We start from the raw sequence: 144,179 nt of genomic DNA on the forward strand, positions 1-144,179 counted from the left end.
ATTTCATATCAGTAATAAGGAACGTCAAAAACGGAGTGAGACGCGAGGAAACCCGGATGCGAATCCCATAGCTCTGCGAATAGGCCTCATGGTTCTATAACGTGCTCGATTTAAAGCACTTATATATATATAATCCACGGAAAACAAATGTTCTGGGTTTAAACCAGACTGGATACACCATCCTCCCAGTAATACCGTTTAAATACCGAGCGCCAAGTATAAATGGAGCGTCTTGTAATATATTTTAAAGTTCAATCTACATTTGCAAATAGGCAACCATTTAGTACTAAGGTTATTCATTAATAATTTCAACATTCGCGGGTGTTTAAAGGTCCGCCTATTGCCACTCAACCTTGATACACTCTCAGCATCAGTTTTTGCGTTGACAATGTGTCAGCCAATGAGGTAGTATTCTAAGACAGTTCGATGACCTGAATTAATATTTTAATGATACAGAAGGGCTCGTTCGATAAGCTCACTCCGCTAATTTTTAATAATTTAGATAGTTCTTCATGTCATCGAACTATTACTTAACGATTTTCGGTATATCGCGACCGGGGATTGAACCTATTTACCTTCCTCACCCAAAGCGAACGCTCTACTTACTGGGTACTGGGGCGGTTATCAGACGTCCGTATTGTTGTGTTTTATTTGAGTTTATCAAGGTCTGCCCTCTCCCATTGGCTGCATTATGGCTTGACCCCGCCGTGACGACATCACGACTTCAATTGTGTTTAAATGCCATAGGTGACATGAGATAGAAGTGACAGCAATTCGCAGTCAAATCCACTTGGTTCTTTAACGTGCACGGTGTAAAGCACCGATACACGGGATACAACTTTCCTGGGTTGAACCAGTACTGAGTACACCACTTTTCCAAGCACTACCCTTTAAATGCCAAGCGCCAGACGTCGGTATTCATCCATGTGGTTATTTATGTGTTCGTCCATTGAGATCATTGGACCTGTAGGATTTGTCGCTTCAGTGAATGTTCTTGTGCGTTGACAGTGTTGCACTATCATAACCGCAAATTCACAATCTCATTCAAACCGAGACTTTCTCGATCGTACTCTAGATGATATGTTTACGACCAAGACTCAGCCAATGGGATTACCAGTACGATTTAAATTAAATCATTTAGAAAGCCTTCTGACGTAAACAACCGCCAATTTTCAATTTACACGTAGTCATGAATTGGTTTTATTAAGCGGGTTATTGAAAAGGTTGCGCATGCGCGTTTCCTTGTATAGAGGCATTTGCGGTGACAGTTAGTAAGATTTTATTTATTGTGGCTAAAATAATCAATGAATTCGGTAGCCGTTTTGTACCTGTCTTATGACGTATTCAACCGTATGGTGTAGAAAATCACAAATAAACAATAATGTTACTTGGATCAATGGTTTAAAGATGCACTCTTATTCCCAAATAAGAGTTACCACAATTGATGTTTTCTTAAAGCCGCACTCTCACAGATTTACAGTTTTGACAACTTTTTATTTTTTTGTTTTTTGGAATGAGCCAATTTGGCGTAAATATCTGCAAACCTGCAAAGTGGTATAAGACTGCTGTCAAAAGATCAGATCGCAGATTTTCATATTTCTGTTCGAAAATTAATGGTTTATTAAAAGCGTTACTAACGGTTTAAGAAAATTGCATAAAACAACAATTTTTGAATGTAATTATGCAATCTGTGATCTTATATTTTATCAGCAGTCTTATACCACTAGTTTTCATGCACTTTCGCATAAATAGCCTCGAATTACAAAGAATTAAAAAAAATGTCAAAACGTTCAATCTGTGAGAGTTCAGCTTTTATATTTCAAAAAGGATGAATAAATGTCGAAAACAATGGTTCTTATGAAGGTTGCCAAGATTAATTTTAAAGAAATGAGCACGATATTTCTACCTTATGAGACTAGAGTAGATCACAGTAAATATTTTAGCCTTCACCAATCAATTAATATTGTTGCTCTTTCTTCTATTAAATACACGGTTACAATCTTAATATCAGTAATTTATATTTTCCATAAAGGCATTATTTAGTAAGTAGTTAAAAGTTTATCAGTCAGAATTTATGTTTGTTATACACGTGTATGTATTGATTTTGAATAAGAGTGTCACTTTAAACGTTCTTTATACTCCGCCCATTAAATTGGTTGCTGCATTATGAACCAAGCAGTTGCCTTATCGCACAATGTCTATAACGATGGTTTCTTTGGAAAGGCAATGAATGCCTGGAATTCGTGTTAAACAAGATCACTTTCCCATGTTTCCGTTGACGCCATATTAAAACGCTTTATTAAACGCGCAGCACGTGTTAATTATTAAGTTTTATTCACATTTACAAAAGTTTGAATACAACGGTTTGGAAAAGATGAGCGATAAGGTCATAAATGTTCTCTTGTACTATGCTATATGTCCTGACGCATAAATCAGAACTAGAAATGCAAAACCCATTGACAAAACATGCAATTTAATTAAGTCTGCTGCTAAAATTGCGCTTAGTTTATTCTTCGATTTCGTGCAAATTGTGCGAAAAAAGTGGCATCATTAAATCGGAAACAAGCCGCACGTGCTGCGACACAGAAAATGTATAGTTTAGCTGCATTTTCACCTTTCACAAATACTTGCATCCACTAAATACGATTATATAAATGCAAACAAATGATCAAGCCTGGTTTTGGCTGTGTCGTCATTTCTTTGATATCATGAAGAACGTCTTCAGAAATACAATTTCAACATCGTCAAAACAAAATCAAAACAATTGTCAAATATCAGTTGCAGATAACGTATTACGGATAAAGCCATCACAAAATTGCATTGAGCCGTTTGTATCACAAATCCTTACTACGTCTCATTTTCATAACTGAATACGAAATACACAAATGTAACTTACCGGTCGCAAGGTGAATCAACTTTGTAGAACAATAGGGCAAGGCTATCTTACTTCTATATTTGTCCCATGACTGGCCTAGCCTAGCCACAACGCAGCCCAAACACCGTAAACATATGTTGACACATACGACATACGTTATAGGGGCTCGTCTAAAGCCAAAGCATCAGTGATTAACCGATTTATTAATACACGATGCAGTTGAATGCTTTTCATGTTGCAGACATTTTCTTTCAAATATTTTGTCCATCTACCGTTGACGATTTTGCACAGTCTGTACAATGAACACGCTACAAATAAGTGGTGATACCCCGACTTCGTGTCAAAAGAAAGAAAGCAACAGTGCGGTTCATCTGAACGAGGCCTCCAACCTCCGAAAGAAAGCTGTGTGAAGTTAGCTAAACATACGACATTGGATATTGGAGATTCAAATTCGAATGTTGTGCTGGCACGACATTGGACATTCAAAATCGAATGTTGTGCTGGCACGACATTGGACATTCAAAAATGAATGTCGTGCCAGCACGACATTGGACATTGGGCTTTCGAAAATGAATGTCGTGCTAGCACGACATTGGACATTAATCATCGAATGTTTTGCTGGCACGGCATTGGACATTCAAAATCGAATGTTGTGCTGGCACGACATTGGACATTCAAAATCGAATGTTTTGCTGGCACGGCATTGGACATTCAAAATCGAATGTTGTGCTGGCACGACATTGGACATTCAAAATCAAAACGGTTTGAAATCATCCGCTGGACACTCATTCATTCTCTGAGGTTTACTTAGATTTGTTCACAAAATGGCCGATTCCTTTATAACATCAGGTTTTTTGATTGGTCACCAAAAGTATGCAAACCTTGAATAAGTTCAATGTCCAATGTCGTGCCAGCACAACATTCGATTTTGAATGTCCAATGTCCAATGTCGTGCCAGCACAACATTCGATTTTGAATGTCCAATGTCGTGCTAGCACAACATTCGATTTTGAATGTCCAATGTCGTGCCAGCACAACATTCGATTTTGAATGTCCAATGTCCAATGTCGTGCCAGCACAACATTCGATTTTGAATGTCCAATGTCCAATGTCGTGCCAGCACAACATTCGATTTTGAATGTCCAATGTCCAATGTCGTGCCAGCACAACATTCGATTTTGCTATAGGAGCTACACTTTTCTTTTGTCTTATTGTATTTTTCTCGGATTTACCCTTTCCTTATAATTTAAAACTTCGTTAAACAATTAAAATGTACTTTTCTGAACAATGATTGATCTTTAATTTACTTTATCATATCGTAGCCACGCACGTAGCTAGTTGTGACGTTATATGGGATCCTGACACCATCGGCTGTATGACAGTCCATATTTGTGATACATCATCTGAACATGATACCGCCATTGTTTTGATACTGTTTTGACGACTTTTGTAAACGTAGTCCTTTCAATGGACTTTTAATATAGGACATACATACATCTGTCATACATGTTAATTAACTGGTAAATTAATAACATGACGCAAGCAGTTGTTTGTTATTTATCCTAGCACCGACAAACAACCTTTTTCAACTTGGTATGTATTTTAATATATTAATGACACGTCATATGCGTGCAAGGCATCTACAAGAATACAAAATTGCTGTTAAAGGGACTGTGTCACAGATTGGCACCAAAAAAAGTTTTTATCTGTAACGAATCTATGGACAATTATCTAATATAATGTGTTACGCTTTGATATCATAATTGTAAAAAAAATTACCAAAATGTAAAAAATTGTGTCGGAGACGGGTTCGAACCCGCGTCGCCAAAATTGAAGTTCAGCGTCTTACTAACTGCGCTACAAAGGCTTATTCTAAACGGGTGACATAATTAAGCTATACACCTACTTCGGTAATATCACGTGATAACACCGACTAGCTAATCACGCATAAGGAATGAATTTTACCTGGTATACATACCCAGTAATCTTTTTTAATGGAAAAATACGAAATCACTGCTAAACTTAAATAAATTGTAAACTATGTGGTACTTCAGTTTCAATGCATTGTACACATCGATGCCAAGTTTATGCCAGTTTTCGACAATTTTCTTTTAATTCCTGCACTGGTGTCATATGACCTGGAATATATTTAGTGACATTTAACTTAAAAAAAAATATTTTTCCGACTGTATCCCAAAAATGTTCAACACAGTATTGCAGTTCAGTGACTAACAATACAGTCATTTGGAAACAGAACATATATAAATATGTATATGCTAAATGTCACTAAATGTATTTCAGGTCATATAAAACCACGGCTGGAGTGTATTCCTCTCAAATGAATGTGGTAGAATATAGGTATGTGAAGTTGGCTTGTACATTGTACAATATATTGAACTTGTTCCCATTTTCGGGGCAAAATCTGAGTTCAATCCTCGAACGCCATGGCGCGATATTAAACAATATATTGCTCCCAGATACACGCTAACAAATTGATTATATACTTGCCTTTAATCACATTCATGCAGAGAAAAAGCTTATGTATTGCTTGTATAGATCCCGCGATGTATGTAATTAAGTCACAATATATAAAGATAACACAATTATGCACGAGCGTTGAGCATGTTATGATAATGCAAATACAGTTTATAATAGCTTATTCATTTTGAGCACAAGGACTACTTTTTTCCATTCCAATTTCACCTTTGTATTTTTTGTTATTATTTTTTTGCCATATTCGCAAAAAAATAGGACATGCTAAATAATCCCCGCACCAATTAACATCTATGGCAATTGTCAAGAGTAGAATCAGACATTCTAGACCAAACATCACCTTTTATTTGAATAAAACGGTGTAATAATGACTATGTTTTAATCAATTGTTGTATGAAATGACAACATTACGAAATATATTTATTTGAATAAAAAGCTTTCAAATTGAGAACTGATTGCATCGTTATCTAACACAATTTAATAATGATTGAGATCATATAAAATTGACAACAAAATTATATGCCATTTGTAACAGGCATTTCTAAACGTATTTGCAGATAGCCTTTCAATGAGTCTCGGGGTCAATGATTTCTTTGACGTAAGTTTATCGATAATGCAAATGCCTTTTAAATGAGAACATTTTTTTTCTGTTTTGCACTCGAGATATTTCGTTTCACCGTCGATAGGAACATATATCAGAAGCATGACAGGCTGAATTACGTAGTCCATGAGCATGAAATAACAATCAACTGAAATTTTCAAGGCCATTAGCCAAGTCCATATTCAAGTGCATATAGACCATACAATGGCGTGATAAAGAAAAAAAGAACAAAGATTTTAAGGCGATCAGGGGCGTAGCAAGCACTCTATTCATGTGTATTCATAATTGTGCTAGGGTGGTTCGGGGACACGCCCCCTCGGAAAAATTGGAAAACCATGGTGCAATCTGGAGCATTCTAGGCGTTCTTGGATGCTTTAATTAGAACTGGAAAATAGACAGGATCGTGTAGTGAAGAATGCATACTGCAACTTTGGCTGAGTTTTTTTTTTTAGTCAGAATCATGTTGATTAAGTCGCGTACTCGCGTATAGGCAGCTACGCCCCTGGCGAGTTGCCCGTCAATTGCAAGACTAACGCCAGATTTTGTTGTGCGTTTAAAAATATATACCTTTCTTTGCACCATAAAGGGTAACACTATTCGTCAGGGTCGATTAAAACATTTTTATTATATAATTATATATATATATACATTATATAATATAGAGAGGCTACTTGTTTGTTTCAGTGGGTTATCAATTTAATTTCATCCTAATGAGCACCGACAGGACTATTTGACAAGTGGTGCAGCCAAGAGAGAAGAAGTGAGCTTATAAAATTGAATTGGGAATTCACTAAAATAATTAATTCTCCTGCAGCAGCTTATTTTATTCTTAAAACTTGATTGGAATTTGACTGCAAAGGCGCGCTAAATTCTTGATGACGTCAAGACATTCCGGAAATTACATATTTGGTATTTTGTATTTGTAGTATATGCCTAAAAATGGAAAGAAAAGTAATTTAAAACACTGTTTTAGAAAAAAAACACTCCAATTTGTATGCGCATGCACGTAACGTCATTTTGGAAATAACTTGTTTCCCCGCTTAAAAAATGTGTCAGCGCGCTGACGTTTGATTTTGAACTGAGAGCGAACTAAACTATCAAATAGAGAAATATCATTTTTTCGCATTGATATGGAAGGCAATTGTTTGTTTTAGTGAATGATCCTAATATATTTCACCGAGTGAGCACCAAAATTTACCTTTCGAGTGTGGCGTAACCACGAGTGAAAAATTCACGTTTGGTGTTCACGAGATGAAATATATTGTTATCTTACACAGAAACAAACTATTTTTACTTTTAATAATATGACTTAAATTGGAAAAAAGTCATGTTATTACACCTTTTAGAAAAAAAAACGCCGATGTGTATGCCTATGTAACGTCATTTTGGGAATGACGTCGTTGAAAGTGTGTCCCTGTGTGCGCTGACGTTTGATTTAAACCGAGAACGAGCTTTTATTTTTTTTTGAAGAATATCAAATTGATGTCTATAAACCATCGGAAGGCATATATTAAAAATCTTTATTAACCACCAAAAAGTATATGATATAATAGTGTTCATGTTCACCATCGCTGATCGTATACATGGCAGTCGATAAAGTACTTATGGCTTTATAAAAAAATACGCCAAAATTGTTATGGGTGAATACTTTTCTAAGGAACATGTTTTATAATTATTAGTGTGATGTATTTTTTTTCAAATCATAAGTGATATCATGATATTGGACGCTTTTTAAAAATGATATTATTCGTGTCCTTAAATTGAACCATTTTCATTTTTTGTAATCACGCGTTTGCCGTAAAAAATCTTATGAACGGATTGTAATAAACCTGACATAATCTTTAAAAAGTGTTATTTCAAGCCTGATATTAAAAACATAATTCTTAATCGCCAAATCATATCAATAAGGCTTACCGCAGATAATTTGATATAGATATAGCAGACAAAAATGTAATGCTTGATTACCATATTAAACGTTTATTCAATGAACCGGTTTAAGAGATCAGCCAACATAACTAGACAATGGTAAGATATGATTGATAATCATAAAGGTTGAAAGTATGAAAAGTAACTTAAAACCTTTTCCCCAACCTTTCGTGAAAGCAAATATTCACTTACTGGTTTAACTTTCTAATCCATAAACGGGTGTTATAACACGAGATTCTACGACATGCATTAAGTAAATTTTTATGGTAGGACATCTTTAGGTAACGTTGCAAAATGCAACATGTTTTGCTTATAACAAATTCAGGTTCTGGCCTTATTGTGTTGCTTTTACCAAAAGTGGATACAGGGGGGGGGGGGGGGGGGGGGGGGGGGGGGGAGTGCGCACCCATCGCGCGCCCCCTTAAATCGTCCCAAGTTTACTTTTTTTCGATATAGGAGAAAAAAGTAATACTGAACGCCCAAAATGCACCATTTCGGACTAGAAATTGTTAAATAAAAAAATTGGGAGCGTCCTCAACCCCCACCCTCCCAAACATTTAAACCAAATATTTTTTTTGTTCTGAGGGAAGGGTGCAAGTCAAAAGGTTATGCTCCTAAGTTATCCTCCTCTAACATTGAAACCTGGAACCGCCCCGGTTACCAGTGGGGGCGGGCATAGGTACAATGTTTTTCTCCTAGGATTCTTGTTGAAACGGCTGCTTGCATTAGAATACAACCTTAATCTAAAGTTTATGATATTGCAGATAGGCAATCATTAACACTAGGCTTTATCATTAAGAATTTCGTCTTTGGCTGGTGTTTTAAAGTCCGCCCACTGCCATTCATCCGATACACAATTCCTGGGTCAGGTTTTGCGTTAACAATGTGTCAGTCAATGATGTGGTATTCTAAGTCAGTTAGATGACCTGAATTGATATCTGAAAGATTAAGAAGGGCTCGTTCGGAACGCTCACTCCGCCTGAACTTCATCATAAAGATTTTAATTCATGTCATCTTACTATAACTTGGATTAAGGTTTGTGATTGGTGTCAACATTAGTAAATGTCCCGATGTTTGTTTGTTTTTCTTTGGAAAATAGATACATCGATAATACCCTTTTTTATACTTTCTTTTATTGTACTGGCTGCGTTTATTTTCAAATAACTTGTTTGAAAGAAAACCAAACCTTTATACTATACATTTTTCAGCAAATTGAAATGCATTCGTTAGGGCTGGAGTTTCTTTCCATGTTTAATTATCAAAGTCCCATCCCTGCACGGGAGATAGGTATACTTCTATAGAAGCAACACTGTGCAATCAGAAGGTCTAGTTTCACGGCATCAACAGATAAAGCGGCATCATTATGCCCCGTTCTCACAGAACTACGATCTTACCACGCGCATGCCGATCATCCCGACCTGAAGAAGTTATCAGATCGGGGCGAGAACGGCTTCAAAATCTTGAAAGTCGAAGAGTATCGTCCGCGGATTGTCTAATCTACGCTTGTACTACGATTTCTCCACGACCACCGCGTTTCCGATACGTTGCTATCGGGTTTGTACCATGTATTCACCGCGTCCATCACCGATCGTGTGCCGCTTCTTCTACGTTGTCACCACGATGTACATGACCGTACTGCGTTGGTAGACAGACGTAAAAGACTGCTCCACGATGCCGCCGCGCTCTTGCCGACCACAAATCATTTTCTCCACGATCATTGCACGATTTCATTCGATGAGTGTATAGATGTAGTTTAAGTATTCGCCGATTGCACAACGATGTTTTTACAGTGATGAAGTACTTGCCACGACGCTTCCACAACGCTTCTACGCTTATGTCGATCTTACTACGTTCTTACAACGCTTTTACACCATTTGATTTTAGCCACGCTCCTGCTACGCTTGCTATGAACATGTTCAAAACAAGCGTGGCGAGGTCGTGGAACTTCACGATATTCACGATTCTTCTGCGACCCTACCACGTTCATGAAGGCCCTCTTTCGATCTGCTACGATGATACCACGATTGGTCACGTTTCGGTACCAAGTTTAGAGCGTGGTAGAAGCGTGGCCCTGTGTGAACAGGGTGTAAATTTCCGGAATTGTAACCCCCAGTTCAGGGCTGTGGATAAATAAACATTCATTTTTAGTTTCATTACACAAGTAGTGAGGGGGAAACAGCTAGATTTCTAGTCCTTTGCGATGGCGGGACCCTTTCTTTTGTTCTGGCTGGTAGCACTTAACGTGGTACTTAACTTCAGAGAGGTAAATAGGAGTCTCCGAAATGCAAGGGGAAGAATGGCTACAGCTAGCTTTCTAGTCCTGTGTAATAACGAGACCAAAGGATACATGCCTGAATGCACCGTCCGACATTTCGTTTGCATAAATATGTTTTCAAAACAAAATAGCAACCGATGGCAATTTATTGTGCGAAGTTCAAAGTCAGTGGCACATACAGTTGAACACATTAGTTGCAAGCCATTTAATCACAATAAAATTTTAACGCCTCTCTGAATCTCTCCGAATTCGAGCCCTGATGTAAGCACTTTCTAGCGGCACGTGAACGGCCTGAATGTCGGTCAGTAAAGAACTGAACATGTGCTGGCTGTCAACCAATGAGCAGCCCAGTGAGAATCCTCTGGTTGGTTAAACGGGTGCTATATATATTGGTTCGATCAATTGAACGTATTGGATTCGATTAACTTCAATAGCAGTTATACTAGTACTACCATTAGGCTGCCTTTGTTTTGATCGTTTTGTTTTGTAACATTTAAGATCTTAAAGTCTGTTTAGATTTTAAAAGGACAGGAAAACTTGCAAAATTGTGGTGATACTGACTTCTCCACAAGTGATGTGCTAAGATCCTGCTCCTGCAAGGATGCTGTTATTTGCAGCCTGTATTTTCGTATTGGGGCATAGTGCTGTCGGACTAGCAGGTTAATATTCTTTTAAATTTTATTTTATGAATGTTTAAATGTGCTGTTTATATATCGCAAAGGATGGAACAAGAGGATCTCACTTGATTTTTTTCTTCTTCTTTTATTATTCAATTTTCTTTTATGTATGCATGCGTATAGAATAATGTTATCCACCGTGAGAATACCATAATGCATATTCAAAAGATAAATTGCTACTTTGCATACTAGTAATTGCACATTTTAGTATAAATTGCATATTTCAATATAAAATTAATTGATTAAATGCTCTCAAAAATTATACATGGTTACGCAAAAATGTATAAAAAAACAACCTGAAATTGTAACAAGTCTATTATGTAGACCTTTGTATAAATTTCTTTATATCGAAAATTATTCTGTCATTTAAGATGCGATAAATAACAAACTTTTATTTTCTTCAGATTATATTGGTTATTAAATATTTAATCTTATGTGAGAGAATTTAAAAGTCGAAACTATTGTTAGATGTATCAAAGATAATGATATTAAGTTTTAAACATCCGATATATAAATACACAAATAAAGAACTTTTTCTTCCATATCACACATTCTTAATAAATTGATAAAACATACAAGTTTCAAAAAGATTGAGAATGTCCATGCCCCGGTTGCGTTTTCGGTTTATAACTGATACTTTATTGCCAACATTAGATATCTACACATCATTGTTTTAGTTAGATCCCCTACCGGCGTGGTGCCAATGTACAAAATAGTGATTCCACTAACAAACTTTGCTGCAACTGTTTTGATTGTATCTTTATTTGTTAATTTGTTCAACAACGAACATTCATGGTTAAGCTAGGTAGTTTTTGCGGGCTAGTTGCGTAAGGGCAAAAAATCTTTGTTCTGATAAGGCCTAAAAAAATATGTCTGTTTCGGGTAACCCGACCCTACCTATAAAATGCGCCGACCCTAACTATTTTTTCCGTTTCTGAGCAAAACCATATTCGTTAGCGAATAGAGAGTAACGAAGGGCGGATAAATGCGAATTGGACGATCAGAATTATTGTTTATATGATAAAACAAAGTCAGGCAATGACAGTAATGTAGGAAAGACTGCCATGTGCAAGGAAACACTCTGAACTTACGACAGATTTTGAAAAAAAATAAAAAATTCCCCACCTACCCTACCTTAAATTTTTGGGAAGGTTACCCTAAACAAACAATTTTTTTTTGGCCTAGGCATAAGCTTTTTTTCTAATTTTTTTTATGAGAACCGGGATTCTTTAACAAAACGACCTATATCAGTGTATATCACTATTGTAGAATGTTTTTTATTGTTAACACGATCTCACAAAAAAAAAATGTTTAAATAGGAAATAACTAAAGAAATCCAGAAATTCATTAAAACGCAAAAATGTGTACGGTTGGGAGGACAAAATAGGGTCGGTCGGATTAGTTAGAATGTTTACACATACTATGAATACTGCCAAAATTTGCTCACGGGGCACCGATGATAAAAATGCCGACTTGGGCCTGGGGTGTTTTTGGACGCGTTTATATGGTGATTGAGAAAAATGTTTTTTTATAAATTGTCAACAGTTTGTGTGGAAAAGTAGAATATATATATAGTGCTACATCAAACATTGCTTAGTATAATAAACATGCCACTGTTGTCCACTGACCGATATGGTGTTGCAGTCATTTCGGGAAATGATAAGGAATTATGTGGGGGTTGGAAGAAACAACAACAACACCTTGTTATACTGTCAGAAAACATCTAAGCTGTACGTGTTTGTGTTTATTTCATTATAAAAATAATGAATCAAGAATGTGTTTAAAGCTGCACTCTCACAGATTGACCGTTTTGAAAACATTTTATTTTGTGTCTTGGAATGAACCAATGTTTGCGTAACAAAATATCAGATTGCAGTTTTTTATATTAACGTTCGAAAGTGTTGTGGCTACTTATGCATCAGTCAATTGTAACCACGCCCCCCTCCACCCATGTCCGGGGAATAGCGGGGACTTTACTTTCGGTCTAGCTAAGCCCGGGTAAAATCCCCGTCCTGCGGGGACGAACTGATGGTAAAATCCCGCCAAATGCCCCCACACCCAAGGAGCCTATGTAAGGCCCATTCCCCGCAATATTTTGCCCGAAGACAAAACCACCGCATTCACCGGGGTAGCCGGGGAAGGTAAAACTTCGGCCCATTTCCCAGGCTATCCCCGGTATACCCCCGGACCTGGGGGGGGGGGGTGCAATTTACTGGTGCATTAGCTTTAAGAAAAATCGTGTTTTCGGCATAAAACATCTAGTTTAAAACGTAAATATTAATAAACACTATTGTCTATGGTGCTCAAACATTTTCGCGAACAATATCTCATTATAAAACAAAAACAAATATATAAAATTTGTCAGAACGATCAATCTGTGAGAGTGCAGCTTTAAAATTATACAATGTCCAAAATATCATTTGAAACAGCAGTGCGATAGCTTTTGATAAAATGTAATTAACGGTTAAGCACTCAATTTTGATAGCAATATAACAGCCTCCTAGAAAGAACAAAAAGCCAATATTGAAAACAAAATAGTTTAATTATACATACACAAAATATATAAAACATGTGCATTTGAGAAACAGTCAGCCGAGTTATTCAAAAACAAAAAAATGGTTTGATAGAATAAAGTTTTTGTTTAACGTTTTTCTTTCTTTAATATGTATGGTTTTATTTGCCGACTATTCACCGCAAAACACTGGTGCTTGGGAGGTGCATTGACTTAGAAGACAGTTAGAGCAAATTATTCATTTATTATATAAAACACGTAAAAGTTGTTTATCTTTTTTTTAAAGTTAAAATCACTGGTTTCAAAATCAGTCAGACTATTTTATAGTCTGGGGTGATTTTTTTATATTTCTTGTAAAATGCCGACTTTTGACTGACTACAGAACTTTAAAAAATGAGACAGACTGGTTTAAGTACAAATATAATTTCGATGACTAATCACAATTATCATTTTTTTCTTTCAAACAATGTATTACATAATCGAACTATGGGCTAGTTTCCCCCAACGGCGAAGGGCTCTAGATATGACAATATTCGCTTAATAATCCTTCACGTCTTCAACATATTAATATTTTATCTATCATGATTTGCACATACAATAGGTGTCTCATCACTTGTTTATGTTTGCATTCTGAACATAAATGCCCCCGATCTACAGATGACAACTCTCCACATGGTGTACCCTCTTATCTGTGACAGAAGACTTAGTATGACAATTGTTCAATAAAGTATGATTTATGAGGGTTATAGCGGTGAATAAATGTTGCTACATAGTTATGTAAGCGTTATAAAGACAATGATGAACTGCCTGATTTTTTCGTCCTAAATATTGAATTTAAAGTAATGACAAAGCACAATTCTTTGCCTCAGTGACGTGCTGTCATCTTACAATCACTTCATGCACTTCAAGCTCAAAGTTGGCATTATCAAACATGCAGATTATAAATTCCGTTTTTCCCCTTGATCAATATGAGTTTGAATAATGGTAGTTAATATGACGATGGTGTTAATGTTGTTGTTGCTGCTGCTTCAGTTGCTCCTCTTGCTGCTACTGCTGTTGCTGCTGCCTAGCATCCAACCAGTATTATCGGAACTAAATGAACTTGAACATGGGCTTAAACATATATTATACCTTTTAACAATTGTGTATTCGACTTACACAGCAACAACATTACGGACATCGACATTGTAATCCCTCGCTAGTCGGACCCATAGAGTAGTAACTCCACTATCCAATCGTAACAAATCGGCCATCACCGACAAGCTTCGGGATAGACGTATCTGTTTAATAATAACCGAGGCGTTCCGATTGTCAGATACCGCCATTAAGAATGGAATAGATTTACCGCATGTATTGGCGTAGTTGGTATTGAAATAAATAGGACTTTAGAAAATCAATTGTCAATCAATATAGGTGCTGGTAGAAAGATACTAATTGAACAATAGCAGACAGTTGTAACTAAATAAGAGATGAGTGAACTTTAAAATACTTGGGTAAGAACAGACTAATGCCCTCAACAAAGAGAGGTGGCCTATGGTCATGGGAGATGCATGTGGAACAGTTGTACAAAACGGCAAATCAACAAATGACAGTTTTAATGATTTAAGCTGCACTCTCAGAGATTGACCGTTTTTACAACTTTTTTTTAAAATTTATTTTTGCCTTTTGCCCAAACGTTTGGCTTCATGTCTGGAGACCAGTTAAACAAGACTGCTGGCAAAAATCAGATCGCAATTTATTATAATTATGATCGAAAATTAATGTTTTATGGCTAAACGCGTTTAAAAACTGATAATGCCTTGATAACATTCACTTTGGAACTTTCTATATCAGCTTTTTGTAAGATATACGATCTGTGATTATATAATAACACATACCTTTGTGTTTTGATAATGTATTGTAAAAAGTGAACGTTTTTGGACTCAATTTGACTCTAACGCACTTGCCGCCGGTGACAGCTCATACAATAAACTAATGAATTATGTGATTTTTTTATTTCATTTTGCTACTCAAAGGAGAATTGAAATAATTGTATTTGAATTAATAATCATACTCCAGTAAGTGATTATGAAAACAATTAAACCCCAATTAGGTAACCGTATACTTGACAAATGTATTGCAAACATGACTCTGTAGAAAACATAACAAAACAAAATATTAAATACTCGACTTTTATTGCATGCTGTAATTTACCAATGATCCGATTAGCTTTGTGGATTTTGATAAATTGTATTGGAAGTCTTTAAACTCGAGCATTAAGATATTACCCAACAAGAAAAATTGTTTCAGAAAACGATTCAACAGGTTCTATATTTCCCGCTGAAAATAAAACCAATTGTCTTAACGGAAATCGTCAGAACGGAATCAGGCCGAATCACATCTTGAAAAACTAAACCCCGCAAAACTTTTATTTTTCCTTAAAAAATGCACTCTTTCTCACAAACAAGATTTACCACAATTAATATTATTGTTTTAATATACCATAAAGGATGAATAAATAACGAAAACAATGGTTTCTATGAAGGAAACAGAGTTGCAATTGAAACAAAGGTGCAGAAAACAGGGTATTTCCACCCTATAAGACGAAAGTAGTTCACAGTAAATCTTTTAGCACTCACCAATCATTTAATATTTTTGCGTTTTAAGCTATCAAATATACGTTACAATCTTGTTATCAGTGATTAAATGTTTCCATAAATGCATTATTTGTTAAAGGTTTATCACTCAAAATGTATGGTTTTTTTATACATTAGCATGTATTGATTATGAATAAGAATGTCACCAATTAACAATTTAATTGTAATGATTTATAATGATTAATGAACAACGAAGAATTCAACACCACAGCTTGATTTTTTGAGCGGCAAGTTAACTAAGGTAGACTGCACATACATATCGGGGCAAAAAGGTCAGAGAAAATCTCGCCTTCTTCAAAGAATGTTGCCTTGAAATAAACGCTATCAAATTGCGCCTAAAATTACTGTCTCTTTGTGATAAAGTGTCTTACCATAGACAATCATCTACCGTCTAATTTCATGACAGTTTTGTTATTTGAGAACTTTGACTTAGTAAAAGAAAAGTTTATAAATCAAGATTTATATGTCAAGTTATTTAAGTCATTGAACCGTGAACTTTTTAAATCCTAATGGGTCAACATGGTTTGATTTGATATTTGTCTGGTGGTGTATCGAATTTCATCAATGAAACAAACTTGATATCTCACTGTTTCGAACCAATGAAATAACATTTTGATATCTCACTGTTTTGAAACAATGAAATAACATTTTGATACTGTTTCGAACCAATGAAATAACATTTTGATACTCTCACTGTTTTGAAACAATGAAATAACATTTTGATACTCTCACTGTTTCGAACCAATGAAATAACATTTTGATATCTCTCTGTTTTGAAACAATGAAATAACATTTTGATATCTCACTGTTTTGAAACAATGAAATAACATTTTGATACTCTCACTGTTTCGAACCAATGAAATAACATTTTGATACTCTCACTGTTTTGAAACTGTGGGACGTCATGCTGTCTAAATCTAACGTAAGTTCAAACACATTCTCATTCATCAGAGGTTTAATCGTGATAAATCTAAGGCATGTGGGTACGCAAAGCATCATCACTCTGGTGAACGAGAATGTTCAAAGCTTGGGCAAATTATCGATGACGTCATTTCCGGAATTTAAGAATTTAACGCAACTTTTCGATTAAATACCAATTTATATAATTGTTTAAGAGTTGTAAGTTTCAGTAGTTAATTTTATTTCATCAGCATCATTATTAACAACAAAAACAACAACAACAACAACAGCAACAATAACAACAAATACATCAATCACACCTCAGCGACAAAAAACAACAACAACAAAATTATCAACGACAACAACAACAAAAAAAAAACAATAGCAAAAACAAAAGCAGCAGCAACAGCGACGTTGAATTATACAATGTCTTTCCTTTTATGACACTGTACATTGAATGACGTCACGCAAAAGTCGAGGTTTTCTGACATTGTGCTACATATGTGATACTCTTATCTTTAACAAATGTCTTTATTTAGCGTATAAGTATTTAAATCTCTTTAATACTAAGAGTTTATGTTGCGGCTCAATAGCTGAGCACAATATTGATATTCTTGTGACAATTTTCTTTGTGGGTAGATTTTACAGTAGAAATAATATTTTTCGGATGATTTAAAGGCTTTTCCTGGTGAAAATGTTATCGCAGGCATGTGATTCATAGAAAACTGATTATTGTTCTTCGTCTTTTGTAAACTCATATCAAAATACTCTTTATATCTGTGAAATGTTAACATTTAAATTGACTTTTTGAATTTCTATTTTTTTTATATGGCAGAATAAGACAAACTTGATGGCCTTGTTTTGTTTTTTCAGAAGATAAGTAGTCTTGTACTTCCGATTTAAACCATAAACATACGTATATAAAGTTTGCCCTTCAAGACATTTGTCAAAAAAACAATCTTGTAAATATTAACAACATTTTTAAGAGAACAGAGGTTTATTTCACCTCTATCTTTATCTTACTGGGTTAATAGACTTTTTTCAGGAAACACAAACAGACATTTAATTTATGACCGCTAGACAACATACATTTTTTAAAAGATGAAGATGGTCTTTAAATATTTCGGGACACTGATTTACCATTTGAATTAGGAATGTGTATGAGGTGTTTGTTAACTTACTAGTGACTTATGTTTTAACGAAGTTTATCTCATCAGAAAACGATATTAAATTCGAAATAAACGATCGTGCAGTTGGTGTCAGATCAAAATGCAAAATCAAACGTTGCTCATTATTTATTTGACGGGTTTAAAGATGACGTTATCGTTTATTGTGTTTTACGGGTTTAAAGATGACTTAATCGTTTATTGTGTTTGACGGGTTTAAAGATGACCTTATTGTAATTTGTGTTTGACGAGTTTAAAGATAACTGTATCGTTAATTATGTTTGATTGTTAAAAGATTATCATAAGAAAGCCTTTCATGTGTTTAATATTGACACGTTAGTCATAAAGTATATTCAAAACTATTCAGTCAGAACTGTCTTATTATAAAAAAAAAAACCTATAAGGCATGACAGTAACAAAATATTGTATTACCCGGTCATTAAGGACGCAATTCTATTAAAGACCTAATAAAGCTCATTCATTATCTTATTAAAAGTGCATCGTCATTAGATTGAAAGTTGGCATAGCTCAAAAGCAAAGTCGTATCAACAAGAAATCTTAATTAAGAAATTCGAAAACCCATAATTAGTACCAGAATCCCGTTGTTAATTTAAAGTAGTTTTTATTACCTCCCCGATTTTAATTGTTGTTAAAAAATAAATGAATGATATAATGTTTTCGCCATTGTAAAATCATTTGCCTTTTTGATAGGTTGGTAATAAACTTGAATGAAAAAATGCCGTGAATAGAAAGCGTCACTTTATATAGCAAAATTAGTTGATTTACATCAAAGGCCAAGCTTAGGGTTATAAACTCATTTAATACGTTTTTTCAGTGGGTCGGTATCATCTTCAAAAATATATTGAATGAAATTTGCATAAAACCAATTTAGACAAACAATCACTAAATACATTTACTAAATGATATTCTGTTCAAGTTCAATAAAATTACTCTGAGCAAACAAATTGGAATGAAAGGATCCAAGACAGCCCAATCGTATAGATATCAAGAAGTCTTCTTTCGTAACAGAAATATCTTAAAGTTCAATCTCATCAAAACCCAAACGTGACGTTCGCTTCATTTCATTCTAGCCACGTCATGAACCGAGTAGTGTTCCGTCTTGAATTACCTGGATATTGGGAATATGATTTTAATGATGTTGATTTTAATTAAACATTTAATGTTTTTTATCTTGCCGTATCTTGTTCGTAGTTCACCTTAAATATGTAGAAACCGTTTTTTCCCAACGTTATCAAAGAACACTACTAAGTCCCAACTAAAAGTGCTTTTTAAATTGAAATATTTACTCTCCGTATGATTATGCACCAGTCAATTGTAACCATGCCCCCCCCCCCCCCTCCCATCTACCATCTGTTCGTCCCCGCAGGGCGGGGATTTTAGCCGGGGTTGGCTGGACCGAAAGTCAAAATCCCCGCTATTCCCCGGACCTGGGTGCCGTGGTTACAATTGACTGGTGCATTAGTTCGTCCATGTTTGTAGATATAATTATTTTTCTGTCTGGCTGTGAAAATGTTATGACCGCACCTGACTATTCAGAATCACATAGTAAGTAAATTGTATTAACAATATACTAATATTTGAACAAATTGAAAAGACTACAGTAAATTTCATTTGTTAAAAGTTTAAGATCACTATCGAATAAAACAATATTTATATAAAACAGCGAAAAAGTAATTTATGGTAAAGTTCATCAGAAATCTAAATCAGTGGTCAATGTTTTCATATATCGCTGTCGACGTTTCGGCTTACATAATGGCCCAAAATTAGACCACTGCTTTATTCATGTTACTTAAAACAATTATTTAATTCCTATACTTAAGAGTATCAATTTAAAATCCATACATTTACATGCGTCATAGCAAAGGTCACGGCACCGGTAAGAGTCCAGGCATATAAGCACTCTGTAGAGTATTTGCAGACGTTTTTATATGTTTGCTTAATTGTGCGAAGGTAAGCGTAAAACATATTTCCATTATGATTATACAAATGTTACTGCTTATTGAAAGTGCTTATACAATGATTGTCCTTATATATCCCACGAAAGTCTGTTTGAAGAGGTAAAGGTCTTTTGTTACGGCACTTAAGTATATATTAAACGAATCTCTGATTGAATAGTAGAAAACACTAGTTTGGTTAGGCAAATTACCAAACAATGTTTTTGGTACGAATTTTAGGGACATTATACCACAAATAAAATTACACGGACAAATCGATTAGTATATGGACTTTAATATAATAATAAAACAAGAGCAGCAGCAGCAGTAACAACAACAACAACAACAACAATGTCATCATTATCATCATCATCATCATCATCATCATCATCAATTTAATTGGGTAAAACTATTATTAAGGAGGATTTGGGACGCGCGATGTTTGTTTTATGGGCGGAGGGTACAATATAAGTTATGAAAAAAAGAGTAGTTTTAACGATATGTTGCCCTTATTAAAAACACAGCAATTTCTTTTAGCTTTTCTTATAATATTATGTTGAGATTAAAAGAAAAATGAAAAATTAGCGAGTTACATGTAGCTGCCTTTTGAAGCCGTCATAAAGGCGATACGATTTAGCTGCTGTTCGAAGCCGTCGTTAAGGCGATACGAATTAGCTGCTATTCGAAGCCGTCGTTAAGGCGATACGAATTAGCTGCTGTTCGAAGCCGTCGTTAAGGCGATACGAATTAGCTGCTGTTCGAAGCCGTCGTTAAGGCGATACGAATTAGCTGCTGTTCGAAGCCGTCGTTAAGGCGATACGAATAAGCTGCTATTCGAAGCCGTCGTAAAGGCGATACGAATAAGCTGCTGTTCGAAGCCGTCGTTAAGGCGATACGAATAAGCTGCTGTTCGAAGCCGTCGTTAAGGCGATACGAATAAGCTGCTGTTCGAAGCCGTCGTTAAGGCGATACGAATAAGCTGCTATTCGAAGCCGTCGTAAAGGCGATACGAATAAGCTGCTGTTCGAAGCCGTCGTAAAGGCGATACTATTTAGCTGCTGTTCGAAGCCGTAGTTGAGACGATACGAATTAGCTGCTGTTCGAAGCCGTCGTTAAGGCGATACGAATTAGCTGCTGTTCGAAGCCGTCGTTAAGGCGATACGAATAAGCTGCTGTTCGAAGCCGTCGTTAAGGCGATACGAATAAGCTGCTGTTCGAAGCCGTCGTTAAGGCGATACGAATAAGCTGCTGTTCGAAGCCGTCGTTAAGGCGATACGAATAAGCTGCTATTCGAAGCCATCGTAAAGGCGATACGATTTAGCTGCTGTTCGAAGCCGTCGTAAAGGCGATACGATTTAGCTGCTGTTCGAAGCAGTCGTTAAGGCGATACGATTTAGCTGCTATTCGAAGCAGTCGTTAAGGCGATACGAATTAGCTGCTGTTCGAAGCCGTCGTAAAGGCGATACGATTTAGCTGCTGTTCGAAGCAGTCGTTAAGGCGATACGAATTAGCTGCTGTTCGAAGCCGTCGTTAAGGCGATACGATTTAGCTGCTATTCGAAGCAGTCGTTAAGGCGATACGAATTAGCTGCTGTTCGAAGCCGTAGTAAAGGCGATACGATTTAGCTGCTGTTCGAAGCAGTCGTTAAGGCGATACGAATTAGCTGCTGTTCGAAGCCGTCGTTAAGGCGATACGAATTAGCTGCTGTTCGAAGCCGTAGTTGAGACGGTACGAATTGACTGTCTTGTCTACAAAACCCAATTTAAATTGTGCTGACCTGATTGACAAGAACGTTTGACGAGCATGTTTTGTTAATTTTATTTGCTAACAGAAGTTCTATCAAAGGATTTCTAATTAATTTATTACAAAAACATAATGGAAAATCGACAAACTTGTTCGCTATGCTCTAATAAGAGTGCGAATCACTATATCATATGTACATGACATATTTTGCGATAAAAAAGGAACTATCTCAACAATCATATTAAACTCAATGATATATTTCTCATTTTTCTCCGGAAATGATATTGCACAAAATTCTTGCTTCGCTTGACTGCATCGCTGCGATCTTATTCCATCCTCCGAGTATATGAGTTTATTTCCACATAAGGACAAGATAAAACAATCTCATGTCTTTGACCGTAGATTATTTAAACTGAATAATTTACCATTTCAGTTCAGTTTAAGTGTTGAAGGGTCGAAAACTAGTCTCTTTGAAGAAGCTATTTAAATGACGTACTTTAAATGCTTTTAAACTTTGTAGAACAATCATTTTCTAAAAGCGTGAAATTTGAATAGATTATACCACCATTGTTAATTCAGTTTGTTTAATATTGATACAGCTAACAGCACTCATACTTTCTTTTCATCATCGGAGTGTGCGTCTAAAGCTGCATCGATTTTAAACACGTTTTCGGTCAATGTTTGGGTATTCAGAAAACGATCCCCTAAATAATTTCTAAGACATTTCTGCTTGCCAAGTCAAATATTGACCAAGTTTCACTGGGTTGTTTTTAATTCTTGATATTCAAAAAATGACACTCCTCCGTCGGCTGAGCGTTTAAACATCTAATATACTTGCAGACTGGATGATCCCTTTTCACTAAAGCCAGGAAACATTGACTTTTGAAAATGACCGACTTGAAAGTGAACCTTTTCAACTTGATAATAATTGGAAACTTAATAATTTAGGTAAACAGATCCCCATTACACTATGCTTAAACTCTGGGCTTTATTTTACCAGTTAATTACATATACTTTCACGAATAGTCACAGTTTACAATGTCATCCGAGTGAAGAAGTAGGGAGTCCTTTTGTAATTTGAGAAAACCCACTAAGTTTGCTGTTGCGAGTTGCTCATTCATGCTCGCCTAGCTAAGCCAATAACCATGATGAGGGACACTGAGGCAATAACGGATTTATTAAAAAAAATGTTTTTGTAATTTCGAAGTAACATTTCCTTCGCGTGCAATTCAACGCGCTTTTCCCTAAAAAATCTTAAATGCCACTTTATATTCTGTTTAAGCACAAAGTGACGAGTGAACTGGTTGGGTTCGGTGTAAAATCGCAATATGTTTCAGCACGAGTAAATATTTCACTAATGTCTGCGACTTTCGATAGGCATAGCTTTTGGTGCTCATTCGGTGAAACATAATTCGATCTTACACTGAAACAAACAATTATTATTTATTTAATGAAAACGAACAGTGAAAAAGACAAAACGGACATAAATAAAAGTAATGATATATAAGTAAACAAACTGAATATGGTTTATAATGAAGTCAAACCGTCATACATTTTTGTATCAGATATGTCGAAATCATTTAGTACGAGTTTTATATAATACTATAATATATTCATGCAGTAACTTGCCTAACGGTTATATTAGCCACATTTTACAAATGCAATAAATTATTGTCTTAGAAATATAAAAAAGAAATAAACAAGCATTGATCAGTGACCTGAATAATCATATTGCTGACACGTCTCCCTCATCAACACCTCACCCGACCTCGTATATTAGGAGAAAGCGCCGGGTTAATTGCCCATGATGCGCATTAAGTTCACCACAGGTTTTCTGATGTCTAAAAGTGGAATCAATTATTCAATACCCTCAACACCGGCATGTCTTTGATCAGTTAAAAAAATCATCTATCACTTGGAAGCACAAAAAAGACATGGCAGTTATTTTGGTCGTATATATAAAACAAATTGCCTTGTTTTGCTGTTATGAATTGTTGAACTTGTTTAAGGTATTTATTGTGAAATTGCGAAATGATATATTTGGTGTACTCGTAATGGGCAAGTTGTTTTATAGCGATGAAATCAGCGTTTACAGGCTTTCTATTAGCACGCGTTGATACCAAGTTCAGAAAGTAACAAAACCACTGTAATATACGGTGGCATATTGGTAACAAAATCGTTGTGAAAAGGTGCAATAAAATAAATTAATTTACACATAAATATTGCACACGTTAACTTGAAAAATTATTATTTTAAAACTGTTTTTGCTTCAATGTTAGCAGACAAATACTAGTTTCCATAATACAAACATATAAATGCAATTAGGGGGAAACTACATTATAGCATGCGTTTATTCCTTCAAAAGGTCTTTAATACTGCAGCATTATTCTATATTGTCTATTTTATTTACAAAAGATGAACTGTTCAAACAGCTTTTTGAACACAAGTTTGTATTGAGTATAACCTTATATCCTTGTAATAGTGAAAAGCATTTACCAAACTTTCAAAGAAAAAAGCTTAGCATGAGATAAAATAGTTATAAGTTGTTTTGAAGTGTTTAAATGCCGTCTTTGATGAAGTGATCTTTTATTTCGATGTTTGGTACTTGTAAATATTCTCACATCAGATATGCAAGTGAGTCTTTGTTACATATTTTGTTACATGCAAAAACGGTTCTATTTTCCTATAGTCTAATAATTAGATGTAAGTAGTCCATATATTTATATGGTCTGATATTGCTTGAGGTCAGTCGGCTGACAATAACAATGAATTGTTTGGTGGCAGAAGTCTTGAGAACATAAGCACGTACTGTTCTCAATTATTATTAGTTATTACAGATCAATTCATAATCAGGACGGTATTTTATGCAGAAACGAACAAAAGGGATTTTGACATACTATTCAAGTATATCGTCCTATATTTTAACTATGACCAGTGAATCAATTAGTGCCAAATTAAGCATGTAATTTGAAAAACATTGACATTGTCTATACAAGTATAGTATAATTGAATCATTTAATAAGGTTAAAACATCTGTATGATTTTAACAAAGTATTGTTTTTGTTTGGGAAATTGTTTTGTAACAGAGGATAAACAGTTTTATGAAGACTTTTTAAGAACATCTCAGGTTTCGTTTTACAGCCATTCGGTATTTTCGTCACCGTCTTTAATAGTCAAGTATGCTTAAATTCCCATATATTAAAATACAACATATATTTTCTGCCAATGAAATTGCAGATAGGCAAGCATTAAGCACTAGGCTTTATAATAAAGACTTTCGCTAGTTTTTAAAGGTCCGCCTACTGTCACTCATCCGATACACATCTCCTGTATCATTGACAATGTGTCAGCCATTGAGGTCGTATTCCAAATGACCTGAAGTAACATCTTAATGATTAAGTACGGCTTATTCGCTACGTTCACTACGCCCATTCTTAACCATTAACATATTACTTCATGCCATCTAACTATAACTAAGAGCGTAACAAAAGTTATGTTTCCCGTATTTAACCGTATTGTTTTAGGGGACTACAAGGTAGTAAAATACCCCCCCCCCAACACCTGCAATCAAATGATAAATTCAATGACTCATGCTGCATTGCTTATGACTATTACAGCAACTTGCAACTTTCTTGGTGATTTCAAAGACACCATAATTCCAATCCGACACCTAACATAAGAAGTCTAGATCAACATACAAGAGTCGTTATATTCATAATGTTTGGTTTAGTTATTCATGAATTCGGCATCAGCTGGGCACATCATCAGAAACCTTAAGACTACAACATTGGCTGAAGAATAAGCGTATGGGCGGGTGGGTACAACATTGGCTGAGGAATAAGCGTATGGGCGGGTGGGTACAACATTGGCTGAAGAATAAGCGTATGGGCGGGTGGGTCGATTTTCTAAAAGTTGACGTGTGGTTAGTAAATGATGCAGCGAAAATAAATATTATTCATAGACATTTTCTACAGCACCGTGTCCGTCAAAAAGTCGTGCGTGTTTAAAATTGTATTCCCTAGTTCGATTTGATACGTGACATAGAATTCTTTGCCGCACTCTATCGTGGGTCATACTGAACTTTTAATAATATAAGACAATGTGTTTTTTGGCTTGCCATTAGATATGTGAACTACATTCTGGCTATTAGTAGGATTATGTTCTTGTTTGACGCCCTTTTGATTAAAATGATAAGATTTACATGAATGGCCATGTCCTTAATTAAAGAAAACTAAAATTGGCTATCAATTCATACCGAAGAAAAAATGACAATAAGTCAATAATTGATACATTCAATGTCACCCTACATCATTCCAGCTGTCAGTTATTATATACATCAAACTGAAAGCATTTATATTGGCATTTAATATAATTCGAAAGTGATCAAAACCATTTGCAACGAGGCCAATGCACAAATAAGGCGGTGTCACAGAACAAAGGATACAATTTGGAATATTGCTGAACAACTTAATACATTTTGACCCTAAATTGAAACAGTGTTACCATTTCAAATAAAACATAGCTGGTATTTTAAAATTGTTTATCATTATGGCTTTAATAGCTAGGTACATAGTAGCAGTACGCCAGTTGAATAGATGTACTATAGAGACTTCGGGAGATCTTGGTGTCAATATTTGCAAAACCTCCCTTTCAATATTAGCAGCAGGGAGTAATTTATATTTCATTGTTTAAGTTTCAAATAAATGTATTTGTGCGTATATAATGTTTGGACGTCAACTCATTTTAATTTCGGTTTAAGTGCGAGAACAAATTTGTCACAAAACAGTTTTATTATCCTTGTTTCCAACACACGACTCACATATCATAACTATATTTTAAATTGTTTACATCAATAGAATTTATTTGTAAAATACTAGTACCATCAATGGCAGTGGTAAGCATTACAAAACATCTGCAAGATGAATACATTAAAAACTGTAAAGAATATAAACATATTTAAATACCAGTATATAAAAGATTAAATACAAATTTAATCGAAGAGACAGGTATCAGACGTTAATTGAAATAACTGTTTAATGATATCGCACGAAACCAGTAATTATTTCCTTTTAATACAATTTGTTCAAAACAGCTTAATAAGCATGGACGCCCAATAGGACAATACGTTCAGGAGAACTGAACTATAGGTTCGGACAATACATCATGCGTTCATGGTTATACGTAAAACCTCTGTTGTACAAACTAGATGAAGTGGAAAACAGCTCAAATGGAGAAATAGTTTTGAGCAATAAATTATAATGAAACATCTATTGAATAAAGAATAAACGTGCTCGTCATTGCTTTAACAAGCCATTCAACAATTTATGTTTTGCCATTTTTTTCTACCAATAGAAAACATTTTTTACATTAAGTGTACTTTGAAAATACGAAAATAACAATATTCATTGAGAATCAATAGGCGCCTATTGAATTATTCAATAACCGATTCCTCACCCGAAAACGTACCGTACACCTGGGACATTGTTAATGAAGACAGCTATGTACAATTGCGTCTTTAGTATGTGGACTTTTCTTCTTCGATGACTAAAATGGGTCCGCCTGTGATGTTATTTATGTTGACAGATATACTTTGCGTCTTTCGCTAAATGGTATTTCCTCCTCAGGTTGAAGAACAGCTTTAGAACTTGACAAAAGAGTAATGACTTAGTTTACATATTGAACTCTCTACGACACAAAACAGACATATGTATGAACATGCAAGCTACAATAATGTGCAATCAGGGATACTGTTTTGTTATTTTGATATTTCTTATGTATCCCTGCACGAGACTGCCATAGTAAAAAAATCTTCAAAAGACTCGTTGACGGTCATTTATGTGGACTAATGTACATGCATACAATTGGAAATGCATTATCATACGCTTTGTAAACATTTCATGACTTTACAATAACTAATTTACCCTTACCTTTCTCCTTCTATTCCAGTGACCAGCATCAGTCCGAACTATGCCAGCGCCGGCGGTGGCACGAAGTTCTCTATCGCTGGAGTCGGTAAGTACCCTGGACCGTTAAAAAGTCTGTCCTTGTCAACTAACATTCAATTCAATTGAACATTCATTCTTTGAATACGTTTAAAAAATATATCTTAGTATTTAACCTTACGCTGTGCTTGTGTTTACCAGGAATGTTACGGACAATGTACGATATTTATTAAACGGTTTATTAATGGAAATTAAAGATCTAAAGCCTAAATCAACAGTCAGTTGTAAATCCCAATAGCGAGGACTTTGACTTTCGGTCCAGCCTATCCGGGTAAAATCCGGGACAAACTGCTGGTAAAATCTCTGCAAAAAGCCACCACACCCCGGGGACATCCTAGGTAAGGCCCAACAAAACCACCGCATTCACTCGGCACTGCGGGGCCACCTGGAAGGTAAAAACACGGCCCATTTTCCATGCTATCCGCGGTATTACTTCGGACCTGGGGGCAGGGGCGTGGTTACAATTGACTGGTGTATAACAATCTTGATTGGAACGGGGTCCTGCAATGCAAGAAACATAAGCGCGGTTTTTATGTTCATCACTTTAGCGGTTACTCTAGCATGTAAGATCTGGATGTCATCACTTGAGTCATTCTGTGAGTAAATGTTACTCTAGCATGTAAGATCTGGATGTCATCACTTGAGTCATTCTGTGAGTAAATGTTACTCTAGCATGTAAGATCTGGATGTCATCACTTGAGTCATTCTGTGAGTAAATGTTACTCTAGCATGTAAGATCTGGATGTCATCACTTGAGTCATTCTGTGAGTAAATGTTACTCTAGCATGTAAGATCTGGATGTCATCACTTGAGTCATTCTGTGAGTAAATGCTACTCTAGCATGTAAGATCTGGATGTCATCACTTGAGTCATTCTGTGAGTAAATGTTACTCTAGCATGTAAGATCTGGATGTCATCACTTGAGTCATTCTGTGAGTAAATGTTACTCTAGCATGTAAGATCTGGATGTCATCACTTGAGTCATTCTGTGAGTAAATGTTACTCTAGCATATAAGATCTGGATGTCATCACTTGAGTCATTCTGTGAGTAAATGTTACTCTAGCATATAAGATCTGGATGTCATCACTTGAGTCATTCTGTGAGTAAATGTTACTCTAGCATGTAAGATCTGGATGTCATCACTTGAGTCATTCTGTGAGTAAATGAATCAGGTCTGTGTATTTGGCATTAATGACGTTTTTATTACGATAGCAGAGCTAGTTCCGTCGATGGTGAGCCATTGGCAATCAACGTACAAGTTCCTTTGCAACAATTTAGCGTCCTAATTGCCCCATATACAGGTAGTCCAACAGCGTCCGACGATTTGTCATTCATGGCGTAAAAAGGGCATGTTTGGAGTTTTTCCGTCTACAGTAGCCTCGACATAAATGAAGCATTAATTGTTGTGTATATCTAACAGCAGTATTCAACGAAAATAAATTAATATCATAAATATGTATATTTTCAGGTATAAAGGACCAGTTCGCTGGTGACAGTATCGATGTGAGGTTCATGGCGGCAGATGGAGAATCCGTCACATGTACAGTCTTCAAGGAGGAGACAACGGCCACAACCACCGTCTGCCATAACAAAAAGTAAGTTTACACTGAGAATGACTTAACTGCTACAACTGATAGTACGTTTTCACTCCATTATGATACTTTTGTAATAATATACAGCCATTCATAACGAGACGTCTGTGACATTTGAAAATTTGTGTCGACTGACTCATTTGTCATAATCTTCAGTAGATGTTTACTTCATCATACCACCATTGTCACAATAAACAGTACTCAGCCTCTCGACCAGCAATAAAGATCACAAGGAAATTCATCTGCCACATGTGTTGTTGTTGTCTTCATGAGTGTCTTCATATAGTGTGTATCGTATAAAGCATTTAGGGTCTTGATGGTTTCATAAGTTGACGCTAACGTCTTTTTCAGAATGCGCCTGAACGTGGTGTACAACGTGAGCGTAACTGTGGACGGCACGGTTGTAACTGACCTATGCACGGACAATCCGAGCAAATGCCAAGTCATGGTAACGCCATCTTACAAAAAATCGCAATTTCCCTGCCTGTGTAACGTCATTTATCAACTAAAAATGTGTTACAAATAGCCTATTGCTTTACATAATTAACCTGCCGAGGCGTACCAAACATTGCATTTTCCATACATAGAGATAGATTCGAAATACAGTCGAAACTCGCAATCTTGAACTATGTTATCTCGATTTTGTGGTTATTTCGAACATATTTTCGGTTTAGTACACTCTTTTTGTTTATCGGTTAAATCGAATGTTCGTTATCTCGAAGTATAAACGAGGTCCCAAGGAATTCGATTTAGCGTTTTGTTTACTGTATCATATTTAAAACAATATTAGTCTTAAAGTGAATGAAGAAAAGCTTATCATTATTCTTGTTACCGTTCGGATATGGGCTTTAATGTATCGACGAAAAGAAATGAAATAAGCTTCACCTCCATTTTCAGCCTCACTGGTATACGACGCCTCGTGTGTACGATGTGAAACCTCAGAGCGGAAAACCAGGTTTGTATACCGTACCGCCAATTTATTATAGTACCCGGATGAGCATAAAGTCGATGGTGTCTGTATAACATTCGAACTGGCCCCGGATTTTCAAACTCATGTAATTCTTTTTTTTTAATACAAAAAAATCTTATAATTCCAAACTAAAAATCAAAATGCCAGAAATGTGAAAAAAATATTGAAAGAAATTTCTTTCATAAATATGCACTTTGTAATGTCTATATATTCTAATTGGAATATATGGACAGTACAAAATGCATATTTATGAAAACAACAAGATTGTTTTTGTTTAAAAAATGATTTTGAAAATCCGGAGCCAGTGAACATTCGGTAGAAGGCGAACATGACATTCCTACTAATATATAAACATAAATTATGCTAACCCTTATATGAGTGACATATTATTAATTATTATTGCCCACGCAAGGCCTACATCAGCTATTGGATAATATTTAGACTTTACGATTTAATCGCCGCTTTGTCCGTCCGTCCTTCGGTCCGTCCGTTTCCCCGCCATAACTTTCTCCAGCGTAAAACATAAAAACTACGGAGAAGATGTCAATGAAACTTGCTGCATGTTCCAGCTAGTAACCTAACGTCTAGGTCAAGGTCACACGTATGGGTCGAAGGTCAGATTACTATCGTTTGTGCTCGCCCCAAAATACATTTACCGATAAAAGGATGTCAAATAACTTGGCCCATTCACCTTCTAGAAGAGATCAAAATAAGAGGTCAAAGTGTTTTTCATTCCTAGAATGATTTCCAAACAAGTTGGCACGTATGCTAATAACAATGATTGTACGTCCACCGTCAATTTCTGTTTCTTTATGAGTTACATGACAAAAACATATACTGCACCGTATTGGATAACCAAATTATTTTAATAATTGTATACATATCTATTCCATTGGAAGTTGGAGTTTCGCCTAAACACTTCCTTAAGAAATGTGTCTTTAAAAAATAAATCTTACCTTATTTTATGTTACCCGCAGGTGACACCATCCTCACAATGTACGGACATCTGTATAGTGACGTCTACGGAAGCAACGCAGTGGCGGACGCTAGAATTCTAAGGTAAACGAAATATAACGTAAATCACGTAAAGTAGTTTTATACTGATTTGTGTAATAAGGTTTCTTTAACGATCAATGTAAATCGTCTTAAGTCTTATGACCACAAACACATTTGTTGCTAGTGTTGTTGTTTCATTGACTGTGTTGATGTTGTTTTATCCATTCTTTGCTCTGAAATTTAATGACAGAAAGCATGCATATTGATCTCAGGGGAGTATAACAGCAAGGTTCGAGTATGTAGCATTGTGAAATAAAAAAAGATAATATTAAGAACAACAATCGATCAAAATACCCATCGTAATTGTTGTAATTTCCGGGAAAAAGAACTATGTCAGAACTTGTATTTCCAATATCACTCGTTTGTGATGGCAAAGTCTGCCGAACAACGAATACTATATATAAATGGCGCACTGCCAACAAGTGTGTAGAGGGATTCATCAATGGTCGAGTGTTGTCGAAAGTGGTCGATTATTTCCGAGAATTGATTGTTATCCTAGACCTATTTTCAATCCATTTGTATGTATACGGGATCAAAAAGGCGCTTAAATATTATATCAGATATTAAATGGAGGCAGTCGATAACGCTATAATGTTGTGCTTTTGCTTTAAAGAGTATATTATATTGCACTGGTGTTAAAAAGAATTCCGCATGTCTGAGTTTGCTTCCGAAAGTGCGTGTAATTTCGGAGTTCCAGAGTATACATGTTGAGTTACTTTAGCACAAACCGTATTAGTTTGAATACAATCGCCTTGCTGTGAACGATTCGACATTTTGCATGCAAATTTTCTGACTCGGATCCTTAGAACTCAAAATAAAATTATCATGTTACTATGCCTTATACATGCTTTGTTCAACGTTTTTCTTACTTTTCAGAGCGACAGCGACCACCCCATGTGAGCTCAAGAATGGCACGGAAAAGGATGACTTGTAAGTTCTGTATTCATATAAATAAAATATAACTCATTCAAAGACTGATAATAAGCATATTTATATTTAACTAATTGCTTTCAACATCACAGTCAGTGTGTGTCTTTTGTAAATTGCTTTCGATATGGGATGTATTTCTTAAAGTATCTTGCGATTGTTCTTTGTGGTTGTAATCAAAGTTGGAAGATGAATGATAATGCAATGTAGTGGGTAATGCAACCGGGCTTATAAATAAGTGGCACTGAAATACATTGCTTAGATTGCGAACTAGCACTTGCAACGACGTGGCAGAGCGAGGTCTTGGAGTCAATTTGCATCGCACGTATAGCGCATGTTTGTGCAGTTAGTTATAACTACTGCAACCAAACACCATATGAAATGCTTGTTTTCCAGTTATGGTCTGAAGATTGATAACGACCGTAAAGGTTACCTTGTGTGTAAACCAACGGGGACGTTCGTCGGCAACAGCAACTTCACATTCCTCGTTGAATCTCCCGCCGGAATGTAAGTCATACATATTTAAGCTCACAATTTTACTCATATATTCATAATAAAATGAATTTACGTGTGTACACATTTCCGCGGAAAATCGTCTTTATTTCATTTGCATCATGATGCCGAATATTTTATCGGAATGGAGTTCCGTGTTGTATTAAGATTTATTGCGCGTTTTAAAGCTGCACTCTCACAGATACACCATTTTACATTTTTTTTTAAAAATTTTGTCTTGCGTAAATATCTGCAAACAAACAATATAAGATTGCTGACAAAAAATCAGATCGTAGATTTTCATATTTCCGTTCGAAAATTAATGGCTTAAACCGTTACTAACGGCTTAAGAAAAATGCATACAACACCATTTTTTTAACTTAAATATAACAATCTGTGATCCATTTTTTGTCAGCTTTAACATTAATGTTTTTATTGCTGCAGTTTAATCCGTTGTTCGAAGCGGAGCAGCTACTTTTTGCAAAATTCCCCATTCGCTTGATATACAGTACAGTGTTCCTTGGTATGGTACGGAAAGATACGGAAAATAGTGGTTTTATGGTAGCCGAGCTGAAGTCGAGTTACTTCCCTTTTAATAAAAAGTACCCCTGATTACTATCGAACCTTAAACAATACATGAACTTTGACAAGTTTTATTAACGGTGATAATTTGAATTATAGGAGTGTCAATGAGTGGAACGTTACAAGAGTGGCTTCCGATGGTTCGATCTACACCGTACAGTTCTTCACAGGTTAGTCCAGTCTATAAAACTAAAATTTAAAGTCTCATTTATTATTATTATTATTATTATTATAAATTATATTTAATATAGATGAATATGGACTTGAAAATCATTGACTATTGACCTTTATTAAGATGAGTATACATTTTTGAACAGATATTGATAGTATCAGTCAGACTGATGGCAGTGTGGAGGGTGGAACACTTGTCCAACTTGACATTGACTATATTGAGGATGCTGGGGCTCAGTCAACCTACACACCCCTTAGGATTTATGTTGGAGGTACATATGAAGGCACTTTGTTTCTAGTTTTTTTGATTGTGTGTTTTTGAATAAAATGCATGTCTGCATTGAATACAATTAATTTCAACTACAAAGATACTATTGTAGTTGTGTAGCAATGTTTATTATTTTTTCTGTTTGTTTGAAGGGATTTACAAATTACTGTTGAATGATGAATGATTGAGTTTTAAATCTGCTTTAATATGTCCATTTCACATTTTATAATCATGAGTCCTGTGGGAGTCCCAGGTAAAGATTATTGCAGACATTACTAGATAATGCACCTTGCTGATGCATTTGCATATTAAAGGAATAATTGGTCTGCAGGAAAAGTGATGCATATAGGTACATGTATGAAGAGATGAATAAGAACTAATCACTGAATGAAAGTAAATGGCATTATACATATATATACACATATTTTTATATCTATCATTTTAAAGTTTTTAGTGGTTTTATTGATCTTGTTAAATACATAACAGCGCTCCATATGTAATGTTATAAACAGATGAATATTTTAAATTGAACTTGCTAAATACTCTTCACAATTTTGTTTTATTCAACAAGAAACCTTCAGATCTGTATTATCTCTTTATTGTACAGGAGAGAAAGCTGAGGTTGTATCGGTGGTCAAGAACCAGCATGTCGTTATTAGGACACCGGCTCAAAGTTCTTCTAAATCATTCTACTCGGGTATAATATTTATTATTCCACTTTCACTTGTACAAAATAGCTGTTGATATAAAAGGCTGTTTGATTATTATGAGTCAGGTATTTCAAAATAATCAGATTGACTTTCTTTTTTTGGCCAGAAAATGTTGTTATAAATTTGGATACCTACCCTAACTCTAGTCCAGAAACCCACTCCAACATTTATTATTTGACTAAAATGGGGCTAAAAAGTGTTTATATTAAAGAAGTTTGACAATGTTTTTCTGATATATATAATATGCCAATCTGGATGAGACTCATACTTATCCTTTAGGTCTTGGATGATTATTGTTGTTTTGGCTTTACAGGAAATCGAGGATTGAACCTGGAGTACTGGGATACACAGACGTTCGCCAATAACGAAGAGGCCATCACCACCACTGTGGCCTCAGATGGCTCCATACACCTGGATGAAACCCAGCTGAAAGGAAATGAGCAAAACACCAAATGGACCAGGATGAAGTTTGTTTTCAAGGCAGTGTGGGACGGAAGACATCAGTTCTCAATGATGGCCACTGGCGGCGGGGCCCTGAAGGCTGAGGGGGTATGAACCAATCTCAGTAACATAAGATTGCATTGTTAACAGCATAACATTGTGAAGGGAGTGGTTTAAAGAAAATAAACAAAATTATTTCTTGTTTTGATAAATTGTTTAAAAGAATGCATGGAAGCATTTAGCACAGTTTTCCAAGTGATGCTAGTCTTGTACCAGGAAATATTTATTGATGATTCTAGTTTGATGACATTGGGATTGTATGTGACTGAGATTTTGGAAGACAGCATTCCATAATAATTGAAATGTTCCTTTTTACAGTTTGAATTTCAAGTCGGTATCCATAGATGACAATTTGCTATGTGGTTTTTATCTTACAGTACAACATGGTTGAAAGCAGTGGCAACTGGGCCTATGGACAAATAATGGACCTCACTAAGGGAGATGAGTATGTAGGATTTATAATTATACCCCCACAAATGAAGTTTGAGGGGGTATATAGGAGTGAGCTTGTCGGTCGGTCGGCCGGTCTGTCGGTTTTCATGGTTTCCGGACGATAACTCATGAAAGGCGAGACAGATTTGAACAATTTTTGGTACACAGGTGTAACATCAGAAGATACAGGTCAAGTTCGATATTGGGGCTGGTGGGGCCAAGGTCAAGGTCATTGTTACTAAAAATAGAAAAATGGTTTCCGGACGATAACTCATGAAAGGCTTGACAGATTTGAACAGTTTTTGGTACACAGGTGTAACATCAGAAGATACAGGTCAAATTCGATATTGGGGCTGGTGGGGCCAAGGTCAAGGTCACTGTTACTAAAAAGAGAAAAACGGTTTCCGTACGATAACTCATGAAAGGCTAGACAGATTTAAACAATTTTTGGTACACAGGTGTAACATCAGAAGATACAGGTCAAGTTCGATATTGGGGCTGGTGGGGCCAAGGTCAAGGTCACTGTTACTAAAAATAGAAAAATGTTTTCCGGACGATAACTCATGAAAGGCTTGACAGATTGGAACAATTTTTGGTACACAGGTGTAACATCAGAAGATACAGGTCAAGTTCGATATTGGGGCTGGTGGGGCCAAGGTCAAGGTCATTGTTACTAAAAATAGAAAAACGGTTTCCGTACGATAACTCATGAAAGGCTTGACAGATTTGAACAATTTTTGATACACAGGTGTAACATCAGAAGATACAGGTCAAGTTCGATATTGGGGCTGGTGGGGCCAAGGTCAAGGTCACTGTTACTAAAAAAAGAAAAACGGTTTCCGGACGATAACTCATGAAAGGCTAGACAGAGTTGAACAATTTTTGGTACACAGGTGTAACATCAGAAGATACAGTTTGGTACACAGGTGTAACATCAGAAGATATAGGTCAAGTTCGATATTGGGGCTGGTGGGGCCAAGGTCAAGGTCACTGTTACTAAAAATAGAAAAACAGTTTCCAGACGATAACTCATGAATGGCTAGACAGATTTGAACAATTTTTGGTACACAGGTGTAACATCAGAAGATACAGGTCAAGTTCGATATTGGGGCTGGTGGGGGCCAAGGTCAAGGTCACTGTTACTTAAAGTAGAAAAACGGTTTCCAGATGATAACTCATAAAAGGCTAGTTTTTCTTGTCAGCAGTGTAACTTCTAAATTGCTCAACAGATTTAAATAAAACAATACATGCATGATAAAAGAAGATGCAGTGTGCAGTAACCTTGGAGTTATGGCCTCTTTTCAAAGGAATGGTTTGCCACTCCTGTGTCCAGGCGGCATTTGGGGTAGTCATCACTCCTGTGACAGCTCTAGTTGATTTAGTTGAATTAGAGGATTTGATACAGTAAAGCTCAGGTCGTTTGAACAAGCAGTCGTTTCCAGAACAGGCGGTCCTTCGAGGATGGAGCTTAATCCCGAACATTTTTCCTTCTATTTTCATATAAGATATACCTACGCTGCATCGAAACCTAAATAAGTAGAGAAGTCGAGCCCAATAGTCGGTCCCAAGTACACAAATCATGCACCTTATGGCTCCCTCGAGGTCATAATTTCACAATTTTTACTTAATGCTTGTTCCAAAATAAACAAACAATTGCTAGGTGTTAAATTTTTTGCAAGTTGTAAACATTGCAATGACAGTTAAAAGGCAATTTTATAAGGTGTGAAAAAAAATGCGCCAGTCATCTAGTATCGTTGATTTTGGGAAACTTAAATTTGACTTATGCCATAATATACTGTCATATTTGAATGTTGCTTGTAATGAACATGTGCTTTTTGTAAAAATAAACATTTCTAATTATTCATTTATTGTTATTTCTTTTACGTTTAGTAAACATTTAATATACGGCAGCATTTGAACATATGAGCGACACGTAATCGATGTCTTAGTAAACAGTTGTTTTGAAGACTTCAAACATAAAATACACTGAAAGATATTTCATAACAGACTGGAAAATTGAAACTTAGGTCGTTCGAAACATCGGTTCCCATGGTCCACAGCGTTCTCGAGTGATCGCAGTTTTACTGTATTAAAAATATAATCTGAATCAGATGTTTCACTTTGTTTAACAATATTTATGTCTCTTTTGATAATGGTCTTGCATTTAGATTGAAAATTAATGCACCTTCACATAAAAGAAATGTTGTTCAGCATTAGATCGTGTGCTTATTTGTGTGACATTTTGATATGGCCAAAGAAAGAGATGGACCCAAAACTATTATGTAATGGTGACATTACAATGGCATAATGTTGGTTTGTTTTTCAGAATGCACAGACTCATATTGTTAATTCCAAAACTTTCTGTGTCCAGGTAACAACTTTGGATTTTCTTTACTTCTGTAATAGGGCTAGTTTAAAATATGGTTGTACTAATTCAGGTTAGCTGTTATTGCTGTTGCTGCACCCAGCTCAGATGAAAATGCTGCATTTGTGGTGCGCATGGCTCACCTTGACACCAAATTTACCAACTCATGGGTTGGGATGGCATTTGATGAACAGCAGAGGGTCAATGCCGAGTCTACTGTGGTCCTTGAACAGCAGGTATTGTTGGGATGTTGTATAAGTGTGATGTCATTAGCAAAATGTGCCATGTTGAGGAGTTATTTAGAACATGACAAGTCTTATACCTTAGTTCAGATGTGATCATCCTGTAACTTAAGTATAACACAATACAAATACAAATGTAAATCGAAACCTATTACCTCGAAATAGCTTGACTTGATTTGCTTGTTAGTTCGAACTAGATGTAAAGAACTCATTTTGTTTTACTCGTTGTAAGCATTCAGGCTTGGCGCAATATTTGTGTGACTTGAACTATTTTTGCTGGTCCGTGGGATATTAAGATAACAGGTTTTGACTGTACATAAATTTTAATCCATATTATATTAACCATAACATATTGCAAAACAGGACATACAGTAAATATGTATTACAATATTGAGGCACACTCTTCTTGAAATAGACAGCTGTTACATGTTGTGTATAAAGTTGGACACCACATACATTTAATCAATGGTACTATTTAGATAAGGTTTAACTGTGTGTTTGAACAATGTCAGTGTTAAATATTTTGTAATGGGGATTGTTTCTGTTGGTCCCTCTGTATTTTTTAATGGACTGCTAAGTTCCTGTTTTAATAAATGATTCAAAACTTTGCATGGAAGCATTAAGCATAGTTATTAAATTGATACCCTTATACCTGGAAATATTTATGAAATAAAATATGAATGACCAATTTTGTCTGAATTGCATAAATCCTGTTCAAGTTAACTGCGGCATTAATATGGTCACTAAAATATTTGTCTATTGGTTTAATTAATGCAGGGTTTAAATAAAAGATTGTTATTGAATCTGCTTTGGTTATAGCAAAATATATTTACAATTTTCAACTTTTATATGTAGAAATAATATTAAGTCTTCGAAAAGTATGACTTGAAGAATAAAATTCTAAAAATCACTATCCATATAAAAAAACATATTACTGTATAGTTGTTTCATTGTGTTTCATTGTACTGTTGCGCAAGATTGTAAATTAATACTGTATATATCGTATATTGTAATGGGCCGGTGGCCTTGTAGCAAACAAACTTTGTCATTGTCAATAATCTTAGTCTTATATTGGAAATTCATGATTAAAAATATCCTTATTTTGAAGAAAATAACTTTATTTCCATCTTTTCAATGTTGCTGATGATTACTCTAAATGGTTATCAAAGGTAAAGTAACTACTTGCTATGTAATAATGGTTGTTGTTGTTGCTTAAAGGGACTGTACACCAAATTGGCACCAAAAAAAGTTTTTTTCTGTAATGAATCTCAGGACAATTATCTAATAGAATGTGTTACGCTTTGATATCATAATTGTAAAAAAAGTACCAAAATGTAAAAAAAAAATTGTGTCGGAGACTGGGTTTGAACCCGTGTTGCCAAAATTGCAGTCCAGCGTCGTATCTACTGAGCCACGACAGCTTACTCTAATTGAGTGACATAATTAAGCTATACACCCACCTCTGTAATATCACGTGATAACACCGACTAGCCAATCACGCATAAGGAATTAATTCTACCTGGTAGACATACCCAGTAATCTTTTTTAATGGAAAAATAAGAAATAACTGCTTAACTTAAATAAATTGTAAACTATGTGGTACTTCAGTTAGTAAGTTTCAGTGCATTGTACACATCGATGCCAAGTTTTTGTCAGTTTTTGACAATTTTCTTTTTTTTTCGCTATTTTATCATACGGAGTACAGCCCTTTTAATTTACTGGTTTTTGCCAATGATAGGGAAATGGTGTAATAAAACTTTTGAGCATAAACAACATAGTGTGTATAGAAAACCCCTTGCAAAATCCAACCAATCATCTGCAAATACTGCACTTGCTTTTCAGACATTTACAGTATCAGCAACCTCCGGATCCAGCACCAATGAGGTACAGAAGGTTTGCAGCGTGACTGGTGAGAAAACTCAACTGTGTCTCTATGGCGTGTGTACAGGTACGGTTCAGATGTTCTGATTTTTTTATAAACATGTTCACTATATGTAAATGATTACATAAAAAAATATTTACCATTCCCTGTAATATCAGCATAGATATTTGTTGAGTTAAGTCTCTTGACTAACGAAGAGTAGTTTCGACATAAGCTTGTGTACCCTTCTTTGAATTATTTAAGCTTAATCCTCCTTATAAATGTTTCTTTTAGCCCCTGCTGCGTTCAACGCTGTTGAGCTAGTCGCGGCATTGAATAAGCTGCCCTTTGTGGAGACCGGCGAGAGCTTTACGGCGGTGGAAGCTGATTCATGTGTCACGATCACTTTCCAGTCTCCCAGAGGTAAAAGGCCTGAGAAAAATTATTTTTTTATAGAATTTTGTTTTAACAATTATTTTTTCCTGTTTCCAGTAACAAATACTTATTACAGCATTTTTTGCTACATATTTTACAGAATTTTATGATTTTTTTTTTATCAATATATCTTACCAGATTTAATTTCCAGTATACAATTTTGTCCATTAATTGCCAAAATAGCCTATATTTACTGACATGAAATAAGAAGATAAACCTTTCTTGCAATAAGCACAAAACATTCTGACATATTCCTGCTGTGTTAATGGAATGTTATTTGTGTAAATGTTGTTTTTCAGGTAACATCCCTATGATGTCTGCTATTGGTGCAGGCATTACTATCACTGTCGAGACCCAGGGCGTGGCCAGTGGAGACAAGTTCTCCTTCATGTATGGTGGCATTCCTAGCCCTCTTATTGATGTCGAGAGTGATACAGGTGTCATGGCTGGAAAAGTATGTTGTATCATATGTAACATTATATTTAATGCTGCATTCTCATAGATTGACAGATTCGACAACTTTTTCATTCACCTTCTCAGAATCTGCTGATTTTGGCACCAATGCTTACAATTCACTGTTATAAGATAGCTCACCAAAGGACAGATCACAATTGTTTGTAAAACTGCGGAAAATTTCATTTTTCTTAAAGCTTTAGTAACGCATTTAGCCATAAATCATCGAATCTCTAGTGTAAATATTAAAACTGCGATCTGATCTTGTAGCAGTAGTCTTATATCACTGTTTTTCAGAAATTAATGCAAAAATTTGACTCATTCCAAGACGAAAAATTAAAAAGTTGTCAAAACAGTAAATCTGTGAGAGTTTTATCATCTTTGTTAACAACATTACTATTTTTTTAGTGAATATCCTTTTCATTATATGAAAAGTGAATTATGTATTTTAAAATGAATTTTTACTGAACTACTTACATAAATATTGACTTTTGCATTGACAAAGCAATTTATGTCACTGCAACTCAAACATAAGGTGAAAGAAACAATGTTTTCATTTTTAAATATAATTATCTGACTATTTAGGACACATTTGAAAATGGTAATAAATCACAAAAAATTACATTTGTCTGACATATAAGCGAAAAATATGATAAAAAATAGTTCAAATTAAAGATTTTTTATCAGTAATTATTTGAAAATATGACAGTTAAATCCTCTTTATAGCTGATAGGCATTGGTAATATTTTTGAGACATTTTTGGTTTGTAATCATAAAATTATATCCAAATAATTGTATGCCAGTTGCTGTTGGTGTTTGTTCATGAAAGTGTCTAGCAAATGTAATCATTTCAACAAAGTTTCAAAAAAATGTTGCCAATGTGAAATCCATGAATGCGGCCCTTCAACATAGATTTTCACTTATAATTGATGGTATTAACAATTGATTTATACAGATGACTGAGGCTTTGACGACAATGTTCAGTGTGCGATGTCCAAAAAGATTCCTTGAACCAGTCAATGGCTACTACCAGGGATTTGAGACTGGTTTCTCTGATGCCACTTCAGAAGTTGCGCCATTCTGTGGACGTTACAGTCTCATGAACAAGCAGGTTATCTACCCGTTTGGCAGTGAGGGAAACAGGCGTATCAGTGGAAAACATGTAAGATATGCCTTGAAACTTAGGCTCCTACCCATCAATAATAGTACCGTACGATCACCATTTCGATTGTAACAATATCTGACTAAAAAATAAAAGCTTGATTCATCAGTTCTACAACTTTGTCACTTTGTATGTGGAGAACTTATTATAAAGTCTAATTGACATTTAAAATTTTAAAACTGTTCAAACTAGTTAATACCCTTAAATCAATTGAGATGAGCAACGATACCCACCTGCAGTGCTCAAATATTTGTTACTATTGTCCTGGTTGATTAGAACTTTGTTAAAGTAAACGACATAATAAATGTGATCATATTTAGCTTTCACATCTGTACTGCTCTGAAAATTTCATTGATACACTTCTGGCCCCAATTTCTCAAAACTTCTTAAGCTTAACAGGCTTAAGTAGCTTATTTCAAAAAGCCAAAGTGCATACTTTAAGTAAATTTTGATAAGTGAAAGGTGGTTTATTGTAATTATCATAAAGATAATTCCCATCTTAAGTAATATATCTCTAAAAGAAGAAAATATTACGTAAAATATTGAGAACAAAAAAATATTGAGCTTACCTTAATCCTGTTATAAGGAACTTAAGAAGTTTCAAGAAATCGGGGCCTGATCTGCAGGATACATAACAAGATTTAAGACGACTGTTTACGCCATACTTGTATTATTTAAATGTATGAGCATATCATATAATTCCACCTTAAAAGAGTCAATAACAATACGATATCTTCCATGGCCGAGAGTGTAAGATAGGTTCATCGTCCATTGTTTGGGAGAAAAGATTGTCTTTATTTTAAGTTGGTTATAATAAACATAATAACACAAGCTTGTAGCTGTTTTTCGACATAACATGGATTAACCAGAAATAACAAATTAATAGTCTAAACTGAGAGAAAAATTAATTAATGCATGACATGTCATAAAATGGTGAAGTATCTATCATTGTTATAATATATAGATTTAAAAGGAACATAAACACAAAGGACAAAGGATACATTTAATTGGGCTGTTAACTTTAACATTGACCTGAATAATCAGATTACAGGCTGCAATAGTTTAAGCCCGGAATTATAGATATTCTGGTTTTCCCAACCTAATCCTCCGGTACAAACAAAATTAAACCGTTGAAATATACACACGTTGCTTCGGAAACAATAGAGTCATTGGACTGTTACATGGATTTCAATAGCTCGAAATTCACCTTTTTATTTGTACCGGCATGGGAAAACCCAGTTATGTTAATTGAGGAAACACATCCTGAACTCTCACAGATTGAACCTTTTGACAACTTTTTTATTTTTTGTCTTGGAATGAGCCATTTTTTTTCGAAAATCCATGGAAACAAGTTATATAAGACTGCTGACAAAAAATCAGATTGCAGATTTTTATATTTATTATTTAAGTTAAAATTTTTTGATGTTTTATGCATTTTTCTTAAACCTTTAGCAACGCTCTAAGCCATAAAACATTAAATTTCTAACGGAAACATGAAAATCTACGATCTGATTTTATGTCAGCAATCTTATATCATTGGTTTGCAGATATTTACACAAAAATTTGCTCTTTCCAAGATTTTTTTTAAAAAAAGTTGTTAAAATTGTCAATTTGTGAGAGTGCACCTTTAAAGCTTGTACATGATATAATTTTATTGCAGACTCAATGCAATTCAGATGATAAACTGAGTAATATGTTTGCAGCCATATGAAAATATATATTATTTTTTTTATTTTTTTTCAGTTCTGTTTCGCTGTGAAGGGACTTGACAACAACAACATTGAACTAAGTTTTCACTATGATGGGGTAACCAGAAGAGTAACAACAGCCTTTACAACAGCTTTGGAGTATGTTGCTTTGTCTTATAGCTTGATTATATTGGAATCCTACTCGAGACACAAAATATGTGTGTGATTCTTAGTTTTCATTAAAATTTTAATAATTGCTGCTACTTAAAGTGCAATAGTTTTACCTACCACTGCCAACATAGCCAGCTGAAACACACTGATAAGCATTCACAGACAGAAATCAGCTTTTTAATGAAATGAAATCTCCAATAAATATCAACTTCAAATTACAAGGAAAGTAACATGGTAAGTTTTGTTTAAATTTCCGATTTTACCTGAGAGAAACTAGATGTCAAATAGAAAACAGCATACATATGTAGATGGGATTCAAAGTGGGAAAACAGCATACATATGTAGATGGGATTCAAAGTGGGAAAACAGCATATTATGTAAAAAGGATCCAAATTGGGAAAACAGCATTAATATGTAGATGGGATATAAAGTGGGAAAACAGCATAAGTATATATGTAGGACTCAAAATGGGAAAATGGCAAAAAACGATGGTCATGTTTATGTTAATTTTTTAACTGAAACATGCATTTTGTCAGTTATGTGAAGTTATTTCTCTAATTACGATATCGAGGGGTTAAAAGATAACCGCAACAAGTCCTATATTAACTGAACAATTTTTGTTGATATACACAAGTTTTATCTCCAATTATAATACTGATCTGATAAATTGATAACTAATAAGTCATTTTATTTTTTTGATATAATCAAGTACAAAGCCTATCAGTTCACATCTAATTTTTTTTTATTTAAATAGGGAAAACACTTGGACTGGCGCAAAGGAAGAAGACAACACATGGAAATATACCTGTCTGAATCTCCAGACCATCTTCACTGAAAGGTGGCCCTCCCTTGACGACTATAGCATGTACGTCTTAACACAGGCTAAGCTTACGCAAAACAACCTAGAGAAAGACTTCTACGTGGATGCTGTCTTGGTTACCAGTGCTCCCGTCTACTCCACAGATGGTAAGACTTAAAATAATTTTGACTCATGATAATAAAAAAATAAAAGTATATTTTATGTTTCTCTTGTTATGGAGGATAATTGTTTGTTTCAGTGTAAGTTAGAAATATATTTTACAGAGCAAGCATCAAACGTTATATTTTGCAAGAGTCTTTGTTACATATCAAAATACTTCTGCTGTTCAAAAGGTGAAAAACATCTTACACTAAAGCAATTTCTTTTTTATGGCAATGTGTACATTGTATGTGCGTTTGTGCGTCAGTGTCTCTGTAAACAATTGCTTGTGAACATGATACAGTCTTCAGATATCAATCAGAGCTCAGTACCTTTCAAAAACCAGCCAGATCCGCCCATGCATAACCAGATGAAAGTATAAAAAATGCTATTTTTAGCCAAGTCTATGGCAAACTACTTGTTTATTGGATGTGCAAGTGGTCTTATGTCCTTCTCTCCCTTGCTCTTGTTAAAAAGAGATCACATTTACGGTTGGGATTGGTTGATTTTTAGCTCTATTGGCCAAAGACCAGAAGTGTCTGTCATTTGTGCACCCATCCGAACTGCTTACAACATTTTTAGTCCTCAGATGTTGAATGTGCAATGTTTTCAGCTAACCCAAACACAAAATGTTCCAAGTGAACTATATGCTTGTTGCCTATTACCCAAACATATATGCTCTGCATTGAAAATGACCACAAGAGCCATGCCATTAGAGAAAAGGCCCTCATGGGCCTCTTGTTTTTATTTTATGATTATAAATCATTTTAAGAGATATTTCATTGATATTTAATTTCAAAACTTAAGCTTAATATTTATGTTTCCCATAATGAAACTGGCCAAATTTCAGAAACAGTGAACGTATTTTTTGATAGCTCACTGTTTGACACAGGGAATTGTGATATTACTGCTAACCATTTTTTTCACTAAAACACAGAAAAACGTTAAATGAACAAAATTCAATCATGGTGTATGAAAATATTTGGTCTGTGCTTAATTTGAAAAAAATGAAGTTAATACACAGATGAAACACCTTGGTCAGTTCTGTTTCCCAGTAGTAAATGTTACATCATATTTAACGCCTACCAAGTCCACACTTGTATGATAATCATTTTCTCTCTGAAATATGTGTCACTAATCAATATGTATATATCACTTAAAGCTGCACTCTCACAGATTGAACGTTTTGACAGAAAATAAAAAAAAAAGTTGTCAAAATGGTAAATCTGTGAGAGTGCAGCTTTAAATGATTCATATTAGACATGTCTTGAAACAAAGGACTAGAGTAGAATATATAAACTAATATGACATAATTCATTTTTGTGATATTGTTCAATACTATATGAAAGCTAGGTTAGACTCATACGGTCTTATTTCAGATGTTTTGACTGGTCAGAGAATGGAGATTGCCCAGCCAGGGAATCGCTTCCGGCACACGATGAACGAGATTTCTGTGGTGTATGATGAGGCCAACTCTAACTATGTCCTCACTCTCACCCCACACAGCTGCGGACATGGATTTTCTTTGCTCAATGTGGATGAGGCCCAGGTAATTCTTAAGTATGAGGGCTACACAGGATATGTACTTGTTAAGTATGAGGGCTACACAGGACAGGTACTTGTTGGGTATGAGGGCTACACAGGATAGATACTTGTTGGGTATGAGGGTTACAAGGGGATAGGTACTTGTTGGGTATGAGGGCTACACAGGACAGGTACTTGTTGGGTATGAGGGCTACACAGTACAGATACTTGTTGGGTATGAGGGCTACACAGGACAGGTACTTGTTGGGTATGAGGGCTACACAGGACAGGTACTTGTTGGGTATGAGGGCTACACAGGACAGGTACTTGTTGGGTATGAGGGCTACACAGGACAGGTACTTGTTGGGTATGAGGGTTACAGGGGGACAGGTACTTGTTGGGTATGAGGGCTACACAGGATAGATTCTTGTTGGGTATGAGGGCTACACAGGACAGGTACTTGTTGGGTATGGGGGCTACAAGGGGATAGGTACTTGTTGGGTCAGAAGGCTACAAGGGGATAGGTACTTTTTGGGAATGAGGGCTACACAGGACAGGTACTTGTTGGGTATGAGGGCTACACAGGACAGGTACTTGTTGGGTATGAGGGCTACACAGGACAGGTACTTGTTGGGTATGAGGGCTACACAGGACAGGTACTTGTTGGGTATGAGGGCTACACAGGACAGGTACTTGTTGGGTATGAGGGTTACAAGGGGATAGGTACTTGTTGGGTATGAGGGTTACAAGGGGACAGGTACTTGTTGGGTATGAGGGTTACAAGGGGACAGGTACTTGTTGGGTATGAGGGCTACACAGGACAGGTACTTGTTGGGTATGAGGGTTACAAGGGGACAGGTACTTGTTGGGTATGAGGGCTACACAGGATAGATTCTTGTTGGGTATGAGGGCTACACAGGACAGGTACTTGTTGGGTATGAGGGCTACACAGGACAGGTACTTGTTGGGTGTGAGGGCTACACAGGACAGATACTTGTTGGGTATGAGGGCTACACAGGATAGATTCTTGTTGGGTATGAGGGCTACACAGGACAGGTACTTGTTGGGTATGAGGGTTACAAGGGGATAGGTACTTGTTGGGTATGAGGGCTACACAGGACAGGTACTTGTTGGGTATGAGGGCTACACAGGACAGGTACTTGTTGGGTATGAGGGTTACAAGGGGATAGGTACTTGTTGGGTTTAAGGGCTACACAGGACAGGTACTTGTTGGGTATGAGGGCTACAAGGGGATAGATACTTGTTGAGTAGGAGGGCTACACAGGACAGGTACTTTTTGGATATGAGGGCTTCAAGGGGATAGGTACTTGTTGGGTAGGAAGGCTACAAGGGGATAGGTACTTGTTGGGTATGAGGGCTACACAGGACAGGTACTTGTTGGGTATGAGGGCTACACAGGATAGATTCTTGTTGGGTATGAGGGCTACACAGGACAGATACTTGTTGGGTATGAGGGCTACACAGGACAGGTACTTGTTGGGTATGGGGGCTACAAGGGGATAGGTACTTGTTGGGTCAGAAGGCTACAAGGGGATAGGTACTTTTTGGGAATGAGGGCTACACAGGACAGGTACTTGTTGGGTATGAGGGCTACACAGGACAGGTACTTGTTGGGTATGAGGGCTACACAGGACAGGTACTTGTTGGGTATGAGGGCTACACAGGACAGGTACTTGTTGGGTATGAGGGCTACACAGGACAGGTACTTGTTGGGTATGAGGGTTACAAGGGGATAGGTACTTGTTGGGTATGAGGGTTACAAGGGGACAGGTACTTGTTGGGTATGAGGGTTACAAGGGGACAGGTACTTGTTGGGTATGAGGGCTACACAGGACAGGTACTTGTTGGGTATGAGGGTTACAAGGGGACAGGTACTTGTTGGGTATGAGGGCTACACAGGATAGATTCTTGTTGGGTATGAGGGCTACACAGGACAGGTACTTGTTGGGTATGAGGGCTACACAGGACAGGTACTTGTTGGGTGTGAGGGCTACACAGGACAGATACTTGTTGGGTATGAGGGCTACACAGGATAGATTCTTGTTGGGTATGAGGGCTACACAGGACAGGTACTTGTTGGGTATGAGGGTTACAAGGGGATAGGTACTTGTTGGGTATGAGGGCTACACAGGACAGGTACTTGTTGGGTATGAGGGCTACACAGGACAGGTACTTGTTGGGTATGAGGGTTACAAGGGGATAGGTACTTGTTGGGTTTAAGGGCTACACAGGACAGGTACTTGTTGGGTATGAGGGCTACAAGGGGATAGATACTTGTTGAGTAGGAGGGCTACACAGGACAGGTACTTTTTGGATATGAGGGCTACACAGGACAGGTACTTGTTGGGTATGAGGGCTACAAGGGGATAGATACTTGTTGAGTAGGAGGGCTACACAGGACAGGTACTTTTTGGATATGAGGGCTTCAAGGGGATAGGTACTTGTTGGGTAGGAAGGCTACAAGGGGATAGGTACTTGTTGGGTATGAGGGCTACACAGGACAGGTACTTGTTGGATATGAGGGCTACATAGGATAGGTACTTGTTCAATTTAAGTGTCAACAAGTGCTTGTTGATTATAATGAGGTATGCACAATATAACTAGGTGCTTGTTAATTGTGAGTCATGCACAAAATTACTAGGTGCTTTTTGATTGTTAGGTGTATGTGAGTTAGCTAGGAATTTGTTAATCACAAGAGTACAAGAGATAACCTGGTGAACTTATCACGATTTTACATTCTCTTCCTACAGTCCTCAGCTGTGACTATTTCATCAAGCCGGGTAACACGTGCATCGGAGCCAGTGACAGGCACCTACACCCTGTCCATGGATGGAATTTCCTCTGACTGTAAGAATGAGAATGTTTTCTTTAACAGTTATATAACGCTTGTAACCTAAGTCGTCATAGGTAAAGAGCATTTTAAGTGTTACATGTATATATTGTAATTTAAAAAATGTGTGCTAAAGATATAATTGAGATATAATTGAGTTCCATAATAAATATACAATGTTTAATAGTTAATTATTGATGTGACAGTCTAAAATAAACTGAAAACAATACTGAGCAACTAATTATTGGGGAGGTAAAATGCAGCTTGAATTCCCAAGTTAATGTCTTATGCAGAGGTAAACATACATTTTAATTACCTACACAGCACTTTATGTCACACTTTACAGCCATTCCATTTGACGCCACGGATAGTGACATTGAGGCATTGATGGCAGGAAGATTTGGTCGTGTGAAGGTGGAGAGGACGGCTTCATCCACATGTGCCAACATGTACATAGACATCAAGTTCCTCGACAAACCCGGAGATCTACCTCAAATGACTGTAAGCTTAGGAGTTTATACGACAATGAATATAACCAGACTGCCTAAAATGACTGTAAGCTTAGGTGTTTATACGATAATGAATATAACCAGATCTGCTTAAAATGACTGTTAGCTTAGGTGTTTATACGATAATGAATATAACCAGATCTGCTTAAAATGACTGTTAGCTTAGGTGTGTATACGATAATGAATATAACCAGATCTGCCTAAAATGACTGTTAGCTTAGGTGTGTATACGATAATGAATATAACCAGATCTGCCTAAAATGACTGTTAGCTTAGGAGTTTATACGATTATGAATATAACCAGATCTGCCTACAATGACTGTTAGCTTAGGAGTTTATACGATAATGAATATAACCAGATCTGCCTACAATGACTGTTAGCTTAGGAGTTTATACGATAATGAATATAACCAGATCTGCCTAAAATGACTGTTAGCTTAGGAGTTTATACGATAATGAATATAACCAGATCTGCCTACAATGACTGTAAGCTTAGGAGTTCAGTTCAAATGGGTCAACCTCAGATGAAAGTCAAATGCCAAGCTAATTGCATAGTGCTGAACTATTCTTTTAAAGCGTAACGGTAATATAGAAACAAATTGCTATTTTATTTTATTTTTTTATTTTGTCGCTATGTAACACAAATAATGAAATGGTTGAGAATAATTTTGGGACTGATTTCTTGCTTGGAAACTATGAGGTTGTAATAGTATACGAAAATAACTAACAATATTTAGAAAAAATCAACAACACTTATATCTTTTGTGGACTTGGAGCAATGAATTTAGTAAGGATTTTCTTCTTGACATGCTTAAGTACACACTCATGTACATAATCGGAAATTAACATATAATCAAAGCACTGAAAGAACTTAAAGAAGGAAAGCCTCCTTTTTTAAATTTAAAAAAAGACATCAAATGATAGGATTTATAGAATGACAGGCTAGTGTGAGCATAATCAACTTGATCTATATTCAACACTTACCTAGTGTTCTCTTTATCTTAACAAGGGCTCAAATACTACAACTAAAACAAGATGTATAAAGGTGACTTGGTTATTTACTATAGTTTTTAATAGTAGATTTTTTATTGATAAAAATGTTTCAAGTCAAACAGCCCCAAAAATGTTGGCTTTGTTTCAATAGCATTTAAAATATTAATCTAGACTGTCAATAAATACATTTTAAACCATTATGGTTATTATTGCTTTTATCGTTGCTGTAGATGGATGGCGAGCCAACTAAACCTGCAGGAGCCACTGCTAGAATTACAGATCGCTCAACAGGTCATCTCAGTCTGTGGCCAATACCTGGAGACTTTGCTTACTCTTACCACACAACACCCCAGGTATACTGACCAGATATATATAGTAACAAGTTTCATACATCTGGCTTAATTATTTCTAACTTATAAATTAAATGGCATTCAGTAATCCTGTTATGTATATAGATGGCATTCAGTATGGCTGTTATGTATATAGATGGCATTCAGTATGGCTGTTATGTATATAGATGGCATTCAGTATGGCTGTTATGTATATAGATGGCATTCAGTATGGCTGTTATGTATACAGATGGCATTCAGTATGGCTGTTATGTATATAGATGGCATTCAGTATGGCTGTTATGTATATAGATGGCATTCGGTATGGCTGTTATGTATATAGATGGCATTCGGTATGCCTGTTATGTATATAGATGTCATTCGGTATGGCTGTTATGTATATAGATGGCATTCGGTATGGCTGTTATGTATATAGATGGCATTAAGTATGGCTGTTATGTATATATATGGCATTCAGTATGGCTGTTATGTATATAGATGGCATTCAGTATGGCTGTTATGTATATAGATGGCATTCAGTATGGCTGTTATGTATATAGATGGCATTCAGTATGGCTGTTATGTATATAGATGGCATTCGGTATGGCTGTTATGTATATAGATGTCATTCGGTATGGCTGTTATGTATATAGATGGCATTCAGTATGGCTGTTATGTATATAGATGGCATTCAGTATGGCTGTTATGTATATAGATGGCATTCAGTATGGCTGTTATGTATATAGATGGCATTCAGTAAGTCTGTTATGTATAAAGATGGCACTCAGTAAGCATGTTATGTATATAGATGGCATTAAGTATTGCTGTTATGTATAAAGATGGCATTCAGTACGCCTGTTATGTATATAGATGGCATTAAGTATGGCTGTTATGTATATAGATGGCATTAAGTATGGCTGTTATGTATATAGATGGCATTCAGTATGGCTGTTATGTATATAGATGGCATTAAGTATGGCTGTTATGTATAAGCATATAAATGATATTCAGTAAGCCTGTTATGTATATAAATGGTGTTCAGTAAGGCTGTTCCATAGATACATGTAAATAGCGTTAAGTAAGAAGGCTATTATGTTTATAAATTGCATTCAGTAAGGTCTTTTTTGTATATAGATTACATTCAGTAATGTTGTTATGAATATAACTTAGATTAAGATTTTTTTTGGTGATATTTATGAAATTGATAGTTTGAGATTTGCATATTATTCCTTACTTCACATTTCCAGATAAAAGTGTTTGTGAATGATGTCCCTACCATGTGTTCTGTCTCATCTGGATGTGGGTTTGCGTACACCTCAGATAAAACTCCAACAGTCACTGCCATCACCCCTACATCTGGTTAGTGAGCAAGCTATCTTGTCTTAACATCCATGCGAAACTTCTTAATTTAACTGTAGAGAATAACTATGTAATGTCTTAGAGATATTTCAGTAAAACATATAACTAATGGGGGGAAGGCAATTATTTAAATAGTATATGGGCGGGTGTCTTTTTTCCCTAAAATGAAGCCCAAAAGGGTCAATTCACTTCTGTAGGAAGGGGGGGTATACTTTAAAAGCACCTTCCCCCTGGGGGTTATATGCTTAAATGGAATAGCCCTTAAGTAAATTGGGTAAACTGTTTTCAATGTGATATGGCAAGATCGCCTAGGTCAAGTTGTATAATTTGCCTTTTTAAAGCATCAATAACTTTTCTTGTTTTACTGTAATTTTATGTTTTTTTCCATTCACAATTTTTTAAAGCCTTTAAAATTGATTGTCATATTTTTTCTATGTTTTAGTAGTGTCTGTATTCATTATTATTAATTAGTATAATTTGATTAATTTTCCTTTAGGAAATGAGGGTGACTCGTTGACCATCACTGGGACAAAGTTCAGTACTACCAATAGTGAAAACACTGTCACAATTGGAGGTGTTGACTGCTCTGTCACAGCAGCAACCGCAACAAGCATCACATGCGACCTTGGCAACGGGCCCCTTGAAACATTCACTGTTGATGTAAACGTTGCTGGCCTAGGAAAGGCAACCAATACAGCTCCTGGTTTCCAGTACTCTGCCAGTATAGCCACTATTGATCCGACAACATCCAGCCTTGCAGGTATGATAACATGAACTGTCTAGTGGGGTTGAAGGAAGGTTTGGAGAAAAGACAGTTTTATGCGGGCGGGGTGCTAAGGAAGAAAAGAGCACATTGTATTGAGTTTTGATGGGTTTAGATGTTGCAAATTTGAAATGAAATATAAGTAATTGTCTTTAATTGAAGTGCATTTAGGTGTCATCTGCCAATATATTAAGTTAGTAGTTAGTTAGTATGTATTTATTATCACTGAAGTATCAGTTTTTACCAAAGTCGAGGACCGAATGCATTATGTATTCAAATATACCAGTATTTAATTTTCTGAAGGCAGAAGGGTGTCCATGCTAGTTTCCATGAAGGCAAAAGGGTGCTACCAAAAACGGATAGGGTGAAGCGCCCTTCCATAACTCATTATCTAATACCCTTTTTCAAGCAATTGTAAGATTCTGGCTTTTGACTTGTTTAGTCAAAACTGTTTGATTCAAAAGTAGATCAGTGATGAAAGAATGAGACTATTATTGATACACTCATTAATGCTATGCCTCAACAGGTAATGTGTTAAACAGGTTTGAAAATGAATTCTTGAAAATAATAGTATTATATTGCAGGCAATGTTCAGCTGACTGTTTCTGGGGTCGGATTCTCATCAGCATCGACAGTGACAGTGGATGGAGTAAACTGCCCTGTGACCAGTATAGATGTCCCTACCACCATCTACTGTACTGTACCGCCGAACTCAGACTTGGTGAGTAAACTGCCCTGTGACCAGTATAGATGTCCCTACCACCATCTACTGTACTGTACCGCCGAACTCAGACTTGGTGAGTAAACTGCCCTGTGACCAGTATAGATGTCCCTACCACCATCTACTGTACTGTACCGCCGAACTCAGACTTGGTGAGTAAACTGCCCTGTGACCAGTATAGATGTCCCTACCACCATCTACTGTACTGTACCGCCGAACTCAGACTTGGTGAGTAAACTGCCCTGTGACCAGTATAGATGTCCCTACCACCATCTACTGTACTGTACCGCCAAACTCAGACTTGGTGAGTAAACTGCCCTGTGACCAGTATAGATGTCCCTACCACCATCTACTGTACTGTACCGCCAAACTCAGACTTGGTGTTGGTGAGTAAACTGCCCTGTGACCAGTATAGATGTCCCTACCACCATCTACTGTACTGTACTGCCGTACTCAGACTTGGTGAGTAAACTGCCCTGTGACCAGTATAGATGTCCCTACCACCATCTACTGTACTGTACAGCCAAACTCAGACTTGGTGAGTAAACTGCCCTGTGACCAGTATAGATGTCCCTACCACCATCTACTGTACTGTACCGCCAAACTCAGACTTGGTGAGTAAACTGCCCTGTGACCAGTATAGATGTCCCTACCACCATCTACTGTACTGTACCCCTGTACTCAGACTTGGTGAGTAAACTGCCCTGTGACCAGTATAGATGTCCCTACCACCATCTACTGTACTGTACCGCCGAACTCAGACTTGGTGAGTAAACTGCCCTGTGACCAGTATAGATGTCCCTACCACCATCTACTGTACTGTACCGCCGAACTCAGACTTGGTGAGTAAACTGCCCTGTGACCAGTATAGATGTCCCTACCACCATCTACTGTACTGTACCGCCGAACTCAGACTTGGTGAGTAAACTGCCCTGTGACCAGTATAGATGTCCCTACCACCATCTACTGTACTGTACCGCCAAACTCAGACTTGGTGAGTAACCTGCCCTGTGACCAGTATAGATGTCCCTACCACCATCTACTGTACTGTACCGCCAAACTCAGACTTGGTGAGTAAACTGCCCTGTGACCAGTATAGATGTCCCTACCACCATCTACTGTACTGTACTGCCGTACTCAGACTTGGTGAGTAAACTGCCCTGTGACCAGTATAGATGTCCCTACCACCATCTACTGTACTGTACCCCCGTACTCAGACTTGGTGAGTAAACTGCCCTGTTACCAGTATAGATGTCCCTACCACCATCTACTGTACTGTACCGCCGTACTCAGACTTGGTGAATAAACTGCCCTGTGACCAGTATAGATGTCCCTACCACCATCTACTGTACTGTACCGCCAAACTCAGACTTGGTGAGTAAACTGCCCTGTGACCAGTATAGATGTCCCTACCACCATCTACTGTACTGTACCGCCGTACTCAGACTTGGTGAGTAAACTGCCCTGTGACCAGTATAGATGTCCCTACCACCATCTACTGTACTGTACCGCCAAACTCAGACTTGGTGAGTAAACTGCCCTGTGACCAGTATAGATGTCCCTACCACCATCTACTGTACTGTACCGCCAAACTCAGACTTGGTGAGTAAACTGCCCTGTGACCAGTATAGATGTCCCTACCACCATCTACTGTACTGTACCGCCAAACTCAGACTTGGTGAGTAAACTGCCCTGTGACCAGTATAGATGTCCCTACCACCATCTACTGTACTGTACCGCCAAACTCAGACTTGGTGAGTAAACTGCCCTGTTACCAGTATAGATGTCCCTACCACCATCTACTGTACTGTTCCCCCGTACTCAGACTTGGTGAGTAAACTGCCCTGTTACCAGTATAGATGTCCCTACCACCATCTACTGTACTGTACCCCCGTACTCAGACTTGGTGAGTAAACTGCCCTGTTACCAGTATAGATGTCCCTACCACCATCTACTGTACTGTACCCCCGTACTCAGACTTGGTGAGTAAACTGCCCTGTTACCAGTGTAGACGCATCTACAACTATCTATTGTACTGTAACACCATTGACCTAGTGAGTAAACTGCCCTGTGACCAGTATAGATGTCCCTACCACCATCTACTGTACTGTACCGCCAAACTCGGACTTGGTGAGTAAACTGCCCTGTTACCAGTATAGATGTCCCTACCACCATCTACTGTACTGTACCGCCAAACTCAGACTTGGTGAGTAAACTGCCCTGTTACCAGTATAGACGCATCTACAACTATCTATTGTACTGTAACACCATTGACCTAGTGAGTAAACTGCCCTGTGACCAGTAAAGACGTCCCTAAAACCATCCACTGTACTTTAGCACTGTACTCTGAACTAGTGAGTTAACTGCCCTGTGACCAGCATAGACACCCTGACGACCATTTGTTGCACTGTACCACCTACACAGACTTGTTGAATATAGTGCCCTGTTACCAGTATAGAGGCCCCTACAACCATGAACAAACACATGAATGATTGTGATTACGGAGACAGTGGAAAAATGGAGTAAACTGCTTTATTTGCAGTGTTGGCACACCGCTCAACCAAGGTGGGATATCAAACATAATAATATTCATTGTGATTAGAAATAAGAGGTTCCGGGAAGTTAACATTTAGCGCAATTCATGTTTGACAATTGATTTTTTTTTCAGCACATTACATGCCAACAATAGGGTACTGTTGAAGATTCAAATATATTTGAGACCTTAAAGAAACACAAAAAACATGTATGTATGAAAAGGTTTGTAAACTGAGCAGTTCCCATTTGATTAAGAGTATGGGAATGTAATGGTAGATGTTACACTTATAATGCTGATTCCCAATATTGTGCATATATATTTCTTACAGAGTGTGACCAATGACCAGACAGTAGCTGTTGAAGTGACCATTGGCTCAAGTACAATGTCCAGCTCAACGTCCTTCGTTTACACCGCGCTGAACGCCCAGATCACCTCAGTTACACCTCAGGAAACACTGAGTGTCTTAGGTATACCCATTTAAAAATCACACCAAAATCCAATGCTTGTGGATTTTCGACAAGACAGTAATTCAAATACCTACCAAAGAATTGTGTTCAAAACAGTGTTTATAGTCATTTTGATATTTTGTTTATTTACATTTGTGTAACATGCAATAAAATACCAATCCTAGCCAAAATAAAATTAATCATCATTAGTTAACAAGAAGGCGTGGAATTTCCGCAAATATATACTGCCACAAATATAACAAAAGATGCTGTAACTGCTTCACCAGTTTATAGTTTGTTTTTTTTTGGTTTCATCTTCAAATCAAATGAGTGTTCATTATTTTGTCACATGATGGCTTTGGTCCTTAGATAGTAAGTCCAATATATTCTGTAAAAGTGCCAAATAGAAATTACTGACTGATGAAAAAACGAAACCGGAAAAAGATTGTTGGTTTGGCATTTTTAAACAGTGTCATTGATATCATATGTACAGTTAAAATAATACTATCTTTTATAATGGTATTTTTTTAAATTAAAAGCTTTATGGCCACAAATTTCCCAGTAAAAAACGCCAAAAAATTGCTGATATTTTTTATCTGTAATTTGCTTTTTAAAAAGGTTTACACAAAGTGAGACCTTTTATTGGATTGCCTTTGGGGTCACTATGGTCAAGGTCAAGGTCACTGTGTCTCAAGAATAAAAGAATAAAAATGTTTGAAACCATTATGTGGTTCTGTATAGCTTATGTTAGTATTCACATATTGTTACCAAACTTTGTATGTTGGAATGGTTTAAGGAGACCTTTTATTGGATTGCGTTTGGGATCACTATGGTCAAGGTCAAGGTCACTGTGTCTCAAGAATAAAAATGTTGGAAACCATTATGTGGTTCTGTATAGCTTATGTTAGTATTCACATATTGTTACCAAACTTTGTATGTTGGAATGGTTTAAGGAGACCTTTCATTGGATTGCGTTTGAGGTCAAGGTTCATTGTTACTTAAAATAGAAAAACAGTTAGTACTGAATAACTTAAGTTAAAGTTGACATATTGTGACACAATTTGGTATGTAGAAAGGGTTTATAGAGAACTTTCATGGTATTGCATTTGAGACCCTTGAATCAAGAACAAGGTCCCTATTATTAATGATAAAAGGCTTGAAACTAAACATCTTTAGATAAGGTTGACATATTGTGACCAAACTTGTTATTTAGGGAGAGTTTATAGAGTCCCTTCATGAGATTGCATTTAGAAGAATAAAAATCTTTCATTTTAATCATCATCATTACAGGTGACCAGCTGATTGATATTGCTGGAACTGACATGGGGACTAGTGGTTCGGCCTTCCTCGATGGCGAGGCACTGGAAGTTGTATCCTGGACTGCCACTAGCATCCAGCTCCGCACACCAACCCCAACCCCTTTTGGAACTGACCTTGAACTCCTTGTTCAGTTGGGCTCTCAAGGGGCGCTGCTTATGTACGTATAATTTAACAAATAACATTGAAACATTGTTGATGTTTTGTGGTCTGCTTTTTGAAAGGACAAATTATTGTCATACTCTCTGTGGCCATAACTCAAAAACCATTTAAGATATTGAAATAAAACTTTGTACACATATTACTAGAGATATGATACAAATGTAAAGCAAGGCTATATATAAAGCATATATGCCATATCCCCGGCGGGGGAAAAATCCCCCGGATTTTCGACCCATCCCCTGGTCCCCCGCTGGGAGATCCATATCCCCTGGAATTTAATTTTTTTTTTTTTTTTTTTTTTTTCAAAACTTGCTTAAGGTTGACAGTGGAAAGCATCAATAATATTATGAGTGTGAAATTACATGAAGGACCATTATGACTTAGTACAAAATTTATTGTAATTTGAGTGTATTTCTGTATTTATTCTTATAATGATTAATGCAGATATTGCACAAATTTCCGCCGTGTAAAAAATCCCCTGGTGTAATATCAAAATCCCCTGGAATTCCGACCAAAATACCCTAGGAAGCCTCTCAGAAATATGGCATGTATGTAATTATTGATTTATGCCCCATTTTCGACTGAAAAAAACAAGACAAACATTGGCTTTCCTTCTCAGGTTTTCTTGTGTTTTTGTGCATAAAAATATAGATCATAGGCATGCACCTATAATGTATCATTGACATTGTGCTCAACTAAACACTGTTCTGAGTGAGGATTGTTAACACTCTATTAAAATATGAATAATATATGATAATTTGAAAAATATTACCACAACATTTAATGCTTAACAATAATAATATTGTTACTTGGAAGTTGAACTTGGTAGTTCAACTGAGTCATCCTATTGTATCATACAGGAATGGAGCTATCCCTACCCTGTCCATTGCTTTCCGCGTAGACAATATTTATCCCACATCCGGCTCACTGAATGGTGGTACAAGGGTGACAGTGTCTGGCGATGGCTTCCCGACTGAGACAAGTGACATTTGGGTGAGTGATTGAACGTTTGAGTTATACTTATTTATTTAAGCTTCATTGTGAAGAAAGCTAAAAGTTAATATGAATTCTTCGAGAGTATGACTTACTTGGCAGGAGCCAGGGCCCAATTTCTCAAAACTTCTTAAGTCCCTTATAACAGGATTAAGCTAAGCTCACTATTTTTGTTTTTAAAAAAAATTGCGTAATATTAACTTTTTTAAAGACTTTTATACTTAGATAGGAATTAAATTTATGATTATCACTATAAACCATTTTCCTTTCAAAAAAGTTCAATTAAAGTATGTATTTTAGCTAATTAAAATAAGCTACTTAAGCCTGTTAAGCTTAAGAAGTTTTGAGAAATCGGGGCCAGTACTGTGTTGATCTGTTTAGAGAGACCAAGAGAACATTTCTGGTGGGGATCAAACCCTCATCCTTCTTGGTGTGAGGCAGAAAACTATTTCACTCTTTCCCGAAGGAAGATTTGATGTAAAAATTAAATAATTAAACATTAATTTCAGAGTGAAGTAACCCTGTGTCTCCCTCTCACCGAGGAGGTCTGTGGTTAGAGTCTCATCATTGGTCTTTTCTCTTTTCAAACGAAATTGGAGCAATTTTTTGAATTGCTGATATCTTTACTGTCCTAAGCTTGATTCTTACAGCTTTCATTGATGTCAGAACATTGAAAGAAATGACATAAGACTTGCCATGTACCATGAATTTCATTATAGACTGAATTTTTTATCAATCAATTTTTGAGAATTGATTATTATAATGATGTGTTATATTGTATAGAAATGTTAAACTAGTGAACAGGCCTAATTCATAAAGATCTTAGTTAAAAAATATAACTATGAATTTTTTTTAAAGAAAACTAACAGTGTTTTAACACCAAAAATATGGAAATAAGCAATGAAAAGGTCAAACTAATACCGGGTAAATGCATTTGAATAAATTTGATGAAAATAGAGGGTATTCAAAATATTTGTTGTTACAAAATCGATTTTTTTAAAAAGTTTTAGATTTTTACTAGGAAATTCATTGTATATGAATATGGTCTTATAGAGTGTGACAATCACTTACTAAGCATCTTTGGGAGATACATACTGTACATACCCCAATTTTTTTGAAACGTCTTAAGTTCCTTAAAAGAGGATTAAGCTAAGCTCATCATTTTTGTTTTTTAATAATTTGCATCATATCAACTTCGTTAAGAGTTTTTATATTCAAGATACCGGGTAGGAATTATCGTTATGATAATCACAATAAATTAAAATAATTATCAAAATCCAATTTAAGTATGTGTTTTGGCTAATTGAGATAAGCTACTGAAGACTGTTTGGCTTAAGAAGTTTCAAGAAATTGAGGCCAATTCCCAGACTTCACTAGTTTTTTGGGTCTCGTACAGTAATGGACATCACGCAAATAACTTAAAGAGTTATATATGGTAACCAAACCAAATTTTCAAACAGATAGTGTCTTTGTTTGTTATGCACTGATAAAGGCCGACATCGCTGAAACGTTGGCAAGTATTTTGATGTTTAGACTTCTTTTGTTATTACATTATAAACAAACCAACTAACAAATGATTAATATACTCTCCATCTCTCCATGCTAGGCTGCTGTGGGTGATACCAACTGCACAGTGTTGACTGCCACTCGTACCCAGGTCACATGCGAGATTGGCTCTACCTCAAAGACCCACAAAGTCGACAATATGGGAACCACTGGATGTAAGATGATAATATTTAAGAAAAATTTACATGATGCCAAGCCAAATAGATGTATGTATATGTATAACTGAAAATCCAATTAAAATATTGTATAAGCAAACAGCATTGGTCTGAAATGAAGTAGATTTTTTGTTAGACAAATTTAAAAGAAACCCAGGGAAGACTTACATCTGCATCATAGCAATTGAAAAAGTGATATTATCATTTTAATATATAACTGGTATAAAAACTGTTGATGTGATGTCATAAATGAAAAACGTTGAAGCGTCACAAAAGAGTAACAATTTTATTATTTTTTTACAAAAATTGTGCCTTTAAAAAAAAAATCATAAATATTATACTATGGTTATTTGCCCTTGAAGAATTGGGCAATAGTTATATGTAACGGGTTAGTAGGTGACCCAATATGGGACATATGGGGCAAAGGTGCATAGTGGGTCACCTACTTACCCTGTAATGTATATATCACATTGACAACCTGTTTAAATGTTTCATTTATTCATCTGAAAATTCATCGAAATCTGAAATCTGAAAATAGAGGCCATTTTGGTATGATATAGATTTGGTGACCCAATATGGAAAAATATGGGGTCACCACATGACCTGGACCAATGACATTGGATCATTTATGTTGGAGATGTGATATATGTCATTTCATGTCCGATTTCATTTAGAATTAAGAGCAAATATATAAACTGTATCAAAAATGTTTTTTAGGGTAATTTCTGTACATAAATTAATAATAACCAAGCAATTTCCTATCATTTAAGGGATCTAAATTAAACACTATTGTTAGTGTATCTACCAAAAAATTATGGTAACTTATTTTTGGATCAGGTTCCTACATAATGAGAAATGCCTCATTGAATATAATATCAAATCTATACCAGTTGGGCCATACTATGCCTGGAGTGTGACAGTTCTTGAAGCTGAGGTTGGACAAAAAGTTCATTGGAGCTGGGACACTGCAGATTTCCTCAACAACATCACACATCGGGTCGTACAGATTGCTGACCTCGCCAAGGCAGAGCCTCTCTCTGGAGGCATCTCGAGTGGTCCGGCCTCGCGTAAAGGTAGGTTAAACTTAGGTGGTTTGATCTTGAATATTTTTATGATTATTGTAATTATTTAGCATAATAGGTATTGCGAAAAATTATAATATATTTGTGATTTGAAAATTGGCATAAACAGTCAAACTACGGCAGTAGCCACTGTCAGTAATAAACAGTTAAAGCAGTCTGAAGTTACCTAAAATTGAAATAAGTTTATCAATAGGCAATTCATTTGCAAGTTTAATTTTAATGTTTATTAGTTTGTCTGTTGTTTGAAAAAAGAATTTGAGTTATTGTGATAATCTTCGACAATAATATAGTCAGATGAATATCAGTGCCATATATCAGACTTTAAGAATAAAGTTATCATACGAGGTTCAAATGTTTGATATTTGCTTATATTTTAGGCGAGTTCATCTGGGAATTTACAGCGCCAGGTGAATATCACTTCTGGAGTGGCTTTGTTGATGTGTATGACATCAAGAACTACAAAATGACTGTCAAGGTTTGTGACATAATGATTTTACTGATTTTTACCAGCTTCATGCATAAATTGAAGTTTAGTCAAAGAAAAAATCTGTGGGTGGGGAATTTTGGAATGGGTTAGGGGGAATGAAAATCATGATACATTTTCTTTGGCATTTGAAATCAAGGTAAAGATGTCTTATTGTTTGTACTTGAAACAGACAACTTTTGATTGTTTACATGTAGCTCTGTAAAGGTAAAATCGAAGGCAGGATATATCTTATGTTCATCTTATGATCTTAGATGAACATGTAACATAAACTCTGTAGAAGTGTGTAGCGATTATCATAATTATGTTAATATTCCAGTTTAAAAGTCTGCTATGTACATCATCATCATATATATGATTGAGAACCATTCACAATTTCTGAGTGATTACAAGTACTTTCATCGACCAAGCTCAGAGTGGGATTCATAGACTGGACCCCCTGATCAAGAAGCATATTATGTATTACTGATGGTCCGCTTTTCCACCAGTTTCTAGCTTTGTATGTTTAAGGGTATTAAACTGGTTTAAAAAAGGACAGGATGCTACACAGTGTGAGAAATAGGAAAGTTATCTTTGTTTAAAGTCTTCATTTGAAGCAAAGTATTGCCTTGCGATGTAGCATTGATCAAGCAATTTATCACATGGTATACACACACTGCAAGAGAAGAGGGATTAGGGGCTTAGGGCGGAAAAGGAACATTGGGCCGATTTTTCAGAACTTTGTTAAAGTTAACAACGTTGTTAATGTCATCGTTGTAAACTTTCAAATCTTGATTATTCTGGAATAAGGATGGAAATATTTCTTGTCTGCAGTATTTTGAACAAGGTTTGAATCACCTGTTTCAGCTGTCACTATAATAATCTGTTTAAAGCTGCACTCTCACAGATTGAACGTTTTGACAACTTTTTTATTTTTGTCTTGGAAAGAGACAATTTTTGTGAAAATCCATGGAAACAAATTAAATAAGACTGCTGAAAAAAAATTAGATCGCAGATTTTTGTATTTAAGTTCAAAAATTGATGTTTTATGCATTTTTCTTAAACCGTTAGTAACGGTTTAGTAACGATTTAGGCCATAAAACCATCATTTTCAATCGGAAATATGAAAATCTACGATCTGATTTTTTGTCAGCAATCTTATATCATTGGTTTGCAGATATTACCCAAAAATTTGCTCTTTCCAAGACAAAAAATAAAAAAGTTGTGAAAATAGTAAATCTGTGAGAGTGCAGCTTTAAAGTTGACAATAATGTTGTTAATCATGTTGTTAACTTTAACAAAGTTCAGGACATTCGGGCCATTGTTTTACAAACTTCTTGAAGAGCACCCTGTCATTGTTCTTCAGCTAAAACACATATATAATATGACAGAACATGTGTCCAGTTCAGCAGATTTTCTTCATCACCTGTAACTACTCTTTAAATTCAAATCATCAGGCAAAGGGTCCACAAGTATTGTGTTATATGGCATATGTGGGAATGGAACCCTCATCCTTATCCTCTTGCACCAGAAGCATACATTCAACAACTAGGCCAAACATCTACAGATTTGGCGCATGGCTTTATATATATATATTCATTTGTCTTTTTGCAGGTTTCTGAAAAAACTGCGAGTATTGAGCCCTTCTCAATGTTGGTAGCCGACACTGAGCCAGAATACAAGATAAACTCCGGTATGTTCTATGTTTATGTTGTATTAAACATAGTGTAATAGACAAGTGGCTTGTAATGATGTGATTTTTTTATATTTCCAATAGTCCAATAGTGTCAAGTTGGTATTCTTGCGCGTGAATGTTAGAAATTGGAAAAATGAAGGTACATGTTGAGCGAGTTTGAAGTATTATATTAAGATATACTGTGATCCATTTTTCAATTCATGTCAAGATGTCTTGTTTAAGTAACATTCTGGGCAAAACTTGTGGATCACATTCAAGATTTAGAAAATATCTTCAACTTGGCATTTGGAATATATACGATTTGTTGTAAAGATGACTGGTAAAAAACACTTTATTTTAAGTGTTCTCTTGGAAATAAAATTTTGAAATATTTTATTGTTAAAATTAGTATTGTTTTTGTATGTATGTTTATTTAATGTTAAGTTCATTGAAAGAAATTTCAGATGTTGGCACAGTCCTGATGACATTGTTGTTGGCATTAGCATAAACCTCATGTAAACATTTAAATCTTAGCCATTATTCGAAGTTGTTTTCAGATACTTACTAGTTACCAGTACATGTAGTGTAGTTATCTCTATCACATTCATTTATATAAAAAATAACAGTTGCAGATAAATGGCTTACAAATTAAAAAAAATAATCACAATTTTGCTTCCAGGAGTTGCTGATCCTACAGACAGTTCTGGCTGTGCCATGATGACTAGCGGCATTGCTGGCTGCACCCTGGAGAGCCTTACAGCTGCTGACTCGAAAAAGTTCAACTTTAGGTTCACACAATGCCGCACCCCAACATTGACGAGTGTGACCTTCTCTGATGCCCTGAGCACCTTGTCAAGGTCTGCAACTTCAAACACCATCATGTCATTTTCTGGCACTCAATTTTCGAATCACGACTGCGCCAATGTGGTAAAAATAGGAGACTGTGAGTGCACAGTGAGCTCTTCCACTGCAACATCTCTTGACTGCTCACCTAATGCCAACTGTGGCTATGTTGTGGGCCTTGATCAAACATTCTCTGTCAATGTTTTACAGTATGGCTTTGCTCAAAATACAATCTCTTCCCTGAGTGCAAAAACAGCAGTGTTCGTACCCAGCATTACTTCCATCGAGCCTACCACTGGCTCAGCTGCTGGTGGTACCTTGGTCACTATAGCAGGAGTGGGCTTTGATGCCCTTGAAGACATTGCGGTGAGCTTCAATGGAGCCTCAGCTAAGTGTGTATCAGTTAATCCCCTTGTTTGTGAGTCACCATCCTCAACCACTGGACAAATTACAGCCACAGTCAGCCAGTTCCCGGCCACTTGTCCTGGCACATGCATGTTTACATACTCCCTTGACAATACTCCAACCATCACTGCTGTTGAACCAACAAGTGTCTCTGGAGCTGACACCTTGACCTTTACTGGTACTGGGTTCAATGAGGGCACTGTTACTGTAGAAGTGGGCGGTGAAGATTGTACCCCAGTTACTGTGAATAGTGACCTGGAGGTCACATGCGATGTAACAGGTCTACCTGCAGGCGATAATATTGTCAAACTTAGGGTGGGAGGAAAGGGCTATGCCCAAACAAGCTCTAAAGTTAGTGGCACACCAAGCGCAACAGTTTCCCCAGCCACTGGCAGTACTAGCGGTGGAACAACCCTCACTTTTGCAGGTCATGGATTTAGCGGTGAGACAACTGTGGTTGCTGGAGATGTTTCTTGCATTGACGTTTCTGTAAATAGTCTATCAGAAATTACCTGCGTTACCGAGAGTAGCACTGCGGGGGCTGTCGACTGGATGATCACTTCCAATGGAGAAGCTTTCCCAGCAGTATCCTTCACATATGATGATTCGCTCAAACCAACGATTACTTCAATCTCGCCCTCTAGCGGTGACTCTCTAGGAGACCAGCTCCTGACCTTAGCTGGAAGTTTCTTCTATGAAGGCGTTGGAGTAACCGTTTGTGGAGATGCATGCGCTGTTGAAAGTGTCACTGATACTGAAATAGTGTGCCTTACACCAGCAAAAACAGGTATGTTACTTTTGATTTGCTTTGTTATTTGAGTAAACAAGTATGCCAGATTTTGAGGGCAAAATTTTATCAAAGATATTGTGATTTAATGCTAAAAAAAAGTGCTCTTACAAAAATATTGACATAGGTTTTTAGCTCTACTGGCCAAAGGCCAGAAGAGCTTATGTGATGGTAATGTGTACGTAGTTTGTGCGTCCATGCGTCCGTGCATCTGTAAACAATTCCTTGTTAATATTATACAGCCTTCAGTTTTGATTGTATCTCGATGAAACTTGTACAGTATCTACATATCCATTAGAGCTTGGTTCCTTTTGAAAACCAGCCAGATCCGCCCATGCATGCCTAGATTATGGGCCTTGATAGTATAAAAAGTCATTGTGCCTGTAAAAAATGCTTGTTAACACAATACAGTCTTCAGTTTTGATTGTATCTCGATGAAACTTGTACAGTATTCAGATATCCATAAGAGGTTGGTTCCTTTCGAAAACCAGCTAGATCTGCCTATGCATGCCTAGATTATGGGCCTTGAAATGATTATATTATGGGCCTTGATAGTATAAAAAAATGCTATTGTGTAAAAAATGCTTGCGAACATGATACAGTCTTCAGCTTTGATTGTATCTCGATGAAACTTGTACAGTATTCAGATATCCATAAGAGGTTGGTTCTTTTCAAAAACAGTGATGTTGACCACACAAACCCAGCCAGTAGAGCATAGGCCCTTTTGGGCCTCTTGTTTTTCTGTTCCTTCAAATACAATATACTTTTATATCTGTCTTTTATATTAATCTGAACATCCAATTTTGGCCTAATTAAGCTCAGGAAGAAGTGTGAACCATTTATCAATCCTTATAAATGCAACACAAATACTACTATTATTCAGATACTTCACCGTGTGACGTGAGTGTGACAGAGTCTGGGTCAGCTACATCAACAGCAGGCACACAGTATGCATTTGTGGATGGTGACGCACCTACCATAACCTCTGTCACTCCTTCGCGTGGTGGAACAGGGGGAGGTACCACAGTCACCTTGGCTGGGACAGGACTCACGTAAGATTATCATTTTTTTTATACCTCTGTGTAAATTTATATTGGAAGGGACAAATATTTATTATCTTCTGCATCCAATTGTATAAAATTGGTTCATTTTTTGGTTTAATCAAAGCCATCCAAAATGATTATTGATTGGTCAATATTTATCCAACAATAACAACCAACCAATCAAATTATTTTAATGAGACAACTAGCCAAAAGATAATTTGTGGACAACTTATCAAAGTTTTATACAGTTTGATTCAGCTTATCCTCATGGGGGTGGGGTGGGGGGGAGACCGAGGCCTCCTTTGTGGGGACTTAGGATGCTTGTTAGATTATCATTTGTAATGCTTCCATATAGGTTTATTGGTTTGCATATCAACAAGGGTGTTGGCTGTCACCCTTTATTAGGGCCGATTATGTTGTATTTGTGAAAAGAAAAAAGGCTTGGTTTATACTAGTTTATTTTAGCACGAAAGCTGATAGCTTATAAGATCACTCTCTCGTCTGTTTCCTGTGCAGAAACCAGTGCTGGTGTCCATTTTGAGAGGCTATGAGAATGTACCCTTAATGGGGACTGAACCCATAACCTCTTGGGTGAAAGGCGGACTTTTATACCACTAGACAACTCTCACCTTTTTAAAAGGCTTGTTAAAAAGTATTACTTTGTTTGGAAATGATTATCACCAGAGTTGTGCATTGGGTTGGATGAGCAGGAGGGGGAGGAGAGGGGTTAAACATTTCAGTACCTGGCGCAAAATTCTTGAACAATTAGGTCAATTCTCTTATAATCGGATAAAGCTAAGCTCACTATTTGATTTGTACATTTTTTTACGTATAAGGAAATTATTAATTTATAAGTTAACCACGATAAACTACTTTTTGTTATGTATAATTAGGTATAAGAAATTAAATATGATTCTTGAACCTGCTATGTTTAAGATTTTAAACTTGTGTTTCACAGGGGCGGTACTGTTGACATAGGGGACAAGGAATGCTCCATCGTGTCAAGTACAGACACACAAATAGTTTGCACAACAGCATCTCAGACTTCCACAAAGGTTACCAAGGCGATTGTTACTGCTGGAGGGAAGAGATCAGTCTCGGTAGGTTTTGATAGTTTAAATTTTTGTGTTCAATCATTTTGAATTCCCTGTATTCTGCTATTTTGCTTGAATGGCACAATTTTAAGATATCATTGTTTATTTTGTTGCATCATTTGATAAGAACAAGGTCATCCAAGACATGAAAATGGAAACTGACATTAAATCATCAGCAGACAGAACTTGAAGTACACTGTTAGCTATCGAGGCAATAGGGCGATATATATATTGCAAACCTCATAATTAATTGGATCTTTACTAAAGGTTGTTTACTAAAATATTGTAGTTAGTATTGAAAGTTGAAATATTGTAGTAAGTATTGAATTAGTAATGATATAAATCACATTTTAAGCTTGTCTATGTTCACTTAATATTATTGGTGCTCTTCGTCATGGATGGAGTCATGTTCGTACATTAACTCACTGCCAAAACAACTATTCTACTACACATGTTGATTTTAACATTGGACACATGTACGCCTAGTCTGTCCTCTGGTCAAAATGTTTGTTGAGTTACATCCCTTATTCGACTAAAGAAAAAGAGAAGAGTCGTGACGGCCACTTCAAGTGTTCTCTGAATCTGTCTCTTATTTCTAGGCATCAAGTGGTTCAAGTACCTTCTACTACGTGGATGCGTGGAGCTCTTCTAATACCTGGGGCGGGGTCTCGATTCCTCAGGAGGGAGAATTCATCCACATTCCAGCCGGCAAGACGGTTCTGCTTGATACAAACACACCCATCTTGGATATGCTCCTTATTGAGGGTGAGACACTCTGGAATTTATGCTTTTATTAGCGTACTAATTCATCCGTGTTCTAAAGTGATACTCATATTTAAAATCAGTACAAACACATCTTAAACAAAAATATTTTTTTATTTATAAACCTTTAACTACTTACTAAATAATGCATTTATGGAAAATTTTAATTACTGATAACAAAATTATAACTGTGTTTTTTATAGCTGAAAATGCACATTTTAATACTATGTGACTGGCGGATCATAAAAGATTTAACAATCAACTATTGTCTCATAAGGTAGAAATACCATGTACTGTATTATATCATGTATAGGACGCTAGCATAGATAGGACGCAGGCAAAAAAATAGTTGAAAAACGGGTAAAAACCCTTAATATATAAGATAGGACGCACCGAAAAAATGTCAACATCGGAGCCGAAAAATTGAGGTTGGTAAAGTATTTATAACATATATTGAAGTAAAAAAAAATGTATATAAGGCATATTTCGATAACTGTCTTGTGTATTTCGATAATTATCGTCGTATTTCGGTAATTTGGTGTACACAACAATGATATAAGTCTTGACATTTTGAGAGCATTCACGCATATTATAAGACTTATACAAATGCTGTAATAGTCCTGAAACGCCTTCTGACTGACAGTCAACCGTTGCAATAGTTCCACATGCCTTTTGAATGACAGTCAACCGTTGCAACCGTTGCAATAGTTCCGACATGCGTTCTGAATGACAGTCAACCGTTGCAACCGTTGCAAAACTGTGTATTGTCAAAACTGATGATTGTTTTGATAAGGCTTGTCGCTGCGCGGATTAAAACATGTCAGGCATAATTAATGCGTGTCGGTAATTATCCTTGCCAGCGGAAGGCACGACGGGTAAAGTGCGAACAAACAACCATACGGTATTAACATCTCAATAGTTCGTTCTATGGATGTTTTTCTAATGACAGACAGCGGGTGTTTTTCACACCTTCGCACATTTGAAAAAGATTTGATAGTGACAATAATGCTACTTTGCGTTATGCACATTCTTTTATTATTTTTTAAAAACAGTAAGATACAACAAAATGGTTTGTAAAATATCGAAACATTAAAATCATGAACAACGATTAATTGATATTTACCTCCTTTCCCGATTTTCCGTTGCCGTTATAACTCAAACCAGTTAAAGTGCTGACTCACATCGAGTTTTTGTGAGTAGCGTCCCATTTGTAAAAAAGTAAACACTCATGTTTGTTTTCAATTTATTTCTCAATAAATCATTTTAAAGTAAACATTTCTGCGTGTGTTAACTTGCGAGATTTTACCTATGTCAGTTGTTCTCTTCGGTGACGCAGTACAGATACTTACTTTTACCGCGTTCTTCCCCGGTCCGATATTTTCGACCTGAAATGGACTTGGAAAAAAACAGATGCAATTCTAATAGCATAGAAAGGACGCAGGCCCTTTTTAAGACAAGAATTGGAGGTAAAAAAGTGCGTCCTATGCATGATATAATACGGTATCTTTCAAAATAAAACACAGTGTTCTTCATAAAATCATTTTTTTTGGATACTTTTTATATATATTATTTCAAAAATTAACTTGGATAATCTTGCAATAATGTGTATACCACATGATAAATTGCGTTATAAATGATACGTCGTAGGTAATGCTTGAAGTGAAGGTTTTAACAAAGATAACTTCACTATTTCTTCACCACTTAAATGAATATTACACAACAAAACAGTCAAAACATTAGTTTGGAAACAGGTTTGTCCAAGTGTTCAATGAAACAAATCACCTTATCAAACCCTTTAAAGTAATAGTTTTAAGCAAAATGTTGCCCTGCAACGTAGCGTATATGACATAATTCATCATGTGGTATTCATACACTGGTCAAGAATCCTTAAAACAGAAGTTTCAAAGACAACCAAATATGAAACAAAAAAAGTCCCATTTTAAAAGAATAGAATTACTTTAAAAGATCTGTTTGCCAAACTGTTTTTTTCTAGGTTTTGTTCTTAAAGTGGGGGAAAGTGGGTTTTATTAAAAACTCATAAATCTGCACCCATTACATCTATCCATTTAACAACATTTATTAGCACTAATTTCTCATACAATGGAAGAAAAATAAGAATACAAAGTATACATATAATAGGAAAATGACTTTAGAAAGGAACTGACTTAAGGTGTTTTATGAATACTGACCCTTCATTTTTCCCAAGGATTTAACTCGAGTAAGATTGATTCAAGTTGTTTCATAGCTAGTAGCTCATATATTATTCTCTTTCATAACTCTTTGCAATAGAGCAAAAATGAATAAGTGAAAACCCAACAATGTTGATAACCGATGTTAACAATATCTTCCAGGAGAACTGATTTGCGATGATGTAAGCATTGAACTCAATGCAAACAGGATCCTTATTGATAAAGGTGGACTCTTCCAGGTAGGGGGCTTAAACATAATCTGATATACAAATACAGCAAGGGTTGTCTGGTTAGTGCAGTGGTTAGTGCACTCCCTTCTCACCTAGGGGACTCAGAATCGATTCACGGCCTGGGCGCATGTGAGTTTGGTACGTGGTCACCAAGTCGGACAAGTGGGTTTTCTCCGGTTACTCCGGTTTCCCTCACACCAGATGACCACACTCTTGCACATCATGCCAACAAGAGTGATTTATATAAGTTGCAATAGCTTGTTTCACAATCGTTGTAAAATAAACAAATTTAAACAAGTTTAAACTAAATATAATAATAAAACTTATTTGCTCAAAGTTAATTGGACACATTACTCACAAGAAATGAGTGAGTTTTGTCTCTCTGTGTTGGGCCCTTGAATTGACCTCTTTTACCAAAAACCAATTAAACAATCAGACCCCAATTTCTGGAAACTTCTTAAGCTTAACTGGCTTAAGTAGCTTATTTCAATTTTAATAAATGAAAAATGGTGTATTGTGATTGTTTGGTATTCCATTCATAGAAAATGTAACCATGATTACTCAGAGCTGCTAATGAATATTAGGCTCCGCCTACTGTCGAATGTTATTCTTATTACTGCTGCAGACTTTTTACATAGCAGAGTTGTGTTTAATATCATGAGATGTATATCGTTCTTAAAGTATAAAACATTGAATTGTGTTTATATACACTGACCACCCAAGTTCATAACAGTGATAATCATGAAGAAAATTCCTATCTGAATTATGAAAACTCTAAAAGAAGTGATAGTGAAGAAAGAGAGTGAGCTTAGCTTAATCCTGTTTTAAGCTTAGCTTAACCCTTTATAAGGGACTACTAAGAAGTTTGGAGAAATTGAGGCCTATTTCAAGATTAAGATTATATTATTGTAAATAAAATACATCACTTTGTTGCATAATGCGAGGGCCATTCAAAATATATATGCAGTGAATATAATGCGGAACTACATGTCTGGATTTAATACACAAAAAATCATTCATTATGGATTTACTGATATTACATGAAGAAAATATTGTATTGTAGACTGAAGCAATTTCTGCTGCACAAATCTAAGGACTATTTTAATATTCTCTTTTTATCTTGCCACAGTGTGGTACCGCAGAACACCCCCATGCGGGCAAGGTTGTCATCACCCTCTACGGACACGCGAGAGATGCAGAAATACCTGTTTTTGGCACAAAGGTTATTGGAAACCGCAATGGAACTCTTGATTTACATGGTAATTTCCTGCTTGAATTTTGTTTTGCCTTTCTATGATGTTGTTTTGCATTTTGAATATTGGTTATTCCAAAGTCACAATCAAGGTTGGTTTTCCATGGCATTTGTCACCTTCAGCAATCAGGTCCGTAAATTTTAGGTCAACATTAATGTTTAAAATTGAAATTGAAATTACAAATCACCAAGGTCAACCAGTTTCATGTTTGCTGGGTTGCATCAGTAATATTCAACAAATCTTACTGGAACTTGGTACCATTGTTCACAAATGCTTTTTGGACATGAACACATCATACATTTGGTCTGAAGATCTAAGGTCAAGGTTACAAAATAATGTGAGTTCATTTCTGTAATTGTCATGCTTGCTGCTATTTTGATGTTTGCTTTGTGACTTCATTATATTTGATAGAATTTAGCCTTTACCTTGCTGATGATTCACATGATTACTTCAAGGTCATCAGGTCAAGGTCACAGTGCTGTTCTCCTATTGAACACATTAAATGTAACTTTCAAAAAGTCATGTTGGCTTAAGCTGGAAAACAATATAGCTGAGGCACAGAACTACATAAATTGTAAAGCTCTGTAAGAGAATAGTCAAGGTCAGGGTTTATTGACCTTTATTTCCATGATTAAAGCAAGCTTACAAAATATAATATGACCACACAGAGTTTGCTGTTTTTTGGAAGTAAGGATTGCCATACTGCTCAACAGTGTCAACGCACTTTGAAATATTTCTGTTTATAAAGGATTAAGGTCAATTGTTGTATGCCTCTTTTTGAATATTAGGAACTTTTACACTAACTGGCATATACAATGTCATTGTTTCATTTTCATAAAATAAATTATCAGAATTTGAGCCCAAACTACTGTGCTGCGAAACAAATAAACTGGCCATTTCAGGACATAGTATTTATTAATTTTGCTCAATTGCCATGTTACTAATTTTCTGCTGTATTTCCCCCAGGAACGGCAATTGTAAACACATGGACACGACTTGCTACCACAGCTAATGCAGGTGACACCACAATCACAATAGAGGTAGGTGAACATTATTATGAACACTGCTTCAACTCAACAAAAGGCATGAGTGTTTGGGCAAGCACATCATTTTACACATCCAGGGTATTCTTAGTTATGCAAGAAAGAGCATATTTGTGTAAAGTCTTATGGAATGGCTTGTCAGTCATAATCAAAACTATTTGCCAAAGGTTGGTAAAGAACCAGTAGGTCTGGCCCGAGTTTGGGGAAGGCCTAGTGAAGTATTGCCCAAGGTTGGGGAAGGGCCAGTGAAGTATAGCCCAAAGTTGAAGAAGGTCCAGTGAAGTAAAGCCCAAAGTTGAGGAAGGTCCAGTGAAGTAAAGCCAAAGGTTGGGGAAGGGCCAGTGAAGTAAAGCCAAAGGTTGGGGAAGGGCCAGTGAAGTAAAGCCCAAAGTTGAGGAAGGTCCAGTGAAGTAAAGCCAAAGGTTGAGGAAGGTCCAGTGAAGTATAACCCAAGGTTGGGGAAGGGCCAGTGAAGTATAGCCCAAAGTTGAGGAAGGTCCAGTGAAGTAAAGCCCAAAGTTGAGGAAGGTCCAGTGAAGTAAAGCCAAAGGTTGGGGAAGGGCCAGTGAAGTAAAGCCAAAGGTTGGGGAAGGGCCAGTGAAGTATTGCCAAAGGTTGAGGAAGGTCCAGTGAAGTAAAGCCAAAGGTTGGGGAAGGGCCAGTGAAGTAAAGCCAAAGGTTGGGGAAGGGCCAGTGAAGTATAGCCCAAAGTTGAGGAAGGTCCAGTGAAGTAAAGCCAAAGGTTGGGGAAGGGCCAGTGAAGTATTGCCAAAGGTTGGGGAAGGGCCAGTGAAGTATTGCCAAAGGTTGGGGAAGGGCCAGTGAAGTATTGCCAAAGGTTGGGGAAGGGCCAGTGAAGTATTGCCAAAGGTTGGGGAAGGGCCAGTGAAGTATTGCCAAAGTTTGGGGAAGGCCTAGTGAAGTATTGCCAAAGGTTGGGGAAGGGCCAGTGAAGTAAAGCCAAAGGTTGGGGAAGGGCCAGTGAAGTATAGCCCAAAGTTGAGGAAGGTCCAGTGAAGTAAAGCCAAAGTTTGGGGAAGGCCTAGTGAAGTATTGCCAAAGGTTGAGGAAGGTCCAGTGAAGTAAAGCCAAAGGTTGGGGAAGGGCCAGTGAAGTATAGCCCAAAGTTGAGGAAGGCCTAGTGAAGTAAAGCCAAAGTTTGGGGAAGGCCTAGTGAAGTATTGCCAAAGGTTGAGGAAGGTCCAGTGAAGTAAAGCCAAAGGTTGGGGAAGGGCCAGTGAAGTATTGCCAAAGGTTGGGGAAGGGCCAGTGAAGTAAAGCCAAAGGTTGGGGAAGGGCCAGTGAAGTAAAGCCAAAGGTTGAGGAAGGTCCAGTGAAGTAAAGCCAAAGGTTGGGGAAGGGCCAGTGAAGTATAGCCCAAAGTTGAGGAAGGCCTAGTGAAGTAAAGCCAAAGTTTGGGGAAGGCCTAGTGAAGTATTGCCAAAGGTTGAGGAAGGGCCAGTGAAGTATTGCCAAAGGTTGGGGAAGGGCCAGTGAAGTATTGCCAAAGTTTGGGGAAGGGCCAGTGAAGTATTGCCAAAGGTTGGGGAAGGGCCAGTGAAGTATTGCCAAAGGTTGGGGAAGGGCCAGTGAAGTATTGCCAAAGGTTGGGGAAGGGCCAGTGAAGTATTGCCAAAGTTTGGGGAAGGGCCAGTGAAGTATAGCCAAAGGTTGGGGAAGGCCTAGTGAAGTATTGCCAAAGGTTGAGGAAGGTCCAGTGAAGTAAAGCCAAAGAATGGGGAAGGGCCAGTGAAGTAAAGCCAAAGGTTGGGGAAGGGCCAGTGAAGTATTGCCAAAGGTTGAGAAAGGTCCGTGAAGTATAGCCCAAAGTTGAGGAAGGTCCAGTGAAGTAAAGCCAAAGGTTGGGGAAGGGCCAGTGAAGTATAGCCCAAGGCAAATAGTTTCTTGTTTATTCCTTGACCTTGCATCATCTCATGCATTTTATTTGTGTGATGTATTTTATAGGAGGGATTATATCACCTGATGTTTTTTTATGAAGGATCATATCACCTTATGTGTTGTATATGTAGGATGATATCACCTGAATTATTTATGGGAAGGCTGATATCACCTTATGTTTTTTATGAATAGGATAATATCATGTGATGCATGCACAGATATCATCTTACATACATACATATATAGGATGATATCACTTCATGCATTGTTTTACCCACAAGGATGATATCACCTCATGAATTTTTTCACATAGGATGATATCATCCCATATATCCTTGCATGGGGATATCACTTAATATATGTTATTAACTATTATTTATAAGCTTGGTTTGTGATCACCTTGCCGGACAAGTGGGTTTTCTGGTGTGTTTAATATAATGTTGTAATATATTTTGTTTCACAATCATTGTAAAGTAAATAAGTTTAACATAAACAATTATTTATGATGAAATCAACTAAATTATGTATATAATTATTCAGGATGATATCAGTGACTGGAATGTTGGGGATGAGATAGTAATTGCTACGACAGGAAGCAGAGGCTCAGAGGGGGAAACAGAGAAGAAAGTTATATCAGCCATCAACGGGCAAACAATAACACTTGCCGATGCCCTGGAATTCATGCATCTGGGTGTATCAGAAACATTCACGTATGTGAATTGAGAAGTATTTTTAGATATAGTATCTTTTATTACAACATTTAACAATGAAATAAGCTCCTTTTTTATATCACATGTGCAACACAAAGTGCTTTGGTTACCATTCAGAATGTTAAATGTTCATTATGGTGTCAGTCCTCAACAGTTTATTGAAATGGCCTCTATCCCTAGACCACACAAAACTCCACAGGAATAAACCTTGGTTGTCTTCTTAAACATTTCTATCCATAGCATTGGTAACAAAAGGGAAAAAAACCCAAACATTATTATGATTTTGAAATAATTTCACAGGAACATTCTTTTGGTGACTGCCACCAAACATTGTTCAGACTTACACAATGTATCACTAAACATGGTTACTGTAGTTTTTCACATAAGTATGGTAACAAAGGGAGGAACAGACTTTTCCCTATTAGCTATAATGTCAATATTTGTATTGTCTTACAAACCAGATGGACTGATCTTTAAACAGATTTAACGGGAATTGTTCTTAATAGGCTGTGGAATTTTCAAAAGACATTGATGCCAGCTGGTTGGGCTCATTATCTGTATAAAGTTTTTTTTTCAACTGTTTTTTATAGCCCTTTATAATTTGGCTATATTCCCAATTCCAGATATTGCATATATTTCGAAACTTAAATGTAAAAACTTCTTTATTTTATAAAGCCTTTGAAAAGAATTTGGTTCAATTTGGCCCAAAATTGAAAATGATAGAGACGTTTTTCTCCCACCTCAAATAAGTAGATCCATTAATTTAACCATGCTAGAAATTCTTATCTTGCCCACGAGCGAAGATAAAAATCCCGTATGGAACATCTTTTAATGGTCACCACATTGTAGTTACCTCCCTTGTTGAAGACTGTCGTCTGTAGCGCATCATGGAAACCTTGTCTTGTGGCAATATTTAGAACGCTAGTTAATTATTTCTCTCTTCAAATGTCTCCAGAAAATTGTTTCTACGCACCTTTCAAGAAATAATGCTTCACTGTTCTTAGAACTATTTAAAGAACGATAAGACCATTTACATACTCTAAATCACTGCGCGAATATCCATGACAACTTTTAAAGGCAAATAACTTTTAAAAAATCAAGTTTGCAGTGAAAATATAGCTGTGGTTGATTTTTTTTTAACCTTTTATTCATTTTTCAATTTATGGAACAAAACATCACATGGTGTGGCATAATGTTTTCCCATTTACAAAGAAAATTTTCTCTCTTATTTTAAGTGGTTCGTGTATGGAAGTAGCGCATTACCGAGCTGAAGTTGGTCTTCTGACACGATCTGTCGTGGTGAGAGGCAATGACGATGCCCAGTATCACTCAGAAGTCGAGAAATGTGAAGCTGGTTTTGATGCTGGTAAACCTTTGTTTTGCTTTACAATGTTACTATAAGTTAATCAGAGATTAGATTATGCTATTGAATACCTGAAATACATGATCAATTAAAAAATGTCAAGGTTATTTTAACTCTCATCAGAAAAATACAGTCGAAACCCGTTACCTCAATATTACTTGGCTTGATTTCCTCATTGGCTCGAACTGGATGTCAAGGACCGATTTTGTTAAACACTTTGTAGGCTTTCCCTCTTGGCTCGATATTTGAGAGGCTCAAAGTATTTTGGACGGTTCCTTGGATATCGAGCCAACAGGTTTCCACTGTAGTAGAAAATGAAACTCACAAAGTTCTGTGAAAATTATACTGTGCCTCTTGTAAAAGCATAGTAAATATTTTTTTATTCAATGTGAAATATTCAATAGTGATGTTTAAATTATATTCATTTCCTTATTATCAAAATTTGTTGAATAAACTTCTGCCATAGTTTAAGATGGATTGGTCTAGAACATTGTACACAATTGTCCATTAGTGTACTCGTTCATAACACACATTGGGACAATGGTTTAGAAGTTTCAATTTAAATATTTTGTTGATTTCATCATTTTTAACTTTAAAATCGATAACATACATGCCATATATATTTCAACCCATCCCCTGGTTCCCCGCCTGGGGATCCATATCCTCTCGAATTAAAAAACAAACAAAAAAAGGATAACAAACTTGCTTAAGGATATATTGACAGTGGAAAGCATCAATAATATTATGAGGGTGAAATTCCATGAAAGACCACGATGACTCAGAGCACAAATTATTGTAATTTGAGTGAATTTCTGTATTTATTCTTATATTATAAATGCAGATATCACGCAAATTTTCGTCGCGTAAAAATCCCCTGGTGTAATATCAAAATCCCTTGGAATTCAGACCAAAATCACCTAGGAAGCCTCTCAGAAATATGGCATGACATTGTATGCGATAATGTCTTGGAATTTAAATGGATACACTGTTATTTGCTGTATTTATAACAACATTTGAGACAACGGTTTTAGCTGAACTATATTAAATACAAGCACATAATCAAGTATTTCATGTTTAAAAGTTAACAACAATATTGTTAATCACATCATTAACTTTAACAAAGTTCTGAATAATCGACTCATTATGTTAGCCATAGAACTGTTATTTAAATCTTATACATGTATGTTGCTTAATTTAATTTTAAGCTCTACTGGCCAAAAGACCAGAAGAGCTTATGCGATGGTAATGTGTACGTCGTATGTGCGTTGGTGCGTGCGTCAGTGCGTTTGTATACAATTGCTTGTGAACACGATACAGTCGTCAGTTTTGATTGTATCTCGATGAAACTTGTACAGTATTTAGATATCTATCAGAGCTTGGTTCCTTTCGAAAACCAAGATCCTCCCATGCATGCCTAGATTATGGGCTAAGTTTAAAAAAAATGCTCGTTTTAGCTAAGTCTATTTTTAGCAAAGTCTACATGAGTGAAGTCTATTTTAAGCCAAGTTTACATGTAAAGTCCAGTCTTGGATCAAAGGGAGACAACTTGCTTTTTGGTTCTGCAGTTGATTTTGTGAATTACTCTCCCTTGTTCTTGTTGAAAGGCCAAAGGCCACTTTTAGCTCTTTTGGCCAAAGTATCTGTTGTTCATGCATCCATCTAAACACAATTGTTGGTGAATGTTAGTTCAAATTATGCCCCTGGGGTCATTACTGGCCACGCCCCAGGGTTCACATGTTTGGTATACTTTAAATTGGGAAATGTTTGAAAATCGTTTTGTGTGTTCACACATCCATTTAAACACAATTGCTTGTTAATGTTTGTTTAAATTATGCCCCTGGGGTCATTACTGGCCATCCCCCGGGGTTCACCGGTTTGGTTTACTTAAATTGGGAATGTTTGAAAATCTTTTTGTCTGAATCAGCTATGCAGACCCTTGCTATTTTGAATAAGGCATAATTTATTGGTCCGCTACCAAGGTTGTTCAAATTATGCCCCTGAGGTCAAAAATGGCACTGCCCCGGTGTCACAAGTTTCCTAGAGACTTATTAAAGAAATATTTTCAAAATCTTCTTGTTTCAAACCACAAGGCTCATACCTTTGATATTTGTTGTGGATGATTGTCTAGCAAAACAGATGAAATTATGCCCCTGGGGCCAAAGCTGGCCCCACCCCTTTTGACCTACTTTTTTATTTTTAAGCTACAGCAATGAAATTTGGACCATGTGTAAAGTTTTGCAAAGAGCATCAATGTTGTCCTCAGATGACCTTGACTTTGACCTTTTGACCAACTCTTTTTTATTTTTAAAGCTACAGAAATAAAATTTTGACCATGAGTACAGTTTTGAAAGCAAATATTTTTTTCTCGTCAGATGACCTCCTTTACTTGGCACATATGAAAATAGTTCACGCAACTAATCTGCTTACAACACTTAATTCTGTCTTCAAATGTTGAATGTGCAACGTTTTCAGCTAACCAAAACTCAAAATGTGAACTATATGTTTGTTGCCTATTACCCCATACATGCTCTGGATTGAAAATGACCACAAGAGCCATGCCAGTAGAGCATAGGCCCTCATGGGCCTCTTGTTATTGTATGAAGCAATTATTGGCTGAATAGTAGTGACCATGATTTTATTACTTTTAGCTGAGTTTACAACACAGACCTGCTTTCAAGGAAGATTTGGTGATGAGACGACAAGCAGTCAATTTGGTGCACAAATCATGTGTGCCGGAAATGATAAGGATGCTCAAACAGTGGTGTGCCGAATCTCGTACACTGAGATCACATTTGCCGGGCAGGCATTCCGGCTTGGCAGATACCCTATCCACTTTCACCTGAATGGAGATATGAGTCGGTCATATGCTATAGGAAATGCAATCCACAAAACATTCAATAGGGCTATCAATATCCATGGATCACATAATCTTCAGATTGAACGCAATGTTGTGTATAACGTAATGGGTGGCGCCTTGTTCCTTGAGGATGGAATAGAAACCAACAATCATTACAGAGGGAATCTGGTCATGTTCGTAATTGCCAGTTCAAGCCTGCTTAATGATGATATCACACCTGCGTGTTACTGGGTTACCAATCCAAATAACTCTTACGTGGACAATGTCTGTGCTGGTGGTACCCATTTTGCCTTCTGGTTTCGTTTCCACGAGCACCCTGAAGGTCCATCGGCAACAACAAGTTATTGGATACGTTTAGTACCGTTGCTGAAATTTGAAAACAATTCTGCACATTCTTTCAGCTGGTTTGGCATTTGGATTTTCCCTGACTACTACCCAACCATTGATGTGGGATCCAAGCCGGCAATTTTCAAAAATTTCTTTGCTTACAACAATGAGAAAGGAATAGAATTTGTGAATGTGGGCGGTGTTCAGATCGTATGTTCCCTGTTTGTCCAGAACACTAAGTCTGGGGTAGAGATCAAGCAAGTAGTCAATGGTTACAGAAGAGACATAAATCGAAGTACTGGGGTGTTTAATTCCACAATAGTTGGCAAATCCTCACTTGCAGAAGTCCAGAACAGTCACGGAACAACCGATGTGGCCATTGTTTTACCTTATGGAGACACTTTTTATGTTGTCGGCACCACCTTTATCAATTTTGATTCAACAAGTGCAGTGTTTAAGACCGCTCATATTGACGGTACATGCAGCGACCAGTGTGGCTCATACATTTACATAGTAGATGGACTTACCTTTGATAACGTTGTGTATACCGTCTGGTTTGAATGGACCAATAACGGTGTAATTGAAGTCCTCGATGGCAGTTTCCCAGGAGTTGCTGCAGGCTCCAGAATCGTACCTGGTGGTGAAACAGATACTGGCTGCACACAGGAATTGACAGGATACCAAAACGTGCGAACACCATATGTACCAGCCCTTGTCTGTGAAGAAACTAAAAAATTCCATCGTTTTGCCTTTAAAGGCGTGAGCCCATCTTCGGTGGAAGGAAAAGACTTTATTTGTGAAAATGAGAATGGAGAAACGAGGGGTCTGTACAGAACACACAGGCTTACACACGCTCCCGGATGGATGTTGTCACTTATGGATGGAAGCACATATTTCTGCTACTTTGAAAATGCAGAGCACATGACTAACATCAGCATGACTGCCACTATGAATGAGATTGATGTAAGTGTTTCGGTGTTAGAATTCAGAATTAACTGGAGGCAAATCGTTTTATATTCTTGTGTACTATAAACATACTAGCCCGACTCTATACATAGACATAGCATCTCATAGGATTGTTTAAATTGTAGAAATATGATCTAGCCTTAGTATAAAATAAACCCTGTTTTCTGGTTATTTCAAATTTCGATCACTAATTTTTGCTATATTTAATAAATTCATTAGCATGTTCCTTACAACAGTATCCCACTCAGCACATTTTTATGGGGGATATGTTTGGACTGTAAAATCAAAAGCTAATGGACTTGTCTAAGAATAAGGATAAGAATTAAATTAAAACACATACTAGGGATGTATTCAATGACAACCTTATATTGATTTTTTTTATAGGGTAGAATCTGAGTGTTTGTATTGGGATGTAAAAGTCATTGGCTAATAAATTAAAGGGAATCACTGAGGCATGTCTACGGATAAGAATAAAAGCTGGCCCCAATATCACGATAATACTTGGGTCAAATCTCAATCTTAATCTCAACTTTGTTTTAAAAAAAAATTCTGATAGAATGTGTTGATAAAAACATGTTGTCAATATTGCAAAAAAACTAATTCTGGAGCAGAAATGTACTTAAAAAATTGTTAATAAACAATCATAAAAGTCACTCAAGTACACTTTCAGCTTCACTTTCTTTGGAAAACTGACCATAGTTTTTGAACAACATTATGAGATAATACACTTTTAAAAAGAGTAACAACATATATGGTTATGAATAAATTTTGATGTTATGTGGTAAAATGAGTTGAGATTGAGATTTTCTTAAGTATTTTTGTTTAATTGGGGCCAGGATTGAATGCCACCCCTCATTTATTGTTATTTCTCATACAGGATGGCGATTGTGTCATAATGGGATTTCGAGTTATGGAGAAGCCCGATCAACTTTCAATTGGAGGCAGCGAAAAGAATGATTCTGACAGCTTCACATGCGCAGATGACCCTGAACATGGCGCTTGGTATTATGATTCGGAAAACACCAGAGTGTATTTCGCTGGTACATAAGCTTGTTTAAAATATTAACGATAGTAATACACATAATATATGAAGTTAAAGCAGTAATTTTATTTGCTGTCATTGACTCATTATCTATTTCGATTTTCAATTTTGTGCACTGATTGTTGCAGGAGCATATTAATTGTATACTGTTTTTTAAACTAAAGAAATAATACAATAATTTTTTGTGAAATAATTAAAGTGACACTCTTATTCAAAATCAATACATACACATGTATAACAAACATACATTTTGACTGATAAACCTTTAACTACTTACTAAATAATACATTTATATAAAATATTAATTTCTGATAACAAGATTTACTGTGGTCTAATATAGTCTCATCAGGTAGAAATACTGTGTTTTATGCTCATTTCTTTCAAATTAAACTCGGTATCCTTCATAAGAACCATCGTTTTTGACATTAATTCATCCTTTTTGGAATATTAAAACAATATTAATTGTGGTAAATCTTTTTTGGGAATAAGAGTGCATCTTTAAATTCACGCTTTGAAACTCTCAATTGTAGTATCCTGAAGCTCTTAAAAAATTCTTGTCTGTTGTTCATTTATGTAGTCATATATTTCAGTGTCTGGGAATACCGGAGCACGTAAAAAGCGCGGATCAGGATCGAGCATCGGAAATTATGATAATGATAAGAGTTTGCCGATCAAAATTGTCAAGTGTTTTTATGTTGATTGCATCCCACCGATACCCAGAGACCAGCAACCTGCCAAAACAGAACGCCCCGATCCATATCAGTTATGGCATGACCCTATTTGGAGTAGGAATGGAAGCTCGGTAAAAACAGACAGCACAATTGGACATAGCATGCCAACTACAGGGGAGGATGTGCTCATTACTGAAGGTAAACTATAAGTGCATTGGGCAAGTCTGGAGCATCATTTATGATTTAATACATTAGCTACAAAGTCTCAGGCCTTAAACCTGTGTGCCTGCCTTTTTTAGCGAATCTGTTGCATTTTTTTTATGAAAAAAAGTTTAATTATACAATAACGCTTTGTGCAAAATCCTTAACCTTGGCGGTAACTCTAAACAAATATTTGAAGAAATTTTAAGATATAACATGAAACCTTGCACATATGTAACCACTGACAAAGGCCATTGTGTAGAAAGGCCTATAACTCTGGTTTAAATAATTGTTAAGAAAAGCCCTGTGTATGGCTCAAAATGGATAAGGGTTGGCAACACCTTACTGTGCACATTGCCACATGTTACAGAGCCAAGGGCCTAAATCCCGGTGTTCTCTTATTTTTATGCCCCCCAAAGGTAGGCATATTGTGTGCTGACTTTTTCTTTCTGATTTTCTATCTGCACAATCATATCTGTATGGAAATCATCTTGATCATGATGCTGCCCTTGGCCAGAAAGTCTTACTGTGACCATGTGTTTTTATTTTTGTTTCTTTTTGATATGTACAGATGTGTTTTTTACTTCCAGATTATTGGGTGGTTATTAACCAGACATATGATATTGAACTTGGAGTCATCACTGTTGAAGGCGGACTGGAAATAGATTATCTCAGCGGGCATGTGTTCGTGGTTAAGTTCAAGTTCCTGATTTTACTTGGCGGACAGCTGAATGTGGGCTGGGCTAGCAATCCCATGTTATCCGATGTCACCTTTGTAATGCTTGGTGACTCCATGTCAACTCCGTATACTGAACTTGCTGGCTATTCTTTAGGAGTAAAAGCTATGGGTTGGTTGAAGCTTACTTTCATGTTTAAAAAAAAATCTTTAAAATAAATAACTCTTACGGTAGTAAATTATCATCTTTTTTATTTCAATGCTGATGACCTATTTTTATAAACATATTCGTAATGTCAAGGTAAAATAAGAAACAAACAAGTTATAATGTTTTATTGTTCATCATTGTAAAGATTTGAATGGAGATTACAACATAATGTAGGTTTTCTCAATTGTTAGAGGAGTCTTTTTAAAGCTGCACTCTCACAGATATACCATTTTTACAACTTTTTTATTTTTTGTCTTAGAAAGAGCAAATTTTTGCGTAAATATCTGCAAAACAATGATATAAGATTGATATAAGACAAAAAGTCAGATCGTAGATTTTCAAAAAAAATTATGGCTAAAACGGTTTCTAACAGTTTAAGGAAAATGCATAAAACATCAATGTTTGAGCTTCAATATTAAATCTGCAATCTATTTTTTTTGTCAGCAGTCTTATATAACTAGTTTCCATGGATTTCTGCAAAAAATTGCTTGTTCCAAGACAAAAAATAAAAAAGTTGTCAATAAGTTCAATCTGTGAGAGCTTTAAGAAGTGCAAGAACTGTTTCATTCGGAGTGATATCTATGTCATGTTTCCATTCCAGGTATTTATGGTAAGTTGGAGGTATATGGTAAAGACATCGGCAAAACCTTCAGTCTCCTAACGGCAACTGCAACAGCAGGAACAAGTACTCTGTCCGTGACTGGATCGGAAATAGCCAATTGGAGCGTGGGTGGTGAAGTGGTGATCACTTCGACAGCATTGAGTCCAGTGGAGGCGGAAACAAGAACAATTTCTGCTATTGACAGTGATACAGGAACTATCACTCTTTCGCAAGCTTTAGAATACACACACAGAGGTGAGATTTAGCTTTTCTTTTGTCTGTTTTCTTATGGAGAAAGAGTGGAGATATTGTCATGGCATTTGTGTTGTCATTTTCATCTTCATCTGTGGTCTCAGTTGTGCAAAACAATTGGTAACTATTAGTTTATACCAATTCATTTAATCTTGATTGTAACGAAGGCTGACAACTTATAATGTTACTCTCGAGTCTTGTTTCCTGGACAAAAACCAGGGTCTGTCCTTTTTGAGAGGCGTTGAGAAAGTACCCTTGGTGGGGATCCAACCCACAACCTCTTGGGTGAGAGACGGACACCTATACCATAAGACCACTCTCACCAATTATTTGTTATCTATCGCCATATATTCCCCATGAATCATGCATAATGCAAGTGAGAATGATCTGATCTACCATAGTAATGCACCTGTGTAGTTACAAGTTTGATACCTCTCAGCATAGTCAACTTCATATCTTATCACATGTGATGTTTTCTGCAAAACTGATTCCACCAGAGTAAATTACCTTTTTTTAAAAGGTCCCAGATTATTAATGATTGGATGGTAAAAGTGATCACCTTGTGTAGAATTGACAAATTCAATTTTTTTAAATCTGTTAAAAAAATACAACTGTCTGCAAAATAAGACTTTGCAAAGAAAACAAAAATATCAATTACTAATTAAAATGATTTAAAAATGTAAAAATATTGCCATAGTAATTTTATTCCTCTATACATCTAAATCTGTGGTCAAGAATGATGAAATATAGAGGTATATAAATATATACATCCCAAGGTTGTATCTAAAACTATTTTTACCTTTTTGATATTTTTCTTGAGTAATTTGCACAAATAAAGCTGCTTGAATTGGTTATCTTACAGTGAGCTCGGAGACTTTCAACGGAAAGGTCGTTTCCAGTGTCTGCGCAGTTGCATACACATCAAGGACTGTAACATTTATGGGTGAAGAAACAGAAACAAACAAGTTGGGGGGCCGTATTCTCGTTTCCGTGACAACCGCCCCTGGCACATCTGACACCCTGACAGGTAAATCATTGGGATACATTTTATTGAAAACAATGTTGCGATAATATGTTTTTAAAGAGTTTCGGCATTTTTGTTAGGGATTTTTGTGGTCAAATGAGTTTTTGCAGAAATAGGCCAATTACGTTTCTGAAGACGTGGCTCCTACAACACAATATTTGTGGGGGCTATTGCTCAGCACACAATTCATTTTTACATATATTTTTAATCATTTAAAAAAAAATGTAGGAAGTTAATTATCTCTGTAAGGTTAAGGTATCTTTTAGATGTTTTTATTTTTTTTATTTTATTTACATGGACAGTAAATATATACTTTGTAATAATTTAGGAATGATATCTTTTTTACAGGAAGTGCAAACATGGGAAATGCCGCATTCAAGAACATGGGCCAAGATGGCTATACAGATCCTTTCGACCCCCGTTTTGGTCTTGCACTCCTTGCAACCGGACCTGTCACTGATAAGAAGTTTTCCAAGGTCTACGGTAACTCATTCATGAATCTAGACAGCACAGCCATAGGGGCGTTTGGAGTATCCAATTTGGACATCGAGAACAATCTGATCTACCATAGTAATGGAATTGGTCAGTAGTCATTTTATTTTTTTTTCAATATTTAAGTAAGTGGTTTTCACGTTTGACTGAGTTTCAGTTTAAATTAGCAAAAGTAAGTCTTATTACCTTAACTCATTATATTAAAGTAAACTTAGACCATTGACTCCTGAGTGCAAAATATCTTAAAATTGATACATACACTTGTAAAACAAAGATAAATTTTGAGTGATAACCCTTTAACTACTTACTTAATAATGCATTTAGGAAAATATTCATTACTGATAAAAAGATTGGAACCATCTAATTAGTATCTGAAAACGCACAAATATTAATTGATTGGTGAGTGCTAAAGGATTTTACAGTGATCAACTTATAATTGCCTTATAAAGTAGAAATTCATGTTTTCTGCACCTTTCTTTCAAGTTAAACATGATATCCTTCATAAGAACCATTGTTTTTGATATTTATTCATCCTTTTCGGTAAATTAAAACAATTGAATTTATTGTAGAACATCTAATTTTCGGGTGGGAGTGCATCCTAAACCATAACAAGCTTAAGTAACTTACTTCATTAAACCAAATTTCTTTCTTGTACTTTATTTTGCAAAGGTAAATAAAAATTACTGTAATTAGGATATTGATTAGAAAAATTTCCTTTTAAAGTCAATGCCCGGATATTGATTAGAAAAATTTCCTTTTAAAGTCAATGCCCTAATATCACAAAATTACTCATTTCAAATCTCAAACTCAATTTATCACATAAAAGCATAGTTTGATTCAAAATCTTACATGTTTTTTTATATTTTTTGAGAACATATTTTCTCATAGATTATGTTGATGAAACATTTATCAATCATTTAAAAAAATCTAATTTTAAAGCAAAAAATATATTTTCCTAAGAATCTTTAAATCAAGATATTCTATAATAGAATGGGCTTTTAGAAGGTGTAAAAACAAATCTACAATTTTTTACAACTTTTGATGCTATTTGGTAAAATGAGTTGAGACTAAGATTGAGATTTGTCATAAGGTTTTTCGTGAAATTGGGACCAGAAACTCTTGTAAATATTAATATTACACTGAACAAAGTTTATTCTGTTATACAAATTTAGCCAAAATAAAAAAGTGAACTTAGTTCAATCCTGTTATAAGGGACTTAGGATATTCTGAGAAATAGGGCGGCTGTTGTTGTTCAACGCCACACCCCAAAATATTTACAGTCCTAACCTCTTATTAAGTAATAATAAAAGATTCCTTTCCACTTCAGGTCTAAAGCTTGGAGGCCAGACTGAGAATACACGCGTTCGGAACAACATTGCTATGAACCTGTTATGGACAGGAAGTTACGCTGGGCGGGCAGAGTCCACCAACATTCGACAGGAAGCATTATTTGACCTATACAACTCAATTGATACTGATTTACAGAACAACTTTGCATTTGGCTCTCAACGTGCCGGCTTCAGTCTTCCAGGGCAGTTGTGTGAGGAAACATACAAACCTGGACTTCCTAATTATGCTATTGGCAACCAGATCGGTGTATGGATTGGTCCAAATGATGACATCCAACAGTCATCTTCACAGACATGTGTACGGTTTTCCGACTTTGTCATCATGAAGAGTACATACTGGAGTTTCTACTACAATAACCACTACAGTGTTGAGTTTGAAAATCTGATACTAGCTGAAAATGACGGCACCCTGCTCCCAATGGTGATAGGACCAAACCCACTTGGTCATGTATGTGGTGATGAATATGTCAAGCTGAGTAATTCCACGGTTATTGGCCGTTTGCCCGGAGCCGATTGTTCCTCGGAGACTTCCCCATTTGGTACCTATATGGATCTCAGTGGTCTTTGCATGCAAGGAACTGGCCCTGGCGGGGCTCTACTTGCTGTCCTCTTTGGACAGATTACAGGCGGAAGCAACAATGCCCCTGAGAAGCCCTGCGGAAACATTATGTCTTACAATACCCTCTGTGGACGTATGGAAATTACAGGTAAATAATGGTTGTAATTTGCATAAGCCTGCATACCCTGCACAGGTATAATCACAAGTAAACTGGTAAACTTCCAAGCCTGCAAGTCCTAAACTGGTAAAAACCCAAGCCTTCAAGCCATCAGCGGGTAAAATCACAAGCCTGCAAGCCCTTCACTGGTAAAATCATAAGTCTGAAAGCCCTAAACTGGTAAAGTTTAAAGCCTGTAAGCCCTAAACAGGTCGAACCACAAGCCTGTAAGCCCTGGACAGATAAAACCACAAGCCTGTAAGCCCTGGACAGATTAAACAAAAAACATAAACCTGTTAGCCCTGGACAGATAAAACCATGAGCTTGTAAGCCCTGGACAAATAAAAAACCACAAGCCTGTAAGCCCTGGACAAATAAAAAACCACAAGCCTGTAAGCCCTGGACAAATAAAACCACAAGCCTGTAAGCCGTCGACAGATAAAAACCACAAGCCTGTAAGCCCTGGACAGATAAAACCACAAGCCTGTAAGCCTTGGACAAATAAAACCACAAGCCTGTAAGCCCTCGACAGATAAAAAACGCAAGCCTGTAAGCCCTGGACAGATAAAACCGCAAACCTGTAAGCCCTGGACAGATAAAACCACAAGCCTGTAAGCGCTGGACAGATAAAACCACAAGCCTGTAAGCCCTGGACAGATAAAACAACAAGCCTGTAAGCCCTGGACAGATAAAACCACAAGCCTGTAAGCCCTTGACAGATAAAACCATGAGCCTGTAAGCCTTGGACAGATCAAACCATGAGCCTGTAAGCCCATGGACAGGTAAAACCACAAGCCTTTAAGCCCTGGACAGATAAAACAACAAGCCTGTAAGCCCGGGACAGATAAAACCATGAGCCTGTAAGCCCTGGACAGATAAAACTACGAGCCTGTAAGCCCATGGACAGGTAAAACCACAAGCCTTTAAGCCCTGGACAGATAAAACAACAAGCCTGTAAGCCCAGAACAGATAAAACCACAAGTCTGTAAGCCCTGGACAGATAAAACCACAAGCCTGTAAGCCCTGGACAAATAAAACAACAAGCCTGTAAGCCCTGAACAGATAAAACCACAAGTCTGTAAGCCCTGGACAGAAAAAACCACAAGCCTGTAAGCCCTGGACAGATAAAACCATGAGCCTGTAAGCCCATGGACAGGTAAAACCACAAGCCTTTAAGCCCTGGACAGATAAAACCACAAGTCTGTAAGCCATGGACAGATAAAACCACAAGCCTGTAAGCCCTTGACAGATAAAACCATGAGCCTGTAAGCCTTGGACAGATCAAACCATGAGCCTGTAAGCCCATGGACAGGTAAAACCACAAGCCTTTAAGCCCTGGACAGATTAAACCACACGTCTGTAAGCCCTGGGCAGATAAAAACACACAACTGTAAGCCCTGTGCAGATAAAACCAAAACAATAAACCTGTAAGCCCTGGACAGATAAAACCATGAGCCTGTAAGCCCTGGACAGATAAAACCACAAGCCTGTAAGCCCTGGACAGATAAAACCACGAGCATGTAAGCCCTGGACAGATAGAGTCACAACCCTGTGTGCCCTGGACAGATAAAATCACAAACATGTAAGCCCTGGACAGATAAAGCCACAAGCCTGTAAGCCCTGGACAGATAAAACCATGAGCATGTAAGACCTGGACAGTTAAATCTACAAGCCTGTAAGCCCTTGACAGATAAAACCACACAGCTGTAAGCCCTGGACAGATAAAACCACAACCCTGTTAGCCCTGGACAGATAAAACCAAAACCTTGTAAGCCCTGGACAGATAAAACCACAACCCTGTAAACCCTGGACAGATAAAACCATGAGCCTGTATGCCCTGGACAGATAAAACCATCAGCCTGTAAGCCCTGGACAGATAAAACCATGAGCCTGTATGCCCTGGACAGATAAAACCATGAGCCTGTATGCCCTGGACAGATAAAACCATGAGCCTGTAAGCCCTGGACAGATAAAACCACAAGCCTGTAAGCCCTGGACAGATAACACTGCAAGCCTGTAAGCCATGGACAGATAAAATCACACAAGCCTGTAAGCCGTGGACAGATAAAACCACAAGCCTGTAAGCCCTGGACAGATAAAATCACACAAGCCTGTAAGCCCTGAACACATAGAACCACAAGCCTGTTAGCCCTGGACAGTTAAAACCACAAGCCTGTAAGCCCTGAACACATAAAACCACAAGCCTGTAAGCCCTGGACAGATAAAAACACAGGCCTGTAAGCCCTGGACAGATAAAACAACAAGCCTGTAAGCCCATGGACAGGTAAAACCACAAGCCTTTAAGCCCTGGACAGATAAAACCTCAAGCCTGTTAGCCCTTGACAAATAAAACCATGAGCCTGTAAGCCCTGGACAGATAAAACCACAATCCTGTAAGCCCTGGACAGATAAAACCATGAGCCTGCAAGCCATAAACTGGTAAAATCACAAGCCTACAAGCCATTCATTGGTAAAATCACAAGCCCTGACCAGGTTGAACCACAAGCCTATAAACCTTGGACAGATAAAACCACAAGACTGTAAGCCCTGCACAGGTAAAAACCACAAGCCTGTGAGCTCTACACTGGTAATATCATAAATCTGTGTGCCCTGCACAGGTAAACTCACAAGCCGGCAAGCTCTGTTTTTTTGGGCATGCGTAATTATTGTTTTTAATTTGACATTGAAAACGGAAAGAGTTTCTTTAATAAAAATGTACTCTGATTGTTCAGATTGTGTAAGGAGATTTGAATTTATCAGAATAAAATTAAATAATTTTTATGTTTTAATTTTTTACCTGTCTGTATGCTAGATACCACGTTTGCAAACTTTGGCCCCGGAAGCAGTGGTTGCAAGGATGCATACGCATTTGCTACTAATCCAAAGAACGATGACCTCCAGTACTATGCAACTTTCTTGAATAGCAATCGCATCAACATTCCGGATTCTCACGTATTCTACTTCCACAGACCAAATGTCGGGTGAGTTTTCAACTATTTTCTTAAGGTGTACTTTTTATAATGTAACACTCATCATTAAGTAATGTTGCTTAAATTGCTCATTGTTTTGCAAAATTGGTGTTTTGTTTAATAAAATGATGATTTTAATATATCTGATGTACAAATTAGTTTGACACTTCATTGTGCTATTTGCCATTATGAATGATACATTTTGATGCATGCATGGTGACCACATGTAATGTTGGCATTGTTTGAAAGGGTATTGCTTGGTGAATACTAAAATGTTTAATAAATGAATGAAAATAAAATATAGAGGAAGTTGTGGTATTTTTATTTTTATTCTTCATTTCAACTGTTATGGAATTTGGAGCTACCTATTTTGCAATCTTTCAAGGCCAAAAAAACTTGTTTGTAATATGATTCTCAATATAATTATATATTTATCAGGCATCCAAAATCCACATGATTGTTCTTAACATCACGGAACTTACATGATCCCACTGTGTACGGCCATACCTTCACTAAAAGACACAACAATCTCTATGAAATATTTAGAAATTATCATAAGTATTTTCCTTCTCATAATGTAAACACTGCTGACTATGTGACAAGGGCTTTAATGCTTAATATGCCAATATGAATTTTGGGGACATACACTGAGTTTGGGGGACATACTCTGTGTTTGGGGGACATACACTGTGTTTTAGGGACATACTCTGTGTTTGGGGGATGTACTCTGTGTTTGGGGGACATACTCTGTGTTTGGGGGACATACTCTGTGTTTGGGGGATGTACTTTGTGTTTGGGGGACATACTCTGTGTTTGGGGGATGTACTCTGTGTTTGGGGGACATACTCTGTGTTTGGGGGATGTACTCTGTGTTTGGGGGACATACTCTGTGTTTGGGGGATGTACTCTGTGTTTGGGGGACATACTCTGTGTTTGGGGGATGTACTCTGTGTTTGGGGGACATACTCTGTGTTTGGGGGATGTACTCTGTGTTTGGGGGATTTACTCTGTGTTTGGGGGATGTACTCTGTGTTTGGGGGATTTACTCTGTGTTTGGGGGATGTACTCTGTGTTTGTGGGACATACTCTGTGTTTGGGGGATGTACTCTGTGTTTGGGGGACATACTCTGTGTTTGGGGGATGTACTCTGTGTTTGGGGGACATACTCTGTGTTTTGGGGATGTGCACTTTGTTTATGGGATGTACACTGTATTTGGGGGACATACACTGTGTTTGATTACTAGTTAAGTTTTGAGATGATTGTTTAATATTTAACATGCTGTTTTGCCCTGCAGTAAGAACAACCATTCTTATTGTGTGCTTATGAAGTATGATGATTAATGAATGATGATATAATGATAAAAAATCTCCCATGCTGCTTTATGACTACAGTAAGATCAACCCTGCTGATTGCGTGGACATGGATTGTGATGCTCTGAAGAAAGCCATGATTATAGATGAAGATGGCACATTGATAGGAGCACCAGCAACTTTGTTTCCAGAGTCAGAGTGGGAATGGGATGGAGACCCGAGGAGAGGTACTTTGTTTTGAATAAATTTGTACTGAAAAGGACTTTGTTCTTACTGAGTTTGTACTGAGAGGTACTTTGTTCTTACTGAGTTTGTACTGAGAAGGACTTTGTTCTTACTGAGTTTGTACTGAGAAGGACTTTGTTCTTACTGAGTGTGTACTGAGAAGGACTTTGGTCTTACTAAGTGTGTACTGAGAAGGACTTTGTTCTTACTGAGTTTGTACTGAGAAGGACTTTGTTCTTACAGAGTTTGTACTGAGAAGGACTTTGTTCTTACTGAGTTTGTACTGAGAAGGACTTTGTTCTTACTGAGTGTGTACTGAGAAGGACTTTGTTCTTATTGAGTTTGTACTGAGAAGGACTTTGTTCTTATTGAGTTTGTACTGAGAAGGACTTTGTTCTCACTGAGTTTGTACTGAAAAGGACTTTGTTTTTACTGAGTTTGAACTGAGAATGACTTTGTTCTTACTAAGTTTGTACTAGGACTTTGTTCTTTTTGAGGTTGTACTGAGAAGGACTTTGTTCTTACTGAGTTTGTAGTGAAAACGACTTTGTTCTTACTGAGTTTGTACTGAGAAGGACTTTGTTCTTACTGAGTTTGTACTGAGAAGGACTTTGTTCTTACTGAGTGTGTACTGAGAATTACTTTGTTCTTACTGAGTTTGTACTAGGACTTTGTTCTTTTTGAGGTTGTACTGAGAAGGACTATGTTCTTACTGAGTGTGTACTGAGAAGGACTTTGTTCTTACTGAGTTTGTACTGAGAAGGTCTTTGTTCTTACTGAGTTTGTACTGAGAAGGACTTTGTTCTTACTGAGTGTGTACTGAGAAGGACTTTGTTCTTACTGAGTTTGTACTGAGAATGACTTTGTTCTTACTGAGTTTGTACTAGGACTTTGTTCTTTTTTAGTTTGTACTGAGAAGGACTTTGTTCTCACTGAGTTTGTACTGAAAAGGACTATGTTCTTACTGAGTTTGTACTGAGAATGACTTTGTTCTTACTGAGTTTGTACTGAGAGGGACTTTGTTCTTACTGATTTTGTACTAGGACTTTGTTCTTTCTGAGTTTGTACTGAGAAGGACTTTGTTCTTACTGGGTTTGTACTGAGAGGGACTTTGTTCTTACTGAGTTTGTAGTGAAAAGGACATGTTCTTACTGAGTTTGTACTGAGAAGGACTTTGTTCTTACTGAGTTTGTACTGAGAAGGACTTTGTTCTTACTGAGTTTGTACTGAGAAGGACTTTGGTCTTACTAAGTGTGTACTGAGAAGGACTTTGTTCTTACTGAGTTTGTACTGAGAAGGACTTTGTTCTTACTGAGTTTGTACTGAAAAGGACTTTGTTCTTACTGAGTGTGTACTGAGAAGGACTTTGTTCTTACTGAGTATACAGTGTACTCAGAAGGACTTTGTTCTTACTGAGTTTGTACTGAGAAGGACTTTGTTCTTACTGAGTTTGTACTGAGAAGGACTTTGTTCTTACTGAGTTTGTACTGAAAAGGACTTTGTTCTTACTGAGTGTGTACTTAGAAGGACTTTGTTTTTACTGAGTTTGTACTGAGAAGGACTTTGTTCTTACTGAGTTTGTACTGAAAAGGACTATGTTCTTACTGAGTTTGTACTGAGAATGACTTTGTTCTTACTGAGTTTGTACTGAGAGGGACTTTGTTCTTACTGAGTTTGTACTAGGACTTTGTTCTTTCTGAGTTTGTACTGAGAAGGACTTTGTTCTTACTGGGTTTGTACTGAGAGGGACTTTGTTCTTACTGAGTTTGTAGTGAAAAGGACATGTTCTTACTGAGTTTGTACTGAGAAGGACTTTGTTCTTACTGAGTTTGTACTGAGAAGGACTTTGTTCTTACTGAGTGTGTACTGAGAAGGACTTTGGTCTTACTAAGTGTGTACTGAGAAGGACTTTGTTCTTACTGAGTTTGTACTGAGAAGGACTTTGTTCTTACTGAGTTTGTACTGAAAAGGACTTTTTTCTTACTGAGTGTGTACTGAGAAGGACTTTGTTCTTACTGAGTATACAGTGTACTCAGAAGGACTTTGTTCTTACTGAGTTTGTACTGAGAAGGACTTTGTTCTTACTGAGTTTGTACTGAGAAGGACTTTGTTCTTACTGAGTTTGTACTGAGAAGGACTTTGTTCTTACTGAGTGTGTTCTTAGAAGGACTTTGTTTTTACTGAGTTTGTACTGAGAAGGACTTTGTTCTTACTGAGTTTGTACTGAAAAGGACTTTGTTCTTACTGATTTTGTACTGAAAGGACTTTGTTTTTACTGAGTTTGTACTGAGAAGGACTTTGTTCTTACTGAGTTTGTACTGAGAAGGACTTTGTTCTTACTGAGTTTGTACTGAGAAGGACTTTGTTCTTATTGAGTGTGTACTGAGAAGGACTTTGTTCTTACTGAGTTTGTACTGAGAAGGTCTTTGTTCTTTTTGAGTTTGTACTGAGGACTTTGTTCTTACTGAGTTTGTACTGAGAAAGTCTTTATTCTTATTGAGTTTGTACTAAGAAGGACTTTGTTCTTACTGAGTTTGTACTGAGAAGGACTTTGTTCTTACTGAGTGTGTACTGAAAAGGACTTTGTTCTTACTGAGTGTGTACTGAGAAGGACTCTGTTCTTACTGAGTGTGTACTGAGAAGGACTTTGTTCTTATTGAGTGTGTACTGAGAAGGACTTTGTTCTTACTGAGTTTGTACTGAGAAGGTCTTTGTTCTTATTGAGTTTGTACTGAGGACTTTGTTCTTACTGAGTTTGTACTGAGAAGGACTTTGTTCTTACTGAGTGTGTACTGAGAAGGACTTTGTTCTTACTGAGTGTGTACTGAGAAGGACTTTGTTCTTACTGAGTTTGTACTGAGAAGGACTTTGTTCTTACTGAGTGTGTACTGAAAAGGACTTTGTTCTTACTGAGTGTGTACTGAGAAGGACTTTGTTCTTATTGAGTTTGTACTGAGAAGGACTTTGTTCTTATTGAGTTTCAACTGAAAAGGACTTTGTTCTTATTGAGTTTGTACTGAGAAGGACTTTGTTCTTACTAAGTGTGTACTGAGAGGTACATGTACTTTGTTCTTACTGAGTGTGTATCTTACACTTTATTTAATGGGTACAATGAACTATTATTATTATGACTGATGAATCCTTGTTCTTTAAGGTCTTGGAGATTTTAGGGTTCCAAAAGATTCACTGACAACTGTGGATGGGGACGTCCTAAGTGTTGAAGAGTTGGCTGAAAAAGGAAAAGGTAGGGTTAAGGATATACTGAAGATTGCTTTGAATTTTTTTCAGTTTTACTCATTACTTAGGTAATTTTTTTTTTGCATTCATATCACATCACAAGTTTAAAACTTTCTTTTTAAAACAGGAATTTTATTAGGAAAACCTATAAATTGTAGAGGCCCGAAAGAAATTTTGTTGTCAAATATCCCGTTTGAAAATCAATATCAGACATCAGATGATATGACCAGTAAAATCAATATATGCATCAGATTGCATTAAAAACTATCATAATATGTATAAATATTCCTTATGATTAATTATTGCTGAAAGTTATTTTGTCTGAAAAATTAATAACATTTGACTTTGTATGTAAAGTTAAGGTAAGTCATCAATTATTGACAGTATTTAAAATAAGTTTGCAAAGTTTATTTTCATATATATTTGTTGACTATCCACATATCTTTTTATCATTCAATAAACCTAAGCCTTTAAACAATTTATTCTATAAAACTAAATTATTTTATTAGGGCCTCACAAAATTTGTTGCAATTATGATCATAGAACTTGGGAGTGTTCCAGTGAAAATGTTTTTATTTGATATAGAAGAAATGGATATTTGCCTTTAAGAAAACCCTCATGATTTCTATTGCTTTTTGAATAGATTTATGACATGCTTGTTTGTCTCACTTGAACTACTGTGAAGGTATACTATAAAGGCATAGTGCATATTATAAGTAGGATGAGATACTATAATGGGCCTGAAATATTTTAGAAATTGACCCCTTATTCATTTTTAAGTATGGATTTTAATATATCTTGTAACTTAACAGGTATCGTGCGCAATGATGGCTGTGAACTTAAAGAATACAGCAATTTTGCATACTGGCATTGCGAAGATGACGCGTGGGAACTGCTGGTCATGGAAAGCTTGGATGCAGATACGGAAATGCGGCGTCTCTCCCCTGTCGCTGTCATTCAAGATGGCTACATTGACCTTATTAACGGACCCCAAGATCATGGCTGGTGTAGTGGCTACACATGTCAAAAACGAGTCTCAGCCTTCCATGGCATTGTTAAAGCCAGTAAGTTGTTTTTAAAAAGTAATGTCAACCTACTGCTAATTGGCATTCAATTTTGGTAAGCAAGTCAAATAAGGCCACTTTATTCAGTTTATTCAGATGATAAATCTGTGGTAAGGTAGGGTTCATGTTTTTCGACACTTGAAACAATGAATTTCAGAATCAAATTTTGGCAATAAATTAATTAGATTGAATGATAAAATGATCACGAGTCATGCACTAAAAGTAGTGTTTTTTTTGTGTTAGATATTAAATTTCTTGTCAAATTGACCTACAAATGTACATGTATATGCCGTTTTATCCAAGTTTTGATCACCCTTTTTTTCAACGCCATTTGTTTGCTGTTGTTTTTCTGCCAGGGCTGTAGGTTTTTGAATTGCAACCATACTTTAAACATTAAAGCATACACATAATAAGACCGTATCACAGTATCAAATTTAACTTAGTTCATTAAAATTGATAAACATTATAAGGCCTGTTTTTTAATAACATGGAAGCATATTTTTCTGACTTTTTATTATATTTTATTTTTATTTAATCCTCTGAAATTGAAATAAAAATCAATATTATTTCTTTGATTGTAACAACAGTCATAATGAATAAACATGTGCACAAGACATGTTTTAAAGTACACAATACCATAAAGCCCTCTCTTTTGTACCTTTTAGATAGCGGCATAGCTGATATCTACTTAAGCAGCACGCAACCTGACAAGATGAGGTTTTTCAAGCTGGACGGTGCTGATGAGAATTGTGTAGTAATCAGATTTTACTACCTTAATCCAAACCGCATCGATATATACACTGATGGTGGTAGCAACCATGTGTTACCAAAAAATGGATGGGAAGATGATGGAGTGTTCAAATTCCGAAATGAGCCAGGAGTTGATTATAAGCCAACCTGCTCGGACGCACATGGATCGAACTATATCGATAGGGTTGCTCGTCAGTTGTATTTTGTCTTGAAGGGTAATACTGATGTGCGACTGACAAGGGCCAATGTTGTCCTTGTATCACTTGGACTTCCTGGCATGTCAGAGGAAGACTTCTTTGGACAAAACATCATTGAGAATCTAGCTGGTAGGTAGATTGTGGGAAGTGAATGAACATTTGGGCTTAATTTTGTGGGAATATCTGAGACTGCTGTTTTCATACTTTTAATCAATGTATCTTTTGGATATATCTGAGACTACTGTTTTCATACTTTTTTATCAATGCACCTTTTGGATAAAACCGAGACTGCTGTTTTTTTTATACATTTTAATCTATGTAACTTTTGGATATATCTGAGACTACTGTTTTCATACTTTTCAATTTATGTATCATGTGGATATATCTGAGACTGCTGTTTTTATACTTTTTTAATCTATGTATCCTATGGATATATCTGAGACTGCTGTTTTTATAGTTTTTAATCTATGTATCTTGTGGTTATATCTGAGACTGCTGTTTTAATAGTTTTTAATCTATGTATCATGTGGTTTTATCTGACACTGCTGTTTTCATACTTTTTAATCTATGTATCCTGTGGATATATCTGAGACTGCTGTTTTAATAGTTTTTAATCTATGTATCATGTGGTTATATCTGACACTGCTGTTTTCATACTTTTTAATCTATGTATCCTGTGGATATATCTGAGACTGCTGTTTTCATACAATATAATTTATGACTTGTATCTTGTATTGTTGTATATCATTTTCTGTCAACAGCAATTCTGGGTATCCCTTTGACGAAGGTGCGAGTTGTCGAAATCACAAGTAACTCATTACGTCGCCGCAAGAGGGCAGTAGGCACTCTGGAGGTTGTAATAGAAGTTGGGGATGCACCACCATCAAGTGAGTTGCCTCCCTTGCCACATAAATGTTTGGCTTTTAGACAGTAGTATGATTTGAATTTATTATCAAAATGAATAAACAAGGTGTAGATATTTAGAGAGAGTAGTAGTTACCTTTCTAGGTGGATTTTTTTAAGGGGTGAAACCAATATTCAGATAAATGGTAGATAAAATACTTTGTCAAATTGATTAATGATCATGTATTCTATGTAGCATTAAAATTTCATTTGAAACCTAGATAATTTAGATGAAATTTATGGCTTATGGCCTGAAGGACCCTAAAATAGTGAAAGATATATATATGTATATATATATATATATATATATATATATATATATATATATATATATATATATATATATATATATATATATATATATATATATATATATATATATATATATATATTTGTTGTGTAGGCAATGTTAGATGAAGTAGTCTGAGATCTGTATATGAAAAATCTCTGGAATTCCAATAGATTCTAGAAGGGTTATAGCATCTGTCTTAACCTAAGCCATTGCATATAGCTTTATTGCTACAATATGGGACCTTCTTACCAACAAGCTTATAAAACAAGCCCACAAAAATTGAAATGTAAACTTTTAGATATAAAAATTTATGGATATCATAATTCTAAGGATTTTCTTGTTGAAGGAAGGTTCTATCACCTTAGTGACCACTGCTCGTAAAATATCTTAACTCAATTTGTATTTTATAAAATACAAAAATATTATATTGTCATTGTTTTGACAAAAACAAAATTTTCAATTTTGATATGGAAATTCATTAAACTTAATTCATTTTTTTAAGATCTAAAGTATGTAATTCATAAGACTTGGTGATATTTTAACCTGACCGGCCTCTTATTCTGTGTCAAAATTCTTCGTTTATGAATTTTATGATATTCTAGGAAACCTGGCCAGCTTTTTTTGCATACTATCAGATTGCAGAAGAGCACGATAAATCTTTGCCAAAAGACCTCTAACTTTTTTTTCATATTTAGCTTTTAATTTCATGATCATTTTCTCATTTCCTGCAAATTTTAGGTACTGAAGGTAAATATTCATTATAGTTTCTCACCCATCTACTGTTATGTCTTTCATTGTATTCACTTATCAATATCATGTATTTATTTGCTATGAATACTGTATACCCCCAGCTAGATTAATCTGGAGGCTATAATACAGGGGGAGGGGGAGGGGGAGAATGTGTGTCTCTTTCAAGACTTTAAGGGACTCGCTCATTGTATGTAAAATGCAAATTTAAATGAAAAAAAATGTTTTATAACAAAATTAAGTGTGGCAAATCATTGTTAAAGTGTTCAAACTAAGATACTGACAACAGGAACCCTTCGTCTTTAAAGACCACAATCATATCATAATTGGTTAATTGTCATTATTAAGTGATGTTATCAATGTATTCAATAAAGGTTAAAATATCCCTCAGCTATTTTATAAGTATCCCTCAGCTATTTTATAAGTCCTTGTGGCTGAGTGGTTAAAGATCAGTTTTCTCTTATTTTTTATTGACTGTACTTGCGTGGGTTTGCAGCTCACTAACAACCAGAATATTGTTTTTATACTTTAATTGTAATACTATTTTATTTTATTTTTTGCAATTTTGGTATCAAAGATGCAATATCAGAAAAACTCATTTTTAATCCAAAAACATGATCGAGTCTCTTAATGACATATGTCCACTCTGGGGTCCAGTCGATGTGTGTGGGTATTCATCATCTCTGTGATATGGCTTGTTCAATCGTCATGATATCATCCAGTTTTACCTCTAATTGAAAGTACTGATTAAGTAATGCATGCATTCATATTTTTACAATTGTACGAATACTTTCCCTGAATGGTGTTCTATCAAAAATATGATTAATTTTACCAAATTAAAAAAATATTGTACATTGAACTGCAAGTTGATCTGAAATTAGATTTGAAAATCCCAACAAACTATGGGGAATATTTTACTCCTCATAAATATTATTTTGATTTACATATATGGTGGTGCATGTTTTATCTTTTTTTTCTCTTTTTTTATACTTCAATGTTTCATTTAACTTACTTAAAGGATTAAAAATAAAGCAAATTAAACCATAAAATGATATTTATACAAACATTGGACTTTAATAAGCCATTAAAGCTTTCATATTATTTCACAAACAGTTCATATCATGAACATGCCAATTATTTGATATTTCAGCATTTCAGCAAATGTTTCATATACAATTCATTACATCTGTATACAAACAGTGCACGTTTTGTATATATGCTGATTATTTGATATTTTAGCGGACGAGCCGACCAATTCAACTGACTCTGATTCGGGTAGAAAAGTGTTGTTAAATATCATAAGACTTTATTAACTCACATTTTTTGTATTCCTGTGACTTTGATGTATTCAAATTGCAACTTATTGTGTCACACATTTGTTCAATCTTGATTAAAAAATGAAACCCTCAAAAACGCTAACCTCGAAATGACTTTGTTTGACCTAATTGCACTCAAATGTTATATAAGGTATCAGATGTACATATAAGCTTTTTGTTTAATTGTGTACATGGCCATATTATTATTTTTGATACATGCAGTGATCTTGTATAATTTGAAAGGGTAATTGCTTGCTGAAGAATATATAACTAATTTGTATAATAAATGACCGAAAAACATATTATAGGTAAATATAAAGTTTTGGCAGTTTTTTTCCTTCTTAATATCAGCTAAAATCAAAAGTAAAATGACATGATTTGTGATCCTTTTAGGCCAAAAAAACCTGCTTGAATTTATTTTTGTTTGGTTATATTTATGTTGTTTTTTTCCAAATGGTATCAAAATGATAATTGGTCACAAGACATCGAAAAATCCCATAATTGTACTTGCAATACCTTAAATTTCATATTATCATATATTTTAAATTAACGCCGATTTTTTTCATAATATAATAGTGACTGTTTTTAAGCATATTATATTACAATTTGCTTTTAAAATTACATTATTTCCTAAATTTATGATCAGATGAACTGTGTCTCTCGTTTATTGCGGCATAAAATTACATATGACATTATTCATCTCCTTTAATGATCCCATGATGTTCATATGCTGCTTTCCTACTTTAATTTGCACAGACTGAAGTCACAGGAATATACCTACATGTTGTTCTGCTTTTGGTGTGGCCAAAAAAATGTAAAAAAAAATCATATATAATCTATAAATTTTGATAAAACATCAAGAATTTCATTCCTGCAGTCAATTTTATAAGTCATAGTTAGATGACATGAATTAGAATCTTAATGATTAAGAATGGATGGAGTGAGCTAACTGTCTTATAGCATACAATCTCATTGGCTGACGCATAATTTTGCATAATTTTATTAAAGGGGAATAAAAGTCTAAAAGCAGAATGATGTTTAAAAATATGTTAATACTTTATTTATAGATATATTCATCCCATTTTTATGAATGACATGTTATATATGTTCACACATATTATTATTGTCACACCTTGATAATATTGCAATTCCCCATCACCCTTACTTATCCCTTGTTTTTATCCCTGCCCTGACTTTCATTGTAACAGGTGGATGCAGATCTGTAACATTCGAAATTTTAGCTAGAAATTGTGCAGAAAAACAAAATGGTGGTAAAGGTAGATTTAATTACTGATTAGGGAAAGCAGGCAGAAGAAGACATATTTAATGGATGTATTGTATTTCTTAAATGGCTGCTTTTTTAATTGTTTTATATCTTTTCCAAGCAAATAATGATCTGGGTTTTATTCATTTCTGTAGTTATTACTTTGCTAAAAATAGAAAAAAATAAACTTTAAAAAAATAAAATTAAGAACAAACAAACTTTTGAATGAGATTGAATGCACAACAGACATATCTGATATTTGTTTTCCGTCAGTTCTATAAGTGGGGAATACATATTTTTTATACATGCATGCCAAATGTTCTTTTTGTCTTGAAATAATTGTGAAATAATTGTGTTAAATATAAGTGTTTTCTTTCTGTTTTTACGTATTCACTATACTGCCCTTCCCTGGGTTATAAATTACAAGATAAATTTTCTTTATTAAGATTTTTTAAGTGTGGATGACAAATTTGTTGTTATGCAATTTTTTTTTACTGTAGTTTAGTCTTACAAGAGTTTTTATGTACAAATTTTAAGCTGTTCTAAACACAAAATCAGTTGGAAAAAAATATGTTAAATCCTTTGTAAATGTTTCATTGCAATTATGTGTTTTTAAGGTCAATTAATTTGAGGATGCGTTTTTTCTGCTCGTGCAGCCAAGTTCCAATTGTAGAGTAGTCTTTTGAGACTGAATTAGGTCCCATGTTGAAAGTAATTGACTGAATGATCTCCCCTTTATTGCAGGTTCGTCAGACAGCACTGAGTCTGCATTGGACTATGCTATATACCTCATGAATGCTTGCCAGAGCGGTACCCTGGATTCCGGCCTAGGTAAGTAGCAACCAAAACAAAGAACCACAATGGAAATAAGTTTTCTCTTTTTTGTGTCATCCTTGGTTTGGGTGCCTGTCATGGCTTTTGATAGTATCATGTATATATAATGTTATTTACTATACATGTTGTTTATTTTAAATGTCCATGTATGTGCATTCCTTACTAAAATAAATCTGTCTATCTATCTAAGCCTGTGTACAATCATCACCAAATTGGGTCATAATATGTATTGGCATAATATCCATGAAAAGTTTGATAACCAGCCAATTTAATGCTTGAGTCACTCAAGGGTTATTGCCCTTTATTTATAGAAATGACCTCAAAATGGATATGTTCGAGTCAGGTTGGATAACCAGCCATGTCACCTTGGTCACACTTGAGTTAGGACCCTTGAATTGACAAAAACTGTATCTACAGTGTCTGCTCTCTAAATTTAGCTACACATACAAATTTATCACAAATCTTGGTGGTTTAAAACTAAGTGGCATATTAAGTGACATTTGCTATGATTAAAATGTTCATGCTCATGATGGCTAGTTGCATAGGTAGTGAGTACTGTCTAGTGTTTCTGTTAGAGCCCTATCAAGTATTTGTATGATGCGATGACTTGAATTAGTATAGTGGTCTCTGATGAACAATAAAAAAAGTTAACCAATAGAAAAAAGTCGGAAACCCTCAACAAAATTCAAGTCACCAGATCCTGGGTGGCGCTCAATTCTAATTTATTGCTGCATTATGAGGATTTGGTTGTAGAGCACTCAATAGAAACAGCTTTATCAAAGTACCCCAGTCCAGATGTTAACTATCATGACTGAATTGAAATTAAATTGAACACAAAACAAATTCAATGTTCTTGACAAAATATCTTTTGATAGATAAAATAGATATTTTATATATTTTTTACAGGTGCTGATGATGTTACTTGTGATGAAATCCTTGTTGGTGAGACCACGTACAGCCCAGCTCAACCCGCGGGTCTACAGTTTATGCAAACAATGACTCCACAGCATGAGGGCGTACCCTTCACCATGCAACCAAAAATCAGAGCTTATGATTCCAATGTATGTGTTCTCAATAATTATACTCAGATCGTTTCCACATTATATTGTTTAACTGGGTCAAGATTATTGTCTAATCAGGTCTTTGGATTTTCATTATAAATGGATTTTCATGTTTTCTATGTAGATTGGGAAGTCAAAAGTAAAGATTGAATCTGCTTACGGACTCCGGTTGTGTTTAATTAAAGTAATATAGTAGGTTTCAACAGCCAAATATGGAAAGTTTGTACATATTTATAATCATATTGTAAGTTTGAATCAAAACAAATGAAACACTTGATAGTCATTAAGCTGCACTCTCACAGATTGAATGTTTTGACAAAAATCCATGGAAACCAGTTATATAAGACTGCTGACATAAAATAAGATGGCAGGTTTTTATATTTAAGTTTGAAAATTGATGTTTTATGCATTTTTCTTACACTGTTAGTAACGGTTTTAGCCATTAAACATTAATTTTTGAACGGAAAAATGAAAAACTGCGATCTGATCTTTTATCAACAGTCTAATATCATTGGTCTGCAGATGTATGTGCAAAAAATTGCGCTTTCCTAAACGAAAAAATGTAAAAATGGTAAATCTGTGAAAAAGCAGCTTTAAGCGTTTATGTCTATGAAGGCTGTAGGGTATGTATGCTAGTCTCCATGAGGGCAGAGGGATGCTACCAAAAAAGACCGGGTGCAGCCTACATGTACTTCCATAACTCTAGCTAAAACCCTCCAGCTTGAAATGTTCTTAGTAATCAATTATTTTATAAAAATTTAAATGATTATAATACTTACTTTATTGTTTCCAGGGTGACATGATCGACAACCTTGGTATTGAAGAAAGCCCATGGGAGATCACAGCCTCCTTGCGCGCGGGCACGGGGCACTCATCAGCGGCTCTCTCTGGAACGGTTACTGTTGCGTCAGAAAACGGCTGGGTGAACTTTACGGATCTGCAGATATCTCACGCAGGAAGTGGATACATCATCGACTTTGAGATCACAGCACCCGCTGAAGCAGCTTGTATGTATAATGCATGATTTTTTTGGTCCCTGTTTGGTATATTTCTTGGTCATTAAGTGAAGTTATCTTTGTGTCATACTTTTGTTAAGTTGGTGAAAAATCATAAAAACTGAACATACGCCAGATTTAAAGTCGCAAACACAATTGAGGAAGCAATTGTTTTTTTATTTGTTACCAGCTGTGGCAATTATCCATTTTAGATCTACAGTTCTTGCTTCCAATTTCTCTCAATATCTTGAGAGTTACAGATTTAAGTATCATATTCTGTTTATTCAAACAGCTTTCTTAAACTTGATTGTATGAACCAAAAAATATATCATCATGATTAACTTCAAAATAATTTCGTTTAAAAGTCTCAAAATGCTTTTAAAGGAGAAAATGAACAATTTATACCAAATCAAAATTGGTGAGCTAAGCGAAGTGTTTCTGTTATAAGGGACTTAACGGTTGATAGAGAAATTGAGGTGCCATGGTGATTGAAGATTATTTATATATTCTATTTCAAAGCAAATTCAAGCTTAAATCAAGGTAACAACTATGTGGTTATGTTATTGTATACATTTGGTTGTTGTTTAATGCACCAGTCAATTGCAACCATGCCCCCCCCCCCCCCCCCCCCCCCCAGGTCCGGGGAAAAGCGGGGACTTTGACTTTCGGTCCAGCGAACCCCAGGTAAAATCCCCGCCCTGCGGGGACAAACTGATTCTTGCCAAATGCCCCAGGACCCCAGGGAGCCTACAAAAGGCCCTTTCCCCGCTATATTTTGCGTGAAGACAAAACCACCGCATTCACCCGGCACTGTGGGGCCACCTAAAAAACAGGGCCCATTTCCCCGGCTATCCCCAGTATACCCCTGGACCTCGGGGGCCATGGTTACAATTGACTGGTGCATAATGGTATTGTAAAATCAAAATATGGATTGTTTATTATTAAACTGGACTTTAGCAAATTGTAAGAAAACTGTGAATTATATTGCATTTAAAAATAAAGAGTGGACTGGGCTGCTATTCATTATTATACTAATTGTTTGGTTATGCTCCTTTATGAGTGAAGAAACACAGATGAGTATTGGAATACACTCCCTGCCAATCATGTAAGATCTTTCCAGTAAATCTATACTTTCATTCTACAATTAAAATACAGCATGATGTGTTAAGTTGTGGTATTGTATGGCAGTGTAACATTCTATAGGCAGAATATATCAGTGTCACTGTTTGTATGGTACGCACATCTCAAACATTGTCAAAATTGTGTGTTGGTTTATTTTTGTTGTGCAATATTGAATGAAAGAAGAAAACAGTCTACCATTTCAATGGCATGCATTATAACTGTGTAGTCTGAAATAATTATTATCTTTAATTTGCACATAAACATAAAATTCTCGTGTAATTTAATTAAAATAACTATTGACAGGTACAAGGTTTGACAGACTAAGACAGACAGACAGACAGACAGATGGACAGAGAGACAGAGAGGGGCAGACAGACACACAGACAGACACAAAGACAGACAGACAGGCAGAAAGACAGACAGACACACGCACACATACACACACAGACACACCCAGACACACACAGAATGACAGACACACAGACAGACACACACACACACACACAGACAGACACACAGACAGACAGACCGACACACACACACACATACACACACACACACACACACAGGGACACACACACACACACACACACAGACACACACACAGACAGACACACACACAGACAGACAGACAACAACAAGTTGACTATTACATTGTAAAAATATTTACCAATGAAATTACTTTTAAATTTCAAAGAAAAATGCTTTTTTACAGGCAATTCTATATAACTAGTGACTTTTTTTTAGTTTGGTCAAAGTAAGTCATAATGTTTTTGATTGGTCAATATTCATATTCCAATAATATCAACTAACCAATCACATCATTTACATTTGCAAACTTTGACAAAATATATTTTGTAGACAACTTATCCAAGTTTTATATAGTTGATTATGATCATTAGATATCTAAAAAATATGCTTTCTTCCTGGTAAAAACCAACAGAAATATTTGTTCAATAAATTCTTAGCAACTGTCTTCCGATATTGCAGACCTGAACTTCTCCCTGTCCACCGATGCATTTGACCTGGATGCCGTACCGATGACAGCAGGCGTGTACTCCATGACGACTGACGACATCATCAGTGGTGAAACGCTTGCCATTGTACTCAACCTTAGAGACAGCACAACAGATGTAGCCATTCCCGATATCACTTGGAGGGTATATTAATTAAACTTCATTAGGTTTTTAATAATGGTTTATCTCAAGATTATTAGCATGGATAATACAGTCTTAGTCGGACACACTGTCTCATCTGAGGCAGAACTTTACAATTGTTTCTTTTGACACACAGTCCGGCTATTACTGTAATCAATTACACTTACTTTAAAATTTTAGGTTGCTTATGTTCCTATGATTTGTTAAAGTGCCATAAGAAAGGCTACATGTAAATGGAACCAAATAAATAAATAAATAAATTGTATATTGCACTATAGAGACATTTTAATATAGTCATAACATTGAATATCTGTATTGTTTTGCTTGAATATTGTGACTCATTTACAGGATCATACATTCAACATTGCCTGCGACACACTTATTGACTTTGAGGATGGTAGTTTGACTGGCACCCTCTCAGGAACGTTCGTGGCCGGCACTGGACGGGTAGCGTTCTCTGACTGGTCGTTCACTGGATATGGACTGGTTTACATCAGCTGCCGTACACAGTCGAGTAAGTTCGAACTGAATGTTCAATTTATCTTACAATGTTTTATCATGATAAATTGCAGAATTTTAACTAAATAATAGGGTTTTAATTTGCAATGGCAACTTTTTTTTTTGCCAAATTATTCTAAAAGTTTTAATTTTTTTTAAATGATTACCATAATAATGAATCATTGTTATTATCATTATTATTATTATTATTATTGTTTTTATTATTATTATTATTATTATTATTATTATTATTATTATTATTTGAAAAATGACTTATGTTCAGGAAACTAACTATTGGTCTGACATAATAATTCAAATTTTACAATCAATATATATTTTTTATACATTAATGAAAATGATTAATTACTGTCACTGCCAAAATGTAAAGAGATAAGCAATGCCAAATTTATTTGTTTAGCTTGATTGGGAGCAAGGTCTTGGATATAACTCTGCTTTGGCCTTACAGTATATGTAACCTTTATATATATATATATATATATATTTTGTTACTTCAAACAGCTCCTTCAGAGTTTGACTTCTACTCCTACCATTCCCTCACTGTGCTGTCCCCGACACAGGCCAGTATCCAGATTGAGGCTACGAGCATCATCACACTGCGATTCAACAACGATTATGACACAACACTCCCCACTGAGGCAGCTGCCAAGCAGCTTGAGCAGGAGACAATAGCTGTATTTAATCAGAAATTCCCTGACGTCATTATCACGGATTCTAGTATTTCTCCCGGTCAGTTATATTCACACATTTACAAATATAAAAACTGAATCCTTTTTTGAAATGCGTATAAAATGTGAGAGGCATTTCCTCCAATTATTGTGCAAGGTATCTCCTCCAATTATTGTGTGAGGTATTTCCTCCAATTAATGCGCAAGGTGTTTCCTCCAATATAGGGTTCAGTCACACTGATAACTTACGTTAAAATAATGCAATGATTAAATTGAAGCAATAAATATCAAGGTGGATAAAGGAGAAAAAATATCCTTAAGTTGTGGGTAATCTAGCATACAATATGTATTTTAAGTGACGTAAGTTGTGATCCTTTAGCATCAAAGTATTGTTGCTTTGTTATATGTGCAGACAGTAACTTAGTAAAATTAAATCATTATCCTATCATGGTTGAACTTGATTAACGTTTTCTATATTTTGACTTTCCTCCGATCTCCAGGCAGTATCATCGTGGCCTTCACCATCGAAGGTGCGAGTTTGAATGTTAGTAATGTGGCTGAAGACATCTGTAAGGACATCTCCTCCGGCACAACTGTTGATATCGGTGGCCAGACGCTCACCCTGGACGGCTACATGCTGGTGGATGGGGAAGAGTTCTACTCCACGTGCTCATCTGTATGATCATTTTTCCATCATATTTTTCATGAAAACATTAGATTACCTTGTCTGTTTTTATGCCTTGAAAAAGAGGCACATAGAAACTGCACCGTCTGTCCGCATCGTCCATGTTTCGGGTGTTACTATCATGACTTAGCTGTAACTTACTCAATATTCAATGCATTTTTGATCAAACTTTATAGAAATGTTCAATAGCATGGGAAGGTGTGTTCACAAAGCATTTGTGCTCTTGAAACCTCAAAAGTCACACATACAGATCAGTTGGCTCGCAAATCAACAAGACCTAATTTGGGGCATTTGTCATATTCCTGTGATAGCTCAGGTTTGAAGGAAAAAAGTATAGTCATTGATGGAGAATATCATTACTCTGAAATCTAATTTTTATGGTCAAACAATTCTTATGTTAAATTATAGTGCATTCAAGTTATAGCATTTTGGCTGATTAGAAAGACGGCTTTAATGATAAGCCAATTTTTAGATTGAAAAAGATAAAAATAAAGATAATTTAATTTATTCATCACCTTTGCACAAGCCCCACTTTGGGGCTCTTTATTAGAATTTTGAGTCCATTATTGACAAGATAATAAAACCTTAACAGTCTAATTTCTAAATCATAAGAGTACGCACTTTTTCAACATTTTCAGAGCGATGAGGAGGATGGCCTGCATGCCGCCTATATTGCTCTCATCGTAATCTTGTGTCTCCTCATTGTTGGCATTGTCGTCTTCGTCCTCGTATACAAATTCAAGATCCAGCCAAACTCCAAGACTCATGGTAGGTTGCAATTTGTTAAATTGATGTTAATATAAAAATTTATGAAAGATCTGATGACCGTATTTCCTGGTTTTTATTGATGCATTGAATATTTGTTGGCATAAAAATTTTAATATTATTCTTTCTTAGAATTTTTTGTCGCCTCTGTTAAGGAGGGTAAGAAACAGATTGACCATATTGATGGTTTTGAGATAAAAATTCTAATATTTTAATTCCATCACCTCCTTTTAATCATAATGATTTTTTAACAGGTTTTATTAATTTCTGTTGGTGTTTTAACCATATTTTATGATTTATCTTCACTGTGTGGCTGTCATTCTAAAACATAATGATAATAATAATATAAATTATTGTTTAATGTAATACCCATTGATGATGTTTTTATTGAACTTATAAAACTAATAAAAAATAAACTGTTATTTTAGGTCATCGTTTTGAAATAACACCCTACCAGGGTAAATAAGTCGTGCTCTGAATCACCCTAGTGATTTCTGCGTAAACTGACAGCTAAACTCATTTCAATTTTCTTTCTTGTTATTTTTACACCTTATCAAAATTACGTCAATCATGCAACTATTAAAGCAGGGTGCAAAATGCTCTTGACACAAATTAGAGGGAAAGAACTCAAGAGTGCTAAGAAAGCATTTTTTTTTTAATTTGGTTATTAGAGTTATTAGAACAGTATGTCAGTTAGCGCTGGGTCACTGGATGATAGGTCATTGATTGGCAGTGTGAACTACAATATCTTTAGCCTTTTATAATCCTGCAGTATATTTATGAAGTGTATACAAGGCATAACAAGTCTTATAGTTAAGTGACTTACATGGCAATGAGCTTTAGGACCTATTCCTTTCTAAATCTGCCACCCGACTACCTTGGCCTCATAAAACCATCAGGTGTTTGTCTATCTGTAGACAGTCAGGGGCGTAGCTAGGGCCAATTTTATGTGCAGGCACAAAAGTAGGGAGGTCCGGCAGCATGGCCCCCCGGAAGATTTTGAAAGCGTTGTTTGAAATGTTATGTATTGGTGTGAATCAAGAGGGGGAAAAAAGCTTAAAAATCGAATACAAATAAAGGCTTTCAAGAAATTATCCAAATCAATCGAACAAAATTGACATTTTCTAAAAAAAGGAAAATTGATGTGAAGGCCTGGGCCTTGTGGCTTACGCTATTTACAGTGAATTATTATTTACAAAATTACATATCTGCCATCTATTTGTCTGCTAATCTGATGCCAGAGAACAAGAAAAAGATGTATTTATTGTTAATATACTTATTCGCTTTATAACAACTGACAAAAACCTTTGGTAGACATAAATTATAGGACTTGTTATGCCACACATATACACTCACTGATGTAGAACAAGTCATCATAGGACTTGTTAGTTGTTACATATTTTATGCAGTGTGAATGCTTCAGCAACTAACTTATATAACAACATTTTATATATGGACTTAATTAATATGAAATAACGAAATGCTAAGCTTGATATATCATCATATAATATTTATCATATTATTTATTCAACAAATTCAGGAAATGTGTTAGTAATTAAGCTTTTGGCAAGCTTGCTTTAAAGCTGCACTCTCACAGATATACCATATTTACAACTGTTTTATTTTTTGTCTTGGAAACAGCAATTTTTGGTGTAAATATCTGCAAACCAATGATAAAAGATTACTGACAAAATATTAGAGTGCAGATTTCCATATTTCTGTTTGAAATTAATGTTTTATGGCTTAAACCGTTACTAACGGTTTAAGAAAAATGCATAAAACATCATTTTTTGAACTTCTGCGATCTCTTTTTTGTCAGCAGTCTAACATGACTGGTATACATGGTTTTTTGCTTAAATTGGCTCGTTCCAAGACAAAAAAAAAAAAAATTGTCAAAACGTTTCAATCTTTGAGAGTGCAGTTTTAATACACATTTTCTGTTTGACTTGAATAAAATTGTGCATTATAAGAGAGGGGTATCAGATTCTTTTTATCACATGCTTTCTCTGCGAGAAAAATATGAATAGCCTACCTCATGTACCTGCTTCTTGTTAAGCTGCTGATGAGCAACACAACACAAGCAATATCATTTTCATCGCTTCTTGCCTACAGAAATAGTAATACTAACAACATATCTGATGTTCTAAGTTCTGTTTGAAATAAGACTGAATGCTGAGATGATCGAATTATTGAGTTGGAATCTAAACAAAAGTTTTAAAAGTTCTAGAAGTATTGATCAAATTTGCTTTTTTTTTTAAATTGTGAGGTCATATTTGTATGAAGTCATGACATAACATCATGTCCATGACATCATCAGTGAATTTTTTTTTACATAAGTCTACATTTATGTATAAGAGAAATCAAAAGATATTAACCATTTTAATTCCAAAATTTCTGATAGAAAATTAATAACTTTATTTAATAAAAGAAAAACAGCAAAAAGAAAAATTGTATGAGTTTTAGAAATGTTGCAGGTTAAACCTACTTATTTTTCCGATAGAAAGAAAGCAATTTTACATTGTATATTACACTATCATGTGTAATACAACAGATATAAAATGGTTGTATTAAACCAGAAAAAGGTAAAGCATGTGATGAAAGTACATATGTTTGACCCTATTAGAAATGTTTCAGAGAAACTACATTTCTATCTTATTAACAATATTATTTAGTTGTCAATATTTAGAAGTTCAAAACATTTCTATTTCAGTTTGTAAACATGTAGCTCAGTTATTTATTATCTATAGTAACTTTTCAGTTTCTAAGCCTCTTTATACATTACATGTGTGTTGTAGACATTCAGTTTGTAAAAAAATACAGCTTCGATGAAAATAACTACTGGTACTGAATACTCGGCAATAGTGACTTATTTTACTAACCCTTCTATGCATTGCTTGTGTGTGTTTTAGGTGTAAAAGACAACCAGTCAAACGGCCAGAACCAACAAGCCGCAGGATTCTATTATATAGGTTAATTTCAGTGGCATGCAGCCAGAATATTATTGTACCCACCCGTATATTGCTACATGTATTTATTACCTAATTTATCCCGCATTTCATACTATCAGTGTGATGGGCAGGTTTTAACTGTTTTAGCTAGAAATTACAAGAATAATTAAAAGCACGGTATTTGGATATTCAATGTAGGCTAGTACTGCAGAATCTTTTACTTATACGGCTATACCCCCAGCAAAGCTATTGAAACAGTGTCTTACACTTTATGCCACCGTGCATGAGAATTTTGAGTAATCCCACTAGCCAATACATTGTATTTAGAAAGGCCATGATAATAATCTAATGTTTATCCTTTGGAAAAATATTTCTATTTATCTATTTATAAATCTGTGTTTGTTTATTTATGCATTTATTTTTTCACTAATATATGCAATACACTTATATAAGTCAGATACGGCTTCTTACGTCTGTAAAAGGCATTTTTTGAAGAAAAACTCATACTGTATCTATTACATATATGCCAAGAATATGAATTTTATAATCTACACACAAGTTCCTTTATTATACAACTGTTTGCAGATGAACATAGCAATTTAAGTTTTTGAAGCATGGCTTTGAACCAGCTCAAATCATTCAATTAAATTTCATACCAAATTCAACATCTAAAACTTGTCAATCAACTTCCATCATGGAAGAAACAAACTGTACATGTAGCTATTACTGGTATGGCATTTGCTTTGACGTATTAGCAGGATCTAACTTCTGAAGAGGCGGGCTCATACCATCTAGTTTGCATTGGTGTAATTCTTAAACCAACCAATTGAGCTTTAATTTATGCTCATTAAAGAATGGCGTGATAACAAGCAATACCCAATCAAGTGCAGAAACTTTCTGTTTGAAACTGCTGCCCTGCATGTGCAATAGAAATTAAGATCTCTGGTTCAAAATGGCAATGTGATTGTACCTTTTTTAAATGATTGACAAGTATGTTTTCCCAAGTTTTTTTGCAAACAGTAGTATAGGAATCAACGTTGTCATGCATGCTTTAATATATCTGTTCCCATGTGTACACCATACTTGCATGTAGCAAGGAAAATTTCACCATTTATTTTATAAAATAATTATAAGATAAAGGCCTTAAAGTGTCCTTACAACTGTCATTTGCTAAAAAAAATCATTATAAAACCCCCAGCTTTTTTCAGTCTTTTTTAGTCTTTTTTTCACAACTGCTAGATGTATTTTACTTATATAGCTTTTAAAAATGAAAAATGGAGAAGATTGCACAGGAACCTTTTCAATACAGGATTTTAGTCGTAACTTCAATAATCTGTATAAACATCGCAAATGATAACAATGTGTTCATTAATAATACTGGCTTAAATTCAAATCAAACTATAATTGAAACTATAACACTAGGCTAATTTCAATTCAGGACTAAATGACGAGCTTTTATTGAAACACCCAACTTTTAAGACCATTTTCTCAATGTCCCATAGGTGGTCTGAATAGAGGGTTTTTACTGTACTTAAATCCGGAAAAGGACTTAAGATGTTTTATTAATACTGTGCCTGTTTTTATTATACACCGAAGGGGGGATTTTTATCTAGTATGTCTTAAAATAAGAAATATTAAACAATCAGTTTCTATTTCAGCTATATATATATATATATTATTTCTACTAATAAATTATAGCATTTAAATTTCTTATTAGAATTGTTTCCCCTGTGTTTTCTATGGACATAATCTAATCTAAGGTTCAGGGATGTTTATGATCACAGTTGTTGGAATTATACTTGCCAATATGAATGCTTATGGTATTGCTTTATGGATTAGCTAGATGCAGTTTTGTAAGAACGATAAATAACATTAAGACAATTTCAAATAATTATACATATAAATTTGAATACCTTTGTTATTCCTTAATATCAAGTAAATGATAATAACCATTAAAATTGTTTTGAATTAATCTTGATATGGAATTATTGTTGGTTAAAGTTCATTCAAGAATGTCTTATTCAAACTGTCTCCATATCAACATACTTTTATGTGCTATGAAAGTTTAACCAATTATATACCTGTTTTACAGACAACGGTCGCACTGTATTCCTTGCCGGAGCCAACCACAACGTCAAGGAGGGCTTCTTTAAGCAACGACAGAACACAGGCATTCGTTCGGAGGCCAATGTCCCCCCGATCACGACCCTGTACGACGAGACCCCAGGCTACCTGCAGGTGCGCAAATCCCCGCTTGAGATGGACATTGAGCGTGCAGTTACGCCCACTGATTAGATGGATATCGATCGTTTAGCACCAATTGACTACCATGCTATTGGCAATAACAACATGGAGTTTTTCTATGGATGAAATGAACATTACTATGGACTTATTATAAGGTGTTACTTACTGAATAATCAAATAATAAGTATGGTGTAAAAGTTCCTGTGTATGCAATTTCCAACTGAACTAAGAGCAATGTAGATTTTGTCATGGAACTACTTTTTTCAGATATAACTTTGCATTCAAACTTATCTGTCGATGTAAAAAGAACTTTCTAGGGTTAAACCTTATTGACTGAATTAAGGAGATGTGATTGTATAACTTTAGAAATATCATTTGTTAACACAACTGTGAACCATGTTAGCCAGAAGTATTGGGAAATTGGTGATGAATTTCGGATAATGGACTTATTCTTATAGCCATTTATATTCTTGATACATTTTTTGTGTTTCTGTGATAGTGTACAGTTTTATGTAGTGCCATTTTGGAATGAATCTGTGAGATAATGAACAATTTTATAAACTTAACAAATTACACAAAAAATTGTAAAAAAATCCTGTTACACTAAAAAAATGATCACAAAATCAAGTGATAATCTTTGCTTCGAAAAAAATGTTTGCATTACAATCATATCAATATTTGTAAATCAAAACATTTCATATGGAAAATAATTAAATCAAAACTCTCTCTAGAGTGGCGTAGATTAGAACTGTTATCAGAGACATTCCCTTGTTGTATTTTTATCTGTGATATATGTGTAGATTAGAGATAATTCTCTTCTCAATCCAGTGTGTGCCTTATTGTTTATAATCCTAAATATTTCTGCTGGCATAATACCATATTCTTCAATTTGTGACAGGTTGCAGATTCTTTGCAGAAAATAATGATTTCAAAAAATTTGTTTACTTTTTGAAAGTTTTTATATTTATGCTTTGAGTTTATTAAGTTATATATCTTTTTTCTTTATACAGAAAAAACACCATTATAAGAGATATAAAAACTTAACATGTATCTTGCCGAGATGAAGCGATCAAATATTTTTTTGTGATTAGGCATTTTTTGCTTTAATGACTTCTTAATATCTGACCTCAATATTTTAAATTTCTTAATTGCTCAAGTTTACTCTTTTGATGGTTTATTTTTGGTTTTCTTTACACTTATTTCCTTTCATGAGAAAAGAAGTTGTAAATAAATGTCTGTCTACTATTATTACCTACTGGTATCTGTTTACCTTTTTAATAAGGCACTATTTTGTTTGTTTGTTACAAAAAAAAGAAAAAAAAAAGATATATATTTTTTCTTTATACTTTGTGAACATTCTTTAATAAAATTAGAATAGACCAGTTGTTTTTGTTTACAATCGAAATATCATTGTTGGTAATAAAAACATCCAGATATATTTACTGACACATTATAACCAACTGCCCCTGTAGCTCAATTGCAGAGGGTTCAGTTAAGGTGCATACAGTCCGGGCTTAACCACGCCTACGTCATATCACATGATGTCAATAATGATTGGTAAAAATAGTCCCTTGCCTGGCGATTTGTATAGTACTTGGTAGTTTGGAGTATTCGGTACTGGTTTTAACCTAGGAAAGTTGTCACCAATGTATCCTTGCTTAACACTCAGGTCACATAAAAAAAACAAGTGGTCTCTTCAAAATGAGACAGAACATCACAACATTTATCTAAATGTGACTAGGAATTGCAACATCTCATATCACATATGGCATTTAAAGTCATTATGCAGACAATTGGCGCAGTAAGGCCTCCATATTAAACTCTATGATAAAAAAGGAAAAAAGATAGCCTAGACTTATCCGACACAATCTTCTACCTTTATTCTTCACTTATTGACAGTCCTACAGAGTATAACCTTGACTTGCAGGCACAGTGACCAACAGAGTATAACCTTGACTTACACAGTGACCTACAGAGTATAACCTTGACTTGCAGGCACAGTGACCAACAAAGTATAACCTTGACTTGCACAGTGACCTACAGAGTATAACCTTGACTTGCAGGCACAGTGACTAACAGAGTATAACCTTTTTCTTTTTGGAACTGCTAAAGTATAACAGTCCGTTTATTAGATAATAAAAGCAACAATGTCACAGGTAATAAAGTAATACATAGACAAAGATTTAAAAAAAATATATACACTCAAAGTATCTATTGAATGTACTTAAGGTTTTTTATAAAGTCATTTAGGAATCGGTAATTGACATTTTGTATTCGTAGGTATGTTTCTAAAGAAATCAGATCGTAATATAAATAAGACAATATGTTTATGGGCTTCATTCTCCGGTCGCATATGAAGTATGTTTTATAAATACAGTAACATATTTGACTTAAAACAATATTCACACAGTTGTATTCTTTTTGGTGTATCTTATATCCTATTACAATATATTTGATATCATTAAACATTTTCTTTATACCACATTTTTTAAATAAGGCATTTATCGTCGACCAAACATTTGATAATGAAGAACAATGGATAAAAAAATGTTGATAATCTTCAACTTCCTTGCAACACATACACAGGGGACTGTCTCTCAATTTCCATGTAAATAAATTTAAGTTAGTCGCCACTAAATTATTTAATAATTTAATTTTGAATTGTTTAACTTTGTTGTCAACGATAGATTCATGAACTATATAATACCATGATTTCCACTCGATACTTTCTTGTACACGTTTATTCCAGTATCTATGGATATACGGTGTTTCGAAAATTTGCCGGACAAAGAGCTGATATATTTCCTTGTTTGTCATTTCGTTAATTAGTTTGTTCCCAAACCTTATTAAAAGTTTTGAATTGACATTAGTATTTATTGATTCATTTGATTTCACAGATATTTTCCATTGGATCGGAATGGCTTTTTTAACTATATTTAGTTCCGCTATCCAATTAGTTTTGTTTTTAAGTTTATCTAGAATCAGATTGGTGTCTATAGTGCCAGTATTTGAAAGTATGTCGTTTACGAATATTAAATCCGATTCAATCCAATTCTTAAACAGTAAGCTTTTATTATTATGTTTTATAAATTTATTGCCCCAGATAATTTCTTTTCTAATATCATAAAAGGTATTGGGTATTTTAGTTTGGTTGGCATTCAGTTGTTTAAAATGAATCCACGTTGAAAGTAGTTGATTATAAAATTTGGTTAGTTTATATGTGATAGGTTGTAAAGATTTGATAGATTCTATGTTCATGTAAAAGATGAGGAAATTCTTTCCGAACTGGTCAAGCTGTACAGATGGTATAATTTTCCAGTTAGCATTAGTTTTGCTTATAAGATGTGTTGCCCATTTTAATTTCATAGTTTTAGAGAAAAGTCCAAAGTCTGGCATATCTAAACCACCCTCAAGTTTTAATTTCCAATAATTGTTGTGCGCTTTATTTTGTCTCTTTTTCCGTTCCATAAAAATTCGAAGATCATCGAGTTAATTGTCTTAATAATGAAATCGGGTGTAACTATATTTTGGGCTAAGTATACTAGTTTTGGAAAAAGTAATGACTTTATAACAGTTATCTTCCCAAAAAAGGTGAGTTTTCGTTTACTCCATGAATTAATAAGTTGTTTACATTTTTCGATTTTTTCAGTCCAACATAAATTTACACATTTATCTTTATCATTGCCAAAGAAAACCCCCAGAGATTTTATGTACTCAGTTGTAAAATTAATACCATGAATCAATTTGATTCTTTTGTATTTTGATCTACCTATCCAAAGACCATGCGTTTTTGTCCGATTAAGTTTAAGACCTGAATGTTTTCCAAAGGTATCTATTATTTCAAGAACAATAGGTATTTCATTTTGGTTTTTAAGAAATAATGTTGTGTCATCAGCAAGCTGTGTAACTTTAATATGTTTTTCCTGTATCTTTATACCTTCGTACATTTCACAACTTTTTAATTTCATTGATAGAACTTCAACAACTATTATAAAAAGCAAAGCAGATAGAGGACATCCTTGACGGACTCCACGATGTAGATAGAATGAGTCAGATATCCATCCATTATTTGAAATTTTTGATGTTATATTGCAGTAAAGGGTTTTAACCCATTTGATAAAAGATTCTTTAAAGCCAAATTTAGTCAAAATATTAAGCATGAACGGCCATTCAACTGTGTCAAAGGCTTTTTTAAAATCTAAAAATAGTATTGCTCCTTCTTGATTGAGAATATCAGTATAGTCTATTACGTCTTCTATTAATCTAATATTAAAACATATATTTCTATGTTTTATGTACCCTTGCTGATCAAGGCTTATAATACTCGGAAGAACCAATTGAAGACGATTTGCTAGAATTTTTGCTGCGAGTTTATAATCTATGTTTAAAAGAGATATCGGACGCCAATTCTCAAGATTTTCTGGATCGTCTTTTTTATACAGTAATGAAAACAAACCTTGTTTCTGAGTATAAGACAGTTCGCCTTTATTGTAACTTTCATTTAGTGCCAAAACTACTAAATTACCAATAATATCCCAAAAGGCTCTATAAAATTCGACAGACCATCTAGGCCAGGGCTTTTGTTTAGCTTCATGTCATTAAGAGCTGCTGTTGCTTCTTGGAGTGTTATTTTACCTTCGCATTTGTCGGCTAAATCAGATTTTAAAGTAGACTGAATGTTGATACTATTTAAATAATGCTCATATTCTACATTATCATTTAAAACACTTGTATATAAATCATTGTAAAATTTTACTTCTGCGTTTAATATTTCCTCAGTTTGAATGATTCTGTCTCCGTTTATTTTTAAGGAATTTATAACTTTTCTGCTTTGGCGAGATTTTTCTAGATTCAGAAATAATTAAGAATTAGTTTCGCCCTTTTCAATGAAGTCAACTTTAGAACGTAGTTGTGCACCTGCGGCTTTGTGTTTATATATATATCATTTATTTCTGATTCAGAGTATAACCTTGACTTACACAGTGACCTAAAGAGTATAACCTTGACTTACACAGTGACCTACAGAGTATAACCTTGACTTACAGGCACAGTGACCAACAGAGTATAACCTTGACTTACTGGCACATTGACCAACAGAGTATAACCTTGACTTACTGGCACAGTGACCAACAGAGTATAACCTTGACTTACTGGCACATTGACCAACAGAGTATAACCTTGACTTGCACAGTGACCTACAGAGTATAACCTTGACTTACAGGCACAGTGACCAACAGAGTATAACCTTGACTTACTGGCACATTGACCAACAGAGTATAACCTTGACTTACTGGCACATTGACCAACAGAGTATAACCTTGACTTACTGGCACATTGACCAACAGAGTATAACCTTGACTTGCACAGTGACCTACAGAGTATAACCTTGACTTACAGGCACAGTGACCAACAGAGTATAACCTTGACTTACTGGCACATTGACCAACAGAGTATAACCTTGACTTACTGGCACATTGACCAACAGAATATAACCTTGACTTACAGGCACAGTGACCAACAGAGTATAATCTTGACTTACACAGTGACCAACAGAGTATAACCTTGACTTGCACAGTGACCAACAGAGTATAACCTTGACTTACACAGTGACCAACAGAGTATAACCTTGACTTACACAGTGACCTACAGAGTATAACCTTGACTTACACAGTGACCAACAGAGTATAACCTTGACTTACACAGTGACCTACAGAGTATAACCTTGACTTACAGACTCACAGACCCAGTGACCAACAGTGTATAACATCGACTTACAGACCCAGTGACCTACAGTGTATAACATCAACTTAAAGACCCAGTGACCTACATTGTATAATCTTGAGTTACTGCACAATTTTATTTTGTATATTTTGCCGAGCGGACAAGAAGCCTTGGTGAACAAACACCTTTGATACCATTACTTATATGTGTCAAACAGTAAGAACAATGGGATGACAACAATGAGCGCATAACAATGTTAAACCAGAAGGATCCCTTAATATCCATGTTATACAATGGAAATGAAAACTAAACAACTGCTTTCTTCATAAATTTTATTAAGAAAGTGATAAGAAGTTTAGCATGAGACCACCTATATGTACATTAGTCAGCAGGTTTCAGTCCTCGAATTGTCAGATCATACACGACCTCTTCAACCTTCTTGAGGTCGTATTTCAGTCCATCAAATCTTTTACGGAGAGAATCATTCTTCAAGTTCAGGAGACGGAACCCGGAATCCATCTCCCCTACAAACTTGGCAATGCGTATTGGTCGGCCATAATCCCCGGCTGTGACAGAGTTGACTGCCAGACGAGACTGAAAGAAATCAAAGAGGGATTGTTTCTAGTATAATCAAATAATGAATGTTAACACTATGAATACTAAATATTTTTTAACATCCTTTTGGGAGAGGTGCAACTTGTCAACCAGAGGAAAATCTGGCAACTGAAGCTTTCCTAGAGTGCTTTTTTTAATTTGATAACCGCAACACTTCATTATAAAAGTAAAATATAAACCATCTTAACAGTGAATTTATTGGGGGTTCTCTTCTGAAAAAGATCAAAAAGGAAAAGGAAAACAATACCATTAAAGGCCGTATTTTAATCATAATAATAAATGTATTGGATGGAGACAATGTATTATATAGAGAATCAAAGGAGTGTGGTATGAATAATCTAAGTATAAGGAGAATAAGGAGAAGTCAAGTCAACATATAGAATGTATTCATATTACAAGTTGTATGGTATCTGAACTTACAGCAGCAAACTATATCCCCCCACACACCCCTGTTACATGCATTACCCCCTTATTCCTTCACTTACAAACGCAATCCTGCATAACAGGTTATATCAAACTATTTTTGAGAGTCTGCATACCAAATAATGTCAAATTTTGAGGTTCTGCGTAACAAACTTGTGTCCTACCAAACAAGGGGTTCATACTCCAGTCGAAGATGGGGGACAACTTTTATTGAAATGACCAAGTGCTTGAGGTAACGAAATGCATAGCAGACTTTTATCTTATGCATGAAACCACAACTAAATGCAACCTAATTGCAAGCCAAGGTTTAAATTTCAGCATAAATAACGAACAGGTCCTACATTTCTATTTTGGGATATTTAAGCAAATTATGTAAAAAGATTTGGAAAAGAAGTGCAGCGAAATCAATACTACCAAAGAGGAAAAAAGGTTTATTGTTTTTAAACATTATTGCTCATCTTTTTTGACCACCTTTCATATAATTCCAAACAAATTTTATGATCATTAAGGAAAGAAGCCTAATTACCGGTCCTGTAATTTTAAGTGAGAAAGCCTTGCGAACACAGATCCAGAAAATACCAACCAATTCTGAGGCGAGCTGCAGTAGCCCCATCAAGTAGTCTTCAAGGTCAATATGGAAGCCCTCGGTCCTGACCACCTTCACTGTAACACAGACAAAACATACGAATATATATTTCTGTACTGCCTTATATCACAGCTTGTTGTATGAATAAATGGATCATTTTATCACATGAGGTTGCTAGTTTTGAGTGTTACACTCGTATAAGTAAAAGTACTTGCAAAATCTACATTATTAATTTGACGCCGAGGAGCTTTACTGATCTAAGGTTTTCATTTGATAATACAATCCCTCGCCATATGAACTACACTAACAAGATACAAGAATCTTTCTTTAAAGTCAGGTATGGTCCATAGGATGGACTCCATACCCGTTGGCTCCATGAATCCTAAAATTCCTCAATTGCTTAAAATTGATGTGAAGGACCAATTTTCTTTTTCCTCTATGTGACCATTGCCCATTGACTCAATAATTCGAGGCATGAAGTAATTTGGCTGGTCCTTGAGATAATAAGTCAACAGGTTTCGACTGTTCATGATAACAACGTTTAATTAGCTCAATAAGCTATTTTCAGACATAGTTAAATACCAGTTATATATCGAAAATATATATTATAATGACATTCTTTCATGATGGAGACATCATTTATAATGTAATCATAGTTATAACAAGTTTCCCAGAATACCTCCTATGATCTGTGCCACCTGTTGTATGGAGATCATGGACTCATCCTGTAGGTAGGTCAAATATGCTGACAGGAACGCCAGACGCTGCATGACAAACCGCCACTGGTCATTATACCTGCATCACAAGACTTAGTGTTCTAGTTAAACCACAGATGAAGTAAAACCTTTTTAAAAATATGACAAATTATGCTTTTTTTTCACCACTGGTCATTATACCTGCATCACAAGACTTAGTGTTCTAGTTAAACCACAGATGAAGTAAAACCTTTTTAAAAATATGACAAATTATGCTTTTTTTTCAGTAAAAGTGATCTTAAATGAAAATCGATGACGGGAAGATTTACTATAAAACAAATGCACATCTCGGAACAGTTTTGGTGAATTGCTATCGTCGGTTATAAATATTATTGGACTTTCAAAGTTTCATGCATCTAACATAGTAATTCCAAATATAGATGAAGTTTGCAAGCACTTATCACATAATCCTTTTACAAGTTTAAACAAATGTGAATGAACCGATTGCTACAAGATTTTTTGAAACGTAACCAAGACAGTTTCAGTTATAACCATCTGCCAATGTAGTAGAAACTATTCTTACATGAGAAAATGTTTCTGAATGGATCAAAAAGACAAGGACTTCGTGCTTATACAAATTATTTTCCGTGTTGGAGTTTACCTGTTCTCAATTACAAAGAAATTCTGTTATTATGGCTGATAAGGGTAGGGACTAGAATTCGATGGGAAATTACTTGAATACACAAAGAAACTAAAATGTGTTTAAACTTATTATTATGATGAAATATTGCCATGCCGACTTATGCATACTTAAAAGTACCTGATATTTATAAGATATATCGTAGCATTCATAGAAGTTGCATCTTCTCCATACCTGTAGTACTGGTTTTCTGGTATTTTGACAGCAAGATTGGTCATTCCCTGTCTGATCTGTTCAAACATGGAGACCGTTTGCTCGCACACTGTCGATACTGAAACATTTTTTAAATCTCCAATAAGAATCAAGTGAAAAGAAGAAATGTTTATCAAACAAAATGCTTCCTGGGCGCCACTTTCACTAATTGACAACATTAAGTTTTCAAGAACAAGGAAACCCTACCACATGTTTCATGGTCCTAAATCAATCTGTTCTTAAGTTATTGTGCAGACAGATTTCATAAGACTACTGACCGTTGACCTACTTATTCTGCAACAAACTACTAACATTCTTTGCTATTAGGAGATTAAGTCACAGAAAAGCCTCTACAATGTATATGGTTACATGTGCCAGGCCCAGGGCAAAACAGATGTAACACCTTCTATTTTTATACAGAGTTAAGGCCGCCTTGTGCTGATCCCTCACATTTATTGGAGCTCACCATCTTTGATGCCCTCTGGTTGGTGGACAGTCTGAATGTGTGTGAGGATCTCCCGGGCCGACTGTTCCAGCTCCCGCACAATCACACGGATCTCCTATAACACACACGATAAACAAATATAAATTTGAGTCACAATATCATAATGCAGGATCATAATTAAGATTGTTGATAAAATGCATTCTATAGGATCCTGGCAGGTTTACTTTTTCTTAGATCCTGGCAGGTTTACTCTTTCTTAGATCCTGGCAGGTTCACTCTTTCTTAGATCCTGGCAGGTTCACTCTTTCTTAGATCCTGGCAGGTTCACTCGTTCTTAGATCCTGGCAGGTTCACTCTTTCTTAGATCCTGGCAGGTTCACTCTTTCTTAGATCCTGCCAGGTTCACTCTTTCTTAGATCCTGGCAGGTTCACTCTTTCTTAGATCCTGGCAGGTTCACTCGTTCTTAGATCCTGGCAGGTTCACTCGTTCTTAGATCCTGGCAGGTTCACTCTTTCTTAGATCCTGGCAGGTTCACTCTGTCTTAGATCCTTGCAGGTTCACTCTTTCTTAGATCCTGGCAGGTTCACTCTTTCTTAGATCCTGGCAGGTTCACTCTTTCTTAGATCCTGGCAGGTTTAATCATTCGTTTCCAACAGAAACCAATGTTCAGAGTTGAAGTTTGACAATATATTAGATAAAGATAATATGTGATAATTAAATATTCTATTTTAACACCAATTTTAAACAATCTCAGACTGAGTACAGTTTAAAGGAATATTTTTTTACGCACACTGAGTGATGCAAAAGTGATGATGCTGATGATGATGATGACACCTGAAGTGATACAATAAAAGCCCATTTGGCTTATCAGCAATGATGCCCAAGAAAATGAAAAAGCCATCATAGACTTTTCTCTATGACTCTTAGACATTCTCTTTATTAATTTCCAAGAAACTTATGGTCTGAGTCTTGTTTTTGTAGCCAAGAGAAAATTACAGACTAAGGGAGACAACATTTGTTCAGAGTAAGCATTTTGTCTTCTTCATATTACTCTCTCTTTGCTCCATTGTCACAATTTCCTTGAAAAATTAAAAACTCGTTGTGAATATGTCCTCTGTTTGGCGCCATTGTTGCTTTGTAGATTATTTTAAATTTCTGGCTAAATATGGAAAAGCTAAGAAAGGTTCCAATAATGTCCAGGTTACTATTCATTAGTAATATAAAGTGTCCTTGTAACTGTCATCAGTACTAAAATACAAAGAACAAACACACTATGTCTGGCAAATGTACATGTATTTAACAGGGAGAGGCAAGTGTTTAAATGATATGTTTATACTAAAAATAGATAAGTTAAGTGTGAAATTTTAAATTGATTTCACAAAATTAAATTTGAAAAATTATAACAGAGATGTAGCGTATGTTTCATTGACATATACTGTAGAAGGTTTATTTTGCAACGATTGTGAAACAAGTTATTACAACATTATATTAAACCCTTTCATTGGCACGATGTTACACGTTATGGTTTTGTGTTGTAGGGGAAACCACGGTACCAAGAAGAGACCCACTTGTCCGGCTTGTTGACCACAAACCAAACTTGAATGCACCCAGACCATCTAACCCAGGTCACCTAGGTGAGAAGCAAGTGAGCTAACAACTGCGCTAACCAGACAACGATCAACCAGTGTAGTAAGCATCATACTTGCCAGTTTTCTGGAAAAACCCCTATTTATAATGATATAGGCTTACCATACGTAAATGTCTGAAAGTATGGATTGACATGGTGTTTTATTCATATGATTATACCACTACAGTACTGAAAACTGAGCAGGTAGCCTTAAAATAAATTACAGATGAACACAAATTAAAAACCAATAAAATTGTGGAATCCACGCATTCTGTAAACCTCTCTAGGCCCGCCCAGTTTCAATAAAGATCATATGGCTTCAGATAAAAAATTACAGGCGTAACCAGGTGAACCCGATCGCTAGAACTGTCTAGTCCACATAAATAGCCATCAACGAGTCGTTTGACGCTTTTTTTACTATGACAGACTCAAGATGTAAGAGATGTCAAAATAATAAACAAGAGACAGCGCACTTGACTATTCCGCGGCTTTTCGGTGTATAGATTGAAAAGTTTTGGCGAAACATGCATGGATCACTGTTTAATTAGATTTCAATGCACCAATGATGTGCTGAGATATTTACATAAATTGAATTGGAAAATATTTAAGGTGGTACGCAAACTTTAATGTAAATTCTATGTAAAAAAGGGGCATAATTCTGTCACAATGTTTGATACAGTGACCTCCTCCTGTATACAGATTGGGGGCATGATGGTGAACAAGTGTGCTAAGTTTCAAAGTCAGATCTCAATGGACTTTGAAAATATTTCAGGTGGTACTCAAACTAACGTAAATTCTAAGTCGAAAAAGGGGCATCATTTTGTCAAAATGCTTGATAGAGTTACCTCCTCCAGGGTACAGGTGGAGGGCATGATGGTGAACAAGCCTGCAAACTTTCAAAGCCAGATGTCAATGGACTTTGAAAATATTTTAGGTGGTACGCAAACTTTAATGTAAATTTTAAGTCGAAAAAGGGGCATCATTTTGTCAAAATGCTTGATAGAGTTACCTCCTTCTGTGTACAGGTTGGGGGGCATGATTGTGAACAAGTGTGCAAAGCTTCAAAGCCAGATGTCAATGGACTTTGAAAATATTTGAGGTGGTACGCAAACTTTTAACGTAAATTCTAAGTAGAAAAAGAGGCTTCATTTTGTCAAAATGCTTGATTTACCTCCTCCTGTGTACAGGTTGGGGGCATGATGGTGAACAAGTGTGCAAAGTTTCAAAGCCAGATGTCAATGGACTTTGAAAATATTTGAGATGGTACGCAAACTTTAACGTAAGTGGTTACGCCGACGCCGAAGCTGACGCTCGGGTGACTAGGATAGCTCTCCTTATTCTTCAAATAGTCTAGCTAAAAAGTACCCCTGATCGCTCATTATTGTAGCTATCTAACTGTCAAAAACAGCATAAAGTTTATGACAGCTTCATACATACTTAGTCATTCTAAAATGCATTCCAGGCTTCTTCTTTTTTTTAAATTATGTTTAGCCTGGACAGGACAGCATTTCAGAATGACTAGACTATAGTCTAAAATAATAGACGTGTTATACGGGATTCTTCCAATCCCTAACGTCTAAACAGGTTTGTGCATAAACTGGGTGGGTTTGAAAAATATTGAAATTGTATTTAGTGAAGTATTTTATGTTTGAAATGAATAATAAAGGTTTATATTTATATTTTACAATGTAAGTACAAAGCTATTTTGCACAAAACAAGCATTAAATGCACTAAAACACATGATCTACCTTTCCAATAAAACGAAACTTGACTGACACAGACAACAATATAAGCAAAGCAGAACAACTCGACCCAATGGTGTTAATTTGGCCACCTCCGACAAGCTTCGTGATAGTCCTTGCTTCGTGATAGACCTTGTAAATACAATCGTAAAAACTCGGCCATGACCGAAGTACTCCGATTGTTGTAAAACTGTGAACTGCAGCCTTATGTTTTGACAGAATGAAATGAAGAAAATCCCATCAAACTCATAATTATTTGATAGATATTTATTTTTTGTGTACGGAACTAATATAAAATAACATTATCTGGTAATATTTCTTGTTTTTATGTTATTTTATAGACGCTATATGCTTTAACCCGGAATCCTGATCGGAACAACTACCCACTTTTGATACTAAACAATTTGTACGTGAAGGATTTGCCATATCAAAAATCATAAAAAAAAATCTGTCAAAAAACAATTATTTGGACTAGACTTAAGCCTATATACATAGTATAATATATGTATCTCTATAGCATGTATCTTGTTGGATATGGGCCAAGGACTCAAAATATTTATCTCTTCAGACCTAGATGTGTCCATCTAGCAGCATTAGAGTTTTTCATGTCTGTTTTTTAGGGAAACAGTACAAAGCAACCTGTGTATCCGAATTTTATGTTCATTCTACAGTATTCTCATTCGAAAAAAACTGTCAAATGTCATGCATGACAGAAATACAAGCGTTTGACAGTGTGTGTAATTTAAAAACAATTCGGTAATTACCTCTCTGAGATCCTGTTCATCTGTGAGATATTGCTGAAAGTTTGCGAAAATTGAAGTTATATTGGATTTTTCACCCATGATGATGCAAACTTATTACCCGAGTGATAATTGAGATTGTCACCGGTGATACCGGAAGTCTCCTCTACGTAGTATGTAGCGTCCTAAACAACCGGCCAAGAATGTCTTCAAATAGGAATATAAAGTCGAAAGTATGATAATTGTCTCTTCTATGATATTATCGTTTTCATAACTGTGATATGGTTTTAAGTAATTACCATATTTAGTTTTTTTTATTTATTAGATGGGCTACAGTCCACTAATTTTGGGCTTAATGTTTTATGTACATGTGATGATTAGTCCACCTAAATGGCCGTCAACCAGTCTTTTGACGATATTTAGACTATGGCAGACTGGTTACAGGATACACATGAAATGTCAAAATAATAAAAAAGTATCCCTGATCGCTCATTATTGTAGCTAATGTGATGATGTACACAGTACATGTACATGTAGGTACACATGAATTATATGTATGAAACAAAAACTATATAACTAAACTGTTCAAAGTGAAATTTAAGAATACACATACATAATTATAAATATAATGTTATTGACTCACACAGGTCAGAAACTTGTGAGTTATTTAACTTTTAAGCTGTTTTCACTTGGACAGTAATTTATAATTATTGGCAGAAATATTGTCAACAATCTTAGCGACCTTAAGTAATATTAAAATTCTACATATTGGAAGAAAACTTATGTTAATCATTCTAGGAAAATACGGTCCTGACAGCAGCTGCCCTCCAAGATCACCTTGTCAAGTCTCTGGGACTGGGTGACTTTATCGGGCCTCGTCATGTGGGAACCGGGCCAGCAGCGAAAGCAAGGGCGAAGAAAGACATCAAATCCACCATCGATACTGGCAGATTTGGAAGAAGTAGGCTAAGATGATTTAAGTATAAGTTTATGTATAAGTTTGCACTTTAAGATGTGTTTTTGATACTTTTAAAAGTGCTTGTTTGTGATTTTCAACCAATGTATAAGGGATCATATGATTATAATTAACTCTGGAACAGAAACCTATGGATATTGGCTCCATCTGAGCAACAAATCAATCATACAATCAATTTGATTGAACTTTTTTGAGTAATAAACATTTGTGTACTTATAATTTTCAAAATAAATGTTTAAAAACAACATACCTTAAATTATTCACTATACCTTAAATTGTATACCATACATTAAATTGTACGAAATCTTACTTTTAAGATCATCCTGTGAAAAAGAAGGTTGAGAAAGACCGGGAGTATGTGCTGGACCCCAAACCACCGCCCCTCACACTTGGTATGCCGCTCACTTCTCATGAAATTAGAGTTGTTTGCTTTTAATCGACAATGTTTGGTTTTGAATCGCTTTGTCACATACCAAGAAGGATTTTCATATAAATGTATATCCGGTACATTTATGCTGAAAAATTATTCCAACAAGAACTGTCATTGTTTTACGTGAAGACAATTGTTTTGTTTTATATTCAAACAGCTCAGAAGTTTGGCTTAGTCGAGGCCCCTGCACAGCCTCTCACAGAGAATGAATGGCAGGTGGCGAAAACCAAATCCAACCAGCGAGATGACTCTAAGATGCCATGTGTTATATGCAAGGAGGATTTTGGATTCCAAGAACAGGTTTTTATAAATATATGCTTTTTGGTGATTTATAGAGATTTATCAGTAAATTAGTTATGAAAATTAGTAACTATTAGTTGAAGACAGTTTTAAGGAAATTAATATGTATACTCATTTTTACTCAAGTCTAATAGAGATTGATTATTTAGACTTACATTTCACACAGATTTGTCCATCCAATACTTTGGACAAAATAAACAGATTAATATCATAATTTCAGGTGCTGCTGTCTTGTACACATGTTTTTCACAGGGTGAGTTCTTGTTGAAGTATCTCACAGCTTCATTTAAAGTTTAATACAGTTGAACACCACTATTCCAAACAGCGTTTATCCAAAATTATTGCTATTTCAAAATTATTTTTCGGTCCCAATTTTACTCCTTCTTTGTTTAACTAAATGTTTGGTCTTTAATCCGAAATAGCTATTCCGAAGTAAAAATTACGGTCCCGATTTGGTTTTTCACACCTATTTATGAATTTTTATTTTGAACGCGATCGACCAACAAATATTTTTGTATACGAAAGATAACTCAAACCGAGTGTATCGTATTGGTAGCTATGTGTAACTGACATTGCAATCTTCACAACTTAGTATTTCACGTTATCTATAATTCGCGAACGCTGTCATTTGCGAAAAATTGTTAATCCGAAACACCGCTATTCCGAAGTAATTTGTTGGGTCCCTACGATTAAAGGTGTTCAACTGTATATCATTTGTCCTCATGTATCATTCCCAGGGATCGAAATTAGCACAAGCCCGCAAGACCTGCACTGGTTAAATGTCTTTCGGGCTTGCTCAAATTCTGAATTTTATATAGCAGGGCTTGTTCAAAAATTTGATGCCAAGCAACAGTATAATAATTTGGGCTTGTTGATACAAAAGTCTAATTTCGATGACTGCATTCCGGGTCTATTGATCTGATCTGAACAAGAATCATTTTAGCAATTTTAGAGGAAACATTTCACAGATTCTTCCTTTTCATGACATTCTTCTCACCTATATTTCATATCTTAATATTCCATATTTCGTTTCATTTTAAGATATGGCAAATTGGTAAAGTCATTGAGTTCTTATATTATGATTGAAAAGGAATATTTCACTGAAAAAAATGATATATAAAACATGCTTTTTCTTTTTCATTTTTGTAATTATATTTATTTCATATCTCTTCTTATCACAGGCATGTTTGCAAGCATTTGAGCGTTTCACTGGAAGAAAGACATGTCCAATGTGCAGACGGGAACAGTACCAGACGAGACTTATTCACGAGGGATCTCGACATCACCTGCACAAATCCGCTACCAGGTTAATAATAATAATAATAATAATAATAATAATAATAATAATAATATTTTGAATTGAACTTTTTTTTTAACTATTAGGTTAATAATAATAAATTTATTTGATGGAGAAAAGTTTTAAATTTCTTATATCAGGATTGTTTCATTATAATGAAGGCCAAATTTTGAAAGCAGTAAAAATTCAGACCTTTTGCATGAGACTTGTTAATAAAGGACAGATTGGCAGATAACTGCATACTTACAGTAAAATAGTTAAGGTGTGTCAATGTACTTGAGTAAAACTCAAAAATAATTGAACTCAAGTACAATTTTTACTCTCAATTGTTTTTTCTATAAAATATTGACCAAATATTTTTATCGACATGAACGAGAGAATGCGAATTTAAAAAGTGTAAAACATTTACAAGTTTGAATCATATGATGCTGTAATTTGATAAAAAGAGTTGAGATTTGACTTGAGTATTTTTGTGATATTGGGGCGGGATGTTTTCAAAAGAAAAAAAGAAGCCAGCAGAAATATTTTATTTTATATTATTGAAGATAAAAAGAAGATTGAAAGAAGCGATGAAAAGAAAAATGGTTGTTGATCATTAAACTTACTTAATATTGTTTACACTAAGCATATCTTGAGTCTTTTTTAGCCTAAATATGATAATAATAATAATAATAGACATTGCTTAGGTGTGGCCTAAATTTACAGTAAGATCTGCAAGCATTCCTAATTGAGAACACTAAAGCATATCTTGAGTCTTTTTTAGCCTAAATATGATAATAATAATAATAATAATAATAATAATAATAATAATAATAATAATAATAATAGACATTGCTTTGGTGTGGCCTAAATTTACAGTAAGATCTGCAAGCATTCCTAATTGAGAACAACACTAAAGCATAGCCTTACAGTTAACTTTGAATTTGTGATGACCAATACATGTTCAATAATTCATTACCATTGACTTGTGGGTCAGCAGATAAGGTCTAATAAATCATTGTTCCCATGTTAGCCTTGTTAAATGATCAATAATAAAGTTAATTAGCACTTTCCCTGACAAGCAATAGTGACACTGTTTATGTTCAGCCTAAACCGCCTTGTTACTGTTGAATGAGGGTTGTTATTACCATTGTTATTAACAAATTCTACCTTTAAAAATATAAAACCTATTTTTCAGAAATTATATTACGGTTCAAATTATTATGAAAGGAAACAGCTAAAAAAAAATATCCTTTTGATGTTCATATTTTGTTACAAGAATCTCAGCTGTCTTCAGGGCCGGGTGCAGCATCCTGCTTAAAGCTTATATGTTCACATTTATGAACCATTTAAACATTTTCTAGGATCCAGGCCTGTTGGCGTGGTTACGTTGTCCGATGCATGTACCAGAAGCTGCAAGAGGCAAACCCTCCCAAAGATCCAAAACTCAGGCAGAAATTCTATGAGGAAAAGGTGAAATATTCAGATAAATAAAAAATTCAAACCTCTTCAAATACTTTTTCTTTTTATGTAAAACATAATTTGCATGGTGCAAAAATTAACAATTTCAAATAATAACTATAGACATATTATATTTATATATTATATATTTCTGCTTGTCACATTTCATATGATTTAAATTATCTTATCAATTAGAACATACAGAACTTGTGTATCAATAAGAACATACATAATTTATAATTCACTTAGAACATAACAAAACTTATGTATCAATTAGAACATAACAAAACTTATGTATCCATTAGAACATAACAAAATTTATGTATCAATTAGAACATAAAAAATCTTATTATCAATTAGAACGTAACAAAACTATGTACCAGATATCATTTTACTGAAATTGAAAGTAAAAATATCTTATAATTACATTGTCATTTAACAGCTGAGCAGAATCACAGAGCGGATGGTTCGTTCATGTGACTTCAATGTCGGTGACTTCCTGCGCGAGATGGACCAGAGCCTTGCTGCCAGTAGAAACGTCTTCCGCGACTTTGATGCCCGCTTTAAGATCATCAGTGAAGAAGAGTGGGAGCATATCCAGCTAAAGGTTGGAAATTCATCTCGCCCATCCGCTAATTACCCAGTTTGGTTTTATAAATGAATTGTTTGAATTTAAGTCCATGTTTGAGTAAAACGTGTTCAGTGTTTCTACATCTTCTTCGTCTTAAGTTGTTTTTAGTATTTAAATCAGGACATCGTAGCGTCATAATCTTGGATCTTTCTTTTGTTTAAAGTATTTATTTTTTTCATGAAGTAAAGTATTAATTTTTTTAATAGAGTCAATTAAGATTGTACCAAGAAACATAAAAGGATCTAGCTTCTTGTGTTGAAGTTTGAACATCAAGAAGACAGTTTTAATATTTAATACAATTGAAAATCATGAACTTTTGGTTATATCGCTTAATATACATAGGGCCGATTGTTCAGAAGTTAACAACTTAGTTTACGTCAGTGTTGTTAACTTTAAAAGTTGAAATATTCTATGGTGTGCTTATATATTAGCATTAAGTATGAACAACAAAAACAGTTAGCACATCTTGTGGGAAATGACTGCAGATCACAAGTGTAATCATTTAACTTCCAGAGCCATAAAGATTTTAAAGTTAACAACAATTATGTTAACAACGATGTTAACTTTAACAACGTTATGAACAATCAGCCAATATCGTTCTATTGCATATTATTATATGGAATATAACTGCACAAATTCAGGTATGTGCATTTGGCGGGGGTCAAATTCCCGACCCCTGGCTCGATACTCTACTGTGTTGCCATTAAAGATAGCTCAAAAATTGAGACAGTCAAGTTTTGCTGTACACATCTTGAATACCTGGTTACATTTCCCCCTCCCCTCCTCCGTTTTCAATTTTGTTCTATTAAAGGTTAATTTGCAATGCTCTGGCGGCTGTCTTCCAATGCAAGTAATTCATTTTGGGAAAATGAAAGACTGGACTGCATTGATTTGTGTAGTTGTCATCCGCTGAGGGGTCATCCTCTTTGGCATACAAAAACTGAAACCTTGGCCATTATTCAAAAAACCTTACAAGTAATTTAAATGAACTTTGGCACATTGGAGGCAAAATGCATATGTATATTATAACAAGGCCAATAACAGCTTTAATAATTGTGGAATTATCTGGACCCTCCTGTTCTACCAAGCCAAACAAAAGATGATTGTTGGTATTTGGTCTGCTGGCACTCTTATTTGTTGTATTGATTAACTGTGAAAATTAGAATAATTGATTATACTTGTGTTCATAAAGAGACCATTAATTAATGGGTAAGGGAAGACTAGCTATTGTGTATTCGTTTTCAGCATTCTTTCCTTGATAAAAATAATGCATGCTCAAAGGGAATGTCAAGTATTGTATCAGCTTGTAAATGTTGCATTATGGGGGGAAATTTTAAATGCTTAATATTGCAGAAAGTAGAGAAGGGTTTTCATATTACAAAAGGTTCCATGTGTTTTGAGAGATTACAACTTCATGAAACATCCTGGGCAAATTGATTGTGGGAAACCCCATACGCATGATTAATTAATAAGGTGAAATCTACACATTTAATTGGATGCCTGAGATATCCCTTAGGCAATACAGATACAGAAAAAGCCAAGAAGTTAAGGTTACATATGAATATTCATGGTACGAAGTTTCGCTAGCTTATTTTCCCATGGTATATTCTATAGAGTGATCCGACATTACATGTGACGGGACAACTTGATTACTGATATATTGTGGAGGGGATTGGATATTGTATACAGAAAATGTATGAATGTTTTTATGAGCACATAATTCATTCTGATGTCACTAAGAGGAGCATTGTTTCACATCACAAATGGCACACATTGTCCAGTACTTTTATTCAATAAAGTTCACTATTTCACTTGATCACATCTTTTAAGCTAAGTAACTAAGCATTCTCTTGTGGTATTCACATAATTTTATAAATTATTCAAATTACAATAAAGGACGGTAATACAAATAATTTTATAAATTATTCAAATTACAATAAAGGACGGTAATTTTGTATTGATGGTATTCCAATCTTTATGGGTAGCTTGCAAAATGAAAGATAACCAAAAAATATTATTATAAAGTTATTATTCCACTTAAAATCTTAAATCTACATGTACGTGTACAAACTATACAGAATGAAATCTCACAAGTGTCTTCCAATTGTAGGCGGTTGAAAGAGCCAATCAGGACTGCCCGATCTGCCTTACTGCCCTGGCTACCTGTTCCGACAGTGAAACCACAGGGAAAGACAGGGAACCGGATGAAAACAATACTACCCAAACTAAACCCACAAAAGACCGGGAACCAAATCTGAAAAATTCTCGGACACAAAAGTTTAGTGCAAATGCTCAAACAAAATCCTTACACTCAGATAAATCTGTAAACCATGATAAAACCAGAGGGACATCTAAGTCAAAGACAGATACTAATAAAAGAAGTAACGAGGAAGACAAAAGTTTAGAAACAGAGAGTGCCGTACGTTCCATAGGCAAGGAGAGACAGACGGTTCTTCTATCATGTTCACACGTATTTCATGCCAAGTGTTTAGAGATGTTTGAGGAGTTAAGTTTGGAGACGAGGAACACTTGTCCTGTGTGTCGAGCATTGTATGAGAAAAAAGTCCTGAATGTCTGATTGAAAGATTCACCAATAAAAATGACGGTCATATCAGATTTTAAAGATGTTTTTGCTGTGATACTTTATGAATATATAGTGTTTGAATTTTTAATGTGAGAATTTGTCTATGTTTTGATTTAAGGTTAAAAAAAATAAATATTGAATATGATATGTTTTGATGGTAGGGACAATTTAAAGTAAAAACATCAAATGTCAAGGTCAGGGTCAACCTCACTTTGAATTAAATTAAATTTAATTGAAAACATTATTCAATGAAGGTACTTGAATAGACTATGGCGATTCCTAGCTATATGTAATCCTATGTACGTTTGCATCAAACTGTATTCATGTTGGTCTGCACATTTGCCTAACAACAGGTCAAACTGTAAGTTCGTTGTTGTTTTTTTTGTTGTTTTTTTAATGCCCCATTTGTTATATTCTTGTTTGCCTTGACACACATTATGAATGGAGGTTACATAGTTGTTTTTGTTTTTTTAACTTTTTGAAGCCTTATTTCCATGTTTCCATGTGGAAAATTGAAAAAAAGGTATGACCACTATTTTAAAAAAGAATCAAGGCCTCGTGTGTTTTTGTGAGTCCGTGGGATAAGGCCAAACCACCTATTCATTAATTGTGACCTTAGTGATAACTTTACAGATTGCTTTTTTTTGTTGACCTAACATCTAGTTCACATTTATATTGTGTGAAATGGAATGTGGGTGAAATGGCATGAGTAATGAATCAAAAGAATAATTTGACAAGAGCTTTTTTTTACATTAATTCCGCAATTTCACAGCAGAAGAACAAAAAAAAACGTGATTGTGTTCATTTTGTGTATGGACCTGGATGGGTGTGTAAGTTTATTTATACTTGACCTCGGGCCTTGCACATTCGTCCAGTGCTCTGTAAAGATTGTTAGACATTTCTGATGTAAGGAGCATAGTGCAGAATCTGAATGTAACCCTGGTTAGAGCTACCCTGGTTCTTTAAGGTGCACCAGTTTTTAACATAGGTACACGGGACCCCCATTTAATGTCCCTCCTGAAGGACGCGTGCGATTAATGTCTTTTAGCTCGACTATTCGAAGAATAAGGAGAGCTATCATAGTCACCCGAGTGTCAGCGTCGGCATTACCACTTCAGGATGTTAAAGTTTGCAATCCACCTCAAATATTTTCAAAGTCCAATGACATATGGCTTTGAAACTTTGCACACTTGTTCTCCATCATGCCCCCAACCTGTACACAGGAGAAGGTAACTCTATCAAGCATTTTAACAAAATTATTCCTCTTTTTCTACTTAAAATTTATGTTAAAGTTTGTGTACCACCACAAATATTTTCAAAGTCCATTGACATATGGCTTTGAAACTTTACATGCTTGTTCACCATCATGCCCCCAACCTTTACACAGGAGAAGGTAACTCTATCAAGCATTTTGACAAAATTATGTCACTTTTTCTACTTAGAATTTACGTTAAAGTTTGCGTACCACCTCAAATATTTTCAAAGTCAAATGACATCTGGATTTGAAATTTTGCTTGCTTGTTCACCATCATGCCCCAAACCTGTAAACAGAAGGAGGTAACTCTATCAATCATTTTGACAAAATTATGCCTCTTTTTCTTCTTAGAATTTATGTTAAAGTTTGCATACCACCTCAAATATTTTCAAAGTCAATTGACATCTGGCTTTGAATTTTTGCATGCTTGTTCATCATCATGCCCCCAACCTGTACACAGGAGGAGGTAACTCTATCAAGCATTTTGACAAAATTATGCCCCTTTTTCGACTTAGAATTTACGTTAAAGTTTGCATACCACCTCAAATATTTTCAAATTCAATTTATGTAAATATCCCTGCACATAATGTATTGCATTGAAATCTAATCAAACAGTGATCCATGCATGTTTCGCCAAAACTTTTCAATCCATACACCGAAAAGCGGTGGAATAGTCGAGCGCGCTGTCTCTGTGACAGCTCTTGTTTAGTATTGCGGCGGGGAATCGAACCTATGACCCCTTGATTGACAGACAACTGTGTTACCACTAGACCACGAATCCACCACTAACAGACTGACATATACCATAATTAAAAGTCTGTGCTTTGTGTTAAGTGTTGTGAAATAATAATAGTATTGATTGAGATGTTTGAAACAGTTGAAAAGTTGATTGTTTAATTAATCATTGACCTGGCCACCATAGGAGTCAGCGAATGACACCTTCAAAATCTATGAGTCCAAAGGTTGCAGGGCCAATATGACGATGCCTTTCTTATAAATGTGTGAGAAAGTGAAAGCACATACATGTAAGTCTAGTAGGGGTCCCTCAAAAATGTGGGTGCCCTATTGTAATCACCCTGTCCGTCATTTCATCCATCCAACTTCCGTCTGTCTACATTACTTACGTTGTTTTTTCTTTATAACTTGAACACTGTAAAAGTTATCTGTTTCAAACTTTGAAAAATTGCTCACAGCAACAAAAGTTCTGTAACAGGAATAATGTTATGTAATGGTCCTTTACAAACTAATTTTTCAAGGATTTTAAATGTTTTCAAAGGAATTGTATGAAACATTATCTTCTAGATAAGTATGGCAATGTGAACGTGTTTGTAGTACAAGAACCACAACCCTGTGACCAATTATAACCGAATTACCTAGCTTGATTATTAAAATATGGTTAAGCACCATAAACGGAATAAGGTTTATGGCAATTTGAAGAAAGATGAATTGCACGACACCATTGACTCCTGTACATCACACTTTCCCAGATCTCTCCCTTTTAACAATGTTTTGCTTTTCAATAGGAATAAAACTTGAAGCATCAGTAGATGCCAATATTGTGACATATTGCGTTGTACTATAATCAATTTTTGGGACCCACTTGTACCAAATCGCATTCCTTGATCTAATAAAATACTTATTTACACCTGTGAAAAAGTGAATAAAAACAATTTAATTTGAAAGATTGATTAGTGGCAATATTGACTTGTGGGCATATCAAAAACAGCTGATTTTTGTTTCAAAATCACCTCCCTGGTGTATACAACTATTTAATACAGAGACCAGCTGAACACTAAACAAACAAATCTGACATGCAGCTACAAATAAATCTTCAATCTGGCAACATTTCAAAGAGCACATGCAGACTATACATGTATTTTCAAGTTCAGTGAAACGACTTGGCTGATGTCTGAAGTGCATAACAACCAGCAACGTGCAAAGCACGGGGTGTCATGATTTGCAAAAACTCTCGGTCGCATTCTGTGGGGTTAGTACAATAAATAAAACCTACACATAGATCAAGCAATATTGTTTGTACACTTATTTTTATATTCAAACGTTTACACAATCATTTTAGATTTAATTAATCCTTGCAGTTAAACTATATAATTAATTAATTATACATGTACAATACACATGTGTGTATGAAATTTTAAGCGTCTTGATGACTATTAAATGACATGGCGCGGATTTCACAAAATAACCTGGATTATACATTGCATATATATGGCTATCTCTGACACCCATGGACAATTCATAGACATTAAATAGAGTTTATTTTTTCTTATGCATCAGTCAATTGTAATCACACCAGAGGTCCGGGGGAATACCGGGGATAGCGGGATTTTACCTATGACTGGCTGGACCGAAAACTAAAGTCCCCGATATTCCCTGGACCTATGGAGGGGAAAGGCATGGTTACAGTTGACTGGTGCATCACCACACACGCACACACACAGGCACGCACGTGGGGCTTGCACGGATTCACTGACCCGGGGTCGGTTGTTCTATATTGAGGCTGACTGCTGCTTCTCTTGCTTACCTAAATTTCTCCATTTGTGTAAATATTTACGAATAATTGTTTTGAACATTTCACCAGAAATAGCGTTCGACGTTGTTTACTTGCGCTCTGTTGATATTCCAGTATGTTCTTTGCATAAACCATACGGTAAATGTCTTAAAGTTCTTACCCAAAGTATCTTATTATTCTGAGCTAGGTAACCCGCTCCTTTAATATATCCAGTGGCACAGTAGACCCGACATGCTAATTACTAACTCAAAGTCAGTTGATGCAAGAAGGTCGAGGACCCTCAAACATTTCTTTAAGTTTTATTTGTTGTCTTGGAATGAGCCAATTTTTGCGTAAATGTCTGGAAACCAGTATTCAGTGTGTGTATACCACGTGATAAATTACGTCATATATGCTAAGTCGACACATTTTGCTGAAAATGAATACTTAAAACAAAGATTACTTTTTCTTTAATACACCATTTTAAATAAAACAAGGCAGTCCAAAGGACGCTATATCCCCCGCCGTTTTTTTTAGTATATTTTGTTTTTCTCGCAACCTGACTGGTACGTCGAATCTGAACAAAATTGTACACAAACACCGGTAAAGAGTGGGAATATAGGAAATACAAGTTGTTTGATCGGTAACCTAAATATTCTTGGATATTTCAACATATTATAAAAGGATATTTGTTAAAGTTATTCATATTGTGTGTAGTGTAGGTAAGGTCAATGTCAAGGTTATTTTGGCTAAAAAAGAAGGAAAATGACTCCTTGATTTTTAACTCCGATGAAATAGCAAGCCTTAAGTAGTTTCGATAAAGTGATACATATATATTGTGGTGACGTTTAACATTGTTTTACTGCTTTTGAAGATCAAACACATGTTATAAATATATTATCACATTTGTGTCCATTGTTTGTTTTTTTAAATGTTAAACTTGTTGTACATAATGATAATGCTTGGTAGAGTGTGCTAAGTATCAATCAGTGCAACTTGTTTAACACTTTCATTTAACATTTATATCTTATCCTCTATTTGATATTATCATAATATGGACCAAAACTTCACGATGGATTACTGGCACTAATTGCAATTGGTTCGAGTTCTTGGATCAAATTCAGTTATTGTTGCTAAAAGTACATGAAATGTATAAGGTCAATAAATACAGTAAGAATTGACATGTCTAGACTTCTAAATGTCAAAAGCCCGGACACAAGCATGTGCACTAGGACCTTAAAATGTCTGATGTGACCTTGACCTTAGAGGTATGGACCCGGGTCAAGGTCACTGCACATCGTCTCAATAAGGACAACATTTGTACCAAGTAATATGGTAATCCATCAATGCATAGGTAAGTTATAGCCCAGACACGAGCATTTGTACACGAGCATGTGTACTCTGACATTTAAATGTCTCTTGAGACCTTGGCCTTTGAGGTATGGACCCAGGTCAAGGTCACTGCACATTGTCTCAATAAGGACAACATTTATACCAAGTAATATGGTAATCCATCCATGCATAAGTAAGTTATAGCGCAGATACGAGCATGTGTACTCTGACATTTAAATGTCGCGGGTGACCTTGACCTTTGAGGTATGGACCCGGGTCAATGTCACTGCACATCGTCTCAACGCGGACAACATGTGTACCAAGTAATATGGTAATCCATCAATGCATAAGTAAGTTATAGCGCGGACACGAGCATGTGTACTCTGACCTTTAAATGTCGCGTGTGACCTTGACTTTTGAGGTATGGACCCGGGTCATGGTCACTGCACATCGTCTAACTGAGGACAACATTTGTACCAAGTAATATCGTAATCCATCAATGCATAAGTAAGTTATAGCGCGGACACGAGCATGTGTACTCTGACATTTAAATGTCACGGGTGACCTTGACCTTTGAGGTATGGACCCGGGTCAATGTCACTGCACATCGTCTCAACGAGGACAACATGTGTACCAAGTAATATGGTAATCCATCAATGCATAAGTAAGTTAAAGCCCTGACACGAAATATTACAACCAGACGGACGGACGGACGGTCAGACAGAGTGTCAGACGGACGAAGTGCATTCCTATAATCCCCTCCCCTCCCGTGGCGAGGGATACAAAGGCCAGTCTTTGCCGCTTAAACAGCCTCGCCTTCGGGTTTTATACCGAAGTTTGATAAGGTGATAAGTTTCATCATAGACTTCGACAAACCTGTTTCCAAAGTAATGTTCTGACGGCCGAATAGTGAAAAGGTTTGTCGAAGTGTTTTAAGAAACTAAACCCTCAATCAACCTTTGGTAAATACCGAAGATGGGGCTCCGTAAACGGCGTAGATTGCGCTATGTATCATTTAAAATGGTGAAGAAATAGTGAAGTTATCTTTGTTTAAAGTCTTCATTAGAAGCAAAATATTGCCTTTCGACGTAGCATTTATGACGCAATTTATCACGTAGTATACACACACTGGTATTATAAGATGTGACTGCTGACAAAAGATCAGATAGCACCTTGAAAATTGATGTTTTATGGCTAAAGCGTTAAGAAAAATAGAAAATTTCAGTTTACCAACAATCGAGATCTGTATTATTAATATGAGTTATCTTATATGACTGAATTGGAGGCACTGATGCTTAATTGAGTTGATTCTGAGACAAAGAAGGTAAAAACTGTCAATTTGTTAATTTACATTATTGTTTGGGTCTCTTACATAATTGTCGACGCGTGTATTAAGTAATTATTTGGGTAACATTTAGTATTA

General features: G+C 35.6%; 3 protein-coding genes across 4 annotated transcripts; 2 read left to right on the plus strand and 1 right to left on the minus strand.

Moving 5' to 3' along the window:
• Positions 1–10,641: 10,641 nt before the first annotated feature.
• On the plus strand, positions 10,642–117,894 carry LOC128234313 (fibrocystin-L-like). Of its 2 annotated transcripts, XM_052948482.1 has the most exons (68): positions 10,642–10,829; positions 27,706–27,771; positions 29,231–29,357; positions 29,706–29,802; positions 30,252–30,309; positions 31,302–31,383; positions 32,257–32,310; positions 32,704–32,814; positions 33,481–33,551; positions 33,699–33,824; positions 34,428–34,517; positions 34,844–35,079; positions 35,409–35,476; positions 37,902–38,064; positions 39,913–40,018; positions 40,226–40,354; positions 40,666–40,820; positions 41,775–41,981; positions 43,725–43,828; positions 44,595–44,806; positions 46,178–46,347; positions 49,094–49,190; positions 49,520–49,674; positions 50,906–51,028; positions 52,252–52,363; positions 52,860–53,123; positions 53,711–53,847; positions 56,712–56,850; positions 58,120–58,306; positions 59,169–59,301; positions 60,908–61,022; positions 61,913–62,095; positions 62,482–62,579; positions 64,182–64,260; positions 64,922–66,277; positions 67,161–67,329; positions 68,279–68,420; positions 69,014–69,179; positions 71,528–71,604; positions 72,725–72,854; positions 73,815–73,888; positions 76,331–76,500; positions 77,736–77,866; positions 80,512–82,010; positions 82,891–83,053; positions 83,646–83,924; positions 84,518–84,775; positions 85,413–85,667; positions 86,527–86,691; positions 87,037–87,270; positions 88,508–89,236; positions 92,058–92,226; positions 93,607–93,752; positions 96,905–96,994; positions 97,800–98,051; positions 98,717–99,127; positions 99,760–99,885; positions 104,265–104,351; positions 105,261–105,415; positions 106,209–106,422; positions 108,523–108,692; positions 109,038–109,203; positions 109,707–109,934; positions 110,374–110,549; positions 111,197–111,326; positions 111,752–111,781; positions 114,233–114,292; positions 116,364–117,894. In XM_052948482.1, exons 1-68 carry the CDS (start codon positions 10,772–10,774, stop codon positions 116,564–116,566), a joined length of 13,122 nt encoding a protein of 4,373 aa, XP_052804442.1. In that variant the 5' UTR covers positions 10,642–10,771; the 3' UTR covers positions 116,567–117,894. The 2 variants fall into 2 exon arrangements, with proteins under 2 accessions (XP_052804442.1, XP_052804443.1); XM_052948483.1 differs by lacking the exon at positions 114,233–114,292.
• A 4,660-nt stretch (positions 117,895–122,554) lies between these two features.
• On the minus strand, positions 122,555–130,165 carry LOC128233561 (translin-like). The gene is made up of 6 exons (XM_052947290.1): positions 130,027–130,165; positions 125,914–126,007; positions 125,430–125,526; positions 124,540–124,655; positions 123,858–123,937; positions 122,555–122,830 (listed from the first exon to the last, which is right to left on the minus strand). The coding sequence occupies exons 1-6, from the start codon at positions 130,102–130,104 to the stop codon at positions 122,618–122,620; spliced, it is 678 nt and encodes a 225-aa protein (XP_052803250.1). The 5' UTR covers positions 130,105–130,165; the 3' UTR covers positions 122,555–122,617.
• On the plus strand, positions 130,127–138,025 carry LOC128233560 (RING finger protein 32-like). Its single transcript, XM_052947288.1, has 9 exons — positions 130,127–130,235; positions 130,801–130,963; positions 131,296–131,370; positions 131,566–131,708; positions 131,929–131,961; positions 132,890–133,014; positions 134,349–134,457; positions 134,888–135,052; positions 137,187–138,025. Exons 1-9 carry the CDS (start codon positions 130,206–130,208, stop codon positions 137,652–137,654), a joined length of 1,311 nt encoding a protein of 436 aa, XP_052803248.1. The 5' UTR covers positions 130,127–130,205; the 3' UTR covers positions 137,655–138,025.
• Positions 138,026–144,179: the final 6,154 nt, after the last annotated feature.

Source organism: Mya arenaria, chromosome 5 (assembly GCF_026914265.1).
Source record: "Mya arenaria isolate MELC-2E11 chromosome 5, ASM2691426v1".
Classification (NCBI taxonomy): domain Eukaryota; kingdom Metazoa; phylum Mollusca; class Bivalvia; order Myida; family Myidae; genus Mya; species Mya arenaria.

Excerpts from the sequence above, each read along its gene's own strand:
- LOC128234313 (XM_052948482.1), top strand. The coding sequence starts at position 10,772 with ATGCTGTTATTTGCAGCCTGTATTTTCGTATTGGGGCATAGTGCTGTC. Across the intron at positions 62,580-64,181 it reads ACTACAAAATGACTGTCAAG|GTTTCTGAAAAAACTGCGAG; the intron begins GTTTGTGACATA and ends GTCTTTTTGCAG. Across the intron at positions 86,692-87,036 it reads CACATCTGACACCCTGACAG|GAAGTGCAAACATGGGAAAT; the intron begins GTAAATCATTGG and ends TCTTTTTTACAG.
- LOC128233561 (XM_052947290.1), bottom strand. The coding sequence starts at position 130,104 with ATGGGTGAAAAATCCAATATAACTTCAATTTTCGCAAACTTTCAGCAA. Across the intron at positions 126,008-130,026 it reads ATGAACAGGATCTCAGAGAG|GAGATCCGTGTGATTGTGCG; the intron begins GTAATTACCGAA and ends TGTGTGTTATAG. Across the intron at positions 125,527-125,913 it reads ACCAGAGGGCATCAAAGATG|TATCGACAGTGTGCGAGCAA; the intron begins GTGAGCTCCAAT and ends AAAATGTTTCAG.
- LOC128233560 (XM_052947288.1), top strand. The coding sequence starts at position 130,206 with ATGTCTTCAAATAGGAATATAAAGTCGAAA. Across the intron at positions 130,964-131,295 it reads TACTGGCAGATTTGGAAGAA|ATCATCCTGTGAAAAAGAAG; the intron begins GTAGGCTAAGAT and ends CTTACTTTTAAG. Across the intron at positions 134,458-134,887 it reads AGAAATTCTATGAGGAAAAG|CTGAGCAGAATCACAGAGCG; the intron begins GTGAAATATTCA and ends GTCATTTAACAG.